This window comes from Cnephaeus nilssonii (assembly GCF_951640355.1).
Source record: "Cnephaeus nilssonii genome assembly, chromosome: X".
Lineage (NCBI taxonomy): Eukaryota > Metazoa > Chordata > Mammalia > Chiroptera > Vespertilionidae > Cnephaeus > Cnephaeus nilssonii.
In genome coordinates this window covers 132,604,821-132,748,999 of record NC_137071.1, presented here as the reverse complement: position 1 = coordinate 132,748,999, position 144,179 = coordinate 132,604,821, and the positions used below count along the sequence as shown (strand labels likewise).

The window sequence follows — 144,179 nt, the reverse complement described above, 5'->3', positions numbered from 1 at the left end:
TGAAGTATAATTGACTTATATTCAACTAGAAGCCCGGTGCACGAAATTCGTGCACGGCGGGGGGTTGTCCCTCAGCCCAGCCTGTACCCTCTCCAATCTGGGACTCCTCCTCTGCCAGCCTGGTCACCCCTAACTGCCCTCTCCTGCAGGGTTGATCACCTCCAACTGCCCTCCCTTGCAAACCTGGTCCCTCTCAACTGCCCTCCCTTGCAGGCCGGGTGCCTCCCAACTGCTCTCTCCTGCTGGCCATCTTGTGGTGGCCATCTTGTGTCCACATGGGGGCAGGATCTTTGACCACATGGAGGCAGCTATATTGTGTGTTGCAGTGATGATCAATCTGTATATTACTCTTTTATTAGATAGGATAGAGGCCTGGTACAGGGGTGGGGGCCAGCTGGTTTGCCCTGAAGGGCGTCCCGGATCAGGGTGGGATTCCCTTGGGGCGTGGGGCGGCCTGAGCGAGGGGCCTGTGGTGGTTTGCAGGCCAGCCACGCACCCTGGCGACCCAAGAGGAGGCCCTGGTATCTGGAATTTATTTTCCTTCTACAATTGAAACTTTGTAGCCTGGAGTGGAGCCAAGCCTGCTGTTCCCTCCGGGGCGGCAGCCATTTCTGTGGCAGTTAATTCACCTTCTACAATTGAAACTTTGTTGCCTTAAGCGGGTGAGCCCAGCCAGGGTGTGGGGAAAGCTTTGCTTCCCCTGTTGCCGCCGGCAACCCTGGCCTGCTCTCTCAAGCTCCATTCTGCCGCCATTTGTTTGAATTTGTTTACCTTGTATAATTGAAACTTTGTAGCTTGAGTGGAGGCTTAGGCCTGCAACAGCAGGCAGAAAGCTTGGCTTCCTCTGTTACCTAGGAAACCTTGCTCTCTGTGGCTGTAGCCATCTTGGATTGGGGTTAATTTGCATACTCGCCCTGATTGGCTGGTGGGCGTGGCTTGGCTGGTGGGCGTGGCTTATGTAGCAGAGTGATGGTTAATTTGCATATTACCATTTTATTAGAGAGGATATTTATATACATTATGAAGTGATCACCATAATAAATCTAGTTACGTTCTGTCACCATGCAAAGTTATTACTGTATTACATTCCCTTTGCTGTTTGCTACTTCCCTATGAATTATTATTTTATAACTGTAATAAGTTTGTGGTCCTTAATCCCCTTCACCTATTTTGCCCATCCCCATACTCATGCACCCACATCCTCTGGAAACTACTAGTTTGTTCTCTGTATCTAGAGTTTATTTCTCCTTTTTCTTGTTACTCATTTTATTGTTAGATTCCACATATAAGTGAAATCATACAATATTTGTCTTTCTCTGATTTATTTCACTTAGCATAATACCCTGCAGGTCCATCCATGCTGTTGCAAATGGCAAGATTTCATTGTTTTTTTTCATTGCTCAGTAATAATCCATTGTGTTGTGTGCGTCTACATATATACATAGTACATCTTCTTTACCCATTCATTTATGCATGAACACTGAGGTTGCTTCCATATCCTAGCTATTGTAAATAATGCTACAATAAACATAGGGTGCATGTATCTTTTCAAATTAGTGTTTTCATTTTCTTCAGATTAATACAACCAGAAGTAGAATTGCTGGATCATATGGTAGTTCTAATTTTAATTTCTTAAGGAACCGCCATGTTGTTTTCCACAGTGGCTATACCAGTTTACATTCTTACCAATAGTGCATGAGGGTTCCTTTTTCTCCATTTCCTCAGCAACACATTATTTTTTTGTCTTTTTAAAAATAGTCATTCTGACTGGTGTGAGATGATATCTTATTATGGTTTTGATTTGCATTTTCCTGATAGTGATGTTGAGCATCTCATGTGCCTGTTGGCCATCTGTATATCTTCTGTGAAAAGTTGTCTATTTAGGTCCTCTGCCCATATTTTAAACAGATTGTTTTTTTTTCCTATTTATTTGTAAGTTCTTCATACATTTTGGATATTAAAACCCTTATTAGATAAATCACTTGCAAATATCTTCTCCTATTCAGCAGGTTGCTTTTTCATTTTGTTGATGCTTTCTTTTATTTTACAGAAGGTTTTTAACTAATGTAGTCCCATTTATTTTTGCTTTTGTTGCCCTTGCCCGAGGAAACATATGTAAAAAAACATTGTGAAGATCGATGTCAAAACTCTTACTGCCTATGTGTTCCTCCAGGATTTTTTATGGTTTCAGTCCTTTCATTAACGTCTTTCATCCTTTGTGAGATTATTTTTCTATATGGTGTAAGATAGTGGTCCTGTTTCATTTATTTGCATGCATCTGTCCAGGCTTCCCAACACCATTTATTGAAGAGAGTGTCTTTTTCTGATTGTGTACTCCTGCCTGTTTTGCCATAGATTAATTAACCATATATGTGTGAGTTTATTTTTGGACTCTCTATTTTGTTCCATTGATCTATGTGTTTGAGTAAGTAATAATACTGTTTTAATTACTATGGCTTTGTACTATAGTTTAAAATTATGTGTGATACCTCCATTTTGTTTTTCTTTCTCAATATTTGGCTATTCTGGGTCATTTGTGTTTGTTTTTACAAATTTTAGGATTATTTGTTCTAGTTCTATAAAAAAATGCCATTGGTGCCTTGGCCAGTGTTTCTCAGTGGTTAGAGAGCATCAACCTGGGCACCAAAGGGTCATAGGTTTGATTCCTAGTCAAAGACACGTACATTGAAATTGATTTGTAGTTACAGGTGCGATCCTCAGCAGTCATGGTGTGTGCGGAAGGCAACCAATTAATGTGTCTCTCACATCAATGTTTCTTCCTCCCACATGCCCTCCATTTCTTCCTTTCACTCTAAAATCAATGAAAAAAAATAACCTCGGGTGAGGATTAACAACAACAAAAAAATGGCATTGGTATTTTGATAGAGATTATATTGAATCTGTAGATTTCTTTGAGTAATGCATTCATTTAGACAATAGTAATTCTTTCAATCCATGAGCACAATATATCCTTCCATTTATTTGTGTCATCTTCAATTTCTTTCATCAATGTCATATAGTTTCTAGAGTACAGTTCATTGACTTCCTTCATTAAATTTATTCTAGGTATTTTATTCTTTTTGATGCAATTGAAAATGGAATAGTTTTCTTAATTTCACTTTCTGATATTTTGTTAATAGCATATAAAAGCACAACAGATTTCTGTATATTAATTTTATATCCTGTAACTTTATTGAATTTATTTATTAGTTCTGGTAAATTTTTGATGGTCTGATTAGCGTTTTCTCTATATAATATCATGTCATCGGTAAATAATGACAGTTTCACTCCTTCCTTTCCAATTTGGATGCCTTTTATTTCTTTTTCTTATCTAATGGATGTGGCTATGACTTCCAATACTATCTATATATGTAAAAGCCTAAGTGACCATTATGACTGAACGACCAGAACATCTGGTCGCTATGATGTGCACTGACCATTAGGGGTCACACACTCAATGTAGGAGCTGCCCCCTGGTGGTCAGTGTGCTCCCACAGCCAACCTCCTTCAGCTGGCTATCCTCCCATGGTCCCTACCCCCAGCTTGCAGGCCCCAATTGCCCTATCGGGGCTAGGCCCCAGGCTCGGATGGAGAACCGGTGGTGGGTGGTGGCAGACGAGGCCCCTTTCCCAGGGGGGCTGAGGGCTGGCTCCTTCCTCGGGGGCCAGCAGCCATCCTCCTGCAGTCCCTCCCTCCAGCCCTCCCCGCCGCCGGCAAGCCCTAATTGACCCACTGCCTTCCCGCCGCAGTGGCACGGGAAGGAGGAGGGGGCGAGGTGGGGAACTGCATGGTGGCAGGGTGCCAACAGTGGTGTCCGCATCTGGCATCCGTTCCTTTCGTGCCTGGCCCAACTACCATTTCCTCCTCTCCTGACCCTGCTGGGGCCTTCAGGCCCTGGGCTGGGATGGGGAACTGGGGGTGGGTGGCAGTGGATGCAGCCCCTTTCCCAGGGGGACAAAGGGCCGGCTCCCTTCTCGGGCTGGCAGCCAACCTCCCATGGTCCCTCCCACTGGCTGGCAAACCTCCCACCATCCTGCCCTCCATTCCTCCCCCTGGCTGGCAGGCCCTGGTGGCAGTGTGGTGGTGAGGGGAGGAGGAGGGAGGGAGGCGGGGAACTGTGTGGTGGCGGGGTGCCGATGGCGGCATCAGCGTCTGGTGTCTGTTCCTTCTATGCCTGTCCCAGTGACCACTGCCTCCTCTCCCGACCCCGCCAGGGCCTTTGGGCCCTGATTGGCCCGACTCAATCGGCCCTGATCACCAGCCAGGCCTAGGGACCCGACCCATGCATGAATTTCATGCACTGGGTCACTTGAATAAAAGTGGTGAAAGTGGGCATCCATTTATTGTTTCTGATCTTAAAGGAAAAGCTTTCAGCTTTTAACTATTGAATATGAAGTTAGTTGTGGATTTGTCATATATGGCCTTTATCATCTATCCTCTCTAATAAAAGGGTAATATGCAAATTAACTATCACCCCGCTACATAAACCACGCCCACCAGCCAAGCCATGCCCACCAACCAATCAGGGTGAGTATGCAAATTAACCCCAGCCAAGATGGCTACCATTGGGTTTCCCCGGCAACAGAAGAAGCCAAGCTTTCCACACACTCTGGCGGGCCCGGGCCTCCACTCAAGGATACAAAGTTTCAATTATAGAAGGTAAACAAATCCAAGCGGCAGCCATGGATCCAGCAGGAGGCTTGGCTCTGCTCCAGGCTACAAAGTTTCAATTGTAGAAGGTAAATAAATTCCAGATACCAGGGCCTCCGCTTGGGTCGCCAGGGGCTTGGCTGGCCTGCAAACCACCACAGGCCCCTTCTCCATGCCCCAAGGGAACCCCACCCTGATCCAGAACACCCTTCAGGGCAAACCAGCTGGCCCCCACCCGTGCACCAGGCCTCTATCCTATCTAATAAAAGAGTAATATGCAGATTGACCATCAATCCAACTCACAATATGGCTGCCCCCATGTGGTCAAAGATCCTGCCCCCATGTGGACACAAGATGGCCACCACAAGATGGCCAGCAGGAGAGGGCAGTTGGGAGGGACCAGGCTGGCAGAGGAGGGAAGTTGGGGGCAAACAGGCTGGCAGGGGAGCAGTTAGACATCAATCAGGCTGGCATGTGAGTGGTTAGGGGGTGATCAGGCTGGCAGGCAGAAGCGATTTAGGGGCAATCAGGAAGGCAGGCAGGCGAGCAGTTGGGAGCCAGCAGTCCTGGATTGTGAGCGGGATGTCCGACTGCCCGTTTAGGCCCGATCCCATCGTGGGATCGGGCCTAAATGGGCAATCGGACATCCCTCGAGGGGTCCCAGATTGGAGAGGGTGCAGAATGGGCTGAGGGACACCCCCCTCCGTGCACGAATTTCGTGCACCGGGCCTCTAGTATATATATAAAAGGCTAATATGCTAAGTGTCCAACCGTCTGACTGGTTGCTATGATGCATACTGACCACCAGGGGGCAGATGCTTAATGTAGGAGCTGCCGTGACATGAACAGAGAAATGGCACTGCAGACCTAGCTCCCACAAAGCAACACTCGGCTTCCCCCAAGTGGGACACAGGCCCCGCCACCACCCCTGAGTGACACCCCACCAAACCGCAGCTGATGCTGCCAAGATCCCATGGCACAAAATGCAGCCCACAGCCAGCCCAGCCCGGAAATGGTCACTGTGGGCACCAGGTAATGACATCACGTAGCAATGTCCAGCTTCTTCTCCCTAGAAACTAGCCTCTTGCAGTTTCTTCAGCCTAGGAACATGACTTGCTTTATAGCCAGGTGGAAACATTTTACACTTTAACTAAATGTCTGTGAAGTGTTTTCCCGTGCCTCATCTCATTTGATCTTCAAAGAAGTCCTGGAGTAGGTAGATAGGAGACTCAATGGAATTCTATTTTCTTTTCATTAGCTGGAAAATGGAGATTTAGAAAGCTTAGAAACTTGACCCGACTGAAAAGAAGAAATGGTGGACCTTGAAAATGACTTCAGGTTTTCTCACTGCGAAAAATACAGTCAAACACTGCTGCAGTTAAATATTTTACCCTTTGTTCTCCCTGCATGATCTACAATAATAATCTGCTTTATGTTGATATTTACTGCTGTGTTGCTGAAAATTACCCGAAAGAGAAGTTGAGGTGCTTCAATGGACTGGAAAACATTTAGCTACATCAGAAAGCAGGTCTAATTAAGCAAGTTTATCCTATATCTATAAAAGGCTAAGTTGACTCGCGCATGGGCGATACATATAAAGCTCTCGCTGGCGCCAATGGCACATGTGTGTTTTGATCTCTCATTGTCCATCATGAATTTGATTGACACTTCTATTATTAAGGGTGAATAGTGACATTAAAATATTTCTTCTAATTAATCTCCTTTCAATGTGCACGAGTCTGTGCACCAGGCCACTAGTATTGAGATTTGTTCCTTCTATATCCACTTCATTGAGAATGTTTTTCATAACTGGGTGTTGAATTTTGTCAAATGATTTTTTCTGTATCTATTGAGGTGATCTATGATTTTTATCCTTCTTTTTTTGTTTGTTTATTTGTGTGTTAATCCTCACCCGAGGATATATTTCCATTGATTTTTTTTTTTTAGGGAGAGTGGAAGAGAGAGGAAAAGATAGAGAGAAATATCAATGTGAAACACATCGATTGGTTGCCTCCTGCACGAGCCCCAACCAGGGCCCAGGACTGGGAGGAGCCTGCAACCAAGGTACCTGCCCTTGACCAGAATTGATCCCAGGACCCTTTGGTCCACAGGCTAATGCTCTATCCACTGAGCCAAACTGGCTGGGGCTTATCCTTCATTTTTTAATGTGGTATATCACATTAATTGATTTGTGGATATTAAACCATCCCTACAAAACTAAAATAAACCCCACTTGCTTGATCATGGTGCATGTTTCTTTTAATGTATTATTGAATTTGATTTGCTAACATTAAGTATTTTTGCATCCATGTTCACCAGGGATATTGACCTGTAATTTTCTTTTTAATAGTGTTGTTCAGTCTCCATGTGTTTGTATTTCTTCTAGTTTTATTCTTGTAATTGATTTGTAGTTTCATACTGCTGTGGTCAGGATAGATGTTTGATAAGATTTCAATCTTCTTAAATTAATTCAGAGATTTCTATGTGTGTGTCCTAACACATCATCCAACCTGAAAAATATTTCATGTGCACTTGAAAATAATGTGTATTCTGCTGCTTTTGGATGGAATGTTCTATATGTATCAATTAAATTTATTTGACATATTGTGTCATTTAAGGCTACAGTTTATCCATTTTCTGTTTGGATGATCTATCCATTAATGTAAGTGGGATATTAAAGTCCCCTATTATAATTGTAACACTGTCATTTTATCCCTTTATTTCTGTTAATATTTGCTGTATATATTCAGGTGCTTCTATGTTGGGTGTATAAATATTTGTAAACTATATATCCTCTTAATGTCCTTCTTACTCTTTTGTTACAGTGTTTGTTTTAAAGTTATTTTGTCTGTATAAGATTTGCTCCTCCAGCTTTCTTTTATTTTCACTTGCATGGAATAACTTTTTCCATCACTTCACTTTCAGATTTTGTGTGTCATTAGGTTTGAGATGAGTCTCTTCTAGGTAGCATATAGGTGGGTCTTGTGTTTGTTTGTTTTTAATCAATTCAGCCGCCCTGTGGTTTGATTGGAGAATTTAGATGAAATAGCTACCTTTCTCAATCGTGAAGCAGTGGTCTTATGGCTTTTGTCTCTCAAACCTTTGTGATTGTCTCGCCTGACTTAGTTATTCCTGATATGCACCAGATGTTGAGAGTGTACTAGGGCCAAAACCGGTTTGGCTCAGTGGATAGAGCGTCGGCCTGCGGACTCAAGGGTCCCAGGTTTGATTCCGGTCAAGGGCATGTACCTTGGTTGCGGGCACATCCCCAGTAGTGGGTGTGCAAGAGGCAGCTGATCGATGTTTCTCTCTCATCGATGTTTCTAACTCTCTATCCCTCTCCCTTCCTCTCTGTAAAAAATCAATAAAATATATTAAAAAAAAAGAGAGAGTGTACTAGGACCTGTCACTGTTCCAAAAGGAGGAATCTCATTCAGTAAGTACTTTCAGACTAACTGGAAGTCAGATCCTCAGTCAGCAGCTTTTATAGTATGAAAATTCACACAGTCCTGTGAGGCCACAATTCACAGTTTCTGCTGGCCTCCAGAGGTGTCCCCAGGGCAACAGTTGCTGGAATCAGGACTCTAGACAAGTACTTAAGGATGATGTCTCCCCGCTTTCATTAACTGGGAACACTTACTTAGCCTCTTGGTATGTAGGAAACCTTCACTTATTCCTTATTTGATGCTCTTCCTATCTTTATGGAGATCAGGAAAGTTTTATTCTATCTTAAACATAGACTTTCTAGGCATCCAGATACTAAAAAGCTGCCCAGCACTAGCTAGTTAGATTATTTGAATGTTCACAGGTTTGGAATTAGAATCTTGCTGACTGCTCTAATCTAATGGCTTACTTTAAGAACATAAGACATAACATGTTTCTCCTTAACTATCCCAGTTAAGTGCAGGCCAATTTTCCAAGCAGATCTATGTTTCCTTTAACAAGAACAGTTATCCCCCCTTCACCCAACCCCAATTTCCATTTTATCCGTTCTATAGTACAAAGCCTTATGCTTCACACCTACAAGAAAGCAAAGTGGTTATACACTGAGTGGCCAGATTATTATGATCTCTGAACATATAATAATCTGGCCACTCAGTGTGTGTGTGTGTGCGCCCGTGCACGCGTGTGTGTAGGAGAGGCCTGGTGCATGAATTCGTGCATGGGTGGTCCAGCCAGCCTGGTCAGGGGGAGGAGACATAGGCAGTTGGCCGGCCTGCCTGCTTGTTGAACTCCTGGTTAAGGGGACAATTTGCATATTAGCCTTTTATTCTATAGGATATACACTGAGTTTATTATGCGTTCAGAGATCATAATAACCTGGCCACTCAGTGTATAACTAGCATCATTTGCCTTGAGTCTCATTTGTCAATTAAGAAAGTTAACCATGTGCATCACAAATAAGGAGTAGTATTCTGAAACCCTTCTTTATTAAAATAGTTCTTTAAAAGGAAAACTTTTTACCTGTTTTATTTTTTTAATTTTGGAAAGCTACAGAGCCTTTCTGATTTCAGTTTTCATTATATAATAGAGATACTAACACCTATGTGAAATGGTTGTTATAAATATTAAAGATGTAATACCTTATGAGATGTGCTTAGCTTAGTGCCTAGAGTAAACTGGATACTCAATGAACATAATTTGCTTCCTTTTCACTTTCATTCCTTAGAGTAATTTTTGCTAAAGAAATTTAGAGGAAGGAGATACTATGTCACATTGAAGTCTCAGAGAAGGCTTTGTGGGGAGTATGTAATGATCTTGGCCTTGAGAGGAAGCTGAGATTTGATGGACAGTGAAAAATAATAAAGGCCTCTTGGATACTGGTAATAAGATGGCATTAAGCTACTTTTTGAAGTTTCAGCTAGCCAAAGGTAAGATAAATGAATAAAGAACATTTGATAAGTGGGAGAGATATTAATTTGGAACCTAGCCTTTAGGAAACAAGTCTTACTCATAGTGGGTGTGAGACTTGACTTCAGGTTAGCCCATGACCACATGGTGAAATAGGCAAAATATTCCTTTGGTGCTTTAGTAATATGACTTTGCTGTCATTTCTTCCCTTTAAGCATCACTTCTTCCAAGAACTCCATTATATTACTTATGCTAAACTATCATCTGTTTGAGAATAAAGTGGAATAAAAAAAATTGAATTCATGTTAGAGTTTTTGAGCTAATGGGTCACCTCTTCAAGGTCATCAGAATTTTAAGAGAATCTTGGATTGCCTTATCATTAATCAAGAAGAAGGCTTTCCTGTGAGGAATTTCAAGCACCTCTGAATAGGGAAGATATTTTTTATTATAGAGATTACCCACTCAAATCATACCACAAAGATAACTTCCCTCCATCTATGGGTAATAAGGATGCTAATTAATAGACCCTGGCATGCACAGTCTAGACATAAACATGTTTTAATGTCAACATTCTAAATGAGGCTCTAGAAGAATTTGTCTGAATTATCCCTATGTGAGTTGAATAATAGAGAGAAGCACTGCAGGGGTTTCTGGCTGAAGCAGCCCTAAACACACCCACACAGACACACACACACAAAAAGAACCACATGAGAAAAGTCAAGACCCAAAGTAACAGTATTAAATCCAAAGGGCCAGATGCATGACTACCAAGCATTCTGCAAGCTTTTGGAGTCAGGGGAGGTGGAGTTCAAAATGGGAATTGGTCAGGAAAAATTGTTAATTCTGAGGGGTTATAATGACCAGTGGCTGCCAGCTGTGACTGCACATCGAATTAGTTCAAAAGGTTAAAAGCAGAGGTGAGCATAAAGGATGCAGCAATGGACTTGTGATGCTTTGGGGAAATTTTAAATAAATATTAGAGAATAATTGGTAGCTATTAAAATACAGAAGCTATTGGAATACAGAAGTTATGAAGCTATTAGAATACAGAAGTTATGGCAGATGCTTCCAGAGGAGATAGTAAAATCACTATTTAAAGAATCATTAGACATTCATTCATTTTTAAGATAGGATTTAAGAAAAATAATGAGATATATCTTATGGTAGTGCTGAGCTATGAGCTAAATGACCCAGGAGAGGTCTCTCCAAACTCAGGAGATTCTGTTTATACATTAGAATCCATCTGCTGGAATGGAAATTAAATCCAATAAGCATTCTCCTTGGAAAAACATTGCTTTATATTAGCAATGGTCTGTTTGCTCTTCTCTTTCTTTTCATCCCTTCCAAATTAAAAATAGACTCAGACCTATTTCAAAAGTAATTTTCTTGATATTAACCCCTAAAAACAGGATTCATACCTAACTTCCCAAGAATGGCAAATAGGCTTTAACGTGGTAGGGATTTTCTGAACTTTGTGTTGAAAAATATTGTGAAGCTGTATTCAGAAAGCTGTGTCTGATTAGCAATGCCTGCCTTGTGAAGGAAGGAGGGATTAGAACATACTTACCAGGTGTTTGCTACTCCTGCTGTATAACAACACAAGGAGTAGTTATTAAAATCAATAAAAAGGTGATCTAATATTTTAATATCCTGAGGCATATATGATCTCACAGGTATCAATGAGATTTGGTGCATGGTATAATGGACTCCTTCCAAGAATATGGAAACAAGGGGCTAGTTATTGTTCAAAAGAAAAATATCCAGTAGAAGAGGAAGACATAATATTGGTACACTAACAATAGATAAACTCTTTTACAAATCCACTAGCTAGCTTAAGGTTGGAACCCTCAGGAAAACATTTAGCTATGATTTCAAGGAGAGAGGAAATAGAAATAAAATTGTTGTGGTCATATACCATGTTGCTTGGCCTAATGGAGACAGAAATAATATTCTAATATTGAGTAGAAAACTGATTTTATAGGAATAGAGCTGAACTGTAATTGTCATCCATTTCCAGAGTTATCTTGTTAACCCCAAAGTTATGTTGCCTAAATCTTAGCTAGAACTTTGACACCTTGCAATGCTGAATAACTTTGATTTCTTTTGATAGTCAAACCTACTCAACTGCCTAATAGCATTCAGGGGACAGAAGGCACATCTTTCTGGTAATAGCACTTTGGTTTCCTGAAGAACTCTCATGGGAGTAAACCACCACATCCCTGCTCTACCATCTAAAGTTGTGGAGATATGCCATGTGGTTCTGTTGACTTTGGTAATGTGAAAGACCCCAGGACAGGGCATACATTTCCCCAGCCTCCTTTATGCTTTACCTGAGATGAGTCAAAGGGGTGTGGGTATGTGGTAGATGGGGATGAGTTATGGCAGGGGGATATGAGGGGATATTGTCTGATCTATTGGGCTCAAAGATTTATCAAATGAATAAAATACTTGAATGAGTAAGTGAATTTTTGGGAACTACCTTACATAGTGGGAGGAAAGTGCCTGCTGGCCTGGGGAAAACAGATAAAGCAAGCCAGAAAACTAGAAGTAGGTCATAAGTGCTTTCTTACTCTGCTATCCTCAATCCTCCTCCTAAGGCAGGAAAACTGTAATAGCTTTGCATAGGAGGCTTGTCTGTCGGTGGGAGAATCACAACACAGGAAGGTTAACCTTTAAATTAGCAGGAGGAAGTTTATACAGGCCTAATGAAATTTGGCAACACTTAATCTGGGAGTTCTCTAGCACGCACAGTAAAAAAATAAGAGGGGCATGCAGAAGATCATTAAAGTATACAATTTGTTCTAACTTTGAATTGGGGCTTGGACAAATAGACTTTTTCTCTTTAACAATATAATTGCATGTTGGGAAATAAATATCTAGTTTAGAGAAATATCTAAACTCTGGATCCTTTAACACATATATTGGAGGAAACAATTGTGCTTAGTTTTAATGACCAGAAATGAATTTGAAATTGTTTCTGAGTAAAAAGTTTGATTTTATTTTCAATTTAATCTTCTCTGAATTATTTATTTTGGATTTTAAGCTATGCTGTTACTGTGACTTTTAAAGAGAGTTTGGTGGTGTCTGACCATATAAGTAAATTAGTCCTACAAAGGCTGTATAAAATTGGCTAAGTTCAGGCTTTATTTAAAAAGTAAGCATGATGGGACTTTTGGTCTTACTAGCCATATCTTATTTATTGACCTAGGGGCAAATATCACAGGTGTTATCACTTAAGATATGTGCAACTTTTCTATATGACTATTATACTTTATATAAAATATATTTTTAATAAATAAAAAGCACCTTTGCAGAGGATATACAGTCTTGGGAATGAGTGGTGTTTAGAATCCTGTAGCAGAACAAGTTCTGCCTTAGCAAACAGAAATTTTGATTTACAATTACTTGGAAAATGCTTCTGGCTTTTATTTTTCATCAACTTCAATTACTCATAAACAAGATATTGTTAATTATGAGATTAAATAAGTAACTTAATCTCACCGATATCATTCTAACTGAAATAACTCACTATCTACTAGGTGAAGTTATGTGAACTTAAAAGACATTCTCATCTACAACTTACCCATTATCATGGATTACTGTCCTTTCAGAAAACAAACTTCATATCACAGAGGCAGCATATTTTGAACCTAATGCACTTCTATATAACTTGTTACATTGCTTAATTCAATCTATGATTGGCACATGGACAGAAACATTTAACTCATTCTGTGCTCTTGGACCCAGAATGAAACCGAGTTTTCTCAGGAATTCAGAAAACTAAGACTTTACAAAATGTGTGTTTTCATGTTTAATTAGGAAAATATAAAATTATGTTATTTGGAGTTGAGAACAAATTTTCATAGAATTCAGAATACCTGGATATTGTGCCCTGGCCAGGTATCTCAGTTGGTTAGAACATTGTCCTGATACACCAAGGTTGTGGGTTTGATCCTGGGTCAGGGCGCATATAAGAAGCAACCAATGAATGTATAAATGAGTGGAACAACAAATCAATGTGTTCGTTCTCTCTCTCTCTCTCTCTCTCTCTCTCTCTCTCTCTCTCTCTCTCTCTCTCTCTCTGTTAAAAAAAACCACCACAAAATATCTGTATATTCTACAAGTCAGGTGTACGTGCTGGAAAATTAAAGCCCTCTGGGAGAAGCTCTCATGCACTGATGGATGGGAATTGGTGAATAAGGACTCCAGCTCTCAAGCCTTTCAGTTAAGATAACTGTAAGGTGCAAGTCTGCATCAAAGGTCAGCAAGTTTCCTTCGGATTCCACAGTGGTATCTTGCTGGAAAATTCACCCTTTATCACTTTCCTTATCTTCCCTGTCTTGCTCCCCCATTCACCTAACAGTGTTTCTCAGAATCACCTCCCAAATAAATTACTTGCATTTGGATACTTTTTTGAGGTCTGCTTTTGGGGGTAGCAAAACTAAGACACCCAGTTTGTCTGATTAATAACTGAATTGAACATCCATTGCTTTGGTATCATGAGGACACCCAGAGAGATCCTGGAAATCTTAAGGGTAAAGTCAATAAAAGGCTCTTTTCATTATATTCTCAGACTGAGAGTGCAGTGGGTTAAATATATAATCTTTACCATTCTAGTCTTCTGACTTGAACCCAAGTAAAACTAAGAGTATTAATACCTGTAATGAGCCCAAGGCAGCAATTTCATCTTGGATCGATTGCTCTCAAAACCTCATACTGGGCTTATCAGCAGTGAGGACATCAAAGTGCTTCACAGCAGCAAGTGTTGGTGAGTCAGAGTCAACCAAGTCATGTAACAGTCCACAGGGATCCTGGGGCAGTGGGTGTGATGATAACCATGCAGCAATCTCTGTCTCCATGGGGATTTATGAAATGGATTTTCTTCCCAAAACACCCTGAAAATAACCAAATGACTAGATTAATTCTTGCTCAGGAACAGCAGTTGAGTAGAGAGGGCATTCATTTTTTGGTCCCATTGCACTCATTTTATGCAGTAATTTCTTTCTTTGCAAATTGAAAAAAAAAGCTTTCCTCACCCTGTTCCATGCTGTTCCAGATGGCTGTACCTGCTCAACCTGGCAGGTGCATGCCTGTTGGCAGTGAGGCTGTTAATTTACTAAGTACAGCATTTTCAGCTCTTCAAACACAAATGAAGCAATGTACATTCTTTTATTAATGACAGGCTTCTCTAATAAAAGGATAGGGCATGACATGTGAACTATAAGGAAATTATAAAGTCATATTCTGCTCTAAAGTGTTAGGGATTTGTGTGTTGTCTTAAAATTGATTAACATAGATTGATTTCCTCTAGTCCTACTTGGTATACAACATACAACAAAAATATAATTTGGAACTTAAAAGGAAGAAAGCTGATATTCTAGAACTAGCTTTGGGGTGTTTATAAGTTCTCACAAAATCCTTCAAAAATGTCATAGGATATATGTCAGGAGGATGTTTCAGCAGCTACTATGTAGTAAGGTGACTTGAATTATTTATAAAGATGACAGAAAGACAAAAAAAGGTTCATGTCGTACTTCAGATGATACCGTGTGATTACAGAATATAGGGCAACAAGAGTGACTGCCATCCAGCCTGGAATACTGCTAGCAGAGATAAGATTCCATTTTCTTGTCACCTGTTTTTTGTGTTTTTTTTTTGTTGTTGTTGTTTTTTTTGAAAAAAAAAAAAGTCATTTTGAATATATTGGTAAAAAGGGAAGTTACAGGAGGTATCATGGCTCACCCAAACCAAACATGAATCTAGATGTCCTGAAAAATTAACAATTGAAAATAAAATATTGTCTAATTATAAAAGAAGTATGTGTTATATAGAATATTTACTAAATGCAAAAAAGGTAAAGAATAAAAAATAATATCATAAGGTAAGAATTACGACTATTTGTGTGTATCTACAAAATTGACATCATACTACATTTACTATTTATAAATTAATTTTTTTTACCTTAAAAACATAGTGTGGGAATTTCCCTGTGTTGAAGAGTTCTACTTCAACATTAATTTGATGGCTGTATAGAATTCCATTCTAAGGACATAGCATTTGTAACAGTCAGTACCTAGTCAGGCAAATGAAAATCAACCTATGGGAGAAACCAAGATGGTGACATAGGTAAACACCTGAACTTGCTGCCTCGCACATCCACTTCAAAACTACAACTAAAAGACAAAACAGACATCATCCAGAACCACAGGAAGACTGGCTGAGTGGAAATTCTATAACTAGAAGGAAAGAGAAAAGCACACTGAGACTCACAGGAGGTGCGGAAGGCAGAGGTACAGAGGCGCGCGGAGAGGGCTGGCAACTGAGTACGCAGCTGGCTTTTTCAAGCCAGAAGGAGACACAAGCTCCCCACTACTCTGAACTCCAGTTTCAGGTGAGACTCTGGGGACCCAAACTCATACGGGGAGAAACTGGACTGTCTGGCATAGGGAAGAACTCGAGGGCGTCTTTCTCTCAGAGGTGCATGCAGTGATTACCATGGGACACTGAGACCCAGGGGCCTTTTAGGGCAGGGCTGAGGGGAAGCTATTGCTGTTTGCTCTGCTCTGAGACTCCGCCCACCCAAGCTGTGTGCAGAGGCTTTTGCATATGAATGGCCTGGTCCCTTGAATTCTAAACTTACCTATCAAACTGCAGCTGAGTCAGAGAGACCCAGAACATCCAAAAGAAGGCCCAAGGACCCACAGCAGCTTGCATTGCTTCACAGCTGGGCCTCATCTGGGCACTTCCAAAACCCAAACAAAGAAGAGGAATCTGCAGATCTCTCTGTAGCTCCTGCTGGGTGGCCTCAGGCAGAGGCTAAATTAGCATCTCCTTGGAGATCCAAGAATCAGTGTACCCCGGGGTCAGAATAGGACCATCCAGATTACAACTCCTCAGATCCATAAGGGACACACTCAGGGGGAAGACTCAGTGAGCACCAAAGCCCCACTGAAGCAAGTCTTGCCCCATAAGGGTGTCTCCAGCACAGAAGTTCTCCCATCATAGACACAGCTGATCCTCACAGCCAATTGGCCTGGAGGTCAATTCCTCCCAGTGATACCAACAACAATCAAGGCTTAACTACAACAAGACTGTGCACACAGCCCACAAAGGGGTGCACCAAGAGTGTCCACCTCAGGTAATTGGGGAGGATGAGCCACTGGGCCCTATAGGACACCTAGCACACAAAGCCACTCTATCAACTCAGGGAAGCAGCCAAAATGTGGAGACAAAAAACAGATCACAAATGAAAGAAATGGAGGAAAGCAAATGACTGGATATAGAGTTCAAAACCATGGTTATAAGGTTTTTCAAGAATTTTCTAGAAAAGGCCAATAAATTTAGTGAGACCCTCGAGGATATGGAAAAGGACCAACTAGAAATTAAGCATACACTGACTGAAATAAAGAATAATATACAGAGATCCAACAGCAGACTAGGGGATCGTAAGAATCAAGTCAAAGATTTGAAATACAAAGAAGCAAAAAACACCCAACCAGAAAATCAAAAAGAAAAAAGAATCCAAAAATATGAAGATAGTGTAAGGAGACTCTGGGACAACTTCAAGCATACCAACATCTGAATTATTGGGGTGCCAGAAGAAGAGAGAGAGCAAGATACTTAAAACCTATTTGAAGAAATAATGACCAAAAACTTTCCCCACCTGGTGAAAGAAATAGACTTAAAAGTCCAGGAAGCACAGAGAACCCCAAACAAAAGGAATCCAAAGAGGACCACAACAAGACACATAATTAAAATGCCAAGAGCAAAAGACAAAGAGAATACTAAAAGCAGCAAGAGAAAAACAGTTAGTTACCTACAAGGGAGCACCCATAAGACTGTCAGCTAATTTCTCAACAGAAACTATGCAGGCCAGATGGGAGTGGCAAGAAATATTCAAAGTGATGAATAGCAAGAACCTACACAAGATTACTCTACCCAGCAAAGCTATCATTCAGAATTGAAGGGCAGATAAAGAGCTTCACAGATAAGAAAAAGCTAAAGGAGTTCATCACTGCCAAACCAGTATTATATGAAATGCTCAAAGGTATTCTTTAAGAAGAGGAAGGAGAAGTAAAAGGTAAAGATAAAAATTATGAACAACAAATACATATCTATCAACAAGTGAACCTAAAAATAAAGTGAATAAAAAAATCTGATGAACAGGAAGGAGGAGAAAAAATGGCGACGGAATAGAGTCGTGTTTGGAGTATGGTCCTGGGGCAGAGAGTAGGAGCAGCAGAGGTTCGCAGGGGGAGTGTATGTTGGCAAGCCAAGGGACAGCTAAACTCCTGGAGAAGGCGGGGGAGTGCTGGCCAGGGTTCCCCTGACCGTGCAGCACCCACAGGGGCTGGGTCTCCTCCCGGAGCTGCGGGCTCACCGGGCGCCTCGCCATCTTGCAAGGAAAGGAGGATTTTATTGGAAACCTGACTTTCCGCCACAACTGCAAACACTGAACAGCTGCGAGCACCAGAACACCGGTCCCCTATCGGCGCAAACATTCGGATTCAAAGGAACTCTTCACTGCACCACGGAAAGGTCAGATTTCGCCTGAAATAAGGTGTGGTTTCTAATCCCCACAGTGGGAGGGAAGCGCGCGAGCCGTAGGACCGGCAGGAACCGGGAGGTCTGTGCCTAGAAAAATTGGCGGCAGTTGGAGCTGCCGTGATCCGTGAATGTGGAAGGGGGTACTCTGAGCTGCTAACAGAAGTGACCTCTTAAAAGCAACTCATTTTAATCTGATGAGGAGGATCAGACTAAGAATCTTCAAAGAGTGCAGGTTCCTTAGTCTGGCGCACAGACCCACTGTCCGCACACTTGGGCTCTTCCCGACTCTGATTACTAAACCCAATACATAGGAAAACCCAGGTGGAAAAACCCTGAAAGACTACAGGGGGAAGTTGTTTTTTCGGAACCTGGGGAGCAGAGCTGGGTTTGACCATCAGAGAGGCAGCTCTGAGGCGCACACCTCCACAAGCTCTGAGGCGCACACCTCCACAAACCTGTACTGAGTGCCATAGAGGGGGGAAAAAAAAAAAAGCTAGAGAGGCCCAGAAGTCAATTCAGAAACACTGCCACCCAGGGGCTGAAACGCTAATTGTCTCTGGTGTAATAAAAAATAAATACGAGAAATTAAGACACGGCCGGCTTAAAAAGCAGGACTGGCTTACAACACTGAGGACCAGTGGAACGAAGCTGAACTGAAATACCGCCCAGACTGGGAAACAGGCATACCAAACAGAATAATAGAGGAAGTGAATGACAGCCGCTACTGCACATTTTAGTCTTCCTATTTTTTAATTTTAAATTCTTCTTTCAATTTTTTTTAAATTTTTTATTCTAATTTTTTTATTTTCATTTTTTGCATCTTTTACTTAAGAAACTAAATTTTTTTCTTTTTCCTCACTCGATTTTCACCTTTTTAATTATTACATTTTTATTTTCAATCAGCATTATTATTACTATTATTTTACTTTTTTTTTTAATGTCATTTGATTTTCTCTTTCTTTTATTTTGGGTTTAGTGTCCTACATTCTATTTGCATCTTTCCCTTACCCTATCTCAATGCTAACATTTTGCCATCACTCTCCTCCTAACCTTTCCCCTTTTGGTCTCCTGTTTATCTTAACCCTTTCTGGCTTTAGATTTTCCCTACTTTTTCAGTTTACCCTCTGCTAAAATTTCACCCTACTTATATATCTAATTCCCAACCCCCTGCTCCAAATCCATACATACCTCTCTCTATGCTACCTTAAAAAATTGTTTTTCTCTCTGGCCTTTTGTTGTTGTTTGCTTGAATGTCGATTAGATTGAATTTTTATGCTTTTTTATGAGATTGTTTTGATTATTCTTTTTGTTTGTTTGGTTGGTTCTTTTGTTTGCTTTGTTTTTGTTTGTTTTTTACTTTTGTTTTCCCTTGCCCCACTTGATATTAGTTGGTGTTGCAGTTTGTATTAATCTCCAGGCTCATGTTGCTGGAACTTGCTGGGATTAGTGGTTGTTCTAGTGGAGTCTACTCCCCATATATATAGTTTGTTCCCCTTTTCTCTCTTAGTATTGTTCTTGTCTCTCTTACTTTTTTTCTTTTCTTTTTTTTTCTGCTCTTTTCCCAAGTTCAGATTCACACTTTTTTTTTTCTTTCTTTTTACTCTCCCTCTTCCACTCCTATTCCCTAATTTGTCTTTCTCTGGTGGTTACCTTTATTGGAGGTTATTAATATCGTGAATACAATTCTGTTCAGTGCCTTGTGTGTTGTGCCTGGTTGTGTTGTATTTTGTACCTTTAAATCAACGCCAGAGAGAGAGAACTATATAACCAGACATCCGGAGAAGAGAGACCATGGGGAGACAAAGAAATAGCCCCCCATAGGAAAGAGAAGCAGGCATCACCGAAAAGGAAGTAAATGAATTAGAGCCAAACAACCTATCAGAGAAAGAATTCAGAGAAATGGTCATAAGGTGGCTGAAAAGGATGGAAGACAAATTCGACAATATGAGTAAGAACCAAGAGGAAATGAAGAAGAACCAAGAAGAAATGAAAAATGACAACGCTGCTGTAAAGAACTCAATAGAAAGCATCAAGAGTAGACTAGAAGATGCAGAGGACCGCATAAGTGAGCTAGAAGACAAGATGGAAAAAAATACCTAATTACAACAGCTTCTAGAAACAAAAATTAGAAAGCATGAGGAGAGCCTAAGGGAACTTCAGGACAACACAAAACAAAACAACATCAGGATAATAGGGGTACCAGAAGGAAAGGAAACGGAGCAAGGAATAGAAAACCTCTTAGAAGAAATAATAACAGAAAACTTCCCTGATATAGGGAAGAAAAAACCCACACAAATCCAAGAAGCTCACAGAGTTCCAAGCAAAATGAACCCCAAAAGACCGACGCCAAGGCACATTATAATTAAGTTGGCAAACACCAACGACAAAGTAAGAATCTTAAAAGCGGCCAGAGAGAGACAGACAGTTACATACAAAGGAACCCCCATCAGACTAGCAACTGATTTCTCAACAGAAACTCATCAGGCCAGAAGGGAATAGAATGAAATATACAAAGTCATGCAAAGGAAGGGTCTCAATACAAGAATACTGTACCCAGCAAGGCTATCAATCAAAATTGAAGGTGAAATCAGGAGCTTGACAGACAAAAAAGGGCGAAGGGAGTTTATCACCACCAAACCAGCAATGAAAGAAATGCTAAAGGGTCTGCTGTAAAAAAAAAAAAAAAAAGAAAAAAGAAAGAAAAAGAAAAGAAAGAAAGAAATAGGAAGCAAAGAAGGAACACAGGGGTATAGAATAAAAATGGCGACAAATAAGTGCCTATCAATAATAACTTTAAATGTAAATGGATTGAATGCCCCAATCAAAAGACACAGGGTAACAGATTGGATAAGAAAACAAAACCCATATATCTGCTGTCTACAGGAAACCCACCTCAAAAAAAAAGGACGCATACAGACTGAGAGTAAAGGGATGGAAAAAGTTTTTCCAGGTGAATGGAAATGAAAAAAAAAGCTGGGGTAGCAATACTTATATCTGACAAATTAGATCTCAAAGTGAAGGACATAACAAGAGATAATGAAGGCCACTTCATAATACTAAAGGGAGAAATCCAACAAGAAGAAATAACTCTGGTAAACATATATGCACCCAATACAGGAGCACCAAGATACATTAAAAAACTCCTGGAAGATATCAAAGGAGAGATTGACAGCAATACAATCATAGTAGGAGACTTCAATACCCCACTATCACCATTGGACAAATCCTCTAAACAAAAAATCAGCAAAGAAACATCAATCCTAAATGACTCACTAGACCAGATGGAATTAATCAACATCTTCAGAACATTTCACCCCAAAGCCACAGAATATACATTCTTCTCAAGTGCACATGGGTCATTTTCAAAGATAGACCATATGTTAGGACATAGGCAAAGTCTCTCCAAATTCAAGAAGATAGAAATCATATCAAGTATCTTCTCAGATCACAGTGGCATAAAACTGGAAATCAACTACAATAAAAACAACCCAAAGAAATCAAACACATGGAGACTAAACAGCATGCTATTAAACCATGACTGGGTTACCAAAGACATCAAGGAAGAAATAAAAAACATCATGGCAACAAATGACAATGAAAACACAACAATCCAAAATTTATGGGACACAGCGAAAGCAGTCCTGAGAGGGAAGTTCATAGCTCTACAAGCCTACTGCAAAAAACAAGAAACAATGATAATAAATTACCTAACCCAACAACTCAAAGAGTTAGAGAGCAACAAGGAAAGCCCAGTATAAGCAAAAGGAAAGAAATAATAAAGATCAGAGCAGAGATAAACGACATAGAGACCAAAGAAACAATACAAAAGATCAACAAAACCAAGAGCTGGTTCTTTGAAAGGATAAACAAGATTGATGGCCCTCTAGCCAGGCTCACCAAGAAGCAAAGAGAGAGGACCCAAATAAACAAAATCATAAATGAAAGAGGTGAAATAACAACAGACCCTGATGAAATACAAAGGATTGTTTAAAAATACTACGAACAACTCTATTCCAACAAACTGGACAACTTGGAGGAAATGGGCATATTCCTAGACAAATACAACCTTCCAAAACTCAATCAGGAAGAATCTAAACAGCTCAACAGGCCAGTAACTATGGAAGAAATTGAAGCAGTCATCAAAAAGCTTCCGGCAAACAAAAGCCCGGGGCCAGATGGCTTCACAGGAGAGTTTTACCAAACTTTCAAGGAAGAACTAAAACCTATCCTCCTCAGACTATTCCAAAAAATTCAAGAGGAAGGAACACTTCCAGGCTCCTTCTATGAAGCCAGCATCACCCTAATACCAAAACCAGATAAAGACAACACAATGAAAGAGAATTACAGACCAATATCCCTCATGAACATAGATGCCAAAATCCTCAACAAAATCCTAGCAAATCGGCTCCAGCAAATTCTCCAGAAAGAAGAATAAAGTAGGAGGGATCTCAATACCAGATTTCAAGCTGTATTACAAAGCCACTGTTCTCAAAACAGCCTGGAACTGGCACAAGAACAGACATATAGATCAATGGAACAGAATAGAGAATCCAGATATCGACCCAAACCACTATGCTCAATTAATATTTGACAAAGGAGGCATCACATAAACAAATTGAGAGATAAAAATCACATAGTCATATCAATAGATGCAGAAAAAGCATTTGACAAAATCCAACACCCTTTCTTGATAAAAACACTCAACAAGGTGGGAATAGAAGGATCATACCTCAACATAATAAAAGCTATATATGATAAACCCACAGCAAACATCATACTCAATGGGCAAACTAAAACCATTTCCCCTAAGAACAGGAACAAGACAGGGATGCCCACTCTCACCACTCCTGTTTGACATAGTACTGGAAGTATTAGCTATCGCAATTAGGCAAGAAGAAGAAATAAGAGGCATCCAAATTGGAAAAGAAGTGAAGCTGTCCTTATTTGCAGATGACATGATATTCTACATAAATAACCCAAAAGATTCCATCAAAAAACTAATAGACTTAATAAATGAATTCGGCAATGTAGCGGGATACAAAATTAACGCCAAGAAATCTATGGCATTTCTATACACCAATAGTGAACTTACAGAAAGAGAGACTAAAAAAACAATCCCATTTACCATCGCACCAAAAAAATTAAGATACCTAGGAATAAACTTAACTAAGGAGGTAAAAGACCTATACGCGGAAAACTACAGGACACTGAAAAAAGAGATAGAGGAAGACGTAAACAGATGGAAGAACATACCATGTTCATGGATTGGTAGAATCAACATCATTAAAATGTCCATACTACCCAAAGCAATCTACAGATTCAATGCACTCCCCATCAAAATACCAACAGCATATTTCACAGACCTAGAAAGAACTCTCCAAAAATTCATCTGGAATAAAAAAAGACCCCGAATAGCTGCAGCAATCCTGAGAAAGAAGAATAAAGTAGGAGGGATCTCAATACAAGATATCAAGCTGTATTACAAAGCCACTGTTCTCAAAACAGCCTGGAACTGGCACAAGAACAGACATATAGATCAATGGAACAGAATAGAGAATCCAGATATCGACCCAAACCACTATGCTCAATTAATATTTGACAAAGGAGGCATGAACATACAATGGAGTCAAGACAGTCTCTTCAATAAATGGTGTTGGGAAAATTGGACACACACATGCAAAAAAATGAAACTAGATCACCAATTTACACCATACACAAAAATAAACTCAAAATGGATACAGGACTTAAACATAAGACGGGAAACCATAAAAATACTAGAGGAATCCACAGGCAACAAAATCTCAGACATATGCCAAAAGAACTTCTTCGCTGACACTGCCCCTAGGGCAATGGAAGCTAAAGAGAAAATTAACAAATGGGACTACATCAAAATAAAAAGCTTTTTTACAGCAAAAGAAACCATCAACAAAACAGCAAGAAAGCCCACTGCATGGGAGAACATATTTGCAAATGCCATCACTGATAAAGGTTTAATCTCCAACATCTACAGGCAGCTTATGCAACTTAATAAGAGGAAGATAAATGATCCAATAAAAAAATGGGCAACGGACATAAACAGAATATTTTCAAAAGAAGACAGAAGGAAGGCCAACAGACACATGAAAACATGCTCAAAGTCACTTATTATCCGAGAGATGCAAATCAAAACAACAATGAGGTACCATCTCACACCTGTCAGAATGGCTATCATCAACAAATCAACAAACGACAAGCGTTGGCGAGGATGCGGAGAAAAAGGAACCCTCGTGCACTGCTGGTGGGAATGCAGACTGGTGAAGCCACTGTGGAGAACAGTATGGAGTTTCCTCAAAAAACTGAAAATGGAACTCCCATTTGACCCAGTAATCCCACTACTGGGAATATATCCGAAGAAACTAGAAACACCAATCAGAAAAGATATATGCACCGCTATGTTCATAGCAGCACAATTTACAATAGCTAAGATTTGGAAACAGCCTAGGTGCCCGTCAGCAGATGACTTGATCAGAAAACTGTGGTACATCTACACAATGGAATACTATGCTGCCATAAAAAAGAAGGAATTCTCATCATTTGCAGCAACCTGGATGGAATTGGAGAATATTATACTAAGTGAAATAAGCCAGTCAATGAAAGAAAAATACCACATGATCTCACTCATTTATGGATAATAAAGAACATTATAAACTGATGAACAAAAAGATAGATACAGAGACAGTAAATCAACAAACAGACTTTCAAATTACAGGGGAAAGTTAGGGAGAGGTGGGGGAGATAAGAAATCAAACGAAGGACTTGTATGCATGCATATAAGCATAAACAATGGACACAAAACTCTGGGGGGGTGAGGGCATGTATGGGTGTGGGGTGGGGGGGTAATGGTAAGATATGTACACATATAATACCTCAATAAAAAAAAAGAAAAAAAATCTGATGAACAGAATAATCTGATGAATATAATAGAATCAGGGGCATAGAAAGGGAGTGGAATGACAATCCTTGGGAGTAAAAGGGTATGGGGTGTGTCGGAAGAGACTGGACAAAAATCTTACACCTATGGATGAGGACAGTGGCGGGGGGGGGGGGTAAGTGAATGGGGTGGGGTGGGGTGGGAACCGGGTGAAGGGGAGCTATGGGAGGAAAAAAGAGGAACAACTGTAATAATCTGAACAATAAAGATTAAATAAAAAGAAAACCAACCTATGCATTTAGTGCTGAAATGGACCTAATGCTAGTAATTTGCTACAAAGTTATAAAAAATGCAATGTTATTCCTGCATACATTTCTGAATGCCAAGGTAAAAGTAATTTTGGGTGCTCAAGTAGAGATCCTGAAAGCACATAGTTATGTCAATAAATATAGAAATATAGATGAATAGACATATGCTCAAATTTCATCCAAGCAGGTTCTCAAAACAGTTAAAAGTTTTCCTGCCTTTAGTCCTAAAACTTTAATATTTTAATTTTGGGGTAATTTTTATAAAATATTATTTTCTTTTATAAATGTTACATAGAAATTCTGTGAAATAATGTAAATATTAAAAAAATCATCTATAACCTATTATTCAGAGTTGCCAATGTGAAAATTTTCTATGATTTTTCTTCCAAATTTTTTTCTATATGTTCTAACATGGTTGAGAGCATATTGCATATACATTTTCCTACTGTTTCATTTCTTAATATTATAATAAAAATTCCTCTTTATAATTAAAAAGGTTCCTCATATATATACTTCTAATAAATGTAAACTAGTCCCTTGTTTGAATGTATTATATATTAGGATTATGCATTTTAAAAGCTGTCCTCCAAGTTTTCTCACTGTTGCGAGGACTGTCTATTCTATTTCTGCAGTTTCTTTTATCTGTCCAAGAGGTTTTAATGCCAGCTAGATTATTAAGGAACTTTTAAAAATACTTATTTCTGGGGCCCCACCACAGACTGAGTCAATCAGAATCTATGGGGGGAATGAAGCCCTGATTTCCATATGTCTCCAAGCTCTCCATAGGACCTTTGTCCTTATTATTATTATACTAGGGGCCTGTTTGCAGGAAGATTCCTGCAAGTGGCCTCCGTGGCCGCGCGCAGCCCACCCCGCCCCGCCCCACCCACCGCCGCCTTTGCGGCCACCCCACCCCACCCCACCCGCCGGCACTACCGCCGCAGCCACCTCCGCGGCCGCCATGGCCGTGTGTGCCGCCACCACTGCGCGCCCCTCCGCCGCCGCCGCCACCGCCCGCCCCGCCCCGCCTGCCGCCGCAGCTGCCTGCTCCACCTGTTCTTTCCCTCTGGCAGCTGCCTTGCTTTCCGCTTTCCCTCCCTCTTCCTTCTATGCTCTCTTCAGTCTTCACTCCTCTCTCCCTCAGCATATGCAAATTAACTGCCATCTTTGTTGGGTTAATTTGCATACTCGCTCTGATTGGCTGTGGACGTAGCGAAGGTACGGTCAATTAGCATTTTTCTCTTTTATTAGTTTAGATGTTATGAGTGTGTGCGAGTGTGTGTGTGTGTGTGTGGGGGGGGTGAGATAAAATACACATAACCCAAAATTTACCATTTTAACCATTTTAAAGTGTAAAATTCAGTGGCATTAAGTACATTCATAACATTGTACAATCATCACCACTGTCTAGCTCCAGAATTTCTTTATCATCTCCAGAGGAAAACCCTTACCTGTTAAGTAGTCATTTCCCATTCCCCTTTCCCTCAGGCTCAGGCAACATTTTTCTGCTTTCTGTCTCTGCCTGTTTTGAGTTTATATAAATGTAATAATGCAGTATGTGGTCTTTGTGTCTGTCTTCTTTCACTCAATATAATGTTTCCAAGGTTAATCCACATTGTATCATGTGTCAGTACTTCATTCCCTTTTATGACTGAATAGTATTTTGTTGTATGGATATATCACATTTTGCTTTATCCATTCATCATCTGATAGACATTTTTAGGTTGTTTCCACCTTTAAATTATTATGACTAGTGCTACTTTGAACATTCATGTACAAGTTTTTGTTACAACACCTGTTTTCAATTCTTTTGTGTATATACCTAGCAGTGGAATTGCGGGGTGATATGGCAGCTGTGGTTACATTTTGAAGAACTGGAGATCAGTGAATCTTAGACATGTATTAGTATCACAAAATGTGTGGCTTAAAACAACAGAAAATTATTATTTCACAGTTCTGGAGGTGAGAAGTGTGAAATCAAAGTGTCTGCAGGGCCATGGTTCCTCTGAGACTGGGTAGAATCTTTCCTTGCTTCTTCCTAGCTTCTAGGGGTGATCTTGAATCCTTGGCATTTCTTGCATTGCAACTGCCTCATTCCATTCAGTCACATGTCATGCTCCCTGTGTGCCTCTGTGTCTTCACATGACCTTCTCCTTGTGTCTCTTCTTCATTTAAGGATAACAGTCATATTGGATTAAGGGTCTACCCTGCTCAAGTATGACTTCATCTTGACTTAAATAATTACATCTGCCACAACCCTATTTCCAAATAGGATCACATTCTGAGGTACTTGGGTTAGGACTTCAACTTGTGATTTTGGGCAACACAATTCAGTTAATGACTAATGACAAATATGACTGTGCATTTTAATTCCCCAGGGATCTTGTAAATATAGGCTTGGGGTGTGGCCTAAGGTTCTGGTTTGCCCAAGAGCAAGGAAAATCCAAAGTGCAAGGAAACTCATCATTCTCGAGAAAACTGGGATGTTTGGTCACCCTATTATAACCACAATTTGAGGAGTAAGGGTCTAGCCACCAGCTATGTTAATTTGCCCATTAACTCCATTACTGCATATTCATATTTACCTTTACATTTAAATAATTTATTTTTGCCAGAACAGTTCAAATTTTCAAGAATCTGAAACTAATATGTAGATACCCTAAAAAATCTCCAGAAAAACTCTGAAATGGGGCGTGAGTTGAGCTGATGGGCACCATCTATCATACATTCATTCACAAAATCATTTATGATGCTCAGTAATGTCCCTGTTTGGTTGGAAATTGCGATTTCTGACCCTTTTACAGAGTAAATATGATTGGGCAAGACTTTTTTAAAAAACATTTTGATTATTTTCTTTTTTAATATTCAAAATTTTCTTCCATGAGACTGGAACACATGATAGAAATGGCTCAACATCTTCACATGAAACACTTGGGTTCATTTTCATTCACAAGGTTTTCTAAAAACATCTACAATTTCATAATCCCACCACTTCCAACCATTATCACAGATTTGATTGACTGTTAAACAGTAGTTGCCAGCAAGAGCTGGAATGCTTTGTGTGAATTAGTAGTGTCTTAAAACTACCACCCAAGAGTATCATGATTATAAATCTCATTGTACACAGCAACCCCAAAGGTGACTGATGTCTACATAAACTCCCTGGTTATCATTGAGAACTTGCTGAAATGCTTTTCTACTTGTTCATCTCACAGTATTTTTATTGTAGGGAATAGCACATGTTGACCTGACAATTTATTCACCACTGCTAATAGGCAAATATATATATATATATATATATATATATATATATATATATATATATATATGCCTTATATATGTCTGATACTGATACTCTCTGATAATTATGTACAGAACACACTGAAAAAAAGATGGGTTGCTTGGAATCTACATCTCTTCTATTGAAGAGAGCTACTTCGAGGTTTTTTTGAACAGTTGTAAACAAAAGGAAAGAGATACACACAAACACATATCTATACACCTAGAGATATACATTGAATATTTCAATGTGGTATATATCTGATTACGTAGAGATACACACAAACACAGAGTGTCTACACTCACCCCTTCACACATACCCACACCCTTACATATAGCATGTGAATATACATGTTGTGAGTGTCCTTGGGAGTTCACTGGAGTTTGTATATTACCAAATGATGATGAAATTCCTGATTTGTATTACTCCTGAGAAGATAATAGAAGGGAATGACAGTTCTGATGCACTTTGGATTGGCATAATCACGTAAACACTTTCATAATTAAGACTTATGAAAAGTTTCTAAACATAATCTAACAAAAAGATAGCAAAACAATGCAGCAAGTTAAAAAAATAAAACAAAGTTTTTTATAATCCAAGTATAAACAAACATATAGGAAATGCATATTTGTCAGTAATTATTTTTAAAGTAGGGAAACACATACTTAAGAAAAACAGAGTCATCTGACAAAACTTGAAACAAAAACAAAAACTAAAACTACTATCCAATGCATAATAATACATCCATTGCTTAAACTAGCAGAGGATAACCACATTAGAATTGCAAGGCTTATAGCAACTTCTACCAGAGACAAATGACCATATATAGCAAGTGTGTTAAGTATGCAATTTATAAAAAAAAAAATTACTATGACTGTTATTCACACTTCTGTAAAAAAGAATTTGCAATTTGCTGAGTATCTTATCCCTCAATATAATTAATCTGTGTAAAAATTACATCTAAGCCAATAAACTTCAAGCACCAATTCAATCATTTAAACTTACTGTATTTATATTTCTTCTATTATCGAGGGAACAAATTATGTTGAAGGCTAAACTAAAATTAGGTTAGTATGGACAAGACTTTTTGAAGCTAAGGGTACCCAATGAGCTTTTAGTCTTCAGTGTCCTTTTCCTACTGCTGCATGAAAACTGTAAAGGGGGAGGAGACACTCCTTTCTGACATTGAGTTTAAGCTCATTGCAATTGGGAGTTTCCCTCAACTTGATTCCTATTAGGACCAGCTGAAGAACTTTAGAAACTGCTGAGCCTGTACCCCACACCAAATGACTCAGGCTACCTGAGATTGGATACAGGCAGTCATAGTTTTTTGTTTGTTTTTTTTTAAGGCTCTCCAGCTGAAGCAAATGAGCAACCAGAATTGGGAATCATTATGCAGCGTCTTCCTTTACAACAGAAACTTTGACAATCCTTTCCTAATCTTTTTTAACCAGTACTCATATTCCTCTCTACACCCCTCTAAACCCACATAACCTTTTGTAATGGTTGATCATTTCCTTAGGCAGGTTCTCCTCTTCCTCATATTTGTGTCCTGTTTATACAATGACCTCACTGACCTGGGACCATGTACAACTCATTGGAGGCAATAATTACTCCTGCAACAACTGACCTTGGCAGGCTTTCCTCAAGCTTTATGGACTGTTTTTATCCTTTCACAAGAAATATCCTTAACATCACCCATGATTGAGTTAGCTTGTGATAGTGTTGCTACTTTGGCTGCAGAGCTGCTCAGGAATCAAGCTCAATCTCCCACAGAATCTGTACTGTGTGTTCCTCAACAAAGGAGCCACAGGAAATCTGGCTGCAGTGTATGTTAATTAGTTTTATATAATTCATATGCCATAAAAGCCATCCTTTTAATATGTACAATTCAGTGGTTTTTAGTATATTCACACATATGTGCAACCATCACCACTAATTCCAGAACACTTTTATCACTCCACAAAGAAAGCCCTTATTCATTAACAGTCACTCCTTATTCCTGGTGCCCCCCTGCCACCACTAATCTATTTCTGTCTCTGTGGATCTATTGTGTAGGTTGCCTATAAATGGATCACTTACTATGTGTTCTGTTGTGTCTAGCTGCTTTCACCTATCATATTTTCAAGGTTTGTACATGTTGTATCAGTACTTCATTCCTTTTTGTGGCCAAATAATTTTCCACTGTATGTATGCACTACATTATGTTTATTCATTCATAATTGATGGACATTGGGGTTGTTACTGCTTTTTGGCTATGATAAATGGTACTGCTATGAACATTCACATACAAGCTTTTGTGTGAAGATGTTTTCATTTCTCTTGGGTATATATCTAGGAGTGGAATTGCTGGCTGATATGCTAACTCTGTGTTTAGTTTTTTGAGAAACTTCTTAATTGTTTTTGAGCATTATATATTTTTTTACCTTGATACAGCTCTCTTTCCCGGTCTGTACTTGTTATGATGGGGAAAATGATTCTTGGGCACTTTAAACATTATTTTTTTATCTGTTAAACATTTAACGTGTGGGAATAATGGTACCTTTATAGAAAACTTTTTGTCATTCAGTTTCATCATTTCAAAATGTGAGGAAATAAAAAAAAATGGTCACGAGGATTTGGGGTGTCTGTCTGAGCTCCTGGATTCCTGATTATCCCTTCAGCTGTATCTCCAACCACCTGTCACAGTCTGTTCCTGGCACAAACAAGGCCTGCTTGTTCCAAGGACATGACTACTGGGCCACTTCCAACTGAGAAGGGCCTGGTGGGGCGTCCAAATGCAGAAACAGAATTGCTTTTCGGGGATACCAAGAATCGTCTTGTAGCCAGGTGCAGAAAGCCGGCATGTGTAAAATCCTACGACGTGCAAAGTAAATGTGCCACAGCGGCCTGTAAGACTTACTAGTAGCCTTGACAGACGACCAAACCTCCAGGCTCTCACTCCCAGCTGTCTGGTGCGGCTGCTTGGCTGGGGGTCTGAGCCTGCGCGGCCTGGCCCTGGCAGGCAGCCTTCTCAACATGCGCAGTCACTACCAGGTCCAGTTCCTTCATTGGGTGCCCCGTGGAGTGCGCGCTCAAGCTCGCTTATAGCCTCGCTCACAGCCTCGCCTGCGCGCGCGCGCGTGCACGAGGCCTCTGGTGGCACGCGCCCCCGCCCCGCCCCGCCCTGCCCCGCCTCCTCCCCCCTCCCAAACGCCCGCCGCAGCCTGCCGCTGCTGCCGCCACCGCCGCCACCGGAGCTCTGTAGTATGGCATCGAGGAGAATGGAGACCAAACCTGTGATAACCTGTCTCAAAACCCTCCTTATCATCTACTCCTTCGTCTTTTGGGTGAGTGACCGACCATGCCGGCTCTGTAAGCTGGCTGCAGTGGGTTAGTACGTGCAGTGATGCTCCGGGAAAGGAAGGGGGAGGAAAAAACCCAAATCCAAAATCAAATCTGGACCCCCAGCAGGGTGCTGGGCCAGGGCTGCAGGATGGCGGGGTCCGTTGGGGCTGCTCGGACCCTGGACCCTGGACCCTGGACCATGCCTGGTGTAGGCTGCAAGGGGCTGCTTGGTGGTGGTAACGGCAGGTTGTCGACTTTTCCAAATTTTTTTTTCAATGCATTGATTTATTTTTTAAGCTCTCTGGATAGGGTCAGCTTCTGGGGAAAGTTGCGGGTTTATTAGTCTATTTTCCTCTCTGGACACCCCTCCCTAACCTCCCTTACCAGCTTGTTCGCGGTGCCAATTAGAGCTAACCTGTGGCCAGCTGGGAGCGGGCGTGGGAGCGCAGGGTTTGATCCCAGATTCCTGGTTACTCCCGAACCCGCGGGATTGCAAGAGGGAAGCGCCAGGAGCTCTGTATTTCTCTGGCAGGACAAGGGTAACCAGAGGCCCCCAAGCGCACTGATGGAGGGGGTAGGGGGTCAGGCGCCGCCATCAATGCAGCCACCGCTGAGGGAAGACGCGTGGAGGGGAGAGGCTCTTACATAAACCAGCAGGCATCTTTGAGCTTTCTTGGTGAACACAGGAAATGGGTCTTACGACCCTTTCCCCACTCCCCTTCACTCTCATACTTTTCATCCGGTCTTTCTATCATTGCGTGAGCTCCTCCGCAGAGCCCTGGGGGAGGATCTCCGCCACTTGGTGACAGGATCTTAATAGTGCTGCTATGGGTCCTTGAAGCTCAATGCAGAAGGGTGACGTCAGCCCCTCAGCCGAGGTCTCAGGGGTTGTGTGGTGCACCTCACCTTGAGGTGCGTGCTGCTGAGCGCTGGGGGGCGGGGAGCGGGGGACGGGCGAGGGGAGGAGGTGGTGGGGGCTCAAGGTTGTGCCTTACCTCATCCTATTTGGCAATTCCTGCAATAAATGCTGGGCTGACACTGCAGTGATTCACTTGAATGGAGGGGTGGGTGGTACCTAAAGAACATTTCCTGTTATTTCTGTTTTCATGTATAGCCCCCCCCCTCCCTGAAAATCTCCATTCCCACACCAAACCACAGCCATTCTGCTGGAGAATGAATGTCCATCATTCCCCGCCAACCCCCACCCCTTCTTCAATAATCTGGGTCATTTCAGCTTCCAAGGCAGTCATTTTGAAACCCGAGGCTCTGTAGAAAAAGCCAGTCCTGCCTTTGGTTGTTTTTCTCCTTGCCACAGCCACCCCCCCCACCCCGCCCCGCACGCTGCCCCCGTCCCAAATAGCTCTAATTTTGGTTTAAAACTGGGCACCCTGCTCTATGAGGTACCAGACTCTGCTTGATGGTGAACCAGGCTGTTTGTAATGACCAAGGAAGGAGCTGAAATTTAATAAGGATTAAAAAAAATCCCTAATGTTCCCCCCACACACACATCCCCTTGTCACTGGCATTGGTGATTCTTTGGGTCAGGAAAACTGTGGACCCTGGGGACCAGGCATATCAAGAGCTCCTCAATGAGATAGAATAGATTAACTGGCATATTGCACAAGGCAAACTGAAACGCACTTTATTTGTACTGAAAACGACGCAGATTGAAAATGTTTAGTAGTGGAATTGTGAGCTATGCAGAGATCATCTTATGTCCTGCCTGGAAAAGGCAATAATGCATGCTACTTGATGAACCTTCCTAAAAGCTATTCCTGGGAACTGGTTTACCTTTTTTCTTTCCTTAAATCTCTTTGTGTTTGCCCTTTAGTATTTACTTGACTTCCTATTTGTTACTGGAGTAAATCATATGGGTGATTATTTTTAGCTTCCTGAAAAATAAGGTTTACAGTAAATACAAAGGAGTGTTATTCCTTAAGCATCACTGCAGGCTGGTAAAGGAAGGAGTCTTCTAGACTGAGGATTTTCATGTGAGCTCTTTAACTCTTCTTACTTACCTTCCCCTCCTCCTAAACCCCTCCTGTGAATCTTAATGCCCCTAATATGTCTTTTTTTTTTTTGCAATTTATTTTATTTATTTTTTATTTTTTTAATTTCTTTATTGATTAAGGTGTCACATATTTGTCCTCATCCCCCCATTCCCATCCCCCACCCCTCCCCACGGATGCTCCCACCCCCCTGTTGTCCTTAACCTTTGGTTAGGCTCGTATGCATGCACACAAGTCCCTTGGTTGATCTCTCCCCCCTCCCCCCACCCTCCCCTACCTTCCCTCTGAGGCCCAACAGTCCGGTCGATGCCTCTTGTTTCTGGGTCTGTCCTTGTTCATCAGTCTATGTTGTTCATCATTTCCCCTAGATGAGTGAGATCATGTGTTACTAGAAATATACTTATAAGAACCGAATGTGAGACAAGCAATAATAGTTATGCTGACCGGCAAATGAATCAGTCTGTAGCCTCACCCGGACCCTAATATGTCTTAAGCATGGATTTTTATGCCCTCTGAAGTTCCTTGATGCCTGCATTTTAATTTTTTCCTACTGTCAATATTTTTATAGTCTTAAATGAAATATTATCTGGAACATTTTCCATAGTTTAAATACCATTCAGTAATCATTTCCTATTTCACAGCCAAAAGAATGAGATCTCTCCAGATGCAAGGGTATTTTAAATAAGACATTTTCATTAATAAACTGTGGTTCAAATGCTGTGTTTTCCATTGTACCTTAAATGCTATTTTTAACAGCTCTATAAAGATATAATTCACCCTTTTAAAGTGTACAATTCAGCGGTTGTTAGTACATTCACATACATGTGCATCCCAGTGAATTTTAGAAGTTACATTATCTGAAAAAGAAACCCTATACCCTTGAGCTATCATCTCCCAATTCCCCCCAATTCTCACACCTCCTTGCCCTAAGCAATCATTAATTTACTCTCTTTGTGTATAGATTTTCCTTTTCTGCTAATTTCAAATAAATGAAATTATTTACTATGTGGTCTTTTGTGAGTGACTTCTTTCATCCTATCTAATAAAAGAGTAATATGCAAATTGACCATCACACCAAGACACAAGATGGCAGCCCCCATGTGGTCAAAGATGGCTGCCCCCATGTGGACACAAGATGGCCACCACAAGATGGCCTGCAGGGGAGGGCAGTTGTGGGCAGTTAGGGGTGACCAGGCCAGCAGAGGAGGGCAGTTGGGGGGACCAGGCCAGCAAGGGAGGGCAGTTTTGGGCGATCAGGCCAACAAGGAGGGCAGCTAGGGTTGACGGGGCCAGCAGAGGAGGGCAGTTGGGGGAGACCAGTTCAATAGGAGAGGGCAGTTGGGGGGGACCAGGCCTGCAGGGAGGGCAGTTAGGGGTGACCAGGCCCACAGAGGAGGGCAGTTGGGGGAGACCAGGTCAACAGTAGAGGGCAATTGGGGGGGACCAGGCCTGCAGGAGAGGGCAGTTGGGGGGGGACCAGGCCTGCAGGGGAGGGCAGTTGGGGGGGGAACCAGGCCTGTAGGTGAGGGCAGTTAGGGGTGGGGGACAAGGCCTTCAGGGGAGGGCAGTTGGGGCTCCAGGCCTGCAGGGAGGGCAGTTAGAGGTGACTGGGCCAGCAGAGGAGGGCAGTTGGGGGGGACCAGGCCAGCAGGGGAGGGCAGTTAGGGGGGACCAGGCCTGCAGGGGAGGGCAGTTGGGGGGGACCAGGCCTGCAGGTGAGGGCAGTTGGGGGGGGGCAAGGCCTTCAGAGGAGGGCAGTTGGGGGGACCAGGCCTGCAGGGAGGGCAGTTAGGGGTGACTGGGCCAGCAGAGGAGGGCAGTTAGGGGTGACTGGGCCAGCAGAGGAGGGCAGTTGGGGGGGGACCCAGGCCTGCAGGGGAGGGCAGTTTTGGGTGATCAGGCCAGCAGGGAGGGCGGTTAGGGTAACGGGGACAGCAGAGGAGGGCAGTTAGGGGAGACCAGGCCTGCATAGGAGGGCAGTTGGGGGGGACCAGTCCTGCAGGGGAGGGCAGTTGGGGGGACCAGGCCTGCAGGGGAAGGCAGTTGGGGGGTACCAGGCCTGCAGGGGAGGGCAGTTTGGGGGGACCAGTCCTGCAGGCGAGGGCAGTTGGGGGGAACCAGGCCTGCAGAGGAGGGCTGTTGGGAGCCAGCAGTCCTGGATTGTGAGAGGGATGTCTGACTGCCCCAATGGCATCGGGCCTAAACGGGTGGTAGGACATCCTTCAAGGGGTCCCAGATTGGAGAGGGTGCAGGCTCGGCTGAGGGACACTTTCCGCCCTTGTGCATGAATTTCGTGCACCGGGCCTCTAGTTTAGCATAATGTTTTTAAGGTTCATTGATGTCCATTTTTTTAATGGCCAGATAATACTCTATTGCATGATTGTATAACATTTTGTTAATGCACTTTCCATTGATGGATATTTGAGATGTTTCTATCTTTTGGCTATAATGAATAATGGTGCCATAAACATTCACAAACAATTTTTTGTATGAACATATGTTTTTAATTATCTTTGCTGGGAATTGCTGGATCATATGGTAACTCGATGTTTAATCATTTGAAGAACCATCAGACTGTTTTCTAAACTGTCTGCACCATTTTACATTCCTTCAACCAGCATATGAGGGATTTGATGTCTCCACAACTTTGCCAACATTTGTTATTAACCAACTTTTTGATTCTAGCCACCCTAGTAGGTATCTCATTGTGGTTTTCATTTGAATTTCCCTGATGAGTAATGATGTCAAGTATCTTTTTATGTACTTATGCATTATTTGAATATCTTCCTTGAAAAATGTCTATTCATATTCTTTGCCCATTTTTAAATTTGGGTTGATCATTTTTATTGAGTTGTAAATGTCCTTTATATATTCTTGATTCAAGTTTCTTATCAGATATATCATTTGCAAATATTTTCTCCTATTCTTGAGTTATCTCATCATTTTCTTGATGGTGTCCTGTGATGTACAAAAGTTTCTTTAAATTTTGATAAAATCCAATTTACTTGGTGTTTTTTTGTTGTTGTTTGTTTTTGCTGTTTGTGATTTTTGTGTCATATTTAGGAATCCTTTGCTAAATCAAAGATCATGAAGAAAATGCTGTATGTAAGAGTGATTTATCAGTTCAGTAAATGCAGTTGATAAATGTATCTTTTTCTAGCACCTAGCACTATGTCTGGCATATAATAAATACTCAAATATTTGTCAGGACTTCTGGGGTTATATTAAAGTAGTTAACAAAAAAATGACCTTGGTGTTCTTTTAAGTGGAAGATGGAGGGAATATTGGCAGGATTATTTCCTTTTTGTTCTTGATGAATCATTTTAGTAGGACTACCTCTCTTTCCTTACCACAGTTTAAATTTAAGACTAGAAGACATTTGAGTTTAAAATCGTGGTAGACCAGTAGCATTAAGAGGTTGATGTACCTGAGCATATGCTAAAGCAGGAGTCTACAATTATGAAAGAGAAATCTTTATTTTACTTTGCATTCTCGGCTGTCTACAATAACTATCTCTCTTTGAGGTGTTCTGGAGACATGTTTGGTCACAGCTGGGGGTGGGGTGCTATTGGCACCTAGTAGGTAGTGGCCACATGTGTTGCTAAATATTCTCCAATGCACAGGACAGCCCTTCACAACAAATAATTATCTGGCTCAAAATATAAACAATGTCTGCAACCTCTGCACTACTGCACTTTACATGAAGTAAGTCCTATGAAGAAAAATAGTGTTATGCAAAACTCACTCTATTTACTGGTGTTTAGAGCCACCATACCAGAGTATACTCAACACAGTTGCAATTAAGAAGAAAAACATTCTTTATGCTGTACCATAATTCTTTATTTGAAGATAAAAGGTAGGTACTTCTTTATATAATAGTGTTTAGATGATTAGGATGATTTGTCTTAGAGTTCAATAACATCACCTGAATTCTATATAAATGGATCCTTGATTTTCCTCGATTTATGTTTTGTTTTCAGGTTTATAGAAGAGGAGGAAAAAACACACCTAGGAGTAAGTTACCCTGTACTTTAAAGATTAGCAAACAGTGCCTTTCACCTAGGAGGTTTACTTAGGAAGTATTTACCGAATGAATAAATGAATAAGTGAAATTGTATTAACTACTCTTGTGCTCATTTCTTTCTACTCACCTCACTTGAGAGGCTTTTAAAAACGATATTATTTCTAGTCTTATTGTGATGATTTAAATGTGTTCCTGACATTGATGTATGGAAACTTAGGGTACAGGACTTGATAAATATTTGCTTATCTTAATGATAGTTCAATTATTATATGTTAATGGTCAGCTAATTTGCCATACATGTTCAATATCTAAAATTTTAATTGAAATTTAATTTGTTAGGCTTGAATTAAAAAAGGTGTCAATCTTGTCCTAATACAAAACAAAACATCCCTCCATGACAAATACATTTTTTTTTCAACAACAAGTAGGAAAACTTTATAAATATGCTGCTTAAAGAGTAAATTCTGTTTGGATTTCTAAGTTTTTAGTATATTTTAACACTCATCTGTGTCTTAAGCTAATATTTAAATTTCTCGTATCTAAATTGCTAAATAATATCGTGAAAAGAAATATTATTTGCTTCATTCCAGTGTATATTGGATTGTATTTCCTTTTTGACTATGCAATGAGGTAATTAGCTATCAATAGTGCTATCAAATTCTCTTTTGGTGAAATATAAGTGATTGTTTTTTTCATTTGGGAAATATCACTAATCTTTTTGGGGGAATATTTTTAAAAAATGTTAAATTTTTTTTTGTCATCAAGGAAGTTTGGGTAATTGGGTTAAATAGAGGGGGGAAATATTAAAAAGCAGTCCTTAACATTTTACAGTGTTTGAATTTGGGCACATACTGAAGTTTATTTTGCATGTCAGTGCACCTCAGTAAACATTCATTGAATGTCTTTTATATGCCAGTTATTTTAATAGAAGGTTAGCTGCCGCATTTAGCATTTTACCTTCATTTATAAGTAATGTACTTATTCTACTACTTCTCGATTTTCCAGTGTTAGGTATTATATATTGTCTTCCCACAATGGAACATGAAGATTTAGCTCTCATACCCCCTTTTTCCTACAGTAACACCTTTACTGTAACATCCTACAGTGATCACATTAATGCGACTAGGTAAGCCTGTTCACAGCTGAGCCATGTAGTGTATATTATAATTGCTTGCACAGCTTATTTTCCCTTTAGTTTTGAAATAGCTGACATCATTATAATCTCTCTTTACTATCATCCTGGGGAATGCTGTCTCCTTTTATGTTGGATCCTCAATTTTTGTTTCTTAGTTCCTTCATTTTGGAGGTGCAAATCTTCTAGTAACTTTCTGGAAAAGAGTGCATGGGAGGTTAAATTTTTGAGACCTGGCAGGTATGAAAATATTATTTTTTTCTTGCACTTCATTTGATAGTTTGGCTAAGTATAGAATTCTAGTTTGTAAATCATTTACCCTCAGAATGTTGCCGTCTCCCTCTGCCTAAACCCTTAGTCTTTTTGCTCCTGTTCTTACTATTGAGAAATCAAATATTTATGACTTTTCTAAAAATTAAAATTTTATTCTCTAAAAGCTTTTGGAAACTCTTGTTCTTAGTGCTCTGAAATTTCACAATAATATGCCTTGTTGTGTCTATATTTTCATCTCTTTCCTGTGCAATCTTTCAATCAGGAAACTCGGGCCCTTCTGTTTGGGGAAATTTTCTCAAAATTTTTAAAATTTTATTTCTCTCTTTTAATGTTGGAATTTTTAGACAGATCCTCTAATTGTCACAATTGGCATTTTTCATTTACTTTATATGTTGATTTCTATGAGCTCTTTTTAAGGTCTGAATGTTCCTTTACCTATCATCTTGTTCTTGTTTCATAAGTGTAATATCTTTTTAAAATTCATCTGAAAATGTTAATGATATAAAGTTTTTTTTTTCTACATAGTTTCTTCCAAACTTGTCTATTTTCTGGAATATTACAGACTTCCTCAAATTTCTGGTGTCCATTTGTTATCTGTTCTGTACATGTTTAAGAGTAGAACACTAAAAAGCTGATCGAAAGCTTGTAGCATGAAATTGGAGTTTATTGATTATAAGTTGGGTGATTTGGCAATTGAGTTTTGGAACCAAGGTCAATATCTTTAAGTCTTTTCCCATGGTCCAATCAGATTTGGTACAGAAAATTTTTCCAATCTTCTCTCTGGATGAAGAAGGTTAGGGATATGGGTGTCTTCACATGTAGTATAAACCTTTGTTTAATCTGGTATTTCTAGTAGAGAATCCATGTCCACTGCACTTCTGTTCTCCAGGTCTGTTTCACCCTCCCTAGAAAATAAATGTCTGAATCTGTTCTGGAATGTGAAATAGGCCAGAGACAGGAAGTTGGAGGGAATCTAATTGCTTTTCAAAAAGCTTTTTACCAGATCCTCCTTATTTTAGCCCCCTTTCGTCCCTAGTTCTAGATGTGCATGGAGCTGCCTTTTGGGAATACTTGTGTGCAAATATTTAATTCTTGGATTTTTCTCATAGCTGCCATAAGATTTGGCTTTTTCTCAGCTTCCAAAATGTTATTGTGGTTGTCTCCTGTTTCATTCTCTTTCTTATTGTGGGTTAAAAAATTTTAGTGTCATTTCAGTGGAGTTTTGGGAGCTGGCCGAAGTAAATAGATGTTTTCAGTCCATCATCTTTAACTGGGAGCCCTTTATATCTGTATTTCTACATGGCATGGTCCTAATTAAATACATAGCTGATTGTGAGTGATTGAGTAGAACATCTAAAATGGCAGTGGTTGGGCTCTTCTAGTAGATATTGTTATCTACTTTTCAATTTTTAAACAGCTTTTGATGTCAAGGAGAGTGTTCTAGCCAGCAACAGGCTTACAAAGGCACATCCTCTTTAAGGTCATCTGGTCATCAGGGAATGGGGTGTGGCAAATGGGGATGAAGCTCTGAAGGTTACTGCTGCTTTTTTCTGCTCTTCTAATTTGTCTTCTGATCTAATTCAGACCTGGCTAGATTAATTTAATGTGGAAGTAGCAGAGTTCAAAGTATGGTGGTGAGTGGGGCACCTAATGTTAAATAGGTTATTCCTGGGCTGTTTTTCTGTTATTACAATCATGGCCCTTCATGTTTATTATAGGACTTGTACATTATAATCTGAACAGTCTTTTCTTATTTAATCACCTTTACTTCCAATATGCAATTTACATTTAGGATATGTACACTACTTTTAATAGCATTTAGGGAACATTAAGTCTTTTCCACTTAGTTGTTGCTTAGAAACTAGCTCAATTTTTGTCCAAATAGAATAAAATACTTTCTTCATTTTTAATTATAGCTAGACTTCTTGATTTGACCTTCCCTTGAGCTACATTATTTATAATTCATTGACTGTTCAGCAATATATACTGTTTTAGGTAAGCACCTCAGAAGGTGCTGGGAATTAAAAGTAATCTGTGACTGTATTACTTTGTTTAAACATTTTAAACCCTTGACATAGGTGACTAATGCACTGCTAAATCAATTTGAAACACACTTTAAAAATACATTCTTGGACAAGATTAACCAAAGAACTTGTATGTATAGCCCATGGACATAGACAATAGTGTGGGGAAGGCCTAGGTGGAGGGGGGCAAAGAGAGTAAAATGGGGGACATCTGTAATGCTGTCAACAATAAAAAATTTAAAAATATATTCTTATGACTACTAATTTGTATTTCTTAATCCATCACAAATTGTTAGTCACAAAATACTAGTAGTCATGGGGATGTAAAAATACAGCATAGGAAATATAGTCAATAATCCTATCTAATAAAAGAATAATATGCAAATTGACCATCACTCCAACACACAAGATGGCCGCCCCCATATGGTCAAAGATGGCTGCCCCCATGTGGACACAAGATGGCCACCACAAGATGGCCAGCAGGGGAGGGACCAGGCCTGCAAGGGAGGGCAGTTGGGGGTGATCAGGCCTGCAGGGGAGGGCAGTTAGGGGTGACCAGGCCAGCAAGGGAGGACAGTTGGGGGAGACCAGGCCTGCAGGGGATGGCAGTTGGGGGGGACCAGGCCTGCAGGGGAGGGAAGTTGGGGGGGACCAAGCCTTCAGGGGAGGACAGTTAGGGGGAACCAGGCCTGAAGGGGAGGGCAGTTAGGGGTGACCAGGCTGGCAGGCGAGGGCAGTTAGGAGCAATCAGGAAGGCAGGCAGGTGAGCGGTTGGGAGCCAGCAGTCCTGGATTGTGAGAGGGATGTCCGACTGCCCATTTAGGCCTGATCCCACTGGACATCCCTCGAGGGGTCCCAGATTGGAGACGGTGCAGGCTGAGGAACACACTGGGCCTCTAGTATTGTAATAACTGTTTATGGTGCCAGGTGGGTACTTGAAACTATACAACTTTGTAAAGTATATGATTGTCTAATCACTATTTTGTACACCTGAAACTAATACAAAATAATATTGAATGTAAAATGTAATTGAAAAATACAATTTTAAAAATTAAAAAAATTATATATTCTTATGTCTTTTCTTCTTTGGTCCCATTATAGCTGCTTCCAATTTGGGTTATCTCCTCAGGGCAAGCAGATCATTGGATTACTGCTTTTAATTTTTTGAGGGGGCTGTTATCTTCCTTGCCATGACAGAATACTTTTCATTCTTGGCTGAACAATTTTGCCCTCTTTTATATAGAGCCCCAATATTCATAAAAGAAAAAGAAAGGATGGAGGGGGAAAAGATGAGAGTTTTTCTTTGTTTTGTTTTCCCCTTAGGTTATTTTATCAGTTGAACATGTAAGCATGTTACATAGTTTGGTGATAGAATTAAAGATCACTTCTACTGTGGAATATTTTCCTTAGAGCTTTTTGTAATGTATGGTGGGCTTTTTCATGATCTGTTTTAGGAGAAATTGCAGGTGTCTTATATTAGAAGATGGGGTGGGGCAGGGACAGGTACTAGTTGAGCCATCTACATCAGTGAATCCTGTTTACTCAAAAGGATTGCCTAAGGAGTCCTAACATATTTGCTTAGACCCACCCTAACAGATGGTCTTGAATGGGGTACCAATATTGGTATATCCTATCTAATAAAGGAAATATGCGAATTGACCATCACACCATCACAAAGATGGTGGCACCCACAGCGGAGGAGGGGTTTCTGTAACACAAGATGGCTGCACCCACAGCTGAGGCTGAGTTCCCATATTGAGTCTTAATGAACAATCAGCAGGGACCTGAGGCTGCATCCCCTGCCCAACGGGGCTTGACAGAGGACCTGAGGCTGCACCCCCCATGAGGTGGGGCTTGACAGGGGCCCTGAGGCTGTGCCCCCCCACCCAGCGGGGCTTGATGGGGGACCTGAGGCTGCGCCCCCCCGCCCAGTGGTGCTTGACAGGGGATATCAGACCGTGCCCCCTCAAGGCATGCCCCCTGCCCCGGCCCAGGCTGGGGGACCTCAGGCCATGCCCCCTGCCCTGGTGCTGGGTTGGGGGACCTCAGGCCATGCCCTCCGCCTCAGCACTAGGCTGGGGGACCTGAGGGTGCGCTGGTGGTACCTGAGGCTGCACCCCCACCTGGCGGGACTTGACGGGGAACCTGAGGCTGTGGCCCCCCACCCCCCGGCGGGGCTTGATGGGAGTGGGGCTGGCCAGGTCTAGATCTAGCCCAATGGGGGTGGGGTTGGCTGGGTCTGGGTCTCACATGATTTTAAGGCGCCGCAGGTGGGCAGGGACTTGACTCTGGGTCCCGCGGCACACCCCAGACTCTGACAGGAGAAAGATTTTCATATACATTTTACTAATTTTCTTTCATCTCTGACACTTCTATTATAGAGAAAGGGCAAATAGCAATATTAAAATATTTCCTCTAATCCCCTTTTAATGTGCATGAATTTCATGCACCAGGCCACTAGTTTAAAATAATCTCCCAGGTGATTTGGTTTTGCAAGTAAGATTGAAAACCATTAATGCAGAGAGAACTCAGTATATAATAGCAGGCCTGCTTCATCTGGAATCTTCTGGATATGGAGATAGCTAGGGAGTATCTAGCATTGGCCTGTTGGTTTTATCTGCTTTGCACAAAAGTCTGGACTAGCTTTCCAGTTTCTTAGTAAACCAAAATGGCCCTGTTACTCTTACATGACCTTGCTATTTGTTCCTAAATAGAAGAATGCTCATCAGAAACACTAAAGGGATTTTTAAAAAATATATTTTTATCGATTTCAGATGAAAAAAAGGAGACGGACAGAGAGACAGAAACATCAATGATGAGAGAATCATTGATCGGCTGCCTCCTGCACACCACACACTGGGATGGAGCCTGCAACCTGTGCATGTTCCCTGATTAGGAATCAAACCATAACCTCTTGGTTCATGGGAGGATACTCAACCACTGAGCCACAATGGCCAAGCTAAAGGGATTTTTAAAACACAGATAGAAACTTCTTGTGAAGTTTCAATTTATTTGGAGAGGGGCCTCAGCATGTTATTTAAAAAACTATTCCCAAGGTGATTCTGATTCCTGGAAGGTGACTCTATGGTCCATGATACAGTTTGTTATTTAAAAAAAATTATTATCATGTGAATGCTTTCCTGTTTATTGATCTGTGGTACCATAAACATAGTTTGAGGAGCTTCCACAAACAAGATGTAGCCAATATAGTATTTTTTCTCACTCACTGAGTCTGTCTTTGGCAAGGTTCTCCAATTGCACTCTTGGAGTTTGGGGTAATTTCCATCTGTTAGCGGGAATCTATTTTTGTTCATCTTTGCACTGAGAAGTTAAGCATCTTTGTTTGCCCTCTGTCAAAAGATGAGACTATTCTCTAATATGTAAAACACAAAAGCTGAATTCATTACTTACCAAAGTTTATGAGTGAAGCAGATTGCTGATCTCTTTGGGAAGAGTGTGGTGGTGTTTGGGGATCACTTTGATTATGGAGGCATAAGAAGTTGACCTTTGCCTTAGAACCATGACTATTTGGGTGAGAACATTGTTGATTGACTTTGAGAAACATATTCACTGCAGTGCATCTGCAGCTGATTGGTTGACATTGAATTTTATGGGACACTAATTGTAATTGGCTTCCAGAAGTATGTTCCCTGAAGCAAGTTGAGTTGTCATTGATAATTAGATTTAGGTGAATTGTCATTGATCAAATAGGTTTAAAAGTGGGTTCTAGTGGTTACTATTTATCATGCCTATTGAATAATCAATCTTCTCTCCCCTCCACCCCAGGAGAATAGAGACAATTCTTCTTGTTTTAGATTACCAATTCTTGCTTCTCAGTGAAATGAGGTGATTTGTGCACCTCAATTATCATACTTCAAACATCATATGGTGATATATAGAATTCCTCAGTCAGTTCATTGTTCTATTATTCCACAAACACTAATAAGAGTTTATGATTTCCATGGATTGTACCAGGACTTCCCACAACCCCTTTGGGTTGAAAAGGAACCTAAAGCTTAATAATGAGGCTGGGAAATAACTGTTCCTAAACATCGCTTTCACATTTTTGTCTTGACTTGTGTTCAATTTCTATTTCTGATGAAGCTTTTGAAGATTTTTCTCCCAATTTTTGTTTCATATTCTAAACTATATCACCCACTTGGTATTCTTTTAAATTTTGCTTTCTATTGCAGGAGATTTAAAATTAGTTCTATGTGAAGTCTTTCTTCAACATTTGTCAGGTGACCTTACGCAAGTCACATAGCTACTCTGAGCCTCAGTTTCCTCTCCAGAATTGAGAATATCTATGTTTGCACACCTCTGTAAAGTGTTGAAGGTTAAAGACATTCAAGTGCTTTGTAAAGTTTGATACATGTGTTTTAGCAACATTATTCCTTATAGTGTAGAGTGTTGCTTTTAAAAAATTTCTTGCACATGGGGGTCTATGACAATATTTGATAAGCATATAAATTAATCAGAACACTTTCTATCCTGGAAATTAAGGATGATTTACTTTTTGAGTTTTATAGTTTGCAACCAAAGAGAGCTGGGATTCCAGAAGGATTTGAATTGGAACAAAAAATATAATAAGTTTAGGTTGCTGAGTTTAGCTCTGTCATTGGGAAAAGGGTGTTCCTATCTAGGATAAATAAATATAAACCTGTCCCTTAAAATCAGACAAAGAATTGATTACTTCCCTTATTCTTTTTCATTAAGCTTTTAATTTTAGAACATTTTTAAAGTTACAGAAAAACTGTTGAAATAGTGCATAGAGTTCCCCTACTCCATACAATCAGTTCTTCTATTGTTAACATCTTACATTAGTATGGTACATTTGTTACAGTTAATGAACCAAGATTGATACATTATTGATATTAATTAAAGTCCATACTTCATTCAGATTTTCTGAATTTTTACCTACTATCCCACATTACATTTCGTAGTCATGTCTCCTTAGACTTCTTTTGGCTATGACAATTTCTCAGATTTTCCTTGTTTTTGATGATTTTTATAATTTTGAAGAGTACAGATCATGTACTTTGTACAATGTTTCTCAATTGGGATTTATTTGATGTTTTTCTCATGATTAGACTGGGTTAATATGTTTTGGAGAGGAAGACTACAGAGGTTAAGTGCCATTTTCATTACATCACATGAAAAGTATATACTATCAACATGACTTATCCCTGTTAATATTGCTCTTGATCACCTGACTGAAATAGTTTGTGAAGTTTTTCACTACATTAACTTCCCCCCGCCTCTTTCCATACTGTGCTCTTTGGGAAAAAGTCACTATGCCTAGCTTAAGGAGTGGGGAATCATGCTTCATTTCTTTCAGGGTGGAGTACTTACCATTAGTCTCTTAATTAATAATGATTTCAATTAAAAAATATTAGACCAACAGTAAATACTTGTTCAAGCAAATAGTAAACTGCTAAATCCATTTGAGTCTGTTGGGAACTGTATAGGGATGCTTGCTTACTATTATTATTTATTTTGATTTAATTAGTAAGTACAATAAGATAAAAAGATAATGTTGGAAAAAGAAGTGATGAAATTATCTTTTCAGAGATATAGCTATTATATACTAAAAACCTAATAGATTCTTGTATACTAAAAATTTTTTAAGATAGTTGGATACAAAATAAAAATACAAAAATTATCTGCTTTTCTTTATTTTAGCATAAGCTTTAGAAAATTGAGAGGGAGGAAAACATTTCAGTCTCAGTAGCAACAGAAATACTTAAGAATAAAATTAACAGGCAAGACTCCTACTAGTATACGAAGAAAATTAAAATCTTATTGAGGGTCATAAAATGTGATCTGAACAGATTAAAGGAATTTTTTGAGGGGAAGGGATGATATTTGATAACATAATACTGTTTATGCAGAAGGATAAATGCCTGAGATATCAAGAGTAATTTGGGGAGGGGAGTAAGTATATGCCTTACCATTTATCAGACTATAAGTTGGCTGCCATGACCCCACTTCCTGGTATTTAGGCCCTTGTGTTACCTCCTCCACTTGAGTGTGTGCACAACCTGTGACTTGTTTATAACTAATAGAATACATCAAAGGTGTTCGAATGTGTGTGAATACATGTACATGATCACATTAGATAAGATCGGAATGGCTATCTTCATGTAAGTCTCTGTCCCTTGCTGGCTTTGAAGAAGCAATATTCCATGTTGTGATTTGTCCTATGGAAAGGGACACATAGCAAGGAATTGAGGGTAGTCTCTGTATGACAACCAGCAAAAAACTGAGGCCCTCAGTTTGGGAGCCTGCAGACAACAGAATGATGCCAACAATCAAGTGATCTTAGAAGCAAATTCTTCCCCATTTAGACCTCAGATGAGACTGCAGCCACCTATTACCTAGATTGAGGCTTTATGAGACCCTGAAACAGAAGACTCAGTTAAGCTGTGCCCAGACTCCTGAACCCACAGAAACTATGAGATGATGATTGTGTGTTGCTTTAAGCTTTAACATTTGTGGTTAATATTGTTATGTAGCAATAAATAACTAACTCAACTATAAAGTCACTAATCAATTCAATATGATGTTGACATAGAAATAGACAAATAGGTCAGTGAAATGATAGGAAATCCAGAAATAAATTCTAGTGTATATAATTTAACAAAGGTCAATGGGGGTTGGGGGTTGGGGGAACTGGATGAAAGGTGAAGAAATTAACCAAAGGACATATATGCATAGTCCATGGACACAGACAACAGTGTGGTGATGGCCAGAGGAAGGGGGACGGGGGCTGGATGGAGCACTTCAAATATGCATAGTCCAAATTGAAATGTGCTTTAAGTGTAAAATACACATCAGATTTCGAAGACTTAATATGAAAAAAGTAAAATATCTCAACTTTCCTATTGGTTACATGTTGAAATTGTAACATTTTAGACATCGAGTTAAATAAAATATTTTTAAAATTAATTTCACCTGTTCCTTTTTATTTTATTTTATTTTTCCCCATTTTTTAATTAAGGTATTATATGTGTACATATCTTACCATTGCTCCCCCCACCCCACTCCCATTCATGCCCTCACTCCCCAGTGTTTTGCATCCATTGGTTATGCTTATATGCATGCATACAAGTCCTTCGGTTGATCTCTTATCTCCCCCACCTCTCCCTAACCTTCCCGCTGTAATTTGACAGTCTGTTTGATGCTTTACTGCCTCTGTATCTATCTTTTTGTTCATCACCTGTTCCTTTTTAATGTGAGTATGGTTGCTCAAAAATTTAAAGTTAGACATATAGCTTACTAATATATCTCTAGTGGACAGCACTGGACTAGAAGCACTAGAAGTTTAAATTAAGTGCTATGGGATGAAAGGAGAGTACTCATCTAGCTGTGGAATTTAGAAAGGTCATGTGGACAGAATCAACCTTGGAGAATGATGGGATTTTGACAAATGGTGCTCTGGAAGGATAATGAAGATAGATACAGAGGCACCGAACAGACGGTCAAATTACAGCGGGAAGGCTGGGGAGTGTTGGGGAGGGGGGGAAAGAGATCAACCAAAGGACTTGTATGCATGCATATAAGCACAACCAATGGACACAAGACACTGGGGGGTGGGATGAGGGCATGCGACAGGGGGTAGGGGAGGCTGGGGGAAAGTCAATGGGGAAAAAAAGGACATATATGTAATACTTTAAACAATAAAAAAAGACTATTGGATAGAGGAAGTGGCATAAATAGAAGTCTGGAGGAAGCGCTATGGTTTCTTAGTTTGGGACAGTAGTGAGTTTAGCTGTAATAAGGGACAAAACATGTGATGGGTCTAAGTAGGCATAGGCCTTATTGTGGGTTGGCCTCATGGGTTATGGCTTTGGACCTATTTTGGCTGGCAGGTGAAGAGGCAGAGTTGAGGTTGGGTCAAGGCCATATTTTTGAGCAGGGAGTGGTAACTTTGGAAGCAGTTCGTATGCCTAATCTAGAAACAGTAAGATTAGAATAAGAAAGGCAAGAGGTTATGAAACCAGGTTAACTAGGAAAGAACAAAGGTCTAACATAGTGTGACAATGTGATTTAACAAAGGTCAATGGGGGTTGGGGGTTGGGGGAACTGGAACAGAGACTAGTGCAAAGCCACTTTATGTTGTGGCAAGGATATTTGTGAGAACCCCATTATTATGTGCTCAAAAAACCAGCATGAAGTTATGCCCTCATGGAAATGCAGACCTCAGAAGTGATTTGAGACTAACATGATGTGTTCAGTTTTGTATGTGTTTAGTTTGAGTACCAATAGATTTAAAAGATAGGCCAGCTCTCAGAAGCTTGCACACTTTTGTTTTTGCTGACAAAAGCAGACCTGGGCAATTCTTTACTTTTGGCCATCTCTATACTTCCTGACCCTTCCCACCATCCGCCATGGTCACAGTTATTTGACTGGGGAAGAGGACCCTTGGATATTTGCTTGTTGGCTAGTCAGTGGAACTTGAGATGATCAGGCTTGTAAAGTCTGAGTGGAACAGTTCTTTTTTTAGGCATTTGAACTTGAGATACAAGAGAGACAGCTGGTTTAGGGACAGAAGGAGAATGAAACACTGGGGGAAGTTTCAGGGACAGGAAAAACCTTAAGTCAGTGATGGGCAACCTTTTGAGCTTGGTATGTCAAACTTCACCCAAAACTGAGCATAACTCGGGTAGTGTGTCACTTTGAGGAAAAAACATCATTTCGCGATATTTATAGTTTAAATAACATGAATGTATAATTGTTATATATAATTGTATTTAATAAACCAAAAACTAAATATTTAACTTACCTGCTTAGTGACTTCTTTGTTCATCCGTCAGTCTGTTTCTTTTGTTGGTCTTGATATTATTTAGCTTGTGTGGGGTGCCGTGAACTAAGATAAGTGAGGGGGGGGTGGCGGAATTCATTAACTAACCTGCCTATTAGTGACTTTTTTGTTGCTGAATTTCATTGGCTAAATCTTCAGTTGAAGGTTGGTATTTTGTACACTTCAGGCCAAAGCAAGCACTACTAACTTCATCTGTCAATCTGTTTCTTTTGTTGGTTTTGATATTATTTAACGCTGAGAATAAGGCCTCACAAAAGTATGTAGAGGGAAAAATTGTGAGTAAAGCCATTGCTATATATTTCAGGGTGCTAAAAGTGTCTGGTAGTCGGTTCCAGGCACTCCAAATTTCCTGTTTGTAGTGGCACTCCTCTTGATTCTCCAAGCAGCACCTTTCCAGATTCTCAAGCTTTGACCTCAAGTTGACAAACACCTGAGCCCAGATACTGTCTTGAAATTCTGCAAGTTGCATCTCCAAATCATCAATTTGCATCCATTGGAAACCATTTAATTCCAAACTACTGTAGACTACTACATCAGAATACTTAATTATTTTCATGGTCTGTTCTAGACTTCTAAATTGACTAAATATATCACTAAACTGGTCAAGTAACGAGTCTAAAACATGCTGGTACTTCATATGCAAGAGTTCCATTCCATTTTGTACAGCTGCACTGGCCTTCTCAAAATACTTCGTTACTCGAGGAAAATACTTATAAGTTTTAGTTTCTACATCTCGCTTGAAAATTTTAACTTTACTTTCAAAGGCTTTAATGTATCCAAACATAACATCAATACTTTTGCCAAAACCTTGTAACTTTAAGTTCAGTTCATTAATATGAACAGAGAGATCTGTAAAAAACATCAGGGTGTTAACCCACTTATCATCATTAAGCTGAGGAAAGTTTCCCAGATCCTTATCGTCAAGAAATACCTTAATTTCTTCAAAGCACTCCACAAAGCGCTCAAGAACTTTGCCTCGGCTCAGCCATCTTACATTATTGTACATCAGCAGTCCACTGTAGGTGGAATCAACCTCCAGTAAAAGTGCCGAAAATTCTCGCTTGCAAAGGGGGCGAGCAGCTATTAAATTAACTATTTTTGTAACAACTGACATTAAATAGTTTAAGTCGGTGAATCCTGCCTTGGCACATAAAGCCTCCTGATGGATAATACAATGAAAAGGCACAATCGGATGTCCATTAGCTTCTGTAAACAATTTGACAAATCCAACTTATTTCCCCACCATATTTGGTGCCCCATCTGTTGTCACTGACACAACTTTAGAGATATCAATGCTTAGGTCACGAAATGTTTGTATAACAACCTTACATATTTCGCTTCCTGATTTACTTGCTGGCACTGATACTAACTTTATCAACTCTTCTCTCATTGTGAGACCATCAGAATATCAACCAATAATGGCCAACTGAGCATGTGATGTGACATCAGTAGTTTCATCAAGAGAAATAGAAAAATATTTACACTTCCTTATGTATCTCTTTAATTGATGTTGTACGTTTGTGTTCAGTCTCATTATTCAGTCTTTTATGATATTTCTACTGAGTGGTAACTCAGATATTCTCTTAATAATTGCATCTTTATTCTGCATATTGTAAAATAGAACTGGTGCACATCTTAGGAGAGTTTCTTTAATAAATTCTCCCTCACTGAGGGCTTTTCCATGCTGAGCTATAGAGTGAGCAATGCTCAAACTTGCAGATGTTAAATTTGTAGAGCCTTTCATAAATTTAAGGATGGAATTAGATTGGCTCTTATAAAGGTGTAGCTGCCTGGAAATGTATTCCTTCCTTTCATCCTCACTTTTTTCCAAGAGCTGGGAATGATTAGTTTCAAAATGTCTATTTATATTCCACGTTCTGCTTACTACCTTTTCAGTACATAGAACGCAAAATGATCTGCCATTTTTTTCTATAAAGCCATACATCTCGGTCCATGTCTCTTGAAAGGGTCAGCCACTGCTACTACCACTTCCTTTACTTAACCTTAGTTTTTTATTTTTTGGGTTCTCCATCAGGGGGGCAGTGACAGAAGATAGAATTATAGATAGCTTGTTAGGCCTGCAGGCAATTAGGGGTTAACTAGCCTAACTAACCACAAAATGGTGCATATAACTGTCTTTTAGGAAAGGGCAGGGTTAATAAGCAGAAATAGGGGTTAATAAGGATGCACAACAGTAATAGTGGTGAAATGGAGTCTGCACTATGGAGCAAGATGGTGTTCCTTATGTGAATTAAAATGGCTGCCGCTATTTCTAATGGCGGGAAACGGCACCCATAGCACGCCACAAACCCTCGCCTCTCCCAGCCTCCCCCTCACTTATCTCAGTAATGATGGATTAGAAATCCATGACACCCCAGAACAGTAGATAATGGTTGCTGTGGTTAACTGTTATTTGGTTACTGGTAATGGCAGGGCCCCCAGAGATGCATCCCCCGCTGCGTTCTGCTGCTCCCTGCTCTGCAGGCAGAAGTGAGGGCAAAGATCCTGGCTTAACCGGAAGTCCCAGAACTAGACACTCTGTGCCGGACTTCTGTTGTTTTGGCCTACAGACCTCCAGCACAGAGTGTCTAATAGGGGAGGATGAAACATTTGCGACTCCAAGACTCTAGTCGCAAATGTTTCATCCTTAGGAGCAGCAAATGTTTCATCCTCGGCATGCGGCCACATGTCATCAGAAATGGCTACGCGTGTCAGTGCTGACACACGTGTCATAGGTTCGCCATCACTGACCTAAGTTATGAGAGTGGTGAACAGCTGAGTGGGACAGTAGACTCCTGGTCACTAGATTGTGTGGGTTCCTGGACAGTTCTACAGCAGCCCATTCTTTTTCCTAACAGTAACTCTCCTTGATTATGTGGATGTTGGAAGCCATTAGAAAGGCAGGTTTAGAATTGAAAGAGGTGGTTGATGTGGAAATGTAAATTGAGAAAAGCCCATATCTCCATGTAACAGTATTCTTTTCAACTACAGAGTGAGCCCAGAGTTAAATGTAATTGATGCTAACTTGCTTGATGATAATAGGTGTAAAAGGTATAGCAAAGCATCCAGCTAGCAGCAATAATGGAAGCCTGAATTTCCAGTAAGTCTTATTTAAGGGATGAAGGTTCTGCTACAGGGTAGCAGCAAGTTACTTACTAATCTCATTAACAGCAGCTGTTCTATTTGCGAAGTGAGGCTGGCAGTTTTTTTCTTCAGAGATGTGTTGAGGATAAATAAGTAACTGCTTTGTATGTTGTATTCTTCATAAAATAGTCCTGGTATACAGAGGTGGTAGCTATCCTGTTAGTTTTTACAAATGGTTTAGAATAGGCAGCTCTCTGAGTGGTGACTCAATGAGTCCTTTGGGAAGCTTTGATTTGGCCTACATCACAAATGGAGGGGAAATGTACTTCTCTCCATCATCGGGAACTGAGATCAAAGTTTTTTAAACTAAGATTTCTGTGTATTTGGCATGGGAATTATTTTGAGATAAAATACAGGAAAAGAAAGGTGTATAAATGGATATTCTAATTTTAAAAGATTATTCAAATAAGCTGTTTACAAAACAATATGTATATAGGGTATACCATTTTAGAGAAAAAAATGCATGTAACAAATCCTGAAGGGAGACCCATATCAAAATGTTAATGGTTATGGTGGGGTGGTAAGAAAATTCATGGGGTACTTTTTTTCTTTGTGCTTTTCTTTATTCCCTAAGGTTTTTTTTCTGTCCCCCTACATATAACATGACTTACTTTTGTAATTAAGAAAACAGTAAATGGTGTTTTAAAAACCAAACTTTTCTGGACATTTTATTGTATATAGTTTTGTTTCTCTAAGATGGAGTACCTATTTTCACCACATTGTGTCATTTTTAATCTAGCAGTTCTTTGACCTAGTCCATTTTAGTGATTGGATTAAATTAATGCAGAGCAAAAATACATTTTAACTTGATTTTTTTAAAAAAATATATTTTATTGATTTTTTACAGAGAGGAAGAGAGAGGGATAGAAAGTTAGAAACATCGATGATAGAGAAACATCGATCAGCTGCCTCTTGCACAACCCCTACCGGGGATGTGCCCGCAACCAAGGTACATGCCCTTGACCGGAATCGAACCCGGGACCTTGCAGTCCGCAGGCCGACGCTCTATCCACTGAGCCAAACCGGTTTCGGCTTAACTTGATTTTTAAGCCTTTAACTTGCTCTTCTGAATAAAGGAAAATACCTGTTTCTGTTAAGCATTAAAGAAAGTTTTTACAATGTATTTTAAATATAATACTAAGACATAGAATATTATGATAATTATCTTTGTACCTACCACTCAGCTTTATCAGATCTTGTTATTATGTATTACTTGCTTTGGGCATTTAGTTTTTAAAGAAATGTGAAAAATTTAGTTGATGTCCTTATATCTCCTTTTTTAAAAAAATATATTTTATTGATTTTTTTACAGAGAGGAAGGGAGAGGGATAGAGAGCTAGAAACATCTATGAGAGAGAAACATCGACCAGCTGCCTCCTGCACACCCCCTACCGGGGATGTGCCCGCAACCAATGTACATGCCCTTGACCGGAATCGAACCTGGGACCTTTCAGTCCGAAGACTGACGCTCTATCCACTGAACCAAACCGGTTTTGGCTATATCTCCTTTTTTGTCATAAAATCAGAGTTTATCAGTTGAGCCTATTTTTAAACAGTTACTTATATGTATAGATCCATAATTATTATAAAGTATTGTTTTTCAGATTTTAAAATTTTGTATAAATGAATCATACATTATATATTGTTTTGAAGCTTGCATTTTTAAGGCATTCTTTGACATGCTTCCATGTTGATAGATGTGGTTCAAGTTTAGGGGTTGAAAAACTGTGGCCTATGGGCCAAATCTAGCAAGCCACCTCTTTTTGTAAATAAACTTTATATATTGTCTATGGCTATCTTCACCCCACAACAGCAGGTTGAATACTTGTGCCAGACACTATATGGCCTGGAAAGCCTAAAATATTTACTATGTGGCCCTTTATAGAAAAAGTTTGCCGACCTTTGATCTAGTTCACTCTTTGTATGGATATCTCACTATCCATTTTTCCTGTCCACGGACACTTATTTCCTGTTTATTTGTAAAGAAGTTATGTGTTGGTGAACATTAATATATATATGTCTCCATACCACATGAGAGGATTACTACTGTCACGTATTGATCATGAAACAATTACGTTTTTGTTATATTTTGCTCCTGTTTTTCATATTTAGCAGAAATAAATTCCAAAGCAGATATGGTCCCTTTTAGCTGATAAGTGATTTATTTAGTAGTCTGAGATAGAGAAGTTATTTTTACTCTTGATTTAGATGGTTTTTCCCAAAGTGGATTTTTATTGCTGGAAGAGAGGAAAGGCTTAGCAGTCCATATGGAGAGTTATGAATGGTCCTATCAGCATCAAGGGAATACCCACTGTATGCAGTTAACTGTATTAAGGTTATGGTAATATTGTTGTTATTGTTACTGTTAATAGAAGGTACTATGGTTATTAAGCATTTGCTAAAAGACAAGGACAGTATTAAAAACTTCACATGCATTATCTTGTTTAATCCTCATAACAACCTGCTGAGAGTAATTACTACTCTTCATTTTGAGAAGAGACAGTGAGGTCCAGAGTTTGGCTGAAGGTCATGTTTAAGAGTGGCTTTTATTTGGACCTCTCTACCCACACTGGGACTGATGTTCAATGTCCATGTTACAGTTCTCTGTAGTAAGTCTTTGTAGATGGGATGTAGGATACTCTGAGAATCCACACTGACCTGAGGCACAAATCCTCATCAGTTCCAGCCTTGGATCCTACAAGCTGGCCAAGGCTTAATGCACAAAAGAGAAGTCTAAGTTTTCCAGAATGGTCAACATGTATAAATTCAGGGGAGTAATTTCCCACATAGTTCCTTCATAGAAAATTAAGGTAAGGGCCATCTTTTAACAATTTATTTTTCTGTCTCTCAGCTCAAAACTCCAGTTTTGCAGATGATAGATGTTGAAGACTGTCTAAGGACTCATAATATCAGGCTTAGTGCTCTTCCTGAACAACAGGGCATCTGCCCATTCACTTTCAAAAGTTTGAATCTGTATATGTCTTTTCCCTTCTTCAGTTTGTGCCTGGTGTGGGCAAGACAAGAAATCCTGAAAAATTTCATGGGGATAGTTAATATTTCTACTCTGTCATTGAAAAAAAAATCTTAGACCTAAGAGACCCCAAATTGCTGACTGAAATTGCATAGGTATTATTTTTCCTGCTGTTGTAAAATATGCTAAGAATGTGAACTTGTCTCCTATGGCTAAAAGCTCCCAACCTCTTTGAACAAGACAGAAGGCAAGGCATTAAAAGTTTCTAGATATACAGCTTTTCTTTGCTTTAAAGAAACAAAGCAGCCCTAGCTGGTTTGGCTCAGTGGATAGAACATCGGCCTACAGACTGAAGGGTCCTGAGTTCGATTTCCAGTCAGAGCACATACCCAGGTTTCAGGCTCCATCCCCAGTGTGGGGCATGTGGGAGGCAGCCAATCAATGAATCTCTCTCATCACTGACGTTTCTATCTCTCTCTCCCTCTCCCTTCCTCCCTGACATCAATAAAAATATATATTTAAAAGAAACAAAGCAGAAAACAGCAAGAATTATCAGGCATTTTCCCATGAAGCTGACACTAGTCTAAATACAGTTATATAATCCACACATGGATACACAAAGCTCATTGGCATAATTGCCAAGTAAAAGTTTTTCAGCTGGGGTGATCATGCTTTTTCCCCTGAACTTGCTTTCAGACAATAATCTGACCAGTTGTTTATATCTCCTATGAATGGCAAGAGAAATTCTTGCCCAAATCAGTGTAATTAGCTATATTAGCTCTGATGGAAACAAAGCACTAGAGTGTCAAATTCTCTAGAAAGCCTTGCCGTTCTTGACAGCCTTTCTCTTCCTGCCACTCTCCAGTCAGTCTCCTTCCTCTTTGCCCTCTTCCTAGTGATAGGTGCTCCAAAGGAAAGAGTTCATAAGATGATGGTATAGGGGCCTACTTGAGAGTGATCATAGAAAGCCGCCCCAAGGAGAAGACATTGGAACTGCAACCTGAAGAATAAGGAGGATCTATAGTTTAGAGTCCAGATGATGCAGAAATCAACGTGTTATTTACGATTTACTGATCATTGTTAACCTGATTATTCCAGTCATCTGTGCTAAAGCAGATAACTTAGAAGTCAGTTTACTGATTTGAATTGTTATCACCTTCCCTCTCCTCCCTTCCCTCCCCCGGCTGGCAGTAGCACCAGGTTTGTCTTCCTGATTATCAGTTCTTTTAGCATTAAAAAAAACACACAAACCCAAGTTTTTATTGTTTGCTTCTATTTAAGGGAGGTGTATAAACAGGGCAGTAGAAATGTAAAAACAAAACAAACAAACAAAAACCTGTCTGGTTAACCTACACATGGGCAAGTAATAGTTGGCCATGATAGAAAGCATTTTGCTTTTAAATATAATTGTGATTGGTATGAGCTAATGAAAATAGGGTGGGCCATTCTGCCATTTTCTGAAACTTGCTTGATCCTTTCCTTCTTTCTCATTTCCCTTACATCTAACATTGAAATTTTCTCCATTTATTTTTCTCTTATCCTAACTGATGTGTCCTCATGGGTTATTCATACATATTATCTCTATCTTTCTTTTATGATTATACCACTAAAATACAGAATCCTGCTTTATAACAATAAAACCTTTTTACCATTAAATATAATTGTCAACTCAAAATTTTCCATCGCTGATAAATATTAGTTGTAGAATCAGTTCACATCTAGAAAAGTCCCTGATGAACATGTCGTCATTTCACTTCCAATTAGCCTGTGGTCTTTATCATTGTACCTTCATATCTATGCAATTATAATCATCCTAAACACACTGAGTTCTGGCTTTTCCAGCTGATGTTATTCAAGTGTGAACTTGCAATGGGAGAGAAGACGATATGATAAGAGGTCACTCTGTAGGAAAACTCTATTATGCTTTATTTTTGCCCATGTTTCACATCTTCTCCAGTGCTTGGTCTTGTTAAATTTCTCAATATTTTTCCAGTCTACTGGATGTTTAATAATAATATGGTTCTTTTAATTTATGTTCCCCTCATTTATAATGAGGAAATGTATATTTTCATATGTTTGTTGCCCATTGTATCAATTTGGGGGAATTATTTTCTTTCCCCATAAGAATGCATCTTATTTCCCCCTAATTTCTATGATTTGAAATATTTTTGATTATTTCCATTTTAAGAGTATTTTTATAAGTGTAATTTCTTATAACTGTAAAAATATATTTGTATCCAATATTTGCACACAAATAGTAATTTGTATATGTACAAAGCATGTAATTGTTAATCACGTCATTTACCCATCTGACTGTGCTTGCTTCTTTGTTTTTCTGAATCTTGTTGCTTAGCACCATTACCAGGAGCTCAGTGTTTTGGAGACCAGGCATTGGACTAGAAACTCATGTTTAAACCAACATCTATGTGTCTGATAAAGCATTATGTCTTTTCCTTTGCCTCAGTTTGAAGAATTGGGTATTACACAATATTTGATATCAGGAAGGTTTTGAATATTTTTATCTAATTTCTTTTAGGCTCAATTTCCTTGGAATATATTTCTAAATATGGACTTATTAAAAAGTTTAATTCTTTTAACCTGGTATCTCATAGGTTAGGAGATGAACTAGATCAAACTAGCAATTTACACGGTCTATTTTACATACAGTTTTATTTAATATGATTTTTGTTAATTAGTGGGACGTAGAATAGATTTTTCTTTAAGTTGACTAATTGTTGAACTTAGAGACCTAGGTTTTGAAAAGTCAATTCCTTGAAAAATCATTTCTTAAAAGTCTAGTGCATATTTCCATTCTGTTCTCAGAGTATATGATCAATTATTTAACTCCCTCATGTTCTACTGGAACAAATGACCAATTTATGAAGTTATTGAGAAGCAGGTCAATGATGATGATTTATGGTTATGAAACCTCACTCATAAATTTAATGACATGTGGAAAAATAACACGTGAGCTGTTTCCAGATTTACCTGTGCTCATTAGCTGTAGAGGAAGGCATTGATAAAACCTCACACATAAATTTAATGACAACATGTGGGAAAATAATACTTGAGATGTTTCCAGATTTGCTCATTAGTTGTGGAGTAAGGCATTGATTGCTTGTATTTGAAAGTGTCCTACATAACCTTAAAGTCATCAACATTCTCCATTTTTTTCTTTCTCTGGGTTTGTTGTCTTTCACCACCACTTTAGGTTAAATTTACATAATTGATCTTGCTGTAGGGATCTAATGCAAAGGTGCTCAACCTGGGGTGGTTTTGCCCTCATCCCCTCCCCACCCCACCCCTCGCCCCACCCTGAGACATTTGACAATGTCGGGAAACATTTTTGGTTGTCACTGCTGAGGAGAGAAGGTGCAACTGGCATCCAGTGGGTAGAGGAATGCTGTTAAACCTCCTATAAGTCCCAGGACAACCCCCGCACCCACCAACAACAAAGAAGTATCTGGCCCAAAATGTCAGTAGTGGTAGAGCATTGACCTAGGAACCAGGAGGTCAGGATTTGATTCCCTGTCAGGGCACATGCCTGGGTTGTGGGCTCAATCCCCAGTAGGGGACGTGCAGGAGGCAGCCCATCAATGATTCTCTTTTATCATGGATGTTTCTATCTCTCTCTCCCTCTCCCTTCCTCTCTCTGAAATTAATGAAAATATATTTTAAAAAATAGGTACAAGAGCCCTTCCCTAGAGACCACATAGAGAGATACAAGTTTTTGTCCATGTTTTAATCTCCATGTTAGGTAGTGGGTTTGTGTGTGTTAATATAATAAACACAAACAGGAACGCCATGATGAGTGGTCATGAACCAAGGATTTTGATTATACTGAGTTATTAAATTATTTTTACCTGAGTTCTATACTTTAAAAAAATCCTTATTTATAAATTATAGGGGAGTCTGTACACTTTACCATTTCTTGAAAGTGGATCAAGCACACATGTAAGGATTTTAAGTAGTTCATATGGGGAAGAAGTTAAATAAAATGACCAAACTTAAAATGTAATATTAATGGTGAATTCAAAGACAACAGGCATTATGAAAATGAGAAAATAATGGAAACAATGCACAAATAGCATGTCTTATTTGAGTCAATCAAGTTCTAGAGATGTGGAGATGAACTGCAATCAGCTTTAATGGAGTCCCCCATTTTTCCCTACATTTTGTTAGCAACAGAAAGAAAGCAAAGGACACTATTCAAAGAAAAGCAACTGTGCGGCTTGTGAGAAAAACATGCATCCTATCTCTTCTGTGTTTCATGCCACAGAAAAAGAGCCCTGTCTTCCAATTTTATGAGAAAAACCCTTTATTTGAAATGGTTTTGCTTTACTTTCTCCCAAACAGCACTATCTCTCATGCTGTTCCTTGTCAATCCCACATTCCCTTTTCTGCTAGAATCCTTGCAATCTCTTTCTAGTAGCAATTGGTGCAAGACAATGTGCATTTTTATTTCCATGGCAGCGTTTTTTAGTTTTCATGCCAGAATGTCTGCATTCACAATGAGCTAGTTTTAAGGCACTTTAGATTTCAGGTGATTCCTAGTATCAGACGTGTACAGACAAAATTCTATCTGAATTCTATCTCTCTTTAGGCAGGAGCTCTAGTTACCCTGTTGGCAGAGTCCAGAGAGAAGAATCAAGCATTGCTTGGATTTCTAAGTCATTTAAAAAACTATATCATGAGTGTCTTCCTGTCTCCTTGGTGATATGTGACCATTTTCCTCCTGAAAGAGCTATTCCATGTATTTTTAGTAACAGCCGGAGAGCATAGATATTTGGGTGAGCTGTGTACCCAGCTGGGAAGTCTAAGCAGACAAAGAATCTTAAGTTTCCCTTGATCTTGTTTGTCTCCCCAACCACCTACTTTCTTTTTTTGTACAGCACAGAAATGGAAGGCCCATTTGTGAAAAATACATCACTTAGGGCTTGCTGGCTGCCATTATCTTTTTTGGCCCTTTGTTCTGTTTCTTCAATCTGCAAGGGAAGCTCTTAAGCTCTGCCAGCTGTTTCTGTCATGCCTGCCCAACCCAGCTAAGAGTGGAATCTTATTATTTGATGGTCTATAAATAGGAGGCCTGAGAGAGTATAATTTACCGATACTTTTGCATTTTCTAAGCCTCGTTTCTATTCTCTGTGTAGCTAGCAAGTGTCATTAACTTATTGCCTGATTGAATCTGGATAATTTCTAACTAAAAGCAATGTTCTTTTCTTCCAATTAGGAGGAAAGCTGCTTTGTGTTCTCTCTGGTAGCAATAGGGACTATCTCTACATTCTGTCCCATCCTCTAGGAGGCCAGCCTGGGCTTTTGCACATCTTAGCAGAAGAGTTCCCAGAAGTAATGTACACACACTCTTCCTGCCTTTATCTACATTAAGTTTTCTAGACTCCCAGTGGCCTACTCAAGTCATATCATGAAGCCCAGGGTCATTGTTGGAGGGGAGACTACACAAGAGCATGGATACCAGGAGGTGTGACATTTGGGGGGTGTTAATTAGTCTCCCAGAGTAGACTTTTGAGTTGCCAGATGCTTTCAGTAAAATGGATGCAGAGCTTCTGATTGCTGGGATGAGGGATGAGGGATGAGAGTTGAGAATGGAGGAAAATCAAGTTTCTGTAGTGGTATGATAAATGTACTTTCTGAATGAGAAATCATAGGACAGTCTGGCAAAGGGATTTTTATGAAAGATGTCTGAGGCATATAACCTAATCACTTTTGTGTCTTCTTGAGACAATAAGGCACTAAAGGCAGTGAATAATTGTAACAACTAATAAACTAGTCTGCATAATAATAAAGAACTCTTACATGGTAAACACAATGAATAAACAAGGAAAAATACACCTGGGAAAATCCTACCTAATAATAGACAAATATGCAAATTGACCATACCTCTGACACACCCACAAGCCACGCCCACAAGCCATGCCCACCATCCAATCAGAGCGAATATGCCAATTAACACAACCAAGATGGCTACAGCCACAGAGAGCAAGGTTTCCTAGGTAGCAGAGGAAGCCAAGCTTTCCGCCTGTCCTTGCCAGGCCTAAGCCTCCACTCAAGCTACAAAGTTTCAATTATAGAAGGTAAACAAATTCAAATAGAAATGGCGGCAGGATGGAGCTTGAGAGAGCAGGCCAGGGTTGCCCCGGGCAACAGGGGAAGCAAAGCTTTCCGCACACCCTGGCCAGGCCGACCCGCTTAAGGCAACGAAGTTTCAATTATAACCCCAACAGAAATGGTTGCCAGCCACGGAGGGAGCCCCAGGCTTGGCTCCACTCCAGGCTACAAAGTTTCAATTGTGGAAGGAAAATAAATTCCAGATACCAGGGCCTCCGCTTGGGTTTCCAGGGGGCGTGGCTGGCCTGTAAACCACCACAGGCCCCTCGCTCTGGCCATCCACACCCCAAGGGAACCCCACCCTGATCAGGGACACCCTTCAGGGCAAACCAGCTGGCCCCCACCCCTGTACCAGGCCTCTATCCTATCTAATAAAAGAGTAATATGCAGATTGATCATCAGTGCAACACACAATATCGCTGCCCCCATGTGGTCAAAGATCCTGCCCCCATGTGGACACAAGATGGCCACCACAAGATGGCCAGCAGGAGAAGGCAGTTGGGAGGCACCTGGCCTGCAAGGGAGGGCAGTTGGAGGTGATCAACCCTGCAGGAGAGGGCAGTAAGGGTGACCAGGCCAGCAGAGGAGGGAAGTTGCGGGCAAACAGGTTGGCAGTGGAGTGGTTAGGGGGTGATCAGGCTGGCAGGCAGAAGCAGTTAGGGGCAATCAGGAAGGCAGGCAGGCAAGCAGTTGGGAGCCAGCAGTCCTGGATTGTGAGAGGGATGTCCGACGGCCCGATCCCGGTGGGATCGGTCCTAAACGGGCAGTTGGACATCCCTCGAGGGGTCCCAGATTGGAGAGGGTACAGGCTTGGCTGAGGGACAACCCCTCTCTGTGCACGAATTTCGTGCACCGGGCCTCTAGTTATAGATAATAGACAAAGGGGTAACATTTCTAAAAATTAACAAGAAAGACAAATAATGACCACAGAAAAATCAGAAAAGGTCATGAATAAGATATTTACAAAAGAAAAAATTTAAATATACACATAGCTGCCAATAAACATTTAAGAAAGTATTTGTTGTAATCAGTAGTCAAAGAAAGACAAACAAATATAATTGACAAGTATCAATTTCTGATATATTTTCATAGCACTTACATAATATAAATGAAGGATAATGGAATGGAGAGATAGGTGTTGCAATTTTAGGGAAGGCCTCTATGAGGTGGTGCCATTGGAACAGAGACCTGATTGAAGTGAGGGCATAGGCCATGTGCGCTAGAAGCATTCCAGGCCTAGGTAAGAGCAATGTGAGTTCCTCAGGTGGCACAAAGCAGTGGGAAAGACAACTAGTGTGTCGCTGCAACCACCTGGTGTGGAGAGTAGTAGAGAATATGTATACACACACACACACATCCTATATAATAAAGAGGTAATTTGCCAATTGACCATCACACCCTTGCACAAGATGGACATCCCCATGTAGTTACAAGATGGCTGCCCCCATGTGGTCCCAAGATGGCCGGCAGGGGAGGGCAGTTGGGGGTGACCAGGCCTGCAGGGGAGGGAGGGCAGTTGGGGGGACCAGGCCTGCAGGGGAGAGCAGTTAGGGGCGACCAGGCCAGCAGGGGAGGGCAGTTGGGGGGGACCAGGCCTGCAGGGGAGGGCAGTTGAGGGTGACTGGGCTGGCAGGGGAGGGCAGTTGGGGACGACTGGGCCAGCAGGGGAGGGCAGTTGGGGGCGAACGGGATGGCAGGGGAGGGCAGTTGGGGGTGATCAGGCTGGCAGGGGAGCAGTTAGGTGTCAATCAGGCTGGCAGGGGAGTGGTTAGGGGGTGATCAAGCTGGCAGGCAGGCGAGTGGTTGGGAGCCAGCAGTTGGGAGCCAGCAGTCCCAGATTATGAGAGGGATGCCCAACTGCCAGTTTAGGCCCAATCCCCTGAGGGATCCCAGATTGGAGAGGATGCAGGCTGGGCTGAGGGACACCCCCCCCCCCCTGTCCACGAATTTTATGCACCAGGCCTCATACACACACACACACACACACACACACACACACACACACACACACTCTCTCTCTCTCTCTCTCTCTCTCTAGAGGCCTGGTGTACAGGTTTGTGTACCGGTAGGGTCCCTTGGTCTGGCCTACAGGGATCAGCCGAAACCAGCAGTCCTACATCCTCTGAGGGGTGTAGTAGTGCTGAAGCAGCAGGTGGCCAGGGAGGAGTCTGAGCCCCAGTCGGGCCCCCCTGCTGCTCATTCCAGCCCCGCTTCACCTGCCACTGCCACTGCTCGGTAGGCTCGCTGCCGCTCCACTGTGGTCTCCTTGTGCCCATCCTAGGGTGATACCAGTGAGCCCATGACCGAGAAGCGGCTGTGGGCTGGCACCCAGTCAGTACCGATGCCAATCCTGTATGGAGAGTAGTAGAGATGGCCAGCAGGGGAGGGCAGTTGTGGGCGATCAGGCCTACAGGGTCCCAATCCTGGTCCCCATCCGGATGGGGGAGGGGCGTGCAGGAGGAGTGTCCACAGTAGAGGCTTGTGCCTCTGCAGCTGCACTTGCCAGCCATGAGCCTGGCATCTGGTGCCCATTGGTCAGCTGAGCAGTGCTCCTGCTGTGGGAGCACACTGACAACCAGGGGGCAACTCCTGTGTTGAGCGTCTGCCCTCTGGTGGTCAATGTGCATCATACCTACTGGTTGGTTGGTCACTTAGGCTTTTGTATATAAGATTATATATATATATGATGCAATCAGAAACAGCAGGTATCACAGACCACAGAATAGGAGAAAGTTTTGCAAATCATGAAATCATATACCTGAAAAGGGACTTTTATCAAGATATATGAATTACTCTTGTAAATCAATAATAAAAAGGCAAGTAATACACTTAAAAATGGTCAAGGGGTCTGAATAGATATTTGTCCAAAGCAGATATCCAAAAGCCGGTAAGTACATAAAAAATGTTTGATGTTATTGATCATTAGGACAATGCAAATCAAAATTATACTGAGAGACTTTGCACCCACTGGGATATTTGTAATAAAGAAAACGTACTTCCACACAAAATTATTTACATTAATGTTCATAGCAGCATTATTCATAATAGCCAAATAGTGAAAACAACCCAAGTGTTTGTCAACTGAGGAATGAATAAATAAAATATGCTATATAGAAACTATGGAATACTATTTGGCAATTAAAAGGAATGAAATACTGATTCATGCTACAACATGGATGAACCTTGAAAACATTATGCTAAGAGCCAGTCATTAAAGTCATATACTGTATGATTGTATTTTTTATAAATTGTCCAGAATTGGCAAATCTATAGAACTAGAAACTAGATTATTATTTGCCTAGACTTGGGCTTGGGGAGGATTTTGGAGTAACAGCTGGGGGGGATGGGGTTTCTTTAATGTTACTTTAAAAATAACAATAGCTTTTAAAAAATTAATTTATTTTTTTATTGCTGACAGTATTACGGATGTCCCCTATTCACCCTCTTTTGCCCTCCTACACCCAACGCATGCTGCACCACAGGACTTCAATATCTTATTATGCATTTAATCTTTTAAAAAGGAAATATAAATAGGAATGTTTTAGAAAAAAATCAGTGATAAACAGAAAAGAGAAGTACAAAGAGGCAGCAACTAGCCCAACTGAGGAGAGGGAGGGGTAGTTGGAAAATGTGTAAGATAAATTACCACAGCTATAGTTTTCCTCAAGGTATTCGTTTAGAGCAGTGGTCGGCAAACTCATTAGTCAACAGAGCCAAATATCAACAGTACAACGATTGAAATTTCTTTTGAGAGCCAATTTTTTTTAAACTTCTTCTAACACCACTTCTTCAAAATAGACTCGCCCAGGTCGTGGCATTTTGTGGAAGAGCCACACTCAAGGGGCCAAAGAGCCGCATGTGGCTCGAGATGCCGCAGTTTGCTGACCACGGATTTAGAGTTTTAGTGTAGCAGCTGATATGGTAAGAGAGATCTTTTGATCATGGGATTCTGAATCTAGAGTCCATAATGTCAGTATTAGGGAGGATATAAATGCCACAAAGGACATCTTCCCCCAACAATTCTACCTCACCACATGCGTTACTGTGACCCCCCACACTCAGGGAAGCCACTGTAACAAGGGAAGCCTTCCTTGTGAAGATGCACCTAAATTGAATCTTAGAACTTTTTTTTTTTTTGCCTAGTAGAAGCATTTTTAAATGGCTAGATTTTAAAAATAGTATCAGTTTTATTGTAAATCTATTGTGATTTGAAATTGAAGGTAATTTGTAACATTGTTTGTATGAGGAAATGGGTCCAGGTTTCAAATAAATGACTTAGTAATGAACCTTTTGGGAATCCAGCTTTTTGTGAGATAGAACTGCATACGGTTCAGAGCTCCTCTCTATCTTGGTGTGGATGTAGAATAGGAGAGCCTGAGAAGATAAGATAAGGGGCTCCAATTCTTATAGATTCATGCATAGTCATGCTTGCTGCTCCAATGTCCTGGGAGCTAATGTAGAAGTCTGAACTTTAGCTGGTTAAATGTGATTTGCATGCAGTTGACATCCCAGAACTCTGGTGTGTGATGAATTTCATTAATCCTGTGATTTGTAAAAAGAGTTTGAATTAAATGCTTCTTTATGCTTCAGGGACTGCTTTGGGCTGCTCTTTATTGGTTTCCACAGTTTTTCCAGTGTAGTAATGTAAAAAGGAAAAGACAGGTAGGAATGAAAGATAATCCAGATAACTGCAGGTACAATATTGTAAATGTTGAAACAGATGAAGTAATGTAGCTTTTATTTAGATGTCTCACTTAGAATAACTGTTCTCTTTCCTCTATTTTTGTGAAGACAACTGTACCCTCACTGTGCTTTGGTTTCTTATTCATAGTAGTTTTCACTTAGGGTAGCTCTAAGCACCTGGAGAGCTAGTAAACCTGCAGATACATGGGCTTCTGGTAAGGCTTGAGAATTAGCATTTCTAATATGCACACAAGCAATGCTGCTAATCAACCACACCTTTGGTAGCATTTATCTATAAAATTTAGAAAGCCATGCTTAATTCCAATGTTCTACAATTCTCTGATTTCATATTCTCACATCTGAGGCATGTGCTTGAGACCAGATGTGAGCACTGGCCATTTAATTACTCAATAATCTTTAGGACTCACTTTCATCCTGAACATGGGGAAACCAAATCATGGCCATGCTTAATGTATACAGAAGGACTGGTTTTTGGTCTAATTTTAGTTTTGAGAGAAATTTTTATTTCATGTTTTTAATCATTTATTTAATTTTACCAGCCATACATAATCAAATAATTAGAAATTACTCCCCAAAGGAAAACTCCCACAACCCCATTACTTAGAGATGACTTCCTTTAACATTTTGTAGTACATCCTTTCATACATTTTTCTATAATCAGTATCCTTATTTTTTACAAAAATGGAGTCCAGCTATCCAAATTATTTAATCACTTTTTTTTTGCTAACAGTATTGCAGATATTTTTTCCATTTTGCTAAATACATTTCTATACCACAGGAATCCTCTAGATAACCAATGTTCTATGATACTTTTATTCCTGGGTTATTGTTTTTTGCTATTAAACAATGTGATGAACTTCCTTGCATATGAATTTTTACTTGTATGCCCCATTAATTCATAAGGATAAATCTTCAGAAGCTGAATCCTAGGTCAGAGGATATACACTCTGTAATCAGATACCAGTACAAAATTGCCCTGTAGAAATATTGGGCCTGTTCACACACATTCTTAGCAGTGTCTGATTAGTAATCTGCATGTTTCAAAATAAGTTTTTAATATTTTTAAAAACTGCTTCATGGCATTAGTGAATTTAAGTGTTGGTTTTTGAATGAAAGCATTATCAAACTGCATGTATTTGAAGTGTTCCAGTGGGTGGGATGCTAAAGTGTTTACCACTGGGCTTCCTCTGTGCTTAGGAGCTGCATGTATGAAAATATCTTTCTCAAATACTACTTTATATTTATTTTTGCAGTAGCAAAGCCCATGCAGCCAAATATCGGTTCACACATACATTTCAAGACTACATTCAGTTTTGATCCCCTGTTTTTTAGAATTAACAGATTTCTGTGCATGGTGCTTGGCATACAGCATTAGAAAAAATAAAGTTAAAAAAATTAGGGACCTCTGTTTCCTACAACTGTACAGAGAATCCTTTGAAAAACTATTCCTTTATCTTCTGAGTGAGACAGGGATGTATTCCTTTGAAAAGAAAAACTTAAAATTCTAAATCCATTTTTGCCAATTCCTGCAAATAGAGTGCTCTGATTTCATACCAGGTTATTAACAAAGACATGGATGTCTGAATGATGAAAAGAAGGGTGAACACAGCAAGAAAAAATGTTGCTATGCTATGTTAAATGTCCCTCTTGGACCTCAAAAATGTCCTTTTCACCAGAGCTGGATGAAGTTCAGTTATAAAACATAGAAGGTAGTACAGAAAATTTGAGTGATTTTAGTCCAGAAAATCTGCAGTTGGCATCCTGAAGAACATTTTTTTTAGATTCTGAATTATTTTAGTTAATATAATTGCCAATTTCTTTTTCAGTTTCTCTTTGGGGGTTGACAGAAACTGGCTTGATGTTGTATTTAACAAAGATTTCTAAGGCATGTTCTATGTCATAGCCAATGTTGTAAGCATTCTGTGAATACCAACTAATTTAATACCCACCATCCTATGAGTTATTTGTACTAATATTAGCCCATTTCACAAGTGAGAAAACTGAAGCATAGGACAATTATATAACTTGCCTAAGAATACTTAGCCAGTGACAAAGTGGATTGGCAAACCCAAGATTGTGTGCTCCTAATAACTTAGTTGTGTTGCCTGGCATATATAAGCATGCACATAGCAGTGATGGGTTTTAGGAAATGTTAGTTTATGTCTATAACAGGAAGAAATTATTCACCATTATCCTCCAGTTGACTATAGTTCTCACCCTTGGCAGCATATTAGAATCACTTAGAGAGCTTTTCAAGCTGAAGTAGATCAGACAGACCCTTCACCTGGTAAACCAGTGGGCCTCAGGCACCAGTAGTTTTCAAAGCTCCCCAGGTGATTCACCTGGCCAAGGTTGAGAAACTCTGATCTGGGAGAAGATATATTACTGATGGTCATTACTTTACCAGAAAAAGAGCAGTAGGGAAGGAAAGTCATGTCTCAGCCAGATGGTTGAACAGAGTCAAGAGGCTTGGGCTGCAGCATCTTCAATTCCCTGTGAGAACTATAGAACTAATTTTTTTTTCTTTCTTTGACTGGACATGGAAGGGAAACATTAAGCACATGAGAATTTGGAATGGCTGTTTCTGTTGGAGCAGCTTTGTGAAACTGAATAGCAAATTGCCTTTCAAGAAAAGGACTTTTAGTCATGGTGGTATGAGCATAGCATACATAATATTTAAGAAAATCTACGAAACATGGGTCAGTAGTTAATGGTAAAAAATTTTGCTGTTTCATCTGAATCACGCTGGAAAAGTGAAGCGTTATTTGGGATATTTATTTTGGGATTGCCAGTCTATTCAAATAAGACTAAAACATGTCAGCGAGAAGGTGAGCACAATCTATTTTGACTAGACATTTCAGTTTGTCTTAGAAGCCTGTTGGCTCATGGGAATCCCACTGGTAGAGGAGCACAAGGGCATTTCTCATTATAGCTGTACATGAAAGCTAATTACAAAAAGTCCTGTTTCTGTTTGTTCCTGTTGTAAAATGTCTTCTGGAATTGCATTTCTGTGACTGCTGTCTTGGGGCACATGAAAGGATTGTGATAACTGGAATACTCTGTCTACAGCTGTTTTGGGGGACAACAGAGACAAATGATACCAATTCTGTGGAATTTGTAATATAATATGTGACCCAAATAATTTTTTCAAAATTGCAAAATGTATCCTCAAGTACAGAAAAAATGTCCAGTAGCTATAATATAGTATAGAGAATAACCACCCAGGTGTCCATGCCCCAGTTTAAGAAATGGGACAATAGCAGCTCCTTTAAGGCATCCTTTCCCAGTTGCATGATACCCCTTCCTTTCAGAGATGATCACTACCTGACTTGTGTTGCTCATTTTATTTTCTTTTTAGTGTCCCCATGTATGTATGTATCTCTAAACACTATATTGTTTTGGTTTTGAAAACCAAGCAGCAAGCAAAAACCTAGCTGTCCATAAGGTAAGGGAGACAATGCTTCTAGCTGATGAAGGTCCAAAGAGAAGGGAAGTGAGCCAAGTATCTGGGAGAAGTCTGAGTTCAAGTGCCATGAGGTTATTCTGGGGAAGTGGGTGGGCAAGGCCACGAGTGAATCCAAAGAAAAATCGGGCTCCCCACCATGAGCATATCTGATGGTTCTGTAGTGTTTTGGTTATGCATACCCTCCAGTAACTTTGTGAGAAAGAGTATGTGAGAAGTAAATTTTCTGAGGCCTTGCATGCCTGAAAATGTCTATTCTATCATCATGCTTGATCAATAGTTTAGGAATAGAATTTCAAGTTAGAAATCAAAATTCTGAAGGGAAATTAAGACATTTCTCCATTGTCCTCTCTCTACTACTGCTGTCAAGAAGTGTGAAGCCATTCTGATTCCTGATAAGCTACTTATGTCCTGATATTTTTTCTCTTGGGAATCTTATAAACTCTTTTCCTTCCAAGAATTGGAAATGACACTGCATTCAGGGAAATGATAATCACTCAGTGGAATGGAGTTTTCTTTTCAGACATTTACACTTTGCTATCCTCTTTATCCCCAGTTCCAGAGCAGCTTGGTGCCCATGTTCAGCTTTTCTGTCTGATGGTCTAAGATAACTTGCTGAGTTAATTACTGCTTGTCTTTCTGCTTTGCAACTTCCAAAACTTGGTTGCTGTTGTTCCCTCTCCTTTTCTCCTTGATTTGTCTTTTTCAAAAACCAATTCTTTTATGTGGTCTTAGTGAGGTTACAAGAGAGTAAAATTAGGTTCATGTATTTAGTCCACCAACTTAACCTGGAAGCTGGAACTTTTCTCTTCTTTTTACATTATTGGATCTAGTATATTTCTGTCTATTTGAAGCCAAAGTCCATTAACAAGTTATCTGACCACTTATTGACCACAGTTGTGCCAGGTGCTGTTGAGAACTTTACATGTGTAGACTTGCAAGTGGGAATGGGTGTTACTCTTAGTTTACAAAAGACAAAATTGGTGACACTCAGATAAAGTAGTGCACCCAAGGTCACTGCTAAAACATGGCAGTCCTGGGATATGAATTCAGCCCAGGATTTGGGTTTTGAAACCCTGTGAAAGGTTTTTAAACAAGCCAAATCCTTTCCTTTTACCGGGAGCTGATTTAAACGAATGTCTGTGAATTCTGTGGGGATCTCTGAGTAAATTGGACTTTCAAGGAGAAAAATATTCCCATATATATTGGGTTGAGTAACCTTGTTTGGGCTTTTGAAAAGTGAATGTGGCACCCTTTGAGTGTGAGAAGTGCCTGTTTTTCCAAGCTGCGTACCTCATGCTTCCCTGTTAACTTGGTGTGTGGCTGAAGTTCATTCATAGGCACTGTTGTGCTATCTATCTGGAGAACAAAGCATACATGGTTTTCTGGTCCACCTAGTAGAATGTGTGTCTTATTGGTGAGACTGTGCTGTAATGAAGGACTTACTTTGTGTATTGCTACAAGGCTAGGTAACTCATTGCCCATTCAATGTCAAGAACACTAGCATGCCATTTCCCTATTGAAAGTTTTGCTTTTTTACTGCAACAGCATGACTCCATTGATTTGCAAAAATAAATATGGTGGCAATGGCAATGGGATATTTAGCGTTTTTAGAGATTGAATTATTTATTATGTTTTTTTCAAACCAATTTTCAGAACAAATTATATATAAAAAATTATGCTTCAGGGCTGTAATGTTGCCAATAGCTTTAAGTATGGACTAGATAGGTTTGAATATTAGAGTATTGGAAGTATTGGCAAATAATGAGACCTACTTTTTTAATGTTGAGAGTATTATTCATATAACAGGTTTCAGCTTTAGTGAACTTTCTAAGAATGACTACTTGCTTGTTAAGAATAAAATTGTTTATATTTTTTCCCATAACTATAGCTAGTCTTTTGCCTAGAAGAATGCAATCAAAAGCACAAATAGCTAAAAACAAGGTGTTTTTTTTAATGCAAAGAAACATAAACTTACTTATGCACTTCTGAAATTAGCTGGGGTTACATTTTAATGCAGTGTTTCAAGCCAAATTATCTTTAGTCTCTATGGAGAGAACAGTTTTCACTTAAAGGGATTAAAAGAGTGCTGGACCAATTTCAGCTGTTTTAAAATGCACATTTGGGCCTTTTTATGTTTCCTCAAGTTCCAAAGAAAAGAACATTGCAAGGACACCGTGTAAACTGCTTTACAGTATTTGCCTTAAGATTTAACTAGATCTTTACCTAGGAGAGAAAATGATGGGTAACATATGCCTTAAGTATTTTACTTGGGAGAAATAAAATAGCTTCACATTATATTTTAATTTATTTTTTTAACATTTTTCATCACAGGAATATCATCTCTTCCATTCCTATTACCCAAGGAAAAATATTTAGGTGTCTCATATAAGAAAACTCTGCTATACCAGAGCCAGATTTTTAATCAGAAGAAAAATGTAGAAGAAATTGTCACAACAGAAGAGAAATGTAGAAGAAATTAATCTTGGAGTCACTATCCCTTTAGATCTTGGGTAAGGGGACTTATACTGGAAAAAGCCTAGTCTTTGGAGTTGGATATATGTTTCAATTCTGCCCACACCTTGGGTTCTTGGAAAAGTCATTTGACATCTCTGGTATTGTTTCTGTGTCAGTAACAGGGATGGCATAATTCCCAGGTTGCATGGTCATTGAAAAGTCTAGCAGGAATACAGATGAAGGAAGGGCCTACTATAACAACTGATGTATAATTGGGGGCTCTACTACTATAGCACTAATTAACAGCATTTACTACTAGTTAGTTTCTGTTCTTAGAGTTTTATGTGTATTAACTCATTGAAGCAAAACAACTTTCTAAGGTAGGTACTATATTAATATACACATTTTTGAAAGCTAGTCATCAAGAGCTGGAGTTGGTACAGTGCTTCTGTAAAGGGTCAGATAATAAATATATTAGACCTTGTAGGCAATGGGGTCTCTGTCACAAGTTCTCCATTGTAGCTTGACAGTAGCCATAGACAATAAATAATGGATGTGTGTAGCTGTGTTCCAAGAAAACTTTACAAAAAGAAGCTGTATTTTGCCAGCCTTGCCACAGAGTGCTGATTGTTTCCATTTGTAGTGCTGAAGAATTGCCTAGATCATACCTTTTTATTTATTTTAGTTAAAATATGTTTTTATTGACTTCAGAGAGGAAGGGATAAGGAGAGAGAGATAGAAACCATTTTATTTTACTCATATTAGGGACTAGCACATGCTATAAGCAGTTTAAAGGGGAAAAGTAAAAAAAGCATAAATTTATATTGAGTAAAGGAATTAAATTACAAATGGAGGCAAAACTGATTTTTTTTTCAGCATGGAGGAGGGAAGTCAATAAAAACTGTACAAGGACAGCTTTTATATCTGTCAGTTACTATAACTTAGAGAGTTGCAAAATAGCACAGGCAATGAAAGCTTGGAACCTGATAATCTAGAAGGATGTGCTATATGTACATGATACAGAATTTTTCTTTGACATACATATTTTATACACCCCAAGAGACTGGTTCTATAGATCTGATGTTAGACTGAGAAATCTGCATTTTGAACACATCTCCAAAGTTTTGGTCCAGCAAGAAGACTTTATACCACACTTTGAGGAACACCATATACAGGTGCATTATTTGTTCTTTTTTCCTGGAATATCCCTTTCTGTTATGGACTCCTCTCCCCTGATTTAGGGAAACCAACCCTCATTTTGTGAGGTTCACCCATCCGCTTGACCAGATAATGATAAATAGCTTCTTTGTTATAGGGTATGGTAGGGACAGGGGGAGACAGGATATTGGGGAACACTCATTGCCATCTTTTATCTTGACTATTTGTCTGCTCATGTCAAAGAGAAAAACCAAAGGGATGGAGGGAGACTTAATCTGAAATGATCATAAAAATAGTTGCATGGACTAAGGAAAGGGTATTTGCAACAGAGGATGATTAAACCTTGGAAGCTCTTAATGCAGTTGTAGGAAGGTGGAGAAGAGAGACAGGGAGCATTAGACCTGTGTGGGAGGGACTATAGGATGGGCAGAGTCTGGAAAAATAGCATGGGTTTTAGTCAGGAGTACAAAGATCTCAATAAACACATTAGGTAAGTGAGAACTCATTAAGTTAGCAATCAATTATACATTTACTTCCTTGTAGATCTTTAACTGGCAGCAGCTGTTCTGCTCCATCAAATGTTGTTCCTCTATGGACAGAATAGCAAACTTGGTTTGTACAGATAAGCCCTAGACTGTCAGCAATCTGACTTCCTTTTTACTGGTTTATTTCTATGTGTGAAAAAGCAAAGGGACAGATATGTGGGTGTCCTTGATACAGTATATCTGGAAATTACCATCAAGTCAGAGTAAGACCTAATTTCCCTCTGATTTGCTTTCCAGAGGAGCAGTCCTTTGTGTCAGAGAGTGAGTGTAGGAGAGTAAGGAAGGTTTAGTCCCCCACAAGTCTTTCACTAAGTCCTGGCTTCTCAAACTATACCCCTAGTCACAGAGCTCCCTTGAAAATGGTACTATTTCATTCTAATGGGAAATATTCATGTATATTTCCTTTCTCAATGAGTTCAACAGTTTAAAGGGAAGAATTCTTTGAAAAATACTGTACTAGGTACAGGCACTTCCAGAGATAGTGGACACAGATTCTGGTTGTGTGAAATGAGAGTGGGTGATAAAGAGTTTTTTGTGGGTGGGAGGTGTGCCTGTTGGCACAGACTGGGCAGTTGATTGAAATGCTGGCTTTGAGCATGTTGTGCTCCTCTTACACCTTTGTCTTACTAAAGACTCCATCCCCATCTTGTCTTTGCTCTGAGATTTTAATCTCAGAATCTGATCATTTTGCTGGCATTGTCAAGTTACCTACCATTTGTTCCGAAATCTTAGCCAGCCCACAAATGCAGTTTTCTGTTAGTGTCAAGAGCCTGAATGATAAGAATGTCCAGCTGCTTGACCAGGAGGAGGAGATAGTAGTAGCCATGGCAGCTGTTTGGGTCCCACTGGTGCCAGGAATGTAGCACTATAGTCTGCCCTGCTGGAATTTAGGATGCCAGAACATGAACCCCACACTGCTGTCCAGCCCCTGCTGTGTTCACTCAGCTTAGAGCACTTGGTGCCTCCTAAAAGAACACAGCAATAGTATGCTGTTCTCTTTGTGTAGAAGATAGTCTTCCTGCCCTCACCTTGCTTATACTTCAAAGGGCAGCTGAGATGGGAAGGTTATCAGTGTTCATTATCTAAGTCATGGCCTCAGGGTTCTTCTTGGAAAGCTTCTTAAAAGGTCTTCGTATGGTACTGGATAGGTACTAGATTTATTGGAATGATCACTGTGTAAGGTATATAAATGTCTAATCACTATGTTGTACAACTGAAACTAATATAATATTGTATGTTAACTATAAAAATAATTTTGAAGAAGGTCTTTGTATTGTTTCTGAAATGATTCTTTGCTACTTATTTTTAGAGCCACAGAAGCCTTAAGGGGTTGATAGCTGTGTGAAGGGCAGGAGCCTGTTTTTAGGCAGGACATCTTGTCATTTTAGTTCCTAATTTAGACTGTAAATCTAGGCAGTCCTGTGACTTCTACAGTGTTGACATTCTCTATTTTGTATTTGTGGCTTGCCAACACAGAGCACATTGAGATTAAACTGCAAAATTTTATACAATTTAACAATGGAATTTTAGGATTATTTGGGGTTTTCCTGCATTTTATGCATCATCTTTTTATTTGGGGCTTGTAGATAGTAATAAATACAGAAGTTTTTAAGAAACCTACATTGGGAGATGAAATGTAAAAAAAAAATTACTGAAACAATGAGTTATTCAAACCAAAAATAAAGCTACTCAGATTTTCCTAATTTAAAAAATTTATATTTTCCCATTCTTTTCTTTAAGACAATGGTATCTTATGTGTTAGATAAATAAGTGTGATGTGTTTATTGTTATTCAGGTCTATTTGGAAGTTCCTGAGGGACAGAGGAAGGGTGGATGGACTTGTCTGCCTATTCCCAACATTTAGCACAATGACTAGCACATAGGAAAAGCCCAGTAGATTTGTACTTACAGCCTGCCAAAAAGTTACTGTTTATACTCTAAGAAACAGATATGCCTGATGTAAGCAGGCTTCATATATGAGGACTGTGTGTTAGCAAGGGTAGCATAGGTTTAGAAAGACATTTAGACATTTTAATTTACCCTTAGAACATACTGATTCACTGGTTTTTAAACAATATCAGCCCATCATATGTAATTTCATTTTTTACTCTTAAAGATAATTTTTAACCTTCATTTGACATAATGGTTTAAGAAGTTTTAGGTAGGTTTATCATATAATATCTTTGTGTATTTTACATTTTGTATTATATTCATTTATGAGCTTTCAGAAATTAAACAAAAACAGCAGCTTTCTGATGACAACCAGCGAATAATTGCTGAGTCACTTGTTTTTTAGAAACAGCATCCAACTCTGATGGTAATTGTGTTGACCCAACACACTTGGTTTTGCTGATGTAATTACTTTCCAATGAGGCTTATTTCAGAAACAGATGCGGATGCAATATTTTAATCTAGGGAATGCTGTAGAGATAAGTAACTTCTACATTTATAATCTACTGCTTGGCTTTTTATAGCCGGAACTAGTTTAATGTACTACTCTGCTTCTGGATCCCTAATGCAAGACAAAAATTTCAGGTTACCAGGCCTTGGCCAGGTCACAGTCTATTGATTATTGGCTTTGAAATTAGTTCTTTAAGAGAATTGTTCATGCTTAGGTTTAGAATCTAAGCTTTCTTTGATTTGCCTGGAACTGAAAGGCTCTGCGTAACTTTGGTTAAAGCTCTGGCTGGTATGTGATATTTTGTTTTAGATCAGGATTGAGTCTTCTTGTAAAAGTGAAAGAATTGATAACCATGTTGGCAATTCACCTTCAGTAGAGTGTAAAGCAGTGATGGCGAACCTATGACATGCGTGTCAGCACTGACACGCGTAGCCATTTCTGATGACACGCAGCCGCTAAGGCGGCCACATGCCGAGGATGAAACATTTGCTGCTCCTGAGGATGAAACATTTGCGAAATAATGTTTTTTCCTCCAAGTGACACACTACCCGAGTTATGCTCAGTATTTTGGCGAAGTTTGACACACCAAGCTCAAAAGGTTGCCCATCACTGGTGTAAAGGAAGACTGTGGTGAGGCAAAGAAAAACAGACCTATTTCTCATGCCTATGTTTAACTTTGGTTTCCCTAACTCATCCAGTTTATTTTCTTTCCCGGATGATGAGCTTGTGATGGTGTGATCCACAAAGCAGTATGTAAATATGAGTTGTGCACTTGTTTTAATGTGTTCAGGATAGCCTTGCCTACTGAGGATAATAAAGAGCTGTTTTTCTCCTCATTTATATAACAGGCAATATGGTGAGATGGAACCAAAGATTTGAGGTCTGAAGAGCCAATCTCTCATCTAGCTTTTCTACAACCTTAAATGGCTGGCCTTGAACAAGTCTCAATTGAGTTGCAGATTTTTTTTTTTTTGAGTACAACCCCTCTTCACATCATAGGGAGGCTATGGAGTTTTAAGGAAAGCCCTTTGAGGGTGGGGCAGCACTTTGTAAACACTGAAGTGTGATGATCCTCAGTTTTATTTATTCCCATTAGTAAGTGTTACTGGCAGACCATGTGTTTTCTGAGCAACTTGGCTTTCATTGGAATGATGAGATAAGCTACTGGTGAGTTCCTAAGGCAGAAGATCAAAGATCTTCCCAGGGAGCTTTTATTCTTTCAATTAAGCAAGAAGAGGATTAAAAGTCAATTGCTGAGAATTTTAAAGCTCATATATATTCTAGGAGGTTTTTTTTGACATGGCTTCCAAAGTACCCCGTTTTCTTGATTTTCCTTATACCTCACTGTTTTTCCCCCCAGCATCCTTGACCTGTTCTTCTTCTTCTCCCCAATCTCTTAATATAGGTAGGCCCCTGGTCTCAGTTTGTGCCTCTTTACTCTATACTAATTCACTTGGTGACCTCATCCGATCTCATGACTTTTTAAATACCATGTAAATCTTGAAAACTCCCAGGATTTTTCCTGAATCCCAAACTCATATTCTACAGCCTTCTCTACTTTGATATCTCCTATTCAGTGTGACCCCAGTATGAACTGATCTCTCCTCAAAACAATATCAACAGCCCTAGCCGTTTTGGCTCAGTGGATAGAGCATTGGGCTTGGGATTGAAGGGTCCTGAATTCGATTCTGGTTAGGGGCACATGCGGGGTTGCAGTCTCGATCCCCAGTGGGGGGCATACAGGAGGCAGCCAATCAATGATTCTTTCTCATCCTCTTCCTCTCTGAAATAAATAAAAGTATTTAAAAAATCAACAACAAAAGAACCAGTTCTATCTATAGCTGTACCCTTCTTTAAGGTCCCACTATGTTCTCTCTCAAATTATGTTCTATATATTTCTTCATGATATTCTGTTTTCCACCAAGTGCCTGGGGGAAAGTCACAAGCAGGAGAAATAAGTGTCTCATTATTATAACTGATACACATTGTCATTCACTGCACTTATTTTAAGGCTGAGGACAGAGGTCCAAGGTCTCACAGCCAGGGTTCATAGATTCTTGTTCTCTTGGAAGATAGCTGCGGGAGTTTTGGGTGTTTATTTTCAGAGTCATCCAGTGTAGTCATATATAAAGATGGAACAGTCCAGGTTGACTCTAGGCAAGAGGTACAATCAAGTAATATACAAATATTAGCCATAATTTTCTAGTCAGCATTTTAGTTTTCTACCCAGTAAGCCACAATCCTCAGCCCTGAAGAGTGCTGTTATTTAAAACTTTGAATCATAAGGCTGCTAGAGGAAATGTTGCTGCCAGATTGGTTCTGACCATGCACATATCTTGAGACCCTTAAAACCAGATTCACAATGAAAGGTGCTATGGAAGGGCAAATTATTGTATTTATTTTTAGGTCATTAAGTTATTTATGCTAGCAGTGGAATAACTTCTCCGCTTTTTGACTAATGCTGACTTCTCTTAGTAGGGTCTTAATAGAGCTCAGTAAGCTCACAGGTCCTTAGAAAGAGATTTCAGTATTAATATTCTATAAACTAATAAATATTGCCTAGAAACAGTTCCTAGAGCCTAAAAGATTAAGGCAAGAAGAAACAAATGATCAAGGCAGAATTATCTTACCTGACTATAAGTAGTGTATTTAAATTTTCAGTATCTTGTTCACTCAAAAAGTAAAAATATTTGAGTGCCATTCTTCTAAGGTGATGGTTCTCATCCTTACCTGCACATTAGCATCTCCTAGGGTGCTTAAGGAACACAGATGCCTGGATTCTATCCCCAGAAATTCTAATTTAATTGATTTGGGGTGGTGGCCCAGGCATCAGAATTTTAAAAAGCTCCCAATATTATTCTAATGCACAACCAAGGGTTTGAGAGTTCTTGTAATTGGTACTGAAAATACTTTGCAGATGTCTGTCCTAATTTTTTGTTTTCTATAAGACACATGAACTTCTTAGAATTTTCCATATCATTTTCTTATTTGTGAGAAATATGAAAAGGTAGCCCAGTTCCCCTTTGCCTTTAAACATTTTAATTGTCCAGAATCTGGAACACTATCTACTTGTACATAGCCAGTTACCAGGACATAGAAAAAATATATTTCATGCACTATTCAGTGTAATATATTCTTATTAGTGTCTCCCTTAATATGTCTACAACTGAAGACCATCTTTGTTTATTTTTGTTTTTTTTTAATTTAAATAAATCTTTATTGTTCAGATTATTACAATTGTTTCTCCTTTTTTCCCCCCAGATCTCCCCATCACCCGGTTCCCTCCCCCCCCCCCACCCGTTGTCCTTATCCATAGGTGTATGATTTTTGTCCAGTCTCTTCCCATACCCCTCACACAGACACCCCTTTCCCCCTGAGAGTTATCAATCCACTCCCATTCTATGCCTCTGATTCTATTATGTTCACCAGTTTATTCTGTTCCTCAGATTTTGAATTCACTTGATTTTTAGAATCACTTGTTGATAGATATTTGTTGTTCATAATTTTTATCTTTACTTTTTTCTTCTTTTTCCTCTTTTTAAAGAATACCTTTCAGCATTTCATATAATACTGGTTTGGTGGTGATGAACTCCTTTAGCTTTTTCTTATCTGTGAAGCTCTTTATCTGCCCTTCAATTCTGAATGATAACTTTGCTGGGTAGAGTAGTCTTGGTTGTAGGTTCTTGCTATTCATCACTTTGAATATTTCTTGCCATTCCCGTCTGGCCTGCATAGTTTCTGTTGAGAAATCAGCTGACAGTCATATGGGTGCTCCCTTGTAGGTAACTAACTGTTTTTCTCTTGCTGCTTTTAGTATTCCCTCTTTGTCTTTTGTCCTTGGCATTTTAATTATGATGTGTCTTGGTGTGGTCCTCTTTGGATTCCTTTTATTTGGGGTTCTGTGCACTTCCTGGGCTTGTATGTCTATTTCTTTCACCAGGTGGGGGAAGTTTTCTGTCATTATTTCTTCAAATAGGTTTTCAGTATCTTGCTCTCTCTCTTCTGGCACCCCAAAAATTCGGATATTGGTACGCTTGAAGCCATCCTGGAGGCTCCTTATGCTATCCTCACACTTTTGGATTCTTCTTTCTTCCCGCCTCTCTGGTTGGGTGTTTTTTTCTTCCTCATATTCCAGATCTTTGGTTTGACTCTTCGGGTGCGGTGGTCTACTCTGTATATTCTTTATTTCAGACAGTGTATGCATAATTTCTGACTGGTCCTTTTCCATTTTTTTGGTATTCTCATTAAGGTCCTTGAAGGTCTCTTCAAGTTTATCAGCAGTTTTTAGAAGATTCTTGAGTAACCTTATAACTATGGTTCTGAACACTGTGTTGTCCATTAGTTTGCTTTCATCTATCTCTCCTACTTGTGACATACTGCGATGTCTCCACGTTTTGGCTGCCTCCCTGTGTTGATGGAGTGGCTTTGTGTGGTCGGTGACCTATAGGGGCCGGTAGCTCAGCTTCCCCTATCACCCTAGGTGGTCGCTCTTGGTACTCCCCTTTGTGGGCTGAGTGGAAAGTCTTAGTGTAGTTAAAAGCCCTGATTGCTGTTGGTACACTGGGAGGAATTGACCTCTGGTCCAATTGGTTGTGAGGGCCTGCTTTGTCTATAATGGAAGAATTGCTGTGCTGGAGACACAGTAGGGCTTTGGTGCTCACTGAGTCTGCCTCTTGAATGTGTCCCTTATGAGAGTGGTTGAGGTCTGGTGTCGTCCACACCGACAGAAAAGTCACTCTCACTCTCCAACCGATGGCCGAGAGTCCCGTAGGCGTCTGGGTCCCCCGCGTGTCCCCAGAAACTGGAGTTCAGAGTGGTTGGGATTGTTGGTTTCACTGGGGGGAATTGATCTCCAAGCCAGTTGGCTGTGAGGATCAGCAGTGTCTCCGCTGGGAGAGCTTCTGTGCTCAGCTTGGAAGGGGCGGAGTCTCAGGGTGGCGCACACAAGCTTTGGTTTCCCGTCTGCTCTGCCCTAAGAGGGGCGGGTTCTCCGTGCCCGAATTAATGGCTGCGCGCCTCTGAGAGAAGGCAGCTTTCGAGCCTCTCCCGCTGTCTAACAGACCAGTTTCTCCGCAGCTGGGGCTGGGTTTCAGTGCAGACCCCAGGTTTTGTTTTTCTCCCGAACGAGAAATCCAGTCACTGGGAGGGCTGTGCTCAGCTTGGATGGGGCGGAGTCTCAGAATGGCGCAGACAAACTTGGTTTCCGTCCGCTCTGCCCTAAGAGGGCAGGTTTCTCTGTGCCCGAATTAATGGCTGCGCGCCTCTGAGAGAAGGCAGCTTTCGAGCCTCGTCCGCTGCCAAACAGACCAGTTTCTCCCCGACCACAGCTGGATTTCAGTTAAGTCGGGAGATTTTGTTTTTCTCCCAAACGAGAAAGCTAGCCACGCAGCGTCTGCTGCCCTCCCTCTCCGCAGGCGCTGCGAGCAAGCCAGCCGCGTATTCAGCCGCCCGCCCTTTCCACGCTCACGGATCTCCGCACCTCCACAGCTCCTGAGGCTCAGCGTCCCCCTCTCTTTTTTTCTCTAGTTGTAGGTTTTCCACTCTGCCAGCTTTCCGGTGGTTCTGGTCGGTGTGCGCTCTGTTTTCCAGTTGTAGTTTCAAAATTGTTGTGGTAGGCAACAGTTAGGTGTTTACCTTATGTCGCCATCTTGGTTTCCTCTCTGAAGACCATCTTTGGGTGTCCCCCTGCCAAATTCCCACAGTATAATTCTACATGAACAAGAAACATGTTAAGGGAGAAATTTCTGGGTTTATCTGTTTCAGCAGCTTTTCCTATCTGAAGGTAGCTCCTGGGGCTGACCAGCAGACCCTGAGCGATGGATGAACAGATTACTCTGACACAGGTTTCTGTGAAATAGAGGGCTAAGGCACTCTTTTACTTTAGTTGTTAAAGTAGACCTGTTTGCCTGCCTCGTTGGCTTTTATTGTCACAACAGCTTGAACTCAAATTAACCTCTAGACACAATTAGCAGGGCAAGTATCCTTTAGGAAGTATATGCTTCTACAAGGCTGGGTCTTTAAAGACTAAACATAGAGATTCTAGCAAAACACCCAAGGGATCGAACTTGTTTGGAAAAGTTGAGGCAGGGGCTGCCGCCTTTGGCAAGGTCCCCTAAGGCCCTGACCTTTCGGAGAATCCTCCCTACAGACTTTTCCAACCAAGTCCTGTGCTTTCCCATATCTCCCTCTTTTCGTTTTGTTGGCTGCAGAAGACAGAGGGAGGCAGCAAACTTTCTGCTTTGGAAGGACGGGGTCTGCGAAGTGCATTCACTGCTTGAGTTCTGATTTTGTAGACTATAAGAAAAACAAAGAGAATTATAGTGACAGCAATGGTTAGTCCAATCAGGTACCAATTGATTCTAGGAAACCATGTGGTGGGGTCTATCCACTCCAAATGCTCCTTTACCATATTCCAAGCAGTAGTCTGTTTTTCATGTTTATTGATAGCAAGTAAGGACTCTCTAATTTGCCTTTGTAACATGTTTACTTCTTTAGTAAGGTTATCATGAGAGACTCCCCATAGATGCTTTTTAACATCAATCCAATGATGGTGAATACTGTTCCATTTTAAAGGGGGGACAGGTATGTGCCTATGCTCCCAATTGCAATTAAGCACTTGCCTGTATGCTATAGTGTCCTGTCTTTCCCCCAGATATTCAATGACTGCCTCTACTGCCTGTAGTCTAGCTAATATTTTTTTTATCTATGTGCTGTTGTACAGTGAATTACCTAGTTACATTATAGGCCATATTGTCCACAAATGTGGCCATCTGCACAGACTCAGAAAGGGCCGCCACAGCAATGCTAGAGGTAGTAAGAATAACCACTGTCTCAATGAGTAGTCCCAAAAATCTTTTGGGATGTAATTGGCTAATTGGTTTCTAAGACCTCAATAGCTGATGAGCCTTGCCATTTCCTGGTGAGATTAACAGGTATCAGGATTTCTGCTTATCTTCTAAGTACCATAATAGTGCTGATGGTCAATGAGGTAATATTCTGGGTGGTAATACAGGATGCAGAATAAGCTCCTTCTCCAATCTGTACTAGAAAAGATGAATTATGGTTTATTAGTAGATCGGGGCCCATAACAAAGACGAGGGGTGAGTGGTGAAAATCAGGCTATTGTCAGTAAGATTATCAGTAAAAGTTATACTATAGTGGCCAGAGGGGTTCTGACCGTCACCATGCCACAATTTCAAAGGGCTGAAAACATGGCCTAATCTCCATAAAGTTTCCTGAACTGGAAAGCCTAATACTTGAGGTTGTGGAGAATTCACCCCTCCCTTAGTCCAAACCTCAGGTATGTCTGTATAACTGATATAACTAGCATTAGACGTATGGTGAACCAGGATGTCAATGTGGTTGGCTTGCAAATGACCATGTGGGCTCCAATCTATAACCTGTTGGTCCCCTAGGACTGTCAAATGGGCATGATTTCCTCGACAAAATTCTCAATGGAATGCCTCAGCAAAGGGGTCCTATCACATATTTTTCTTACACAGAGGGATGGGAGGCATAGTAGCATTAGTCAGATTACCCTAGGCCAGACTGCCTGCTGAGAGAAATATTTAATTTACTAAATTGCTTTAAAAATGCTTCCTTATATCTGAAAAAAAAAAGTTTAAGAATTAGCAATACTTTCAACAAAAGTTACAAAAACTATATAATTCTTTTATTTATTTATTCAGCTCTATAATAAAATTGTTGTTTCTTCTGACTTTTCCTGCTAGTATTTCTATAAATTCAGATACTTTATAGAGTAATATAAATGATATGGAATCTTGTCCTTTCTGTAAAACACAATTTCCAGAATATTATAACTTACAACAATTAGTTATAAATGAAAGCATATTAGACTTTATTTAATATGATATATAAATAGAATATAATTATTATTTCCTTATTTGACAGAGCTTCCCATATATTTTAAGTATAAAATTTTCCTTTATGAGAGAGAAAACAAACACTTGAGGCATTCTAGAACCTGCTGAAATGATTTAAAGCCAATTCTAGGTCAAGAAAAAGTTTCTTAAAATTCAAACCCTGGGAAGGTAGTCAAATATATTATACTAAAAGATTATGTATTATTATTATTATTATTATTATTAAAAAGTATTAAGTAACATATTCATTTAAAGTAATCAAGTTCCTGATTAACATAACAATTACATATATATATATATATATATATACACACACACACACACACACATATATACATACACTAGAGGCCCGTTGCATGAAGATTCGTGCAATAGGCCTTCCTTCCCCTGGCTGCCGACACCGGTTTTCCTCTGGCACCTGGGACGCAGGCCTTGGCTCCTATAGCTCCCTCTGCCCCCTGCCCTCCCCCTCATAGCAGGGGTCCCACCCCACCTGGCCTTTCTTGCTGCCCACAGGCCTACATGCTGCCCACAGGCATGGAGCAGCTGGGGGGAGGGGCCACCACCATCTTTGTCAGGTTAATTTGCATACTCACTCCTGATTGGCTGGTGGGCATCGCAAAAGTGATGGTCAATTTACATGTTTCTCTTTTATTAGTTTATATATATAAATTTTTTGCTTCTTAGGCAAATACAGGCAAAACCCTTTTTTCCCCTTTACTTTTAGAAATAGGCTTATTTTTCCAACATAAAATATACTCACATTCTTAAGAAGCATAACAGAGATAATATGACCTTGACAACTCTTAGGAGGCTGGAGAAAGGGTGGGTGTGTATGTGGGGAGATAGCAGGTCCTAGGGGTTTGTTCCAGGACTGCAGCAACTCCTGGGCCTTTAATGGCTTTAGTGTAAAAGTACCATTTTTTTTACAAGGAGCATGTCCCACGCCCCCCCCCCCCCCTACTCCACTGGTGCCGCTTTTGCAGCCTATTCAAGGGCACTTTTGTAGCTCCAGCCTCCTAGGATAAATTTTTGGGGAGTTTAAATAATTATTTCCCATATTTTTCTCTTTTTTGAGTAGACTAACAATATGAAATCTTGTATAAAAGAAGAGATTTTAAAAACAGAAACAAAAAAACCGTTACAGTAAATGAATGAGTACTTATAAAAGGGTGGGCTGGGACATTAGCCTTAGAATCTTATTTTATATTAATGGGTTCTGAGTGGCATAAAGCCTAAATAGTAGAGACTGAGGATTCCCTATATTCATAAAATGGTGAAGTGCAAACAAAGGCCCCCAAAGATAAGAAAGCAAGTAAAGAACATTAATCGGTAACCAAGTTACATTATAGGCAGATAAGAACTTCCACTAGCTAAGAGTTTCTAGTGTCTTGAGAGGGAGAGCAGGAAGGTCCCCAAGATTAAGAGTTCTTGGCAGCTGCTGGGAAGTTCCTGTAATCCCTGTCAGATTCAGCCTGCTACAAGTAGCTGGGGCCTGTAGCAAAGTGAAATATGCCCAATTTTTAAATTAAACTAAACAACAATTAACAGAGACATTCTATGAACAACATTTATAGGCATGCACAACCTACAGACAACACTTAATAATAAACCAGAGTCCTTCCCATGGATCTTTCAGAAGATGTCTTTCAGTGCCTGGGACTTACAGCCAGAATGCAGCCCAGAGGGTTCCTGGGTGGGGTGGCTAATGAACACCCACAAACAGCCTGTTGTTCACAGATCTCATCATATTCTGCTCTCTATAATAGATATTGACTGGCATCCAGAGTTGTCTTGGCTAAAATCTGCCAGTCCCAAGGGGTCATGTGATAATTTTCAGACAAGGCATTAAGGAGTCCTTTTGTTAATGGACTGTTAGCCCTATTTTATTTAACACTTTTCCTTATTTCTTTAAAGGTATTAAAAAAGAGCAGCTCATAAATGTTATTATCTTGTTGATTTTGTATAACTGGGCAAGCTAAAAGCTCTCCTTCTAACCTGGCTTGCCTGACACAGGACCCCATAACTGAGGGTCTAGTTCAGGCGTCCCCAAACTACGGCCCGCGGGCCACATGCAGGTGTTTTTGACGTTTTGTTTTTTTACTTCAAAATAAGATAGGTGCAGTGTGCATAGGAACTTGTTCATAGTTTTTTTTTAAACTATAGTCCGGCCCTCCAACGGTCTGAGGGACAGTGAACTGGCCCCCTGTTTAAAAAGTTTGAGGACCCCTGGTAGTTGATGAGCCTTCCCATACCAGCAGCGCAGGATTGGGAAGTATTTCCTCCAGCTGCAGGGCTTTGGGTATTACAGGCTCTACAGGCTCTGCTTCAGGAGGAGGGGGTGGTGGTAAATCCTCCTGTCGCTCTGTAGGCTTTTGATCCTCTATATGAAGTGGGCACAGTGCAGCTCGAACAAGAGCCCACACAGTTAATGATGATAAGGGCACTCGCTTTCCCTGGGCCTGATCTCTTTAAATTCCTGCCCACTTGTCCCCAGAGATTAAGGTCTAGTGTTCTAGGATCAGGGAACCAAGGATTATAAATCAGAACAATTTTTAATAAGTTTTTTAGTTGTTCTACAACAGAGGCACCACCTGCTTTTAATAACTGTTTCAGCACTGTGATATATTGCTGCTGTTCTGTGGACAACTGTTGTCTCATTGTGAAACCTTAGCTGAGAAAGAATTCCCTCGAACTTGGAAATCCCAAGCAGGCTCCAATCACTTACTGCGCAGTTACTTTCATTTTCTTCCTCTTCGTTGCAGTTCCTGGCCTCCTCACATGGGGGGCACCAGCTGCCAGGGCTGACCAGCAAACCCTGAGCGATGGATGAACAGATTGCTCTGACACATGTTTCTGTGAAAGAGAGGTTAAGGGACTGTTTTGCTTTAGGAACAAAAGCAGCCCTGTTTGCCTGCCTCATTAGCCTTTTATTGTCACAACAGCTTGAACTAAAATTAATCTCTAGATACAATCAGCAGGGTAAGTATCCTTTAGGAAGTATATGCTTCTACAAGGTCAGGTCTTTAAAGACTAAACATAGAGATTCTAGCAAAACACCCCCGGGGGATTGGACTTGTTTGGAAAAAGTCAAGGTAGGGGCTGCCACCTTCAGCAAGGTCCCCTGACCTTTCGGAGAATCCTCCTTACAGACTTTCCAACCAAGTCCTGTGCTTCCCCACAGGTAGCTATTGTGCATAAATGACTCTGTGGGAAGGCTGACTTGTGGAGTAATCCTGGTCACACATATGAGGGCCCATTTATGACTATGAACATGGCTCCAGAGAGACTGCACCAAACATGGGCTTTTCATCCTGGGAACAATTGTCATGGCAATTCTGTTTTTAAATATCTGTAGTCCTCTTTTTACTGAACAGGGAAAGTGCCCTTACCTGTGTGTGGTATGGCCAGGCATATACTACCCATATGTGGAGGCTTCTAGGTGAATGTCATGCAAGTTGACTTAAGTAGCACAATAAAAATCTCTGCATGCTAGGTTTTATTATCTGCCTTATTCTTCTATGTTTCACATCAGGTCTATATTAGAGGCATTTATTAGAGTACTAGGGGCCCAGTGCACAATTCATGCACCTTGAAAGGAACTGTGGGCTGCGAGGCTGCTATGGGCACAGGGGCAGGTCTCAGCCCATCCTCTGCACCCCTGCCCAGCCCCTCCCACTGTGCCCCCCACCCTGGTCCACTGTCTGCTGGCAGCTCCGCTCCTGCTGCCACCACTACTCCCACATGCTGACTGTGCTGGCCCTGCTTGTACCCGCTGATGGTTGGAGCAATTGGGGCCGGTGCCAGCAGCGGGTGTGAGTGCGGCTGGCGCCATCAGCAGGTGTGAGTGGTGGCTGCTGCCCCAGTTGCCCCTCAGGAGCAGGGGGAGGTGGAGAAGCCCTAAGGGGCGATCAGGGCCGGCAGCTGCTGCTCACACTCGCTGACGGCACCGAGCAATTGGGGCCGTCGGTGGGCACTGGCAGCAGGTGCAAGTGCCAGGTGGGACCACGGCATGTGCAGGAACAAAGAATTTTCAGTAACTACCAGAGGCTCGCCCTGATGACAGACCGGCACTGCCTTTGTCTGGCACCCCCTCTCACCTCCACTATGCCACTGAGGCCGACACCCGCCATGTTCCACGTGCACCCCCTGGTGGTCAGAGCACATTATAGCGACTGGTTATTTAGCTGTTCTGCCATTTGGTCTATTTGCATATTGGGATTATACGTATATAGGTATAGATATATAGATATAGATATAGATATAGATATAGATATAGATATAGATATAGATAGATATAGATATTTAGGTTTGTTTTGTAAATCTGACATATGGGATATGTCTAGAAACTGAGATCTGTATTGAGAAATTTTTGCCTATTTATTTTAGAAATCAGTCATGTAGCTTAGTATTGGCCTAACGTTGACAATGTGTATTCCTACTGTGAAGTTTTGAATTTTGATGAGAAGCCAACTTGTTTATACATTTACTTGAATACAGAAACTTGGCAAATAGTTTCAGATGCTCAAAAATTATAAGCAGCCTGTCTTCTGTATATTTGTTTAAAGAAATGTATCTTCCACTGAGCATTGATATGTAGAACAGGATTTATCAGAATCATGGTAGGGGCTGTCATTCAGTGTGTGAAGGGGTTTGGAAAAAGAATCAAAACTCTAGTGAGATACTCAAGTGTTGTCCATGGACCTTCTAGTTGGGGCTCTTACAGCTTGAAATGGGGAATCAGTCCTTCTCTCTTCCTCAGCCTCCATCCTCTGCTGAAATTGATAGCTCTGAAATTGTTTCTTCTTCCTAAATTAGGTACACCATTGCTACCCTTGTCTATTTTTCTAGATCACCTGACTAGTGGTTTTCGTGAGGTGCAGGGAGAGGGAAGTTAATAGTGAGAGAAATATTGGGAGCACATCCTGCATGTAGCCAGGTAAACACGAGAACTGCTGACCTAAAGAAATTAGTACAATGTAAAGTGTATTGGATTTTTATAGCCATTTTTAATGGCCAAGGAGTTTTAGGTCTTAGGTCATCTTTGGGTGTGAGCTAAGAAGCATTGATATAGTGAAGAATTATGCTATGTACTTCAAATACTTTTCCCTTTGCTATATTTATTTTCTTTTTATTTATTAATTATTAATTTTATTGGAATGACATTGGTTAATAAGATTATATAGGTTTCAAGTGTACAATTCTATGATGCATCATCTGTATATTGCATGGTGTGCCCACCACCCAAAGTCACACAATAGTAAAATACAGAGTGGAAGTCTAACCCCTTCTCTAAAACACTGTTCCACAAGTTGTATGTCCTTTCCAGGTGAGGTGGGTTATGAGTCTGTGTAGCTACCCCATTGCAAAATTCAGGGGTGCCGTGCAGGCCTTAGTTTATGAACAACTTCATTGCAGCCTTCCTATTTCTGGCAAAGAATTCAATTACTCATTTTCAGATAAATTTTTAAAATTCCCTACTGGCAGCGCCACTAATTTATATGCATTTTCTAATTAGGGAAAATGTGTTTGCACATGGGTACCCTAACCTCAGACAGGCCACATTTGAGCCAAATAGTGCAAAAATCTCTCATTGTTACTGATTAGAATAGCTTAAGTGTATCTGCTCTCTCTATTCTTTAATAAGTCAAACCACTCAGCAGTAGGAAAAAAGCTATTGTTTTACTTTTCCCTTGCTCAAATTGTTTCATAACCATTACTCTGATTTTGAGTGAATATTAATCCTTCTTTCCTCATAAAGAGACATTTAAAACTGCAAATTACCATTTGTTTCAAACAGTTGTCCCTGTTCACAAACATTTCTTACACTTGGGATTAGAGAGGCCACTCAGCAAATCCTGAAGGTAATTTTTGGTTGACAATTAGCACAAAGAGTAGAGCATCATGGAAAAAGTTGGAACTCTAGCCCTGAGGCCATCATGTTGAGCAGAAGTGAAAGATGATACCAACAGTAGAGGACAGTGCTGAGGCACCTGGTGGGATGGGCCTGGCTGTGCCCCTTGTGACTAGCAGAGCTGGTATGAGGGCAAGGCAGTGATTTTTCCCAGTACATTCTCTAATAAAACTATGGTCCTACTGAAGAAGTATCACAGGGCAAATTGCTTAGATCTCACAAAACATGTGGGTATAAGAAAATACTCCTATTCATAATCCAGGTTTACTGTTTCATCCTAACTTTCTGGGAGGTTTTTCCCTTAGCTGGCCACACTGGAACTTCCTGTATTGTGGTAGGATTTTAGCTTACTGCTGCTTTTGGTATCCTGAAAATTGGCTGTTGAGTATTCTTACAGACAAAATTCCTTCCTGTAAAATTCCTAAAGTGCTGTTTTTAATTCATATGACCTGTGAGTGTCCATGAATACAGTTATTCTGATGTTGCTTTAACCTTGTGTACCATAGCACATATTTCCTTCCTCTAAGACTCTTCCTCATTTGACTTCATTTTACATGCTCAAGGCCATGTACATATCTAAGAGATACATAATCTTATGGCTTTGGTCCTAGATTTAGAAATGTCATGGCAGTCATTGTTTCATGTCCATTTTGGGTACCTTGGGTAGCCAAGTTCAGCAGAGCTTGGTTTCCTTCCTGTGTTGCTTAGTTATTATTGGAGATGTTGAACTCAGGTTTTCCTTCCTGGTGCCTCTTGAAACACAGCCATCTTTCCTCATGGGAGAGCAAACCCCTGCTGATAGGAAATCTTTCTGTGTGCACATATACACAGCAGTTTGCCAGCATGGATGGCTGCCAATGGTTTTCTCTAATAGCAAGGAGTTTGTTTTCCCTGGATGGCAGTGCTGTGCCACACAGGTGGCCTATGACACAGTAAGCTCCTCATTGATGGAAACTTCTTCATGGAGAAGTGCCTCTGATGTGTCAAGTGATGCAAAAAATGTTTTCATATTGTAGTGATTTGGGGCTTATTGTGAAGCAGAGGATGTGTCAAGATTAGGGTATGCTGTAGGCCCCTCAAGAGGTAATAGATTTTCCCAGCTCCAGGAGGGCTGGCTGGCTATTATGGCAGACCTGGAGCTCCCAAGAGTACCATGAAGCCCCCCTCCCACTCTTGAATGGTCTGTTGAAGGAAAGTGTTAAGGATTTTCTACTAAGTGTCCTGACTTTGTAGGGCATGGCATGAATCTCTGGTTAACTCTGGGGGAAGGAAGGGGAGCTCCCTACAGGTATAACATCTTAGGGAATTATACCTCTCTTCCCACTAACTCCCTAATTCTGGAAATATGGTGTAGCCTTTAATCTTCTGTCCATTTTAATTGAAATTGTGTCTACTTATTACCTTAACTTTATGTGACATATTCTCTCAAAAACACTAAGCATGCACTCTAGGGTGCAATCTGATTGCTACCTATAAACAACTTTTTCAATACAGTAGAAAATAGCAGAATGCTAGATTAAATCACTTACACCTAAAGATGGATTGCTATTATATTGCCTGTTAAATATATTTTTCTTTTGCCCTGGCCATTTTTGCTCAGTAGTTAGAGCATTGGCCTGCAGAACTGAAGGGTCATGGGTTTGATTCCAGTGAAGGGCACGTGCCTTGGTTGCAGGCCCTGGTTGGGGTGCAGGCCATTGGCAGTCAGTTGATGTGTCTCTCACATCAATGTTTCTCTCTCTGTGTGTCTCTCCCCCTCCCTTGCATTATCTCTAAAAAAACCAATAGAAAAAATATCCTCGGGTGAGGATTAACAAAAAAATATACTTTTCTCTCTTAAAGTACTATAATTTTAATACAAAATATGCCTTTTAAAGTGAAATTTCAGGGACTCTGACATTTATATGAGAAGTAAAGATTAGAGCAAGATCACACCTCATACCTCTCTAATAACATTAAGTTGGAGACATCTGCTGGTGAGGAGACTGATTCTGCTTTGGAGGTTAAATAGCAGTGATAAGGAATACATTTATTGAGTACTTTCTAAATTTTAGGCATAGTATGAAGCACTTTAGCTGTAATTAATTCAATCTTCACAATACTTCCATGAGATAAGCATAGTATCCCTACTTGACACATGAGATAAGCGAAGGTTTGCTCAGGGTCCCACCCAAGGTTAGGTAGTCACAGGAGCTAGATTTTGCATCTGGTCATAAGACTTTGCTCAGTCTTCATGCCAAAGAAGATTTGTGAGTAAGTTCTTGGCCTTAGAGATGAGTGCACAGCCTTCTAATGAGAGGTCCCAAGTAGTTTCCAGTGTGATTGATGCTCAGAGTGTAGCCCTCTCTAAGAATTTATACTGTCTGCAGTTCTAAAGAGAGGCTTTGAACTTTCTCAAGTGAAAGTTTGTTCCTTTGAGATGTTTGTTGGAGTTGAAGAACAAAGAAAATTGCATGACCCAAGTTGAACTTTAAAGGATGGGTAGAATATTGAAAGATGGGAAGGAGTGTTTTTCAGGTTGGAGAAACTGTATGAGCAAATGTATAGAGCTGACACTTTATTCAAACAAATAAAAAAGAATATACAAAAAGGTCACAATGGGGACATTTTTAGCAATGTGCTTGGTTGGTAAGACTCAGGAAATAGTACTTAATAGTAAAACATGAAATTGAGATTTGATCTATAATAAACTAGTTTCTCCAGTTTTACTAAGGAAAACAAAATCGTCGGTATGGAAGCTTGACATGAAAGGAAAGAAATCAGTGACAAGGGAACAAAGCAGAGGTTAAGGAGGAAAAATTGGGAATTTAAACCATTTTGCTTTGGTGGTAATGAGTGAAAGTTAATGAGAAGGAAGGGCAGAAGGGCTGATATCTTTGCTATAAAAGACCAATAGGGTAACTCGCCAGAGTTCATAGCACCCCATGAATTCTCTGTGCTTCTCTCACTCCAACACTATGAACTTTGCTCTTAGTGTAGGATGAATAGCTCCAGTGAGTATGATAAAATTAGTGGAGCTCAAACTACCCCTCTGTTCTCAGTAAACTATGCACAGGAAAGATATTTTGATTCAATAGAGTGATGTATAGGCTAAAATTATTCTGAGTCACCTGTTTTTGAGACCATTTTGCTGAGAAGTGCTGATGCTTCTGACCTTGAGTTTAAGAAACAGCAGCACTGTTGTTCTTGTGACATTCTGTGATGTTCAATTTGTTTTTCAACCTGTATGACTGGACGATAGTTATTGGGAATAGGGAGAAGGCACGCTAACATAAAAATAAATCTTCATACAGCATAGTGTACCTTAGTTGTTCAGTAATTTAATTAGTGTCCCTTTTGACTTGTATCTTTTGAATTTTCTTAATGATTTTAGAATTTCTAAATAAATTAAATATTGTCACTATAAACAGTTCTGATAAATCTACCCATTTCCCAGAAACTCTTTCATACCCCTCTCTGTACTATAAGCATGTCAAACTCACAGCCTATGGACCATATGCGGTCCATAATGAATATTTTTGTGGCCCAGCCAATATAATGGTATGTTAGAAACGTTTTAATAAAAAATTTGTAACTTAATTTTTATAATGTCCTGTTATACATAATCTGTATCTACAAAAGGCTAATATGATAAGTGTCCGACTGGTCACTATGACATGCACTGACCACCAGGAGGCAGATGCTCAACACAGGAGCTGCCATGATGCGCACAGAGAAATGGCACCACGGACCTGGTGCCCACAAAGCAACACTCGGCTGCACCACCCCGAAGCAACACCCCACCAAATCACAGCCAACACTGCCAAGACCCTATGGTGCAAAATGCGGCCCACAGCCCAGCCCAGCCCGGAAATGGTCGCTGTGGACGCTGGGTAATGATGTCACATAGCAACACCCAGCTTCTTCTCCCTAGCACCTAGCCTCCTTGCAGTTACTTCAGCCCAGGAACACAACTTGCTGTATAGTCAGGTACAAACATTTCACACTTTAAATAAATGTCTGTGAAGCTTTTTCCCTTGCCTCATCTCATTTGATCCTCACTGAAGTCCTGGAGTAGGTAGATAGGAGACTCGGTGAAATCCTATTTTCTTTTCATTAGCCGGAAAACAGAGATTTAGAAAGTTTAGAAACTTGACCCGACTGAAAAGAAGTAAGAAATGTGGACCTTGAAAATGACTTCAGATTTTGTCACTGTGCAGAATATAGTCAAATGCTGCTGTAGTTAAATATTTTACCCTTTGTTCTCACTGTGTGATCTACAATAATAATCTGCTTCATGTTGACATTTACTGCTGTGTTGCTGACAATTACCCGAAAGAGAAGTTGGGGTGCTTCACTGGGCTGGAAAAGTTTAGCTACATCAGAAAGCAGGCCTAATTAAGCAAGTTTACTCTATATCTATAAAAGGCTAAATTGACTCGTGCATGCACGATACATATAAAGCTCTCACTGGCACCAATCACACGCATATGTTTCGATCTGTCATTGTCGATCGTGAATTTGGTTGACACTTCTATTATAGAGAAAGGGCGAATAGCGATATTAAAATATGTCTTCTAATTAATTTCCTTTCAACGTGCACAAATCCATGCACCAGGCCACTAGTTATTAATAACAAACTACAATGTTCGCTAATGACTGATTACTATAATCGTGTTGCATTCATTTCCCTTACGTGCCTTACACGCAGTTCTCTCCACTAATACTAGCAGCGAATATTTTGGCGGCCTATTTCCACATCATTAGTCTTGTACTGACTTGTTTGGTGTGTGCAACAGGAAATATTTCGCTTTTGGAGAACAAGAAAAATGGGTTTATTTGCATTACGCTTATTAATTTGTGCAGTTATTCAGTGTCTGGTAAGTTAATATTCAAGAAAAAATATTAATTTTATGTCCTATTATTTTATGTTAACAACTAGAGGCCCAGTGCATGAATTTGTGCATAGGTGGGGTTCCTCAGCCTGCCTGGTAATCTGGGCAATCTGGGCCATCTCACTCAGTCCTGATCAGGGCTGATCGGGGCCAGCTGGCCGGCAGGAGGAAGAGACTATGGGAGGTTGGCTAGCCATCAGAGGTTGGCTGTGGGAGTGCACTGACCTCCAGGGGGCAGATGGTCAGTGCACATCATAGCGACTGGTCAACTGGTTGTTAGGTTGACCGGTCATTTGGTAGACCAGTTATAATGGTCGCTTAGGGTTTTATATATGTAGATTATTCATTTATTTCAGCCCTTTCTATTCAGCATGTCTCTATCAAAATAAACCTATGTTTCTATGGAAATTGAAGCTTTTGTTTTTTGTGGGTTTTTTTTTTGTGTGGCCCACATAAACTTAAACCTTATTTATTTGGCCCATGTTAGCCTTTGAGTTTGACATGCTTGCTGTACTAGAATTTTTCAGAGGCCTTTAAAGGGGACACTTTATAGACTTTGAAGGAATCTGTATGGACAAGTGAGTGACTTAAATTCTAGTCTTGGTTCTGCCTCTAGCTAGCTGCATGATCTTGGGGCAAATATTTTGCTTCTCTAGCCCTGTCTTCTTACTTTTAAAATTGTGGAGGTTGGACAAGGTGATGATGTTGACAAAGATAATAGCTAACATTAATTGGATGCTTCTGATACACCAGGTAGTGTTCTAAGTACTTTACCCATATCAACTTGCTTAATCTTCCCAACAACCCTAGCAAGAAAGCACTGTCATCACTGAACCCACGTTGCAAATGAGGAAAGCTCTAGTGACTTCATCACAGTTTATGTGCATAGTGATATATGATATATATGCTGTAATTATATGCATTCATGTGAAATGAAATGTCCTGAAATTATGAAAATTGCATTAAAGTGATAGATTTGGGATGTTACTCCATTTTTAAAATTCTCTCTTTAGGAGAGAGAGCAAGCATATGTGCAATCAAGCAACTTCATTGCTTTCATCTTTACTTCTGGTATATGTGTGTCTTAAGGCTGCCAGAATCTGGTGGCCATGAGAGAGCAGGTTGAGTTCTTGGTCCTTCACTGAAATCAGCACTTACATTCTCTTGTACTCCACTTAGAAAGAACAGCACTAATGTGTATCTTGAATATAATTCAGCCTGAAAACAATCTGACATTTGAAGATCACTAAGGTGCCCTGGGGCAGAAGATCTACAAGGAAGTTTAGAAAGGGGTGGCCTGACTATAGATTTTCTTTTATTTACACTCAGCTGGAAAGGCAAACATTTAAAAAATTATCTTCACTGTCCTGTTCTAACAGAAGTTTCTACAGGTTGTTTTTGCTAGCTACAGACTTTTAGTTAAGTTCTGTAAATTATTCCTCACTTGGATTGAAGGGAGAAAACACATTCAGTTAATACATAAACCATCACAATAAATTTGTCCTAAGTTTCACTGAATATATTTCTATACAGAATTTTGTTACATGATTCTCTTTTTAAGACTGTTAATTTCTATCAGGTACAAAATCTGTTGAGAAAATAAGCATTTCTTGAGTGGGTGTGGTAAGTAGGACACTGATACTGAGTGCTACTGGTTGTATGTTAAGATGACAAGAAGGATATTACAAGTATTACATAGAATTTATGAACAAAATACTTTATACTGTAAAGCACATTACAAATGTAAGATAATATTTTTCTTGTTACATGAAATCCAAGGACATTTTCTTCCTCCTGCTGTCTCTAATATATAAAAATAAAAGCATAATATGCTAATTAGACCTGACAGCTGAACGACCTTCTGGACGTCCTTCCGAATGACCTTCTGGATGAAGCTGGGGCTGCGAGGGCTGAGCCCCTTGCACGAATTTCATGCATCGGGCCTCCAGTGATTATATAATAACATTTCTTCACTCATTTTTTTTTTCTGCTTGAGTTTTGAGGCCTTCTCCCAAAACACAACTCGATCAAGATAAAAATTCTCTCCATTACCCCTTGTGCCATCTCATGTCAGTCTTGTCCCCTCCATGGATAGTCACTCTTATGATTTATATATCATAGGTTAGTTTAGGGTTTTGCAATTTAAATGACTTAAGAATCAACTAATGCCACTATTATGTTATTCCCATTGTGTAAAGAAGGCCCCTGGTGCAATCCCAAACTTTCTTGCCTTTTAAATTTAGTATATTATTTACTAAAAAATATTAATACCCTCTAGCATTTTGGAATATTTTTTTTATTGCTTGTGCCTAAGTAATGTGTCCTAGATGAGACCTATTTGCTATCAGAGTGCTCTGTCTAATCATGTTTATCAAAACTAGATGCCACAGGATATATATATAGTTAACACATTCCCAAGAGGGACTCATATGTTTTCAGGGAGCTGTTTACTGGGGCTGTGCTAAGGTGTTCACGGAGGTGTAGAACACAAGTTAAAAGACCATTTATAAGAGATAGCATGGAAAATCCTAAGCACAATCAGAAGAGGATGAAATGATTACTGTCTTTCAGGAAAGGCCTCTTGCCAGAAAGGGCATTTTTAGTTGGGTTTTGGATGGCAGGTTGGACCTGGCTGGGCATCAGTGGAACAGGAGGCCTGAGCAGGTAGAACCAGCAGGTACCATGCTGGAGTGAGCTCAGCAGTGGCAGCTGTGTCACCACAGGGATAAAAAGTAGAGCTGTATTCCCCCCATGACCATTACCAAGAGCTAGTTACATAGCTCTTCTAAGGAGTTATATACTTGTTTTATAGGGAATAGATTTCTGGTGCAATATACTGTTACTAATAGCACCTTATTAGATATGTAGCTTCTCTTTTTCTAATGTATGTCAGGTTTTTGAAAGAACCTTTGTCTATATGTGAAAAGTATGAAGGTTGCCTCTATAGTCTTTGTACATTTATATTTAACCAGCTTCACTGATTCTTAAAGTCAGCCAGGATTTCTACTCTAGCTGAGAAATGGTAGAGTATAGTTGCCTAGGGAAAATAGAGCTATTATTAATAGGGCAAACACTCCTTCAAGTGCCATATCCCCTTTTAAAGAACACAGATTATTTTAGTTGCAACCTCATTACATTGCTCTTCATGTGACAAAAATTATGTGGTCTTTCACTTCCTTTTATAGATGAAAGGAAATGTAACTCAGAATCTGGGAAAATGGTTTCCCTGGTTCCTGTGTCGCAAAGCTCCTATTCAGTCATATATGAAAATCCAGGGAGATAATTGGCGAGGAAAATCACTAGGTTTCCTGAACAATAGCATCAAACAACCTTTCAGGCAATTCTGCATTTCCCTGCTGGCTTTCCATCCATAGAACTTCTATTCTGTGGTTGCCTTCTGTTGTCACATTTGCAAGGCAACCCACTCCATTTTGGGCAATACCTATTACTAGAAAAATTTTCCTTGTATTGAGACAAAAATCTTTCCTTCTGTTAACTTTCCTAATACTGGCATAAATATAGACTTTTGAAAATTGGCCTAAAACACAGGTATCATGTCTAACACTGTTTTCAAAGCCTGTTTTTCATCTGTAAAACAGAGATTAAAAATAAATGTGATGGAAAAAAATAAATGGGATGAAGCATATAGGGAGCACGGTACTGCTCAATAAAGGCCATTTATTCCAGGCACATACACAATTAACTGTGTTTTCAGACTGTGCCCTTAGTTTATGAAGGATTGCATATCCCCCTTGCAGGCTATGGGGTAGGCAGATAGGACACCACTTTGGGCCAGAGCTGCTTTGAAAGTCAGATGGTCCTTGTGTAGATTTGTTTGTGATGGTTACCATTTCTGGCTCATCATAACATACATCAGGATATTTATTTCCCATCCTGGTTTTTAAAGTGTCAAGAAGTAGCATGAAGCAGAACATGTTTTCATTTCTATAGAGCTTCCTGCCTCAATGGGGAGGAATAATGGAGAGCATTTTTAAAATAAATAAATTAGTGACTATGCCTGCATATTTTATTTTTTAATTGTGGCAGCCAAATTCTCAGGGTTTGAGAGTCACTCTGGCATCAATGCCAGGATGGATGACACTAGCTTTCGAGGTTTTCTTATAGAACTGTTAGAAGTGGAGGGTTTGGGAGAAAGAACCTTCTCCAGTCAGGCTACATTAGAACACTTAGTATAGTGTCCAGAACATAGTAAGGACCTACCCTTTCTCTAACTATTGTACAGTTGTTGTTTTTTGTTTTTGTTTTTGTTTTTTAAGAGAGAAACATTTTGCTGGTATAAGCACTGCTCATTCTCCTAACCATCAATTACAGACCTCATGGAGTTATAGAATGTTAGAGCTTCAAATTACATTTCCATTAGTGGTGATAGATTAGACCAAATCATTCCCATGTGTTCTTATTTAGGCCCCCTTGTGGTCAAAAGCAGACATTTGTGAAGCATTTTGAGAAGCAATGTCCACTATATGGACTTGACTTTACAAGGACCAGGCAGGTAGTTGCACTCAGATAAAAACCTGTTATTTGGTAAATTCGCTTCAGTTAATATTTTCCCCAGAGTACCTATCAACATTAGACATTTGAACTTTCCCCCTATGTGTTATTAGTAGCAGTATCACATATTTGTGCAGTGAGCATATTTGAATGTTGAGAGGGAAGTGATTTTGACCCCTAACTATTGACCCCACGAGAAAGTTAGGACTACTGAAAGGAGGTAAGTATCTTATTATTGAATATTACATGCATGCCTCTTGCACATATTTTTTTACTCAATAATAGGCCCTCTTCTAGCATTAGGTGTTATCAGCTCCAATTTCATGGACAAAGAGGCGTGAGTTCCTCAAACCCCCCTCACCCCCTCACCCTCATCAATTCATAGCCAGATAGAGCACAAGCCTTAATAGATTTCTTCACTAAGTTCTAACTTATTCCTGTTTATTTACACAGGTGTGTGTAAGATATAATGGATATGTATATATATATATGTGTGTGTGTATATATATATATGACTATGATTTTGTTTTTTGGTATTTTGAAGATGATAATCCCATTTAGAAATTATGCAAAGAAAATACCCCTTTTAAAATAATGGAACTCCTAGAAATCTAAATTTGTTCAACATAATAATCATGAGAGAAACATGTACTGCTCAGTCACAGGTTGGCATGTAGGTTCACATTTATGGAATAATTGTTAGGGCTAGTTTATTCAGGTTCATTCCTATCCAGTAACTCTCAAGGACATGGCCACTGTAAGGGAGCTGAATTTGAAGAATAGGTTGATACTAAGGTTCATTCTGCATTTATGAAGCTTCTATTATGCAGTCACTATATGCACAGTGACTGGCTTTCAAATTAAAAATTGGGAATTATGATCAGACAAGCAGTGATTCTACTTAAAATAGATATTAGGACAGAATGTCTGAAGGACATGATGTGTCAGAAAATCAGGCACAGGATATGAGTGAGGCTTTGGTGTTTACAAAGGAGTTAAAGGACCTTATTTCCTCCCACAAGGCTCTTTAAATCTTGATGTATACACAATTAACAATACAGGATATGATACATTTGTGATCAGCAGAAACTTTCTATCAATACGCATGAATAATATAGTTGTAGCTTGTTTATAAGCTTATCTTGACATGATCTTCTTTTAAAATATCTTTTCTTATTAGTTTGGAATTTTATCCATATTTCACAGCTGGTTCAGTCCTAGGTCACTGAGGAATGGAAGCAAAGGAAGTGGTTTCTCTCTATAGTGCTTCCTGCACTTGGTCAGCCACCTGCTAATGATTCTAATGCTGTTCATACTCCTGGTACTCATGCTTTATGTGTCAACTGGGTCAACATAGTCAACATATTTTATATACAAGTGAAATCAAATGGGGCTCCATGGAGGAGATGTGTCATAGAGGGAATCCCCAAAACATTAAGCTTCTGTCACTGTAGCCACTATAGCTGCTCCTGATTTCTAAGTACCTAAATCTCCTTGTAAGTGGCTTTGCTGGCCCCAATTCATAATAGGTATTCACCTACTAGTATATGCAGTCTATTTATATATCTGGGTCATTACTAAAACCAGAGATGTGAGCTACATCCAGACAGCCTTAACCTCTGGTTTGTTCACTTCTTCCTTTTACATGCTCTTGGAGACTAGAAGTTGGAGTACGACACATCTTATTAGTGTAAATTTTTAAGGAGAACTCATCAACAATACTTACTAGTATAAATAAAAAAGTAATGCCAAGAGGCTCAGAATAAGCTGCCCTTAAAATTTCTCCATGGCATAATGGGATATTGCTCAATGTGCTAATAAGTGTGTAGTGAAAGGATTTTAGGACCTTTCTTTTGGGATTTTTTTAAAGAGGGAAGAGACCTAAAATCCTGAATCTTGTAGGGTAATATACAGGAAATGAGAAACCAATTCAGGGATGTCCATTCTTTCCTAGTGAGATATACAGAGTTCCTAAAAACATGCTTAGAAATTTAATGTGACACTTAGTTGAATAATAGAATTAAGTATAAGTTGGAACTGCTTGGGCCTTATTGGAAGGGGTTTAGTTATTCAAGTAGTAAAAGGCTATTTTAATAAGTACCCTTTATTATGATTTTAGCAGCCATGTAGCCCTGATTTTCTGTGATAGGCCTATTTCAAATGTCTCTACCATGTTCAGACTCAGTGTTTAATTCATAAAGTACTGTTACCATATTTATCAGCTTCTATCAGTTCCTGGGCCTCTAGGCCATTAGAGATTATTCAGTCTCCAGCCTGTCACATGCTCAAGCCACTCCTCACCTAGACTCCCATGGACTAACTACAAAACCCAACCAATACAGGCCCTTGGTAAATGTTGGATCTTGGCCCTTCTGAGGATCATTTGAGCAATTCAAGGAGACAGATAAAACTTAAGCACTCGGCTTCTATAGATGTGACTGGAGCCAGTCCAGTCATTTCATAGATGAAGAACTAAGAAACAGATATGCAACATGACTGGTACAAGCTAGTGGTTGTATTTTGAAGACTTCTGGGAGAAGGAAGCATTGTTTGTTGGACTTAATGCATTCTTAGTGTCATTTCCTATGAGATGATTAGCTGCTTCACTACCGAGGTGAAGAAGATGCTATGGTGGGCCCACAGTCAGAGCTGAAATTCCTGACTTTTCATAGTGCCATTCAAAGCCCTATATATCTTCAAAAGCATCTATGATCTGTTAGACAGTATGCACTTCAGACCATGGTTATATAGTCATTGATAAAATTGAAATGGAAGCTAAAGTTTGTGACAAATGAATTCTTTGGAACTTGAATTCTATGAATTGGCTATAGAATGAAATATTTAAATAATAAATATAATCTTAGTGGGCTGTACTGGGTATATAAATGAGTACCATGTCTGCTCATTGGCATACATGGGGTCAATGAACTGTGGTGGTATTCTCTTCCCCCATTAAGTTTTTAGAAGAGAAAGAAAGTCTCTTCCATGTCTCCTACTTTTCCTATTAGCAACTACCTTCATAGATGTGTCCACTGTGTTCTGCATCTCCTCACTATCACCTGTCTTCCAGTGTTGTCCTCTCATGTTCTAGCCTTAGCCCTTGTCATTCCAACCATCCTCTGCTTTTGTTTCCTGAGACACACTGTTCCTTCAGCTGTCACTTCTGGCATGAACCCTCACTTGCAGCTCTGATGAAATCCTAAATTCTGAACTCTAGCATCCCATCCATAACTGCCATCTGAACATGTTATATGTGTCACCTCAAAACCAACAGAAAACAGGACCTAGAACAGAGAGGTTTCCTATTGGTTCTCAAATTCAGTTTTAACATCATTTAAAATCCTCTTAATTCTCCCACTGTTCAAATTTTCCTATTCATATTTAATGATGACACTGATCTCCCCACCCTGTATTGTGTGTTCTCTTCCACATACATATACATAGACATAAAACTAAGGGAGAAAAAGATTGAATTGGCTAATATACTTGCCTAGAAAGAAGAAGCTCAAAGCATGTCTTGTTGCTCTTAAGATAGCAGTGTCATCATTTAAAAGGAAAGCTTGTTGTCATGCTAGTGAGCTAATGAATTTTTGGAATTCTGTGTAAAACTATAACATATGACTCACTGTGCATGTTCCCTTCCCTCACCCAGCAACCACTTGTCACCTTGGAAAGCTGGCAGAACAGTGGGGTTTGCGTCCAGAAATGAGTTGACTTTCTACTCCCACTGCTGATGGTTTGTCAGTCACAGGGAGAACCTCATAAAATTTCTTGTGCTTATTTGCCCAATGGTACATCTATAATTATATTTCAGAGTTAATAAATTTGAATAAATATGAAACTTGAGGTTTCATATTTGTCCATCAGGAATGTTTGAGTAGAAGACCAACATTTGAGAAGGCATTTTCTCTCTAGATTGGTCTTAGATTCTTAGCACGTGGGTGCTTGAAGGGGCCTAGCTATCCCAGTCTTCATGTCATTCAGTAGAAGAGTTCCTTAGAGGATGACCAACTTGGTCAACGTCAAGATGTTGGATGTTTTTTACCCCATGCAGTATGGTGCCCACTGGCAGTCTTTAAGAGGCAACCTTGAAGTTTGCAAAAAAAAAAAAAAAGAAGAAAAAAAAAGGGAGGGTGATATTTGTATAATTTACATTAAATGAATATTTAACAAGTTGATATTATAGGCTTTGTACTTTGCATGAGGAGAGATTTCTTATACAAAGCAATGGTTACACTTGGAGGAATTATTTTTGGAAAGAAGAAAAGGAATAAAAATGTTAATACTGTTTGCCTTAAAATCAGAATTTTTGTTAACTTTGACAACCACATATAATATTTGTTATGGTGGTAAGTGAACGTTATGAAATCACTGGTCATAGAAATATATGATAATATCAGACTCAAATTTGGTCAGTAGTGTATACTTTCATTAAAACAATATCATTCTAATAATGACTGGTAATAGTAATGTATGGACTGCAGCTGCTCAGTGTATGTCTGAAGTATTACTGAATCTTTGGGGACAGTCATGTGAAATTGCAAGTTTCTAAATGAGACCTATATTCAGTCTAAATAAAAATGATTAGCTTAATCAAATTTTTGCTTTTGTTTAATACATTGTGGCATTTACAGCTTTAGGCAGATAGTGCTAGAGTGGGAAGTAAGGGAGAAAGTTTTTCTTTGGTTCCATTTTTAACTTACCTCACAGTATTTACCTTATGGAGAAGTTTTGTAAGTATTTGGCATTTGATGGACTCTGTTTTATAAAATAGAGGTTCTAAGACCCAGAGAAATGAAATATATTTGTTTGTCAATGAGTATTAAGCATTTACTCTGTGCCTGGCACTGTGCTAAGATTGAGTAATAAAAGACAGCTTAGGCACTACTATTTCTACCTAATGTTCAATTCAATTTGTTCTTATTCCTAATAAGTGGAGAACTGAATCTTACATTTTGATTCTGGTAGGTGAAAAACCTTTTATGTTTCCATTTGGAGGAATATGGAAGAAGAGGCTGTTCAAGGAAGGTACTTTCTGTAGCAACCACCAGGTGTCAGCAGAGGACGTGAAACTCTTGGCAACATTTGAGATCTTGGTTGTCTTATCTCACACTAAGGTCATTTCCATTTGAACTTTTCAAAGGCAGTAGACCTCCACTGGGCCACCATCTCCCAAATAGTAATGTCAGACATTTTCTCCTGAAGACTATATCACATCCATTCCTTTACCTTGTAAAAGTTGCGTTAGTTCCTCAATCTTTCATGATTTTAAGCTTTTAATTCTTTCATGGTTAATATTTCTTACAAAGTAGAGAGGCTATTGGGGGTAGGGGTAAGGGAGTATCACCAAATTCTTGTTTCTACTGAACCCTTCTCCCCAAATATGTGGAGCCCTCTCTCACCTGATATGGGGAAAGGTGCAGGGTCTGTTCTTTTTCCTGCACAGTGAAACAATATGATGGTGGAGCTTGATGGCTCCAAATTGCATAAGGAGTTTTCAGAATATATGGAGAGAGGCCTTGGCATCTTCACTGGCCCAGCTGTTTGGTTCCTCATGCAGCATGTATCTGGTGGTGTTCACTTACAGATGTTATGGAACAGTGAACAGTGTATTGATCGACAGGGGAAATGTTGATGAGGTGGATATTGATTTGTATCATACTGGTTTTCTCCAGTTTCTCATCTGGCCTCCTCACTTGAATGGGCAGACTGGACAGGGAACTGAGGCATTTGGTATGGGGAAGAGCTCCCTTGGACACCCAGGCTTTTTTTGGCCTCATAAGCTTTTAGAAGTGGTAGCAGAGGGCTAAGTTGCTAAGCTACTAATAAACTGAAGGAGAAGCCAGTTTTGGAGCCAGAGACACAGTCAACCATTGGCTTCAGTAACTAAAGCTTCAGTGGTTGGAGAGTAGGGCATAGCATGTAGCCCCAAGTCTATTTTCTGAAGTAAGGGCCCAACTGATGCAAGGTTCTAGAGTTTAGACATGCTGTAGGGATTTCTTTTGGCCTGATCAGTAGGGTTTGACACATTGCATTAAAATTAATTCCAGGAATTATTTGGATTCTTCTGTTGTTTTATATTGACTAAAGTAATATAAATAAGGTGGTGAATCAACATGGATTCAAAAATATTTTGAACGTTTTGCTTTTGTAGAGATTTTTGTGAAAATAGTGAAAGAAAATTACCTCGTTCCCTAAAACATGTGAAATGACCTTAAAACATGCGAAATGTCCTTAAAACATCCTATGTACACACATACCCTTGAAGAGGGTAGCTGACATTACTATTGGGGTTATACCTAGCTCAGCGTCAGGTAGTGGCTCTCAGACTAGACCTAGAAAGTCTCTGAGAACTGTATTAGGATATACTTCTTAAGCAGCTTAAAAAGTTCTTTATTGTTGGCCTCACTTCCGATTAATGTAGTAACTGCATATGGGATTGTATAAGATAGATCTAATTGTACAAAATCAGTGTCTTTGCTCTATGATGGCTTTAGTTAATGGTCTTCAACATTTTCCCATTACTTTAGGGAATCCTACAGCAATTGCCAATTTGCTCATTCAAACTGGAGTTGTCATATTCAGGCCACACTGATTGTCACCTCTCTCAGCAGCAGTTTTACACTCTCTTCTCCTCCCTTCCCATTTTCAGATCACTGGGGTGATCCTGCTGGCTGTTGGAGTCTGGGGCAAACTCACTTTGGGCACCTATATCTCCCTCATTGCCGAGAACTCCACAAATGCTCCCTATGTCCTCATTGGAACTGGCACTACTATCGTTGTTTTTGGCCTGTTTGGATGCTTTGCTACATGCCGTGGTAGCCCATGGATGTTGAAACTGGTGAGTATGTCACAACATCATACTACTTTTTCAATTCCTTTTTGCAATCAATCACATGAAAGCAAAGTGGCCTTTCTTGAAGCCACAGATAAGACCTCAATATTCATTGATTCTAATTTTAGTCCAGACTCTTACATAATCCACCCTTTAATCCCTTAGAGGGAAAAACAACCCCAAACACAGCCTGGCACAAAAACAAAAACAAAAACAAAAAAACCAGTCCTGGTCCCCTGAGGTAAATGATGAGAAATCAGTTCTAATAGGCCATTTATATCCTTGTGGCAAGACGCCCTGTTCCAGTTTTGAATCCTGTCTTAGAAATCTCTTCAAGCATGTGATGTGCAGCTTTGGTGGGCAAGACAGCATCCCAAACATAAGCAGTCTTTCGTCTCCAAGTTCCCACTGTTGAAATACTTTCTGTGTCCTTGAACTTGGCTGTGGATACATGGGCACACTCTTCTGGAAACCTGTACACCCTGGTTCTATGGGAGTTGAGCTAATCCAGAGCTTCTCCACTCAACAGAGGGTTGATGCAGTGCCAACTACTGGCTACCAGGACCAGTGCTGGGTACCTTTACTCCAATAGGGCAGATAGAGCAGTGATGTTTCCCAAAGAATAAGGGCAGGCTGTTAAAAGGTTGTTACTGCAATTCTTAATTTTTTAATAGAATAGTTGCCTAAGTCTCTACTCACTGTCCATCCTCCTCATTAATAAAAGTTAATGTTAAAGGCTTTTATAGATAAAAGGTAGCAAAGTCATCTCCTAACACCTGAGAGCTCATTAGCAAAGTGTCCACCAGTACTTTGTTGTTTGTGTTTCCTCATTTAGCTCTAGGTTGTAGTAACATTTAATACCATGTAGTGATAGATGTGGGTGTAAAGGTAATTCACTCTAAAGGAACCACCTTCCAAAGTGGCACAGGTCAGTGTCTTTGTTGACAACCTCATGGAAGCCATGGTTGATTTGGGCACTTTCTCTTCTGCAGACCATGCAGGAGACATGCCCTGGCCACCACTGATTCTTTTGGGTTGGTGGCAAAACCATAGTGAAGCCATATTGAGGCACATTTGCTGCTTTCAGCTGCTACTCTATGCCAATACCCTGAGTTTCCTTCTTTTATTTCTTACAAGCACTAGGATTTGTTTCAGTCTAGTATAGTAGTCCTCAACTTTGAATGCATGATTAAATCACCTGGGCAGCAAGAGGAGAATTAACTTCAAATGCATAGTAAAGAAGGGTTGCTAAATATTCACCTGTCTAAATAATAATGGAGGAGACCTGGTCATGAGACTTGACTGATTCTGACACTGTCTAGGTGTTTAGTGGCAAGGATGTAACCTCTTTGGACATTTGTCCTCATTTATGAAAGAATAGTATTGGACTAAATCACCAAGGTTTCTTCCAGCTCAAATAGTATGAGTGAAGGGGGGAATAAGAGAGGATACATCAATGGAATAGTTATCTCTGACCTCTTCTGAAGGTGGTGCCACACCATGCTACCATTTTCTCCTAACACTTGAGAACTTGTTAGCAGATGAGCCTTTGGGGAGTACAAAAAGTTTTTATTTTTTACCTTTAAAAATTATCATTTAGTTCCTTTTACCTGCCAGATGCTATCCTGTGTGCATACTACATTTATTTCTCACCTTCTCTGAATGAAGTATAGGTTGTATTTCCATTACAGGATAAGGTCTTTGAGGTTAAATAACCTGCCAAGGTTCATACAGGTATTATACCAGTACAGAGAGCTGGTATTGGAACCCAAAAATGTCTCTTTCCAGAGACATGATAGTTTTTACTATAGTATTTTCATTTGGAGAAAACTTGAACCCTACCATCTGTATTTAGCACAAGCTCTTCCCAATAGACTTTTGCTAAGGCCTTGTGAAGGAGGAGGAGCTGTTCTCTGGAAGGTTCTGGTAGCAGGGAAATTCCAAGAGACAGGATATTGCTGATCTTGCTGATGAGAGAGGAAGTAACTTGATTAAGTGTCAGTCTAGAATTTTACAGTCCTCATGTAACCTCATTAATTGCAAAACAACTGAAAATAACTTTTCACTTTATGGGGCCTATGGAAGCTGCCTCTTTCCTAAGAGTTTCACCACAGAAAGACTAGGGCTCAAACTTAGGAGGAGTTCTGGTGGAGTCTAGGCCTGGTGTGAGAGTCTCCCTAGAGTAAAATATGCTTCTAATTGCATTTTGTACCAAGTAAAAAAAGAGAAGTTGTTTGCACAGGGCATTCTATTCATAACTGTGTGCTTTATATTTTAGTTGCTGTACTTTAAGTGTGTAGAGACTTTTTTAATATTTCAAATGAAACTGGCATTTTAAGCCAGTACTTCTTCCTTTTAATATATGTGTCACTAGCTGAGAAAAATAATTTATGATCTTGTGTATATATTTATACTTTACAGGACATGTGTACACATTACAAGTAAGTCATATGGCCATGTGCAGTCTATCTAAATTCCACAGCATCATCTAGGGCCATTCCAAGTATTGAGGGATTTTATATAGTTTGAGACGAGAAGCATATTGTAAGACATATGCCTTGTAGGAAAGGAATCAATTCTCTCCTTTCATCTGCTTTTCAAAGTCACAAAAATGGAAACCGTTAATGTCTTGTAACTACCATGTAATATCCCTGAAATTAGGCATGCACATGCACACTCACAAAATCAACTTGGAAAGTACAGGAAGCATGAAATGAGAAAGAAGCATTAAGGGTTTTAGGTGCCTGCAAACGTTGTTAGTCAGTAGTGTAGCATATTGGCTTTTTAAAAGGCTATTAACTCCACGTACTGTGCAGAACAAGAAAGATAGGTAGGTAGCCTATTGGCCATTGTTGTATATGCTGCATTCGAGTTTGACCACCATATTAAGGAAGGGAGGTCAACCTGTGCACATTCTGATTTTTCTGTAAGTATGGGAGGGATACAATTCCAAAGGGAGAGGTTTTGAAGCCATTTCATATGAGACCTACTTAAGGAAACTGGAGTAGTGTGCCTGAATGGAAAAAAGCAGGGTTGCATCATGGCTGTGTTTGCCCATATAAGGGCCTGTTGTATAGAAGAGAGGGCTGGTTCTTATATCTCCTGAAAGCAGATTCAACACCAGTGAGTGGAAGTTACAGGTTGGCAGACTGTGGCCAAGAGAAAGGAAGTCTTTCCAGCAGTTGAAACAGTTTGAAAACTAAATGAACTACAAGGGGTGGGTAGGTAGAGCTGGGTTTTCAGATGCTAGATGAAGGTGCAGGCAGATGCCAAATGACCATAAAGAGGAAGGTGGTATGCAGGACTCCCAGACAGGGTGGAACTGTGTCCTATGACCTCCAGAGTGACCTTCCAGGGAAGGAGTTGGGGATGGGAACTGCCTGTGACGTGTGGTGTTAAACTTGTGTGGCATTAGACTAGCTCAAGGATTCTATCATTAAAAATAATGGATACCTTAAGTTGTAGAAAGCCCTTTTAGATTTCTCTTGGTCAACCTGAGCTGACAGGCATGATACTAGTCCCAAAATGTTTCCTCCTATTAAACAGACATATTCCTATATTGGGGCTCATGTGGGTAAATCTGGAGAAGAGTATTTTTAAACATTTCCTAAGCTTTGTCTAGGAAAAGGGTGGGTTTGTCTAATTCTCCCTGACAAGAAGCACTTTTCATAATCTTGACATATTTGACTTTGTTCCTGCCCACTTGATTTTCAGTATGCCATGTTTCTGTCCTTGGTGTTCCTGGCTGAGCTCGTAGCTGGCATTTCAGGGTTTGTGTTTCGTCATGAGGTGAGTATATACAAAGTGGATCACTTAGTTAAAGAGTCTTTGGGAGGAGGAAATTTGAAATCTCTTAAAATGTGTATAGGGCACATACACCACTGGAGTTGGCATCTCCAGTGGTATTGCTATTTTCCAAATATCACATACTATGGGCTGAAATGCCAATAAATTTCTAAATGCAGGAATTTAGCCAAACTAAAAAACTTAGTTGTTGATCCTCACTCTGTTTCTTTATATAGTTACTAGTGTCCCAGTGCATGGATCTGTGCACATTGAAAGGAAATTAATTAGAAGAAATATTTTAATATCGCTAATCGCCCTTTCTTTATAATAGAAGTGTCAACCAAATTCATGATCGACAATGACAGATCGAAACACACATGTGCGATTGGCACCAGTGAGAGCTTTACTAGTATATGTATCATGCATGTACGAGTCAATGTTTATTTTTAAATTGCCAGTGCATGTCATATGTACTGGCCGGTTGGTCATTTGGATGGACAGTCGGTCATTTAGCCATATATATATATATATATATATATATATATATATATATATATATATATATAATTATTCTCCACCTTGTTTTAAAGCAATTACCTTCAATATAGATTAAATACTCCTTTTAAGATAGCTATGTCAGCAATGCACAAGTGTATATCTATATAACGATTTCTGAGACTATGAAGGCAAGCCAAACTAGTTGTGTCCCTAAGGCAAAGTGCTAGATTTCCCCAAAGCAGCCTGTGCTCTCTTCTCTCCTCCCCAGAGCCCCTTTGGGCCACCCCTGCCACTTGGGTGTAAAATCTACATCCCAGTAATGAGGAGCCCTGCTGTTATGCCTGGTAGTGAGGGAAAAGGAAAAAAGATAGTAATGATCCCAAACCCCTACAGCTCTTTGTTTTTAATTTATATGTAAAATTTTAGATTTCTAAAGCTATTCCTCCTGGTCTTCCATAGATCAAGGATACCTTCCTGAGGACTTACATGGATGCCATGCAGAATTACAATGGCAATGATGAGAGGAGCCAGGCAGTGGACCATGTGCAGCGCAGTGTAAGTTCCAGGGAAGGAGTTGGGGCTGGGAACTGCCTGTGAGGTGTGGCATTAGACTTGTGTGCTGCTGCTGATTCCTGTTCTCAAACTTTTGATCACATTCAATTTCCAAGGGTTAGGGTATTTTCCCAGGGTCCAGTTATCCAGGTAATTACTGTCAAGAAGCATCACTGGCTCTGTTTTTATTTTTTTATTATTATTATTTTAATAAGGATTGTGAGGATCCCAAGGAAAGCAAGTTTGACCTTAAAATCTGAAGCCTTGGAAAGGAGGTAGGCAGTGAGTGTAAGACAGCCTTTCTTAGAGTTGGCTCCCAAAGGTTGGCATTCTGGAAGTGGTATCTTTACTCTGGGTGAAGAACTTGAGTAAACTACCTTCACAGGCTTTTGCAGCATACTGGGGATAGAGTGGACCAAGAAGAAACTGAGGGTCTGTCAGGTATATGAATGGCCCAGACAGCCTGGTGCTTTACAAAGCATAGTAGGAAAATAGAAGTTTCCTGCCTACAGACACTCAGCAGGGCAGGTGCTGGTGCTGAAGCCTGATGCCCATGAGGATCACCTGGGGACTTTTTTGGTATTAGGGTGTTTTTATGTACTTCAGAGGCATTTTAATATGGGGGATAATTTATTTGATGAAATTTCAAACTTATCAAAAATATGCCTTTTACCCAGATTCACTAATTAATTATATTTTACCCCATGTGCTTTAATATTCCCTATGTCCCTCCCCAGTTGTGAAGGGTCAAATAGTGACTATTTGAGGCTTTGAGGGCCATGCAGTCTCTGTCACAAGTACTCTGCCTCTGTAGCACAAAAGCAACCATAGTTAACACGTAAACAAAGAGACCTGGCTGTGTTCCAATAAAACTTGATTTATGAAACCAGGCAGCTGGTGGGCTATAGTTTAGCAACACCAACTCTCTTTCTACCTCTATGTGCATCTCCCCTCCCCCCCAAAAAAAACATTTATTTACTTATTAGTATAGATCATTTGAAGAGCTTTTTAAAACCATTTTTGCCTTGGCTTTCCCATCAGCGGTCCTGATTGAGTTGATCTATATACCTTTAACAGCACCCAGCTGACACAGGTGATTTTGATGCATAACCAGGCCACTGCTTTGATTTAAGGAGGTCATAAGAACACCAACATGACCCATCATTTAGAACTTTCTTCTTTGAGTTCAAATGGGCTTCCCAGAGAGAACAATTGTTAGTGGAGCTTCAACTCATCTTTACCCACCAAAGCTGTGCCTGTTGACTCAGAGGCTAGGCCCATGTTTCTCTTTTAAAAGTTACAGGGTGGTGAGTGAGGAGATCACACAGTCTTTGATCTGCCACACTTTGATTCTTTTCCTTTCCCTGTTAACAGCTGAGCTGCTGTGGTGTGCAGAACTATACCAACTGGAGCACCAGCCCCTACTTTCCAGAGCATGGCATCCCCCCAAGTTGCTGCATGAATGACACCGATTGTAATCCCCAGGATCTGCACAATCTGACTGTGGCCTCCACCAAAGTTTACCAGAAGGTACTTGCTTCCTTTCAGTCCTGATGGGACAAGTGGTGAATGTTTGGGGAGGTCATTTTTGTTTTTGTGAGATTATGACAAGTAGGTAAGAAATGGTAGTCTAGGAAGGAGTCAAGAATCTGCCTTTGTGGTCCTTTATTGCCTGGAAGAGGTACTTGAGGCTGCCCACTTCTAAGGAGAAAGCTGTAACTCAGTTCAGCTCCACATTCCTCACCCAGCAAGAATCTACCATGCATGGTTAGGAAGGTTTAGCAAGTGGTTTCTGTTAAACCTGATGCTGATGTCAGACAGGGAATGCTGGCTTTCTTCTTTCTGGGTGTCTTTTTTCTGCTTAATATATCTGCTAAACATGAAATCATTTACAGCTGGGTGTCAGTCCTTAGCAGGAAGGGGGAGTAGAGTTGACAGACAGCATCTGTTTCTGCTAGGAGGGTGGCCTTTGTTTTAGGGAGTTCACTGTCATAGGAAAAGAAATAAACAACTCTAATCCAACTCACTGTCAACATCCTGACTCCAAAAGAAATTAGAGAGGAAAAAACTGGCTAAAAGATATTTAAAAGTTAGTATGTAGTGGAATTGAGGAATATGAAATTTCAGTAGTCAGAAAAGGAATATCAATTCTTTATTCTGTTTACATAGACTATGTTAAAGATAAGGTACAAATGCATGTGAAGGCCATCTATATTCTTAAATGTTTAGAGAAGTGCCAGATAGAAAATATAGTTTGGTAAACAAGAGGGAGAATAAAACCCTACTATTGAGTTTACTTGTGGGTATGTGGCCATCAGGTAAATTTTCTTTTCTTAGATAAAATTCTATCCTTTTAAAGTCTTCAAAATTCTATGTGATCTGGGTCCACTACTGAATAATTCATAGGAGATAACATTTTCTCAGGATCAGAATGTTAAGATATTGGTTTCTGTATTTTACCCATTTAATGTTGGTATTTATTGCATAAAAATTGCAAGGCATTGTTGCCATTCTAGAAGCTTGGTTCGTCATGCTGGGCTTATGACTTTGCTATTGGATTGGGGAGGTAACATGTTCAGTACTGACAGCTTCTTGTCTTGGATAAGAGGACATCTGTTCCTACTGAAATTTTCTTATGAACCTAAAGTTTGAAGCCCATTTGCCTCTCATCAGTAAGATAATCTCTGCTTTTTTTCATGGACATCCCCACTAAGCACCCATACATGTCAGTATGCTGCCATTTTTTGAAATGCCACCTTACTTAGCACAAGGTGGCTGCTCTGATTTATAAAAGGCAAGAAGAGCTTTGTGGCAGGGAGATATTGGTGTACCAGAGCCTCAGGAAGTCATTTGTAGAAGCAGAAACCTCAACCTTTGATAAAAGTATTTTTTATACCCAAACTTCCTCTTCTTTTGTGCAAGTTGAGGGTCTAGAAGTCCAGATCATAGGGTCTGGAGTCAGACTCCAGGTTAAATTCTGGCTCAGCCACTTGCTGGTCATACAATGTTAATAAGTTACTTAACCTTTCTCAGTCTTGTTCCTCATCTGTAAAATGGGTATAATAATAGTTCCTGCCCCTTAGGATTGATAGGAAGATTGAAGAAGATAAAGTATCTAAAGCATGGTGCCTGGCACAGAGTAAGGACACAGTAAACGTTAACTGTAATATTAACTATTACCTATAATATAGTAAATGTCATGACAATGATGAAGTTTTTCTTCCACTCTACCACATTGTGGCTTCCATTAAAAATGACACAGCCAGTCCTCATAGGAAGGATCACATAAAGATGACTCTAGCTCTTATCTGACAACCTGAGAAACCTACCTTGTACAAATAACTGTGAGAGAGCAGGAAGGAGCTGAGAACAGTTAAGCAGGATATTTATTGTTTTGTTTGGGAGACAGATTTTATTTTGGTTTTGTTAGCAGGATCATGGCATGTCTGCAGGTTCAGTTGGCCAAAAGTATTGGCTGAGTTCTTCCTCCATAGGAATTCCTTAATATATTTTAAAAATATGTTTTTGTTGATTTTAGAGAGAGAGGAAGGGAGAAGGAAAAAGACAGAGAGAAACATTGATCAGCTGCCTCCTGCACACACCCTGCTGGGGGTAAAGCCTGCAACCCAGGCATGTGCCCTGACCAGGAATCAAACTGGTGACCTCTCTAAGTATGGGATCAGCCAGAAAAATCTTTGCCAAATTATTTTGCAGAGTAAAATAATAACCCACCTCACTTCTCTCTAGTTTTTTTTTAATTGGGTTTGTATTTCCATATTTTGAGCCGACCTAGTACCAGTGCTGATGTGAATTTAATTCCTCTACCAGATCATTGACCATCGCTGTGGGGAGAAGCCACAATAATAATGGCCAGCATAGCAAAACACTGTCTTAGCTACTATCATTTGGGAAATGGTTAGAATATTCACTACCCTTCTCATTTTGAATTCTTCCTATCTAAAACTGCTCTCCTTTTCACTGTCGTTTGAAAAATAGTGTGATTATATAGTTTCACTAGTAAAAATGAAATTAGCAAGCAAGCCACTACTATAAAGAGAGAATCAAATTTCAAAACTCCCCATGGCAACAATGTATTTCCTTTCCCACCCCTGCCCTGGCCTTCAAATTTATGTCAGGTAACTAAGGAGTATAGTTTGTCCATTGCATTAAAAACATGTGTCAAAGCACTGCTGCTAAGTTAATGCATCGTTTTCTCTGCAAACAGACTGTGAATACATAAAATACCACTTATTAGAAGACACAGGCTTGGCAGAATTTTTACAGGCTATGAAAAATGTTAAATGGTTAAATTTTTAATTTAAAAATGGGAGACACTGTTCTTTTTTTTACATGTTATGACAATTTAGTGTGCCTTTCTTGATAAACAAGAGTCCCTTTTACTCTGTTATAAAATTAATGTCTTGATTTTTCACAGACTTTATACATTCCAATTGAAGCTCTTTTACAGAAAACTAGAAAATGACCAAGTCTTCCAAAAAGCTGAATATGTCAGAAGTCTCTCCCTCCTTTCTCTCTCCCTTCTTCTTCCCTCTCTCCCTCTTACTTCCACCTCCTTCTCCCTCCCTGCTGTTTGACTTGTGAGGCTTTTAACAGGAAGGGTGAGTTTTTGCCTCTGCATTATGGGTGCTATACATTTGGTGTCTCCTATCTGTATTAGATCGATAAAATGTAATCCAGTATGTTCAAGGAAAATTCCCTTCATTTTATGGGTAAGGATGTTGATATCAGAAAGGAAAAGTGACTTGTTCAAGGGCATATAGTAAATTTGTAGGAAAGACTCTAGAACTTAGGTTTTCCCCATTTAAAAAAAAAACAAATATAATAGTCTTTTTAGGAAGAATCCTAAAATGCCATAAAGTTGGCAGGCATTCAATCACCTCTCTCTGACCAGATGATTTCACTTTATCTGAGATTTTTCCATTTGTTGTTAAAGTACTATTAACTATGATTATGATTCTGAGTCTTCCTGTTCAAGGATGTGAAATGCCTTTTCATCTGTTCAAGTTTACTTCTGTGTCTCTATAGTGTTTGCTTCATAGGTCTTACAGTTTCATTGCTAAATTTAATTCTACTACTGAGATATTTGCCAATGAATATATAGTTAACCCTTGAACAACAGGGGTTTAACTAATTGTGCAGGTCTGCATATATACTGATTTCCGTCCCCCCCCCCCCCAATAAATTCATGTACTATTTTCAACCATGGTTGGGAGTCCGTGGGTACAGAGGGCCAATTGTATGCATTGATCTAAGCCATTTTATATAGGGGACTTGAGCACCCTCGGATTGTGGTGTCTGCAGGGATTCCTGGAACCAAAACCCCTGAGAATACTGAGGATCAATTTAAGTTTTGGGGGAGTCAAAGTTATATATGGGTTTTTATGCAGGGGTTGGCACCCCAACCACTGTGTTGTTCAAGGGTCAACACTATATATATATATATATATATATATATATATATATATATATATATATATATAATTTACTTTAAAATAACTCAAGGGATGAGAGGTTTAAATGAAACAAGATTAGTCATATGTTAATTGTGATGTTAGAGAAAGGTTCACTTGGGGGCTCCTTGTACTACTCTGTATATATTTTTGTATGTTTAAAATTTTTCGTTATTTTTTAAGTGTAAAAAGAATGCTGGTAAGTTCCTAGGGTGAATTAAAAAGGTTAACACGGTCCAGTCTGGCCTGGATAAAACATGACTCTGAGACTGTCTCTCTCTGTTTCCAGGGTTGTTATGATCTGGTGACCAGTTTCATGGAGACTAACATGGGAATCATTGCTGGAGTGGCTTTTGGAATTGCATTCTCCCAGGTAGCCTAGATAATTGTGTGATCCAGTCAAGCCTTTTCCCCGTCTCCTGCTCTCCTTTCCCTCCCTGGTCTCCAGACTCTGCCTGCCTCTCTGTGTCTTGGGAAAGGCTGATAGATGGGGTCAGAGCTCCATGCTCATTAGTCCTTAGGTCATCTGTTTATTGATTTTCCTTTTTCAACTTAAATGAAGTTTTGCCATCAAGGGAATATTGGTTACAGTTCAATTAATGACTAGCTCCAGAAAAACAACTTGCTTCTTCTGTAGGTCAAATGGAGGTTAACTGAACAAAATGCTGGCTTAATTGGAGCATAAACAACTCCAAACATCAAATGGCTGATCTGGATTGGGGGGAAGCCTTTTTTTCCTGCTTGGCCTATCACTTTTCTGTTCTTAATTCCTAGATTATGCATGAGGTCTCTCCCTTAAAAGAAAACCTAAATTTAACCAACTTCATTTTGTGATTATTATTTTAATCTCTAGGTTTGACTATTATTTCTAAAGAGGAAACCAAATTTCTGTATATTACATTTTATATTCCTTTATTGCTACCCAGCCTCTAAAAACCAGTTCGAGAGGTAATTATGCAAACTAAAGATGGAACAAGATTAAGCTAAATCTAAAATTTTGTCCATCACCACCAGGCAGTATACTGTCCCACAAGCTTCTGATCTCCTGGCTGAATAATATACTGTTGCTATAATATTACTGTGGGTAGAAAGATTGACATATATACTTAAATAAAACCTTTATGTTTTACTTAGAATTTTTTCAGACCAATAGATCATTTTTCCAACAAAGTCTAATTATTGTTATCTCAGTAATGTGTCCACAGCTCTAATTTCACCTGCCTGAATTCTATATTGGCTCTCTCAGACTATAATTACTTTTCCCCCACTCCTCTGTACTTTCCTTCCTGCTAAGGAGAACAGATGCACTTTGATCTTATTCAAGTCTAAAACTTTTTATTACAATATGACATATGCAGAAAAGTGCATAACTTAAAAGTATACAATTTAATAAGTTATCATGAGATGAACATATTTATGTGACTGTCAGATCCAGGAATTGAACATTAGCCTGATAGTTTTTGAAAATAGATGGCTTTGCCTTAGATAAGTCAAAAAGTTTTGTTCCAAGCAGGTTCAAAAAACCTGTGTGACGTTTCATTTCACAAGAGCATGTGGGCTCAGCCAATAGGAGTGTGTCATTCTTGTGACAGTTCCAAAATTCATTGACCATTGGTTTGCTTTTTGAAACTCATGAAGTGAGTTAAATCTCAATACACCCACACAGAGACAAACCAGAGTGTTGTCACAAACAGGGCCAATTAACTCAGTCTCCAGAGACATTTCAGAGGAAATTGTTGCCCTGAACTTTCTTCTGGTTGCTATCATATTTCAGTAATAACATCTCAGTAACATATCTATAATGGCCAAAGGGGCATTTTAGAGGATCCCAAACAATGTGTTTGATGCAGATGTACAAGATGCACTTGACAGTTTGCACATACAGTTTACTTTTCACATGTATGTGCAGCGACAGGTTCATACCCACCTACAGGACAGACTTTTTCTGGGCATTTGAGGAGAACTGTCCCTTTGGAGGTAGGAATATGCTGAAGTCCCCACTAATGGCTATCCTAGAACCATAAAGGGACATGATGCCAGTAGTCTGCATGGGGAGAAGAGAGCCTCAAAGAGCCTGGAATCTCATGTATGAAACATCATCCAAGAATATACACATGTGGCCATGAGTGAGTGAAGTGACAATCCTATTTTCATTAGTGAGGTGACCCAAGTCATAAAGAACCTGATTTGTGCTTATACAAGTGGTTACCTGGCCTGCTGAGCATTAATCTCTCTGTGCTACCTTGAAGAAATCCCTTATGTGGAATTGCTGAGTTTTCTCTGTGTCCCTATGAGGCAGTAAGAGAGGGGATTTGGCTCCATGGAACCCCAAAACAGAAACTATCTGTAGAGAGTTTAGGTCTCATGAGGTAACACATAGTTATTGGGATAAGAGAACAAAAAACACAAAGCCCAGTGACTTTGCAAAGTCAGTACCAATCACTCGCTTGGCCAGGCAGATGCAGTGGTGAAGAGACCTGAGTCTTGTTATGCTCAGCTTGCAGCAGGGAGAGGAATAGCCATGACTGTCTTTTATTAGCCAGATGTGCTAGAAACTGCAGCTTTGAATGGTTCCAGTAGCCTCAGAGTTCCTGTCAGCTGAAGTGGAATTCCAGATGCCAGTAGATCTAGGCCCTCTCTGGGACAATGGTGGCCACTACAAGCCGTACTGATTCTGGTCAATGACCTAGAACCAAACCTTTAGCCACACATGTTCAAAAATTGTAGGACACATGTCACAGTGATATTTAGCAAATGTTAGCTTATCTCTTGCTAGTAGCTTTAGTATAATAAAGTGAGCTCTACTGAGTAGAGGCTTCAGACAGACCAAAGTATATAGTAAAGAACAGAACTCTCTTTATCTTTTCATGTTTCCTCACCTGCCCTCCTCCTCCTCCTTGTCCTTTTCCTCACTTGCTCTTGTGACCTCCATGCTATCATCTATTGGAACAAACTGGATTTGTACATCTGTTGTCTCAGAAATTAAAGATGGTATAAAGTAAAAAGAAAACTAAGCTGAGTCTAGGCTTAAATAGAATGTGCAAGAACTCTGGCCCTGTTAACTAATTTAAAGCAGACCTTTTATACTTCTCTCCTACTGCCTTTGCCCTCTCAAGGAAAAGCCCATTTGCCTGGAATTGATATGCAGGTCCTGCTTCCCTATAAATTTATAGCAAGAGGTTGAGTGTGTTTTCATAGGGTTTGAATGGCTTGCTTGAGATTGGGCATCTACTATAGATCCAGGTTTACAATTCTGACCTCTGCACCTGGTCTGCTCTATTAAGCATTTAGGCCAAAGTTCACCCTTGTTCTTGCCTCAGCACCTAAAGGGTACTTATTCTGTGCTTTTATAATGAAAGGGTTTGAATCTGTGGAATTGGAAGGAAAAAGATACTCATAAAAAAAAATAGGTCCTCCTACCCATCCATCCCCTGACCTTCACCACTGTAGAGCCTCCCCCAGAGCTCACAGGCTTCTGGGATGATTCATTATTGGCTGGGATTTTTTTTTTTCTGGGACTTGTTTACCTTTTCTGTGTAGAGGGCAAGACAAAGCTGTGATAGCCTTGATAAGACATGGCCCCAAAAAGGCTAACAGAACTATTTACTCATGCCCTTAGTATTTTCAGGGCCTCAGATGGTCCCTAACAACATTTATACCGTTTCATTTCTAGCCAGATTCCTTGGCACTTTCCTAAAGTCATGAAAGTTTTACTTAGTTTTCCAGTTAAGTAATTAAAATAAAATCTCCACAGGCATTATAGGGATCTAATTTTTTTTTATCTATTACTTGTCACTTTCTTGTTAAGCAGGTTGCCTTTACAACTCTATGATGGCAGAGGAAGACACCCTTGCCCTGTTGCCTTTGACATCTCTTGTCATTGCTGACAGGCCCTACAACTCTCTTAGCCTCTCTTCCTATTATCTGGTTTCTCAGTTGTTGAAGCAGTAGGACCTCCTTGAGGTTTTAACAACTTAAAAGAAAAGAAAATACATACTGACAAGGCAGGTAGTAGTAAAATTAAAATAAAGTGTTATTTCAAAAAATTGGATGGGTACTAAGTACAAAGTCTTAGTCAATCAAATATAAATAAGCTGATCTATAACTGCCTAAACTATATAGGATTAGATATTTCACCAGCCACAGGCAGGGTGAATGGTAGCTCTGAGGTCTGTCCTGAGGAGTTTTCAGTGTAACAAACTCTTCAGGAGAACAGAGTTCAGGTGTTGCCCTGACCAAGAATGGGACCCAGTTTGGCCGCAGGTGTTACACCTGTAAGATAAGGGTGACTAAATGGACTAAATGACTAGTTCTCTCACCTGCAATGCTTGTTAAGACACCAAATTGCTAGGCCTTACTCACAGTGTCTAATTCAGTAGGCCTGGAGCAGGGCCCGAGAATTAGCATTTCTAACATGACCCTAGGTGATGTTGATGCTTCTGGTCTTGAGGCCACACTTGGAGTGACACTGTTCCCAATTTTCTCTAAAGGTCATTCCCAACTCTGATCCAATAAAATATAGCAAACTGCTTAAGGAGAAGGGACTCAATTTGGCTAAGAGAAGCTGCAGCCTCTAAATTCAAGTGTACATTTGTGCTCCTGTGTAAAGCATGCTAATCCTCCAGAGTCACGAAAGATAATTTTGGTTTCCAGCGAGCTGAACAGATGTGCTTAAGGATGTCTTCATAATGTCACAACAGCTTTTATCAGATCTATCTATGCTACAGTTTAAGTCAAGGCACAAACACAGGTAGATGATTGAGGTCCTCTGAGGAGGTAGAGATACGCTGATATTGGTTATTCAGGTGGCCCTTAGATGTAGGACTCATTTATGCCTAAGATATCTACATGGTTGAGAGACAAAGATAAATTAAAGCCCCCCTTTCCTATTTCTCCTTCACCCCCATCCCCCAGCTTCTAACAAGCCATGACTTTATTACTTCTTCACTGGCAAACTTATCTGGTCAAGAATAGCATCTCATTGTCTCAAGGGAAGAACTATAATTTGGTCAGCTGGGTATGGCTGGGGTATCATACTATGTTGAAATATCTTCCAATGCATGTGCTTATGGTTTTGAATTTAATTGGGGCATTAAAAGATATCTCTCCTAATTCTGTGGTACTTATTTTTTTCATTACTCTTATAACATATAAACACATTTTAATACTACTTATGTGTCAGAAGTTGTTTTTATTTATTTTTAAATTATTTTTATTGATTTTAGAGAGGAAGGGAGAGGGAGAAAGTGATAGAAATGTCAATGATAAGAGATAATCATCGATCAGCTGCCCCCGGCATGCCCCTATTGGGGATTGAGCCTGCAACCCAGGCATGTGCCCTTGACTGGAATCTAACCTGGGACCCTTCAGTCTGCAGGCTTATGCTCTATCCACTGAACCAAACTGGCTGGGACTCAAAAGTTGCTTTTAAATGGCCAGAGTGAACTAGAACCTGTGGCCAGTTCAAGAACCTATAGCTATCCTCTATCAGCAGTTAAACACTCTAAGTCTTAGATCCCACAGATGGAATCAGGTTTGATCATTTTCTCTAGTGCCCTTTCCCCATTCATGTACAAAAGCACTCAGTTGTCTAAAATATATTTGGGGGGATGTCAAAGCACGGTGTAGTTCAGTGGCTTAAGATTCCTGTTCTCATTTTTCCTCTTGGCAATAGCTGATTGGCATGCTGCTGGCCTGCTGTCTTTCCCGGTTCATCACGGCCAACCAGTATGAGATGGTGTAAGGAGAAGGTGAGTGGCAGTGGGGAGTGTTTAATTTCAGGTTTCTCCCTTTGGGACACATACTACTTTTCAAAGCACAAGGGTACTATCCAGCCACTTAACTACCTGATCTTGGTGGCACTGGTCCATCTGACAAAACCTCATTTCTGTGGTGGTGCTAGGAAGGAGATGTGATCACCACTATTGTGGAAAATGTATCAATACTCTTTTCAGATTGTTACCTTATTTTAAATCCTTATTAATGGTGAGTCACTCACATGTTTTAATCTCTCTCGTAGTCTTTCAAGAACGATGGAATAAGAGACCCGATTTAATAAAGGAACTGCAGCAATCCTTGAAAGACTTCTAAAGAATGTTAGAGCACAGTACATATTACACTTGCCCTATTCCCCTAACTTTGTACCCCGTGTGCAACTGATACTCCCACACAGTCTCTACCCTGCCTTTCAACCTAAACCATGTGTAGTGTTCCATTTTGTGAAGCCCTGTTGTGCCAGAGTATAGCCAGATTCCCTGCATCTAGTCCTAGTGGAGCCCACCCAAGGCTCCTCCATCTGTACTTGGTCTAACTGCAACTCATCATAGGTGACTGGTTATCACTCCATCACTGGCTGCCTGGGCCCTGCATGTTTTTGGGAGGCTCCTGTTAACTCTTCATTAAGATTGATAAATGTCACACCCGTTGATATAGATAAACAGCTATCTGTTCTTTTGGCTTAATTTCCTATAGTTTGGTTATCCCTTTACTAAGGCTCTTTCTTACTTTCTCCAGGCTGCCTAGAACATGTAAAGAGATACATCAGTAATTGTTTATGAGGGGGGAAAGGCATGAAGGAATTGTTGAGCTTTAGGTGGTCACCTTGCTCATTATTATTACATGCCTGGGTATATATATAGACAGTTTAGTGCACCTATACCTCTCATTTGAAACCTGTATTAAAAAGCTGAATTGTTGCTTCACATAAAGGAAATATTACTTCTGCTTTTCTCCAATTAATTGCTATTGTGTTATTTTACTTCTTTCTGTACTTTTCCTTTGCATTGATATTATAGACATTGAGGACATCATCAAATCAATTAAAAAATGAGTGTGAAGGGGGAACAAATGTCAAAATATTTTTAAAAGATCTTTAAAAATAATGCCTCTAGCATGCCAACAAGAATGCATTGATATTGTGAACATTTGTGATACATGTATTAATAAATAGAGTCACTACAAATTACTGTGTTCTGGTTTTGTTCTTTGGTTATTACAGAAATTTTAAACACATATTTCTTATTCCATCTTGTTACACGCTGACACACCCCTCCATAAATGCTTCCATCAATCTTACCACACCATAATAGCATCAGGCAGTGTAAAAGTTGAAGAGTTAGATTTTTTTAATGGGAATTTTAGAAATTTACATCATTTATCATGAACAGAATAAATTGTTGACTACAAAAATAGAACTTTCAGCAGAGGTTTTAAAAGTCTGAATATCTTTGTTTAGGAAAAGGAAATGAGCATTTATTCTTTCGTTCATTGTTTCTAATGAGCATGTATTCTAATGAGCACAGTACATATTACACTTTCATCTCTGGATTGAATGCACTTAATCTAAGGAAGAGATGACATCACACAACACCATTTAGTGCTCCCAATACACAGTTTGTATTGAAGTATGAAATCCTTACACTTGATTGAAAGTGCATTTTAGAAATAGGTACAATATGTATTATCTATGATCTATTTTTCCTTCTTAATGAGTCATTCTTTTAAAAAGCTAGTAAAACATATATTGATCTGTTTTCCAAATAAGTGGATCTAAAAGGTCCCCCCCCCCCTTCTCTGTAGAACAACCTGTAATTAGTATGGAGATTCCAATATAGTTATGTGCATTTATTAGCCTGAACTTTGCATGGGATAAACCCTAAAAGGCTTACAAAGGGCACTGTCCCACACCTTCAGATATTCCCTCTTCAAAATGTCAATGTTTTTCATGAATTAAGGAGATATCTTCTAAGGAAACATGTTGTTCAAAACTTTTCAAAGTCCATTTTAAAATTTCTACTTTATTATATATTGAAATGAGGCTTTTCTGTAAAATCCTAAATACCCCCACTCATGTGGTTCACCCTTTTGCAAACTATGCATTCATTAGTATACTATTTTATTTTTTTTAAATATATTTTAGCCCTAACCGGTTTTGCTCAGTGGATAGAGCGTCGGCCTTCGGACTGAAGGGTCCCGGGTTCGATTCCGGTCGGGGGCATGTGCCTTGGTTGAGGGCACATCCCCAGGTGGGGACGTGCAGGAGGCAGCTGATGGATGTTTCTCTCTCATCGATGTTTCTAACTCTCTGTCCTTCTCCCTTCCTCTCTGTAAAAAATAAATCAATAAAATATATTTAAAAATAAAATAGATTTTATTGATTTGTTACAGAGAGGAAGGGAGAGGGATAGAGAGTTAGAAACATCGATGAGAGAGAAACATCCAACAGCTGCGTCCTGCACACCCCCCACAGGGGACGTGCCCGCAACCAAGGTACATGCCCTTGACCAGAATCGAACCTGGGACCCTTCAGTCCGCAGGCCGACGCTCTATCCACTGAGCCAAACTGGTTTCGGCTATTTTTATTGTTTATAGTATTTTATTCTTACTGTTTATGCTATTTTATTTTTATTACTTGCACACATTTAATTGTTATTGTTAAAAGCCTCTGACAAAACTTAAGTTGAAAGATATCTGAAATTATAATCATAGTCTACCCCAGAGATTGATTTCTTGGGGTTTGGCCTGGCCATTGATATATTTTTTTTAAGCTTCCCAGGTGATTCTAATATACAGGCAGGGTAAGGTACCTCTGTACTAGAATCTGAGTCCCCCTTTCTGTTTTCACTTTGTGCCCTACTTCTATCTCATTTACTTGAGATTATCTCTGCTTAATGCATGTTTATTTCTACCTCAGGCTTTTCCTCTGATTTTTCCTGTTTGGTATGCCTCTCCCAATGCCTCCCATCTTCAAAGACCATCTCTTCTGTGATATTCTTCCTGCTGACTCCAGTCCTAACTGTCTAGTAATTTCTATATATGTCCAATATTTTAGATCAGTTATTTTCTAGAACATTGCCCATTTCTTCAATTTATGAAGTTGTTATAATAATGCCTTATTTTTGAAATCTTAATAGCATCTAAATTTGTTACCTTTTTCATTCCTAATATTTTTCTTTCATTTTTAATCATTCCAGAAATTTGTCTATTTTGCATTTCAGTTTTGATTTACAGTTTTTATTGTCATTCAGTTATAATGTTTTGCAATTTCCATTAGGATTCATGCATGGAATGGTAAATTACAAATTGTTTTTTAAAGTTTTCAAATGTAGCCGAAACCGGTTTGGCTCAATGGATAGAGCGTCGGCCTGCGGACCGAAAGGTCCCAGGTTCAATTCCGGTCAAGGGCATGTACATTGGTTGCGGGCACATCCCTGGTAGGGGGTGTGCAGGAGGCAGCTGGTCGATGTTTCTCTCTCATCGATGTTTCTAGTTCTCTATCCCTCTCCCTTCCTCTCTGTAAAAAATCAATAAAAATATATTTAAAAAAAGTTTTAAAATGTATAGAATTTGATACTGTCCTTTTTATTTTTACATTTAGTTTGTAAGATAAAGATTTTTTTTATTTGGTGAGGCTTGCTTTGAGCCCTAGTATGTGGGCAGTGTTTGTTCTGTATGTGCTTAAAAAGTGTCTTCTTTAATTATAGGTGTGAGGTTAGACCAAGCTTGCAAATATATCCAAATAGTAAATCTTATGAAAATTATTCAAATTGACGGTGTTCTTATGAGTATTTTGTCTGTTTGACCTACCAGGTTCTGAGAATGAATTATTACAATCCCCCAATATGAGTGTGGATTTTCTCAAATTTGCTTAATATATTTTTAAGTTATATTTTAGTTCAAGATTATTTCTTATTGATTATTTCTGATATCATTATGCACTTATACTCTATCTCTAATTATGTTTTGTCTTTTAAACTTTATTTTTTCTGATATTACAATTGTTATAATTAGTTTTGATAAATATAGGGGTGGGAAAAAGGTTTACAGTTGTGTGTACACAAAACACAAAGTTTATTCTTGTATTATTAATTATTGCATTATTTATTACTTTATTATTAACCTACTTTTGCCCACCCCGGATTTGCCAATGTATTGTTCTATATCATTGTTTAACCTTTCTGTGTAATATTTAAGATGTCTCTTAAGCAGTATATAACTGTATTTTCTTTTTCAACTAAATCTGAGAAAGTCATAACTGAAAAACTTGGTCCAGTTATGCATTGTTATTACTGATGTATTTTGTTTTACTCCTACCACATTATTTTTTTTTTTCTGTCTACTATTAATTTCATGTTTTTCTTCTGCCCTACATTCTCTTGGAAATTATATGTTGTATGTTTATTCTTATAGTGGTTAACCTTAATTTCTTAACATAAATTCTTGAAATGTAATTAATTGGAATGTTCATCCTCCTCCAAAATAACACAAAGACCTTGGAATGTTTTCATCCCAGTCACCTCACTTAACTTCTATATTTTGTTGCCTGACATTTTATTTCTACTGTCTTCCCCAAATGAATTATCACTGTTAGTGTTTGTAGAGTTTATTTAAACTTTTCTACATGTGGACATATTTGTTTTGTTGTTATTATTTGTTTTGTTTTAACCTTTGCAACTTGCATCTTAATAGTTTTGGGTTTAATTTTGTTTTTATTGAAGTAACTTTTTAAATTTATTTCATCAAGGGGTCTATACGTGGTAAATAATCTAAATTTTTGTCTGATAAATCATGCCATCTTTTTCTAATTTTTAAAAAAATTTATTGATTAAGATATTACATATGTTTCTTTAACCCCCCTTGCCACCCCAACCCCCCACTCATGCCCTCACCCTCATCTTTTTCCTTTCTTTTTTAAAATATATTTTTATTGATTTCAGAGAGGAAAGGAGAGGGAGAGAGAGAGAGAAACATCCATGATGAGAGAGAATCATTGATCGGCAGCCTCCTGCTCGCCCCCTACTGGGGATTGAGCCCGCAACCCAGGCATGTGCCCTTGACCGGAATCGAACCCAGGACCCGTCATTCTGCAGGCCAACGCTCTATCTACTGAGCCAAACCAGCTAAGGCTCATCTTTCTTCTTGAATGATAGTTTTACTAGGAATAAAATTCTAGATTTTTAGTTGTGAATATTTCTTTTACTATTATTAATAATAAGTCTAATTGTTCATTTATGGGTAATCTATCATTTCTCTCTAGTTGCCTTTAAGACTTTCTCTTTTCCTTTCATTCTCCTCTACCGTATATGATGGATACTTTCTAATTCTATCTTGTATGTCTTTCATTTTTTTCCATGTCTTTATTTCTTATAGACCATCAAGGATAATCTCAGTTGTCTTTCATTTCTCTTCTTCAATTTGTCTAATTTGCTTAATATTCAATAAGTTATATTTTTATTTTCTTTTTTAAAAGCTCTTTACTTTTTTATAGTTGCCTCTTTTCCCACTGACTTCACATCCTCTCTCTAAAAACCCTCAACTATTTTTATCCTTTCTTTCAAATATCCTAATATCTAAAGTTCATGTGTGCTCATCCTCTTGTATGTTGTGTTTGCTATCACTCATAGCAGATTGTTTTTTTGTGTTTTTAATTTTTGTAAGACAGTTTCTCACCTTCACATGGCTTGTTATTTCTGTAAGGATTTTTTATCCCCCCTTTCACTGGGTTTATTCAGGGTCATGAGATACAGATTATTGTATCTTGACTCCTTGTAGGAGTTAAACCTTTACTCAAGGCATTAAAAAGTACAGTAGGTTCAATGGAACGCAACTAATGAACCTATTGCTCTAGGTTTAAGTTTCTTTGTTTCTGTCTCTTGAAGATTTATCCAGAAACTTAACTGGTCTTATGTACAAATACTTTCTTCATTTATTTTAGTTGTTCCTCAAGGTCATCTTGTTGAGTTTTATTGTTGTTGTTTTTTAATTAATTTATTTATTTTTCTTTAAATTCTGTATTGTTGAAAGTATTACATATGTCCCCCTTTTACCCCCATTGACCTCTCCCAGCCTGCCCCTGCCCCCCAGCCCCAGCCTTTACCCCCGCCCCCCCCGCTATTGTCTGTGCCCATTTGTTATGCTTATATGTATTCAAGTTCTTTGGTTGATCTTTTACCCTCACCCACCCTCCCTGGCCTTCCCTCTGGGATTTGATGATCTGTTCGATGCTTCTATGTCTCTGGATCTATTTTTGTTCATCATTTAATGTATTCATTATAATCCACAAATGAGTGAGATCATGTGATACTTATCTTTCTCTGACTGGCTTATTTCACTTAGCATAATGCTCATCCATACTGTTGCAAATGGTAAGATTTCTTTATTTTTTTACAGCAGTGTAGTATTCCATTGTGTAAATGTACTACAGTTTTGTAATCCACTCATCTACTAATGGGCACTTGGGCTGTTTCCAAATCTTAGCTATTGTAAATTGTGCTACTATGAACATAGGGATCCATATATCCTTTCTGATTGGTGTTTCTGATTTCATGGGATATATTCCTAGATGTGGGATTACTGGGTCAAATGGGAGTTCAATTTTTAACTTTTTGAGGAAACTCCATACTGTTTTCCACAGTGGCTGCACCAGTCTGCATTCCCACCAGTAGTACAAGAGAGTTCCTTTTTCTTCACATCCTCTCCAGCACTTGTCCTTTGTTGATTTGTTGATGATAGCCATTCTGACAAGTGTAATATGGTACCTCATTGTTGTTTTGATTTGCATCTCTCAGGTGATTAGTGACTTTGAGCATCTATATATATATAAAAGCCTAAGCGACCAAATGACTGAATGACCTAACGACCACCTGACCGGTTGCTATGATGTGCACTGGCCACCAGGGGGCAGATGTTCAATACAGGAGCTGCCCCCTGTTGGTCAGTGCACTCCCACATTGGGAGCACTGCTCAGCTGACCAACAGGCACCAGATGCCTGGCTCACGGCTGGCGAGCGCTGCTGTGGTGGCATGAGCCTCTCTCGCCTCCACAGCAGCGCTACGGAATGGCAGCAGCAGACACAGTGGGGCTGAGATGAGCGGGAGTGGTGCAGCGCCCTGCCCGGGTTTGGGGTCTTCCCTGGTCACTAGTACATCCCTTGGGGATGTCGGACTTCCGGTTTTGGCCCGATCCCCGGCAGTCCGACATCCCTCGAGGGCTCCCAGGTTGTGAGAGGGCACAGGCCAGGCTGAGGGACCCCACTGGTGCATGAATGCATGCACCGGGCCTCTAGTGGTTTCATATGTCTCTTGGCCTTCTGTATGTCAGTTTTCAAAAAGTGTGTATTTAGGTCCTTTGCCCATTTTTTAATTGGATTATTTATCTTCCTTTTGTTAAGTTGTATGAATTCCCTATAAATTTTGGAAATTGAACCCTTATCGAATATAACATTGGCAAATATGTTCTCCCATGCAGTGGGCTTTCTTGTTGTTTTGTTGATGGTTTCTTTTGCTGTGCAGAAGCTTTTTATTTTGATGTAGTCCCATTTGTTTATTTTTCTCCTTAGTCTCCATTGCCCTAGGAGCTGTGTCGGTAAAGACATTGCTACAACATATGTCAGATATTTTGCTGCCTATGGATTCTTCTAAGATTTGTGTGGTTTTCCATCTTACATTTAATCCTTTATCCATTTTTAGTTTATTTTTGTGTATGGTGTAAGTTGATGGTCTAGTTCCATTTTTTTGCATGTATCTGTCCAATTTTCCCAACACCATTTATGGAAGGGACTGTCTTGACTCCATTGTATGCTCTTTCCTCCTTTGTCAAATATTAATTGAGCATAATGGCTTCAGTCGATTTCTGGGTTCTCTGTTCTGTTCCATTGGTTTATATGTATGTTCTTATGCCAGTACCAGGCAGTTTTGAGAACCGTGGCTTGGTAATATAGCTTGATATCTGGTACTGTGTTCCCTCCAACTTTATTCTTCTTTCTCAGGATTGCTGTGGCTATTTGGGGTCTTTTTTTATTCCAGATGAATATTTGGAGATTTTGTTCTAGGTCTGTGAAATATGCTGTTGTTATTTTAATGGGGATTACATTGAATCTATAGATTGCTTTGGGTAGTATGGACATTTTAATGATGTTGATTCTACCAATCCATGAACACGGTATGTTCTTCCATTTGTTTATGTCTTCCTCTAACTCTTTTTTCAATGTTCTGTGGTTTTCTGAGTATAGGTCTTTTACCTTCTTACTTAAGTTTATTCCTAGGCATCTTAATTTTTTGTTGCAATGGTAAATGGGATTGTTAAATGGGATTTTTTTTTTTTAGTTTCTTTTTCTGTGAGTTCATTATTGGTGTATAAAAAAGCCACAGATTTCTGGGTGTGAATTTTGTATCCTGCTACATTGCCAAATTCATTTATTAAGTCTAGTAGTTTTTTGATGGAGTCTTTAGGGTTTTCTGTGTACAATATCATGTAATCTCCAAATAATGACATGTTTACTTCTTCTTTTCCAATTTGGATGCCTTTTTTTTCTTCTTCTTGTCTGATCACAATGGCTAGTACTTCCAGCACTATGTCGAATAGGAGTGGTGAAAATGAGCATCCCTGTCTTGTTCCTATTCTTAGGAGAAATGGTTTTAGTTTTGCCCATTGAGTATGATGTTGGTTGTAGATTTATCATACATGACTTTTATTATGTTGAGGTATGATCCTTCTATTCCCACCTTGCTGAGAGTTTTTATCAAGAAAGGGTGTTGGATTTTGTCAAATACTTTTTCTGCATCGATTGATATGATTATGTGATATTTGTCTCTCAATTTTTTTATGTGATGTATCACGTTTATTGATTTGCGGATATTGTAACAGCCTTGCATCCCCAGAATAAATCCCACTTGGTCATGGTGTATGATCTTTCTGATGTAATGCTGGATTCGATTTGCTAGAATTTTGTTGAGGATTTTAGCATCTATGTTCATGAGGGATATTGGCCTGTAATTCGATTTCTTTGTAGTGTCTTTATCTGGTTTTGGGATTAGGGTAATGCTGGCTTCATAGAAAGAGCTAGGAAGTATTACTTCATCTTGAATTTTTTTGGAATAGTCTGAGGAGGATAGGTTTTAGTTCTTCTTTTAATGTTCTGTAAAACTCCCGTGTGAAGCCTTATGGACCAGGGCTTTTGTTTGCTGGAAGTGTACTTTTTTTTTTTTATTATTACTGCTTCAATTGCATTGGTAGTTTTTGGCCTATTCGGATTTTTTGATTCTTCCTGATTGAGTTTTGGAAGATTGTATTCTTCTAGGAATATGTCCATTTCATCTAGGTTTTCCAGATGTTAGAGTAGAGTTGTTGGTAGTATTTCTTTTACAATCCTTTGTATGTCTGTAGGGTTGGTTTCATTTCTGACTTTGTTTATTTGGGTCCTCTCTCTTTGTTTCTTGGTGAGTCTGGCTAGAGGTTCATCAATCTTCTTTATCTTTTCAAATAACCAGCTCTTGGTTTTATTGATCTTTTTATTATTTTTTATTTCTAGAATTCTATGACACTCTATTTTTGCCTTTTTTTCCAGTTACTATATCACTATTTTTATCTCATGGTTATATTATAGTTTCTCCCAGTGTACTCAAACAACTCAACATGAGTGGTACTATGATTCAACCTGGATTCTCAGCTAAACTTGTAGTCAGAATCCCCAGATTTTTGTTTCTTGGAGGAGGAAAAGTGGTGATCTCTGTCTCCTAATAGAACTTCCAACATAACTTGTATAAATAGGCTAATAAACACTAAAAGTATCCAAGAACAGATAACTCCTCCTAGCCCTGGTATCTCTCAGCAACAAACAAAATGCTTGACCTATTACCCAGAATTGTTTGTTGCAGAGAGATACCTGACTAGGAGGAGTTCATTTATCTGTTCTAGATCCTTTTGATCTATTGTGTGATGTTTCCATGGAGTAATATAATTTAATTCAAAGAAGATTAATTGAGTACTTATTGAATTTTGACCATGGGTAATGTAAAGAAGCATGAGGAAATGTTTGTTTTCAAGCAGTGTTGATTAATTTCTATGTATATAGTAGATTGTGTAAGCTGTTAATTCATCTCTCTACCAGAACAATTCAGGTTTGTACAGTTGATTGTGAAAAGGCCAATATAATATCTTCTACAAATGTAGCCATATTAGTTATAAATTGCTTTATAACATATTACCCCATCACTTAGCAGCTTAAAATAAAAAAAAAACTATCACAATTTCTATGGATCAAAAATTCAGGTCAAGGTTCCTTGGGTGCCCCTAGCTCCTAAGGTCTCTCAAGAAGTTACAGTTAAACTACTGGTTAGGGCTGTGATCTTCTGTGAAAGTTCTACTTGGGGAAGGGAAATAAGATTCTGATATCATTCAGGTGATTGTTGGCAGGCATTGGGCACTTGCCATCTAATAGGCTTCTCTAATAGAGGTCCTTGACAGCTAGCTTGCCCCAAGATAAGAAATCCAAGATAGGAGGGGGTGTGAGAGAATGTTCAAGAAAGAAGCCACTTTTTTATAACCTAACCTCAGAAATGATATGCCATCACTTCTATAATATTCTGTTAGAAGTTAGTGAATTAAGTCTATCCCAAGTAGGGGAGGAGATTACACAAAGGTGTGAATGCCAGGAGGCTGGGATCACTGGGGACCATCCTAGAGGATGCCTGCCACAACTATACTTGATTTTTCCCCTCTCTTTGGGACTTATTGAATGACTCATACACAGTTGAGATAGCAACTAAATTTAGGAAGAAAACTGCTTTACAAGTAAGTTTAAAGTCCATTTTCATTGATCTTGGTGTTTCAAGATTAGCCAACGCTTTTTTTTGGCACCACCTCTTGAAATATTTGTGTTTAGAGTTAGAATTACTGATGGTCAGCAGAATCAAATGCTGCAAGTTTTCAAGTATATCAGAGCTATTTTTCCATTATCTTGGAAGATTTTGTCATTTCTGCATGTCTACCCTATCTTGAAAAAAATATCTAATAATTATCCCATTTCCACACATCTCTTGTTAAAATATTCGTGAAGAGAAACCTTTAAAAATAAATGGCTTGGTATTTGATTTTTACCCTTTCTTCCATTACCAATACTTCATAAGGATTAATTATTTTAAGTGATGGTTATTACAGGTAAATGAATGGAGCTGTGGGGTTGTTTTATTTGTAATTTATTTAGTAGCAAAATGATTAAATTTTAAGGGGACATTGATAAACCAATAAATGAATATATCCAACATACTGTCCAAAATAGTAATGGCCTAGAAATTATGTTATGTTAGAGGGGCTTTGTGTGCAAGGGAATGGGGCATGCTAAGCATTTTCTTCTTTAAATATTGAGTTCATGAGAGCTTTAGCCTGGGCCATCTTCTGCATGCTCTTCTCCTAGGCAATTTTACCCATCTTTGCTACTTCAGTGACTATGCATATGCCAGTAACTTCCATTTTCAAATAGCCAGCTCACACATATCTTTGGAGCTTCAGATCTGTACAGTTCAGCTGCCAACAACCACAGGGTTGAAAGTATAGAAACCCAGAGTGTGGCAGTGCTGACTTGGACACCACATTGAGGGAAGGTATGGATCAGTCTGGTTTGGATTAAAAGAAATAGGGATTTTTGGTAAATGTCCTTTATGCAATCATTCCATAGATATTCATTAAACACTATGCCAAGCACTGTTTTTGAATGTGTGACTACAGAAGTGACAAGACAAAGTAGGCTCTTGCCTTCATGTAACTTACATTTCCACAGAAGCAAGATGATAAATGTGTGAATAAATAAGATTAGTTAGTGATATGTTTTATTTTATTTTTATTTTTGTGGGAAACATATTTTTAATTATTTTTTACATATGTGTCCTTATTCCCCCATTACCCCCGCCCCCCATTAATTCCCCACCCCCTGTTGTCTGTGTCCATTGATTAGGCTCATATACATGCACACAAGTCCCTTGGTTGATCTCTCCCCCTTACTTCCACTGACCCCCACCTTCCCTGTGGTTTGACGTTCTGATCGACGTTTCTCAGTCTCTGGATCTGTTCTTGTTCATCAGTTTATGCCGTTCATTATATTCCACAAATGAGTGAGATCATGTGATGTTTATCTTTCTCTGCCTGGCTTATTTCACTTAGCATAATGCTCTCCAGCTCCATCCATGCTGTTGCAAATGGTAGGAGTTCCTTCTTTTTTACCGCAGCGTAGTATTCCATTGTGTAGATGTACTACAGTTTTCTAATCCACTCATCTGCTGATGGGCACTTAGGCTGTTTCCAAATCTTAGCTATGGTGAACTGTGCTGCTATGAACATAGGGGTGCATATATCCTTTCTGATTCATGTTTCTAGTTTCTTGGGATATATTCCCAGAAGTGGGATCACTGGGTCAAATGGGAGTTCCATTTTTAGTTTTTTGAGGAAACTCCATACTGTTCTCCACAGTGGCTGCACCAGTCTGCATTCCCACCAGCAGTGCACGAGGGTTCCTTTTTCTCCGCATCCTTGCCAACATTTGTCATTTGTTGATTTGTTGATGATAGCCATTCTGACAGGTGTGAGATGGTACCGCATTGTTGTTTTGATTTGCATCTCTCTGATGATTAGTGACTTTGAGCAGGTTTTCATATGTCTCTTGGCCTTCCTTCTGTCTTCTTTCGAAAAGTGTCTATTTAGATCAGTTGCCCATTTTTTGATTGGGTTATCTTCTTTTTATTAAGTTGTATGAGTTCTCTGTAAATGTTGGAGATTAAACCCTTATCATTGATATCATTGGCAAATATGTTCTCCCATGCAGTGGCTTTATTGTTGTTTTGTTGATGGTTTCTTTTGCTGTAAAAAAGCTTTTTATTTTGATGTAGTCCCATTTGTTTATTTTCTTTTTGGTTTCCATTGCCCTAGGAGCAGTATCAGTGAACAAGTTCTTTTGGCCTATGTCTGAGATTTTGCTGCCTGTGGATTCCTCTAGTATTTTTATGGTTTCCTGTCTTATGTTTAAGTCCTTTATCCATTTTGAGTTTATTTTTGTGTATGGTGTAAGTTGGTGATCTAGTTTCATTTTTTTTAATGTATCTGTCCAATTTTCCCAACACCATTTGTTGAAGAGACTGTCTTGACTCCATTGTATGTTTACGCCTCCTTTGTCAAATATTAATTGGGCATAGTGGTTTGGGTCAATTTCTGGGTTCTCTATTCTATTCCATTGATCTATATGTCTGTTCTTGTGCCAGTACCAGGCTGTTTTAAGAACAGTGGCTTTGTAATACAGCTTGATATCTGGTATTGAGATCCCTCCTACTTTGTTCTTCTTTCTCAGGATTGCTGCAGCTATTCGGGGTCTTTTTTTTATTCCAGATGAATTTTTGGAAAGTTCTTTCTAGGTGTGTGAAATATGCCATTGGTATTTTAATGGGAAGTGCATTGAATTTATAGATTGCTTTGGGTAGTATGGACATTTTGATTATTTTGATTCTACCAATCCATGAACATGGTATGTTCTTCCATCTGTTTACGTCTTCCTCTATCTCTTTTTTCAGTGTCATGTAGTTTTCCACGTATAGGTCTTTTACCTCCTTAGTTAAGTTTATTCCTAGGTATCTTAATTTTTTTGGTGCGATGGTAAATGGGATTGCTTTTATAGTCTCTCTTTCTGTAAGTTCATTATTGGTGTATAGAAATGTCATAGATTTCTTAGCGTTAATTTTGTATCCTGCTACATTGCCGAATTCATTTATTAAGTCTAATAATCTTTTGATGGAGTCTTTAGGGTTTTCTATGTACAGTATCATGTCATCTGCGAATAAGGACAGTTTTACTTCTTCTTTTCCAATTTGGATGCCTTTTATTTCTTCTTCTTGTCTGATTGCAATGGCTAGTACTTCCAGCACTATGTTGAACAGGAGTGGTGAGAGTGGGCATCCCTGTCTTGTTCCTGTTCTTAGGGGAAATGGTTTTAGTTTTTGCCCATTGAGTATGATGTTGGCTGTGGGTTTGTCACATATGGCTTTTATTATGTTAAGGTATGATCCTTCTATTCCCACCTTGCTGAGAGTTTTTATCAAGAAAGGGTGTTGGATTTTGTCAAATGCTTTTTCTGCATCAATTGATATGACTATGTGATTTTTATCTCTCAATTTGTTTATGTGATGTATCATGTTTATTGATTTGCGAATATTGTACCATCCTTGCATCCCCAGAATAAATCCCACTTGGTCATGGTGTATTACCTTTCTGATGTAATGCTGGATTCGATTTGCTAGAATTTTGTTGAGGATTTTGGCATCTATGTTCATGAGGGATATTGGCCTGTAATTCTCTTTCATTGTGTTATCTTTATCTGGTTTTGGTATTAGGGTGATGCTGGCTTCATAGAAGGAGCTTGGACGTGTTCCTTCCTCTTGAATTTTCTGGAATAGTTTTAGGAGGATAGGTTTTAGTTCTTCCTTGAATGTTTGGTAAAATTCCCCTGTGAAGCCATCTGGCCCCGGGCTTTTGTTTGCTGGAAGTTTTTTGATGACCGCTTCAATTTCTTCCATAGTTATCAGCCTATTGAGATTTTTAGAATCTTCCTGAGTGAGTTTTGGAAGGTTGTATTTTTCTAGGAGTGTGTCCATTTCCTCCAGGTTGTGTAGTTTGTTAGAATAGAGTTGTTCATAGTATTTTTAAACAATCCTTTGTATTTCTGTGGGGTCTGTTGTTATTTCACCTCTTTCATTTATGATTTTGTTTATTTGGGTCCTCTCTCTTTGCTTCTTGGTGATCCTGGCTAGAGGTTCATCAATCGTGTTTATCCCTTTGAAGAACCAGATCTTGGTTTTGTTGATCTTTTATATTGTTTTTTTTGGTCTCTATGTCATTCTTTTCTGCTCTGATCTTTATTATTTCCTTCCTTCTGCTCACTGTGGGCTTTTCTTGTTGCTCTCTAATTCTTTGAGTTGTTGAGTTAGATGATTTATTATGATTTTTTCTTGTTTTTTTGAGGTAGGCCTTTAGAGCTATAAACTTCCCTCTCAGGACTGCTTTCTTTGTGTCCCATAGCATTTGCATTGTTGTGTTTTTATTGTCATTAGTCTCCAGGATGTTTTTAATTTCTTCTTTGATCTCATTGACAACCCAGTCATTATTTAAAAGCATGCTATTCAGCTTCCAAGTGTTTGAATTTTTTGGAATGTTTTTATTGTAGTTTATTTATAATATTATGCCATTGTGGTCTGAGAAAATGCTTGATATGATTTCAATCTTTTTGAATTTGGGGAGATTTTGCTTGTGACCCAATATGTGGTCTATTTTTTAAAATGTCCCATGTGCACTTGAGAAGAACGTATATTCCGTGGCTTTGGGGTGAAATGCTCTGAAGATGTCAATTAGGTCCAGCTGATCTAGTGAGTCATTTAGAATTGCTGTTTCTTTGCTGATTTTTTGTCTAGAGGATTTATCCAGTGATGTCAGTGGTGTATTAAAGTCCCCTACTATGATTGTATTGTTGTCGATCTCTCCCTTAATATCTTCCAGGATTTTTTTTTATGTATTTGGGTGCTCCTGCATTAGGTGCATATATGTTTACCAGAGTTATATCTTCTTGTTGAATTGCTCCCTTTGGTATTATGTAGTGGCCCTCCTTATCTCTTGTTATGGCCTTTACTTTGAGGTCTATTTCATCAGAAATAAGTATCGCAACCCCAGCTTTTTTCTCATTTCCATTTGCCTGAAAAATGTTTTTCCATCCCTTCACTCTCAGTCTGTGTGAATCCTTTGCTCTGAGGTGGGTCTCTTGTAGACAGCAAATATATGGGTCATGTTTTCTTATCCATTCAGCTACCCTATGTCTTTTGATTGGTGCATTTAATCCATTTACGTTTACTGTTATTATTGATAAGTATCTGTTTGTTGACATATTTTTCCTTAGTGTTTGTGTTTCTTCTTGCCTTTCTCTTTCTTCTTTTTACAGCAGTCCCTTTAGCATTTCTTGCATTGCTGGCTTGGTAGTGATAAACTCTCTTAGCCCTTTTTTTGTCTGTGAAGCTCCTGATTCCACCTTCAATTTTGAATGATAGCCTTGCTGGGTATAGTATTCTTGGATTCAGTCACTTGCTATGCAAGTTAGTGATATGTTTTAAAGAAAAAATAAAAATTGGTAACATTGGTGATGTAACTTTACGTTATCTTAAACAGTCCAAGCTTCACTATATGTTTGAATTACTTTTGAGTCTGGGGACTCAGGCTCTGATATCCTCTCATCTGAATTAATTTAAAGGTGGACTGAAGTCAGGTTTGTACATGCATGAAGTTTGGATCAGGCAGTGTGGCTCCTGATGGCTGTCTGTATGTATGGAAACCATCCATTTATGGTTATGTAAACAAACCTAAAATCATTCCCCAAATAAGGACCCTGAAGACTCTTCAAGAAATTCAATTAATCTCTAAAGATAGCTATTCTCTTGCAAAGAAGAGTTAAATTCCTGTAGAAGGGCATAACAATGCATGTGGTGTATATATTAACAAGGAATGTGCATGCTATAATCATGGTTATTTAGCTTTGTGGGTGAGCTCTGGCCTTTCACCCTGAGGATCACACCAGTTCTATGTGTTTTATACAGGACTCCTGTAAAACTGGATTTGAAGAAATGGTTTTATAGCTTAATAAAAGGGTATAAAAATCACTGAGTTTGATTATGATGCTACTGAAAGGAATCAGAGCTACACAAAATATGGCTAGGTCAGCAGTGTGGGTTTAGCTTGGGAGCTTGTGACGCATGCAGAATCTCGGGCCCCACTCCAAATCTGCATTTTAACAAGATCTCCAGGGGATTCATATTCACAAATATTTGAGAGGTGCTGATTTAGGTCACTGGTTTCCAATCTTGGCTGTGCTTTGCAATCACCTGGGAGTGAAAGCTCCCCAGAGGATTTTGATGTGCAGCCAAGTTTGAGAACACTGATTTAGGCCACACATTGATTGATGTCCTGAAAGTGTGAGCTGTTTGGCCACCTGGTGAAGCAGGTTTATAGTGTAAGTCACTCAGATAGAATCCCTACCCACAGCCCACCTCAGCCTGACATTCTCCTTGCATATGAAATCTAGTACATAATGAATGGGAAATGGCTATTCTTGTACGTGGATGGGGGAATAGTGAGGGCATTGAGAATTCCTTTCCAGCAGATGGTATCATTTATCAGCTGGTTAAGACAGCAGCTAGATCTCATTTATATGTAGTGATTTCCCCTCTTTACCAGGGATAAACTCAGTAGAATCACTCAGAAAGACTAGCCTGCTTGCTACTCATCCTATCTAGTTAAATTTATTTTATGTAATTGTGTGCAATAGTTTATCTATGAAATTCCTCCAGGGGAGGGATAGCTCAAACTACTGAAGGCAGTAAATAGAATGGCCTTATGCATTTAAGTCATAAAGCAAACTGCAAGGGATTACTGAGGCGGGGGTGGGGTGGGGAGAAGGTGACTGAAAATTCAAAAGAGGACACCTTTGGGAAGGAACCTTTTCTTTCTTTTATCACATCTGACTCCCAGAAATGGGATTTGGCAAATGAAATTTGCATTCGGCATTTATAATTTTTTAATTCATTTTCTTTTGTTACTCCTCACCCTAGGATATTTTTCCATTGATATTTAGAGAGAGAGGAATGGAGAGGGAGAGACTAAGAGAGAGAAACATCGATGTGAGAGAGACACATCGATTGATTGCCTTCCACATGTGCCTCAACTGGGTCCAGGAGTCAAGCCTGCAACCAAGGTGCGTGCCCTTGACCAGAATTGAACCCAGGACCCTTCAGTCAGTGGGCCGACACTCTATCCACTGAGCCAAACCAGCTAGGGTAATTCATTTTTTTATTGCGGTCACATCTATAATAATAAAAGTGTAATATGCTTATTAGACCAGACAGCTGAACAACCTTCTGTACAAAGCCAGGGCTGCGAGGGCCAAGGCAGCCACTGCAGCTGTGAGGGCTGAGCCCCTAGCATGAATTTTGTGCATCGGGCCTCTAGTTTGTTAATAAAATTATATAAATTTAGAGTATCTGTATACTCTATGGTATACTCACCACCAAAGTTCTAGATTCCATCAGTTACCATATATTACACTTCCTTTACCCATTTTTCCTTCCCCCACCCCCATCCCCTCTGGTAACCACCAATCTGTTGTCCTTCTCTGTGTTTGTTTTTATTTTTTTTGTTTGATTGTTACTTCTTGTTTTATATTCCACATATGAGTGAAATAATGTTTTTTGTCTTTTTCCATCTGACTTATTTTACTCAACATAATACTACTATCAAGATCCATCCATGTTGTCACTAATGGCAATAATTCATCTTTTTTATGGCTAAGTAGTATTCCATGTGTATATGTACATATATCATATATATATGTGTGTGTGTGTGTGTGTGTGTGTGTGTGCGCACGTGTGCGTGCACGCTCACATGTGTGTGAAATCTTTATCCACTCATTTATTGATGGACAGACACTTAGGTTGTTTTCATATCTTGGCTAATGTAAGTAATACTATAATGAACATAGGTGTACATATATTTTTTGATTTAGTGCTTTTGTATTCTTTGGATAAATACTCAGAAGAGGATTTTCTGAATCATATGGTAGTTCAATTCTTAATTTTTGGAGTAACCTCCATACTATTTTGCACAGTAGTTGCACCAATTTACAATTGTACCAACAGTATATGAAGGTTCCCTTTTCCCCACATCCTCTCCCACACTTGTTAATTACCATCGTAATCATAGTTAAGTGCACAGTTCATTAGTGATAAGTGTATTCACATTGTTGTGCAATCTCCAGAATATTTTCAACTTGCAAATGTGAAACTATGCCCATTAAACAACAACTCTTCATTTTCCCTTTACCCAGCCCCTGATAACCACCATTCTACTTTGTTTCTATAAAATTGATTACTTTAGATACTTTATATAAGTGGGCTGATACAGTATTTGTCTATTTGTGACTGGCTTACTTAGCATAATATCTCAAGGTTTCATCCATGTTGTAGCATGTGACAGGACTTCATTCCTTTTTAAGGCTTAATAATATTACATTGCATGTATATACCACATTTTGTTTATCTGTTCATTCAATGATGGACAGTTGGGCTGCATCCACCTCTTGGCTTTTGTGAACAGTAGTGCAATGAACATGAGAGGACAGATATAAGAATGTCTTTTAATACAAAAATAGCTGACATTGATTAATGCATTAATGTCAGGAACTCTTCAAAAGACTTTATATACATCATCTCATTAATCTTTCCAGCAACAATATGAATTAGGAAGCACTCTCATTATTACTATTTTACAGATTATTAAACTGAGCAACTGGAAGGTTAAGAAACTTTCCCCAGGCAATACCAGTGGAGCTGGGATTCTCATCTAATCAAACTGGCACTAGTGTCATGCATTTAACCACCATGCTATGCTGCCTCTTCTCTATCTTATTTTTTAAAAATTTACTCAATTTAAGTGTACTGTTGTTTGTTTGTTTTTCTTCAGATTTTTATTCACTTGCTTTTTAGATTCACTCGTTGGTAGGTATGTATTTGATGTCTTTTTGTTGTTCATAATTTTTATCTTTACCCCCTTCCTCTTCTTCCTCTTCTTAAAGAATACCCTTCAGCATTTCATATAATACTGGTTTGGTGGTGATGAACTCCTTTAGCTTTTTCTTGTCTGTGAAGCTCTTCACCTGATCTTCAATTCTGAATGATAGCTTTGCTGGGTAGAGTAATCTTGGTTGTAGGTTCTTGCTATTCATCACTTTGAATATTTCTTGCCACTCCCTTCTGGCCTGCATAGTTTCTGTTGAGAAATCAGCTGACAGTCATATGGGTACTCCCTTGTAGGTAACTAACTGTTTTTCTCTTGCTGCTTTCAAGATTCTCTCTTTGTCTTTTGACCTTGGCATTTTGATTATGATGTGTCTTGGTTTGGTCCTCTTTGGATTCCTCTTGTTTGGGGTTCTGTGTGCTTCCTGAACCTGTAAGTCTATTTCTTTCACCAGGTGGGGAAAGTTTTCTGTCATTATTTCTTCTAATAGGTTTTCAATATTTTGCTCTTTCTTCTTCTGGCACCCCCAAATTTGGATGTTGGTACGCTTAAAGTTGTCCCAGAGGCTCCTTACATTATCTTCATATTTTTCGATCCTTTTTTTCTTTTTGTTTTTCTAGTTGGGTGTTTTTTGTTTCCTCATATTTCAGATCTTTGATTTGATTCTTGGGGTACATTGATCTACAGTTGAGTTTCTGTATATTCTTTATTTCAGACAGTGTATGCTTAATTTCTGACTGGTCCTTTTCCATTATTTTGACATTGTCATTGAGGTCCTTGAAGTCCTCATCAAGTTTCTCCACAGTTTTTAGAAGATTCTTGAATAACCTTATAAATGTGGTTTTGAACTCTATATCATCCCGTAGTTTACTTTCCTCCATTTCTTTCATTCATGACATGTTTCTGTGCCTCTGCATTTTGGCTGCTTCCCTGTGTTGATGGAGTGGCTTTGTGTTGTAGGTGACCTATAGGGCCAGTAGCTCAGCCTCCCCAATCACCTGAGGTGGACGGTCTTGGTGCACCCCTTTAGGAGCTGAGTGCAAAGTCTTGGTGTAGTTAAAAGCCTTGGTTGCTGTTGGTACACTGGGAGGAATTTTCCTCCAGGCAAATTGGCTGTGGGGACCCACTGTGTTTATAACTGCTGCGCTGGAGACACGCTTCTGGTGCAGGACTTGTTTCAATGGGGCTTTGGTGTTCTCTGAGTCCGCCTCCTGACTGTGTCACTTATGGATGTGAGGAGTTGAGGTCTGTGTCTCACACTGACCACTAGGTTCACTGGCTTCTGGATCTCCAATGGGGTGCAGGTCAGCTACTGTCTGAGGTCACCCTGTAGGAGCTACAGGAGAATTCCAGTCTTCTCCTC

General features: G+C 39.5%; 1 protein-coding gene across 1 annotated transcript; it reads left to right on the top strand.

The window, feature by feature from the left end:
- Window positions 1–31,725: 31,725 nt before the first annotated feature.
- On the top strand, window positions 31,726–124,407 carry TSPAN7 (tetraspanin 7). The gene is made up of 8 exons (XM_079765779.1): window positions 31,726–31,875; window positions 106,964–107,152; window positions 110,861–110,935; window positions 111,890–111,985; window positions 113,357–113,512; window positions 117,743–117,826; window positions 123,128–123,203; window positions 123,473–124,407. Exons 1-7 carry the CDS (start codon window positions 31,795–31,797, stop codon window positions 123,194–123,196), a joined length of 750 nt encoding a protein of 249 aa, XP_079621905.1. The 5' UTR covers window positions 31,726–31,794; the 3' UTR covers window positions 123,197–123,203; window positions 123,473–124,407.
- Window positions 124,408–144,179: the final 19,772 nt, after the last annotated feature.

Bases quoted from the DNA above. Each gene is read 5' to 3' on its own strand.
- TSPAN7 (XM_079765779.1), top strand. From the start codon at position 31,795: ATGGCATCGAGGAGAATGGAGACCAAACCTGTGATAACCTGTCTCAAA. The intron at 31,876-106,963 runs GTGAGTGACCGA...TCCCATTTTCAG, and splicing joins TCTACTCCTTCGTCTTTTGG to ATCACTGGGGTGATCCTGCT. The intron at 110,936-111,889 runs GTGAGTATATAC...GGTCTTCCATAG, and splicing joins GGTTTGTGTTTCGTCATGAG to ATCAAGGATACCTTCCTGAG.